Consider the following 144,179-nt stretch of genomic DNA (forward strand, 5'->3'; position numbering starts at 1 on the left):
AGTTGGCTCTGGGTGGAATTGAACCTGGGACCTGTCCATTGTGAGTCCAGCTCTTTGCCTCTGAGCCACTGCTCAAGTATTACTTTGCTTGCTGTCCCTTGGAGCCTGGTTCTGAACCCATGTTACTTTGGACCAATCAGTGGCCAGTGCGGCCTATTTAAGCCAGCCCCTTCCCCTTTGCTAATTGCTGGTTCGTTGTCAGCTTTACCTTGTGAGAGAACCTTGGAAACCTGTATACCCAGACCTGCTTGACCCGGATTGGACCTTGACGATTCTCTGCCATCTCCTACACTTGACCCCTGCCTGCTTATCGGATTTGCTGTTGTCTCCTGCCCCTTGACCTTGGCTTGCTCTCACGGACTTCCTCTGATCTCTCCAACTCCTGACCCACGGCCTGTGACCCGGATTTGCCTTTGTTTCCTGTTGGTCCCTTCTGGACTTACCTGCCTGTTCCTGCCTGATCAACGACTGTCTCCAGTCCTCTGCACCTGCCCTGTTTTCGTCAGCTGCACCAAGTCTGCCTACCAGTTCCCGGCACAGGTGCCTCCTTGTGCCGTCCCTCCTCTGTTCTAACTCCAGGGAGTGGTCTGCACAGGGTCGCAAAGGTGAGCCGCCCTCAGCATCTCGGCCTCGGTGAGTACTTACCTTAATGGTCCTGACAGTGTGTCAGGTATGGCCTGCCTCAAAGGGTAAATTGCTTACATACATAAGGAAGTACAGTATTTATTGATGGTAATTAGACTTGGGGAAGTATTCATTCAGGGAAACATTTGGTTGACCTGGAAGAACCACTCCCTCCAGTTTGAGACCAGCATTTGAGACAGTCAAGCTGGCATTCAGTCGGTCTTGTCACTGAGAAATATAGCACATGTCTAGGAAGAGATTTGAATTATATACTCTGTTGGATTTGTATCATCTGTGGAATTTGGACTTTGTTTGTTATTGGAAGTTAATTAAAAATGCGTTCTCTGGAGAGCCTGTGTGTTGCTGCGAAACAACAAATTTATAGTCATCATATGATACATAAGATATCAATTATCTAAGAGGACTGGACACTATGGGCCAGATTCACATAGAGATACGACGGTGTATCTCAGAGTTGCGTTGGTCGTATCTATGCGACTGATTCATAGAATCAGTTACGCATAGATATGCCTAAGATCCGTCGGATCTTAACTGCAATTTTAAAATGGCCGCTGGGGGCGTTCTCGCTGATTTATGCCGAGAATATGTAAATCAGCGAGATACGCCAATTCACGAACGTACGCGGGCCCGACGCAGTCACTTTACGCCGTTTACGTAAGGGTTTTCCCGGCGTATAGTTACCCCTGCTTCTATGAGGCGCAGCCAATGTTAAGTATGACTGTCGTTCCCGCGACAAAATTTTAATTTTTTACGTCATTTGCGTAAGTCGATCGCGAATACAGATGGACGTAATTTACGTAAACTTCGGAACCAATGACGTCCTTGCGACGTCATTTGGAGCAATGCATGCTGGAAAATTTTCCGGACGGCGCATGTGCTATTCGATCGGCGCGGGGACACGCCTGATTTGAATAGTACACCCCCCCTAGCCGCGGAATTTGAATTCCGCCGGGGGATTTACAATACGCCGCCGCAAGTTTTGAGGTAAGTGTTTTGTGAATTACCCACTTACCTCCAAAACTTGCGGCGGCGGATCTTAAATCACATAGGTTACGCGGATCTAAAGATCCGCTAACCTATGTGAATCTGGCCCTATACCTTTTCTATATCACTACATTTATTCTGTATTTCATAGCAGTGTGCCAGGAATTTGGAGGAATTACTTTAGTGATGCCATTGTGAATATGTACTGCTTCTTGGTTCTATGTTTTACCAACTCTGTACCCTGAATGGCCTTGTTTCCTTTTTGTCGTCAATTAATGCTGTTCATTCCTGGTATTCTGTACTGCTACTGTGTTCCTTTTTCAAAAGAAAGAATAAATAAACACTTTTCTGATTTAAAAAAAAAAAATTATTCTGTATGGGAAGATCCACCAAATACACTACACATTGAGATCACTACAATATATAGTCCAAGATCGGTTTCAGCATGCGTCTCCTCAATTTCGTTTGTCTACACAGATCCGGAAAAAATTGTATCCGCCCCCCCTCATACTCCAATGTTCCCACTTGCCATGCTGCTCTAAGAATGTCTTCTTTTACCCGAAAAAAATGTATCCTACATAGAACATCTCGTGGATTACTCTGGGTCTGATTCACTGTTGTGGGCACTTTATGTACACGGTCTATTTCGATATGAGTCTCTGGGGGATTTTTTAATAATTGATTCAAAATTTCTATCACCACAGTTCTTAGTTCTATACCATCTAGATTCTCTGGAACCCCTTTAAGGCGGATATTATTTCTCCTACTCCTATTGTCGCTTTCTTCGGCTTGGAGCTGTAGAGTAGTTAACTAATGTGTTTGTGTATAAACCTTATCTTCCAGCATCCTAAGACGCATCTCTGTTGTACTTTGCTAATTTTCCACTTTGCACATCCTTTCCTCCACCCGCCCTACCTGAGTTTGGACCTCCTCAATCTCCCCCCGTAGTGTGCTTGTTAAATTGACCATAATCTCTTGGATATCTTTCTTAGTGGGTAATGTCTGAATAAGCAGACAAAGTTTTCTGATATCTATTTCTCCTTCTTGTTCATTTTGCACAGTTTGCTGGCTATCTTGAACATTTGTCAGGCATACCTGTAAGTCCTGATCCACAGTCTTTTGAGTCTTTCAGAGGTTTTGCCGCGCCTGATCTACATTCTCATCCATGATGTCCAGCGCTTCTCCTGCCTCCCAGGCTGCTCCACTCCACGATTGCTGCACCTGCTGAGGAAGAGAGATCGCCTGTGCCAATGCTGACACTTCAGACAGTACCTCCCGTATCAAATCCCCCCGTCTCCTCCAGTACTTCTTACCTCCTGACGTGAGTCCTGTTGGACGTCCTGTCTGCCTGACATATAGCGGGTAGGGTAAACGTGGGCTGGTGTGAACTGTACACCTGAGACAAACCCACTTGCCCTGCTCTTCCCCCTCCTTTGCATGGACGGTAATAAGCTGTAATAGCAGTGGAGGCGGGTCCAGTGATGGTATTATCTAGCTGTAAGGTGGCAATGCTGGGCATGGTGAGGTGGCAATGATGGGCACGGTGAGGTGGCAATGCTGTGCACAGTAAGGTGGCAATGCTGGGCACAGTAAGGTGGCAATGATGAGCATGGTGAGGTGGCAATGCAGGGCACAGTAAGTTGACAATGATGGGCATGGTGAGGTGGCAATGCTGGACACGGTAAGGTGGAAATGATGAGCATGGTGAGGTGGCAATGCTGGACACAGTAAGGTGGCAATGATGGGCATTGTGAGGTGGCAATGCTGGGCACGGTAAGGTGACAATGATGAGCATGGTGAGGTGGCAATGCTGGTCATGGTGAGGTGGTAATAATGGGCACAGTGAGGTAGCAATGATGGCATGATGAGGCGGCAATGATGGGCATGGTAAGGTGGCAGTGATGGGCACAGTAAGGCGGCAATGATAGGTACAGTAAGGCTGCAATGATGGGAATGGTGAGGCAGCAATGATGGGCATGGTGAGGCGGCAATGATGGGCAAGGTGGGACGGCAATGATGGGTACGGTGAGGTAGCAATGATGGGCATGGTGAGACACAATGATGGGCACAGTAAGGCTGCAATGATGGGCATGATGAGGCGGCAATGATAGGTACAGTAAGGCTGCAATGATGGGCACCGTTAGGCTGCAATGATGGGCACGGTGAGGCTGCAATGATGGGCACGGTGAGGCTGAAATGATGGGCACAGTGAGGCTGCAATGATGGGCAGTGAGGTGGCATGGATGGGCACAGTGAGGCTGCATTTGTGGGCACAATTAGGCTGCATTTGTTGGGCACTGGTGAGGCTGCATTGATCTCTTGTGTCTGCAGTCTCTGACCATCTCCTGTATCATGTCTACATTCTCTTACTATCTTTAGTATCATGTCCTCAGTCTCTAATCATCTCCTGTACCATGCCCACAGCCTTTGACACCTCCTGTACAATGCCCACAGCCTCTGACCATCTCCTGTACTATGCCCGTAGCCTCTAACCATCTCTTGTATCGCAACCTCTGACTATCTCTTGTCTTATATCATGTCTGCAGTCTCTAAGGGAGTCTGGAGATGAGTCAAGAGTGGAAGTGCCGCCGGGATTTGGGGTCACGGGAGAAGTCAGACGTGTATGGACTGAGGAGAGGACACTATAGGAAAACCAGAGCCACCAAGCTGGAGCAGACTGATTGAGTCCTGCAGGGTGCACCAGAGAGGAGGTCAGTGACAGCACCGCCAGGCCAGTCTGAGGGGGGCGGGGTCACTGATGTAAGGGGGAAGTGAATACAATAATGTAAGGGGGCACTGATATAAAGGTTTCCCCCCATATCATTAACCCATCCCCCTTACCTTATATTCTTTCTGCTTAAGGTGGTCTCTGGTCACCAGAGTCCCCCCCCCCCACACCACCTCCCAGTTGTTCCCCTTGATGATTGCTCCACTTTTACTACTTTTAACTGAAATTTGCTGTTATATATAGCACAATTTGCTTTCATATCTGTCTTATCTATACAGTATATAATAAGCTCTTAAAATGTGCTTTAAAATGTATAGTTTTCCCTTTTATGAACAAGAAAAAAATTATGTTTTTTAGGGTGGACCTCCGGTTTAAGTGGTTAAAAAATTCACATTTATACACTATTAGCAGTATTACTGTTACATAAAAAAAATTACTTAGGCCGCGTACATACGGTCGGTCCATCTGATGACAATGGTCCGAAGGATCGTTGTCATCGGTTAACCGATGAAGCTGACTGATGGTCTGATGTGCCTACACACCATCAGTTAAAAAAACGATCGTGTCAGAACGCGGTGACGTAAAACACAACGATGTGCAGAAAAAAACAAAGTTCAATGCTTCCAAGCATGCGTCGACTTGATTCTGAGCATGCGCAGGTTTTTAACCAATGCTTTTGCATACTAACCATCGGTTTTAACCTATCGGTTATCAGTCCATCGGTTACATTTTAAAGTTTAAAGTTCTCTTTTTTTGACCGAAGGATAACTGACCGATGGGGCCCACACACGATCGGTTTGGACCGATGAAACGGTCCTTCAGTCCGTTTTCATCGGTTTTGACCGACCGTGTGTACGCGGCCTTACAATTACCCTTCACCTTATTATGTAATATTCTATTACATAGTTTTTCTATATTATGATTTCAATTATATATTCATATCAACATATTTTTATGTTTCTGTATATTATATATATACTTATTTAGGTTGCGATATTTCCAACATACTGTGTAGCATATCCTAAAGGGAATTTTTTTTTTTTTTTTTAAGTGTTTATTTGTTTATAAAAGGATTATACAGAAAGTGATAGCATTCCGGACTCAGCCGCTACATTTAGCAAAGGAAAAGAACAAAAAGGATTGAGACTGGCTAAACAGGAATGTACAGGACATAGCTCAACAAACATAATGTTTGTGCAAATAAAGTATAAACAGTATACCTGAGTTTAGGCGTTTCCCTAACGTAACATTATCAAACAGAGAAATAAGACTAACTGGCTACAGTGCTTATAATTGCCTCAACCTATTTGCTGATGTGGAGTTCCACATCTTAAAGGGGTTGTAAAGGTTAGTTTTTTATTTTCTAAATACGTTCCTTTAAGCTAGTGCATTGTTGGTTCACTTACCTTTTCCTTCGTTTTCCCTTCTAAATGTTTTTTTTTCTTTATCTAAATTTCTCACTTCCATTTTCTCCTCAGTAAGCTTGCCCCCCATCATCCGAGCTGTTCTGGCTGAGGGTTAGTCAGCATGCTTGCCCCTTCCTTGGGACTACATCCTTGAGGGAGACATCCGGAGTGTATATATTTTGCTTGTGTTATTCAGTAGGGTTATAATAGCAATGATAAGGGGGGTTGGTGATAGTGGTTATAAGAGGTTTCGAAGGGGTAGGGGAGTGTCATTAATGGTCATTATTGGGGGGGGGGGGGGGAGGGACAAAGAAATAAGGCCAGAAGTTTTGGACTATTCTCTTGTCAGCTCTATTTATGGCTAATTAAGTCATACGTTTGATATATTCATCAGTAGTGATAAAGTGCTGCCAGCAGGACCATATTTTTCTGAATTTAGGAGTATCATTCGTCTGATGTATAAGTTCCTACATTTGCTGAGGTTTTCTGTATATGTCTAACCCAGTCTGTTATGGTCGGAGTCTCTGAGGAGTGCCATTTGGTGGGTATGCACATATTTGCTGCTTTTACCACGTGGATGGCTAGCGAACATAGGTTTGCAGTTTTCGAAATTGTAGAAGGGTGTAGCAGAAATTGAGCTAGTGAATAATCTAGTATGAAAGTGGTGATTTGGTTTGTGAGTAGGGATGAACCGAACACCCCCCAGTTCGGTTCGCACCAGAACATGCGAACAGGCAAAAAACGCGAACACTGTTAAAGTTTATGAAACGCGAACATGAAAAATCAAAAGTGCTAATTTTAACCGGTTAACGCCCGCCGCATGTATATGTACGTCCACAGAATGGCACATGGGCGTACATGTACGTCCCCGCCTTTCCGCGGGTCGGGGGTCCGATCGGGACCCCCCCCCCCGGTACATGCGGCGGTCGGAAACCCGCGGGGAGCGATCCGGGACGAGGGAGCTGAAGAACGGGGAGAGGCGTATGTAAACACGGCTTCCCCGTGCTTCACTGTGTCGGCTGCATCGATCGAGTCATCCCTTTTATAGGGAGACTCGATCGATGACGTCAGACAAACAGCCACACCCCCCTACAGTTGTAAACACACACTAGGTGAACCCTAACTCCTTCACGGCCCCCTGTGGTTAACTCCCAAACTGCAACTGTCATTTTCCAAATAAAGAATGTAATTTAAATGCATTTTTTGCTGTGAAAATGACAATGGTCCCAAAAATGTGTCAAAATTGTCCAAAGTGTCCGCCATAATGTCGCAGTCATGACAAAAATCGCTGATCGCCGCCATTAGTAGAGAAAAAAATAAAAATAAAACTATCCCCTATTTTGTAAACGCTATAAATTTTGCGCAAACCAATCGATAAACGCTTATTGCGTTTTTTTTTACCAAAAATAGGTAGAAGAATACGTATCGGCCTAAACTGAGGGAAAAAAAAAATTATATATGTTTTTGGGGGATATTTATTATAGCAAAAAGTTAAAAATATTGCATTTTTTTCAAAATTGTCGCTCTATTTTTGTTTATAGCGCAAAAAAATAAAAACCGCAGAGGTGATCAAATACCACCAAAAGAAAGCTCTATTTGTGGGAAAATGGTTGTATGAGAGGGCACGACGACCATATGTGGCCATCCCGGCTCCTTGGCACAGCGCCAGCATTGGGGGGGAAAGGGTCTTATACCTTCTGGAGAATATTTTGTTCGCATTCTCTTGTGCGAAGATGTTAACCGTCCCTTTATGAATATATGTGTAGATGTTTTCCCATTCTATTTCAGATAGGTCAATAGACAGATCCTGCTCCCACTTGCAGCTTGCTAGATTAGATTTGGGGTTCTGATCCGAAAATAGTAGAGCATATGTGTCAGAGATTAGACGTCTTTGGGGTTCCATTTTTAGGCACATAGATTCAAAAGCTGTAGTCTGTCAGGACCAATCTGGTCAGGGTTGAGATCCTTTGAGAAAGTGTTGTAATTGGATATATGACCATAATGGGAATGATTGGTTAGACATCCGGGAGGACAATGACGACAGAGGGATTAGGCAACCTCTTTTATAGAATTCTCCTGTGTGGATGTTCAGATGTGACCATGTATCCAGGAGAAAGGTTGCGGATATGCCCAGAGAAAAATCTGTGTTCTGACGAAGTGGCATCACGGGGCCCAGAGTTGATGAGATTTTATATTTGCAACAAGGCTTCCTGGAAGGTTACTAACGTAGGATTTATTAATTGGTGATTTCTGCAAGTCAGAGGGACGTGTTTGTGAGCGAGGGAAGTTGATGCAGTGGAATTTTGGACATAGCATGTTCCAATGGGACCCACGCCTTAACGCCAGAGTGAATGTTCCAGTCAATTACTCTTGCTAATTGGCAGGCTCTGTGATATTTCAAAATATCTGGGAGGCCGATACCAGTTTAGTAGAAGGAACTATGATAAATAATTTTTATAAAGCACTAACACTTGTATAGGTAAGGTCAGTTGGTCTATATTTAGATTATTTACTCAGATGTAATAGTGTATGTTGTAAAGAAAGGGGACAGTAAACGTGTAGAGGGAGAAACAGCACACTGTGATACAGCTCTAATATATTACATCTTTCATACTTTGAATGCATGTAAGTTTGTCAGTGATGAGTAAAAAATGATTTAAATTGATCTATTCATAATACATGTGAGACGCAGGAGCTTTAACTGTCTAATTAAATATTTAAATGTTTGCTTCTCGCAATACTGTGCGCAATAAAAATTCATCAGTGCATAGATGCATTTTATATTTGAAGAAAAATTACATATGTAGAATTATATTAGGAGTTTTGCACTTACCATAAGATTTTTTTCTTGAATTACACTGAGGGATGCAGGGAGATCGTAATCCTTGGATGATTGGGGTGTAGGCAGCTGCCCTCAGAAGGTGGATACAGAAAATAAGTTGAAGTTCAGCTCCCATATAACCCTGCCCCTAATTCTGCGTACACACGACCGTTTTTCGGGTTGTAAAAAATGAAATTTTTAATGGTCTAGAAAAAACTATGTTTTTTTTAACCCGATCGTTAAATTGGCCTTGCCTACACACGATCGTGAAAAAAAAAATGCTCTAGCAAAGTGCGGTAAAGGGGAAGTTCCATTCGGATGGCGCCACCCTTGGGGCTGCTTTTGCTGATTTTGTGTTAGTAAAAGACGATTCGCTCTTTTCAGTCTGTTACAGCGTGATGAATGTGCTTTCTCCATTACGAACGCTAGTTTTACCAGAACGAGCGCTCCCATCTCATAACTTGCCTCTGAGCATGCGTGTTTTTTTCACGTCGTTAAAGCCCACACACGACCATTTTTTACGACATTAAAAAAAAAACATAATTTTTTACAACCCGAAAAACGGTTGTGTGCACGCGGCATAACTGTCATGCATCAGTTTTGTGAGCAAGCAGTACATAGGGCTTTTAAACATGGATGGGTGGGACCTATGCTCCTCAATAGTCTTCAATCTAAAGATTTTATGGTATGTACAAAAATTGGATTTATTGGCCCGGATTCACAAAACACTTATGCCGACCTATCTCGAGATACGCTGCGTAAGTGTAAATATGCGCCGTTGTATCTGTGCGCCGTGCCCACAAAACTAGATACGCCTGAAAATAGGCTTCATCCGACCGACGTAACTTTCCTATGCCGGTGTATCGTTGGCGCATATTTACGCTGGCCGCAAGTGGTACTCCCATTGATTTCCTATTCACCTATGCAAATGAGGGAGATACGCCGATTCACGAACGTACTTGCGCCCGTCGCATAATATACGTGCTTTGCGTAAGTCCTACATCCGGCGTAAAGTTATTCCCCATATAGGAGGCGCAAGTCATGCAAAGGTATGGACCAGGGAACACAGCCGTCGTATTTTACGTCGTTTACGTAGTACGTGAATAGGGCTAGGCGTAGGTTACGTTCACGTCCTAGGCAGTGATTCGACTTATCCTAGGCAGTTGTTTCGACGTGATTCTGAGCATGCGCACTGGGATGCGTACACGGGACGGCGAATGCGCCGTACGTTATTCGTAACTTTATGTTGCTCAGTCCTTCATTTACATGGGGTCACGCCTCATTAGCATGGCTCACGCCCACTTCCACCTTGGCTGGCATACGCTGAGGAAACCCAGCGTAGATTTGAGAGCGACTGGGGGCAAGTGCTTTGTTAATACTGTGCTTGCCTCTGTGCACTGCGTCGGCGTAGCGTATATTCAATACGCTACGCCGGCATAAATATGCGCCAATGTATGTGAATCCGGGCCATTGTCTTTATCAGCAATGGAGTGATGCACATTGGACATCCTGATTTTCTAATTCTTAGACAATTGGGATGTCCAAAAGCAGTCCAAGTAAGGGGTGGGCAACAGCCATTGAGAAATACAACAAATATGCTGGCGTAGGAAAGTTACGTCGGTCGGATGAAGCCTATTTTCAGGCGTATCTCAGTTTAAGGGCACGGCACATAGATACGACGGCGCATAGATACGACGGCGCATAGATACACTTACGCGGCCTATCTGGAGATACGTCGGCATAAGTGCTTTGTGAATCCGGGCCATAGTGTGTATAAATGTGCAGGACTAAAAATAATATAAAGATGACTCTGGAGGGTGAATCAGTTGACTGAGAAATCTTTGGGAGGGGTGGGAGGGGGGTGAACTGGATCCATTGTTGGACTCAAGTATGGTGCTGTCCCACACTCTAATGCTTCTGGAATGAATTATGCTCACAATCCAAGATTTTACTGTAATTGTGTTAAGAAAGGGATTCCCCCAGTCCTCATGAAGTCAGCAATCCAGGATTGCTGTAGCTCCACCATACTAGTTGCATCAAAAATTACATCATTGGGGCACTTTATCACATTAGATGGCAGAGTGTGTTTGAAATGTCTGCAAGCAAGTTGTTCAATTAATTGTGCACAGACTGGCACAAAGTCAGAAGTAGATATGAGGCCCCGTAAAGCGGAGTTCCACCCAAAAGTGGAACTTCCGCTCATCTTATTCCTCCCCCGCTCCGGTGCCACAAATGCCACCTTTTGGGGGGGGGGATACCTGTCTTTGACAGATATTCTTTCCACTTCCTGGAGTCTTGGCCGCGGAGTCGTGACGTCAAAGCGGGGCTCCCTCCTCCTCCCCTGGCCGCTGGGCCGATAGTAGAGAAGAGTGGCGCCTCGCGCATGCGCAGTAGGGTTACAGCGTAAAGCCGAAAGGCTACACTGCCGGGTTCCCGCATCCACAATGGCGGCAGCAGCACCCAACAGCTGATGGATACATCAGCTGCGGGTGCCGACATCGCTGGACTCCAGGACAGGCAAGTGTCCTATTATTAAAAGCCAGCAGCTGCAGTATGTGTAGCTGCTGGCTTTTATTTTTATTTTTTTGGCGGAACACCGCTTTAAGCTGGATACACAATATAATTTTCTGTAGATTTTCTTCCTTCAAAATCATATAATATAAGGTCAAACCTTAAGAGTTTCAATTTGTATGCAATCAAGCAGGCCCTTGCACTACATGTTTTTGGTAAATCTAAAGGAGATCAGACAACAAAAGTTATTGTATAGCGTGTATGGGTAGTGATGGACGAACATCCGATGGGACGGTTCGCGACCGCTAATGATCGCAAATGTCCGCGAACCGCAAGTTCGCGACGGGCCCCATTGACTTTAATGGCAGGCGAATATTAAAAACCTTCAAGTCATATTTGCAGCCACAAAATACTTACTAGCTGTGCACAAATAGTCCCACAACATGGACACTGACCTACCAGATGTATTAAGTGAAAACTGGATACATAAGTGCCGGCCATTACAAGCCCCAAAAATTTCCGACAGGCGTTCACCTGACAGCAAACAACTTTGTATTCTGTGGCTGGAGGTATATTAAGCCATTCACCGGATACAGAAGTGTCGGCCACTACAGGCCCCAAAAATTAGTGCACGGCCACAGGCGTTATCCGGACAGCAAACAACTTTGTATTCTGTGGCTGGTGGTACATTAGGCATTCACCAGATACAGAAGTAAGTGTCGGCCATTACAGGCCCCAAAAATTAGCGCACAGCCACAGGCGTTCACCGGACAGCAAACAACTTTGTATTCTGTGGTTGGTGGTACATTAGGCATTCAACGGATACAGAAGTAAGTGTCGGCCATTACAGGCCCCAAAAATTAGCCCACGGCCACAGGCGTTCACCGAGCAGCAAACAACTTTGTATTCTGTGGCTGGTGGTATATTAGGCATTCACCGGATACAGAATAAAGTGTCGGCCAGTAAAGGCCCAAAAAATTAGCCCACAGGCGTTCACCAGAATTTCAATGAAACATGGTCTACTGGTCACATGTGTTGAATTCTTCCGAGATCCATGCTTCATTCATTTTTATAAATGTGAGGTAGTCAACACTGTTGTGAGCTAGGTGAGTGCGCTTATTGGTCACGACCCCCTCTGCTGCGCTGAATGTCTTTTCGGACAGGACACTGGATGAGGGGCAAGCCAACAGTTCCATTGCAAATTGTGCAAGCTCTGGCCAGAGGTCAAGCCTGCCCACCCAGTAGTCCAGGGGTTCATCACTTCTCAGTGCGTCCACATCGGCCGTTAACCTGATGCAGTCGGACACCTGTCGGTCTAGGCGTTCCCTGATACTGGATCCGTAGGACAGCTGTCGATGGGTCGGCTGAAAGAATGATCCCATATCATTAGTGACTAAGACATCTTCAAACCGCCCTCTTCTTGCAGGCGCTGTTGGATTGGTACCCAAAACAGTTTCTCTGTGAGTGGAAATTCCTCTGCCAGCGGACGCAAAAGCAGAATGTAGCATTTCTCGAAGCAAGGCCTGAAAGTGCTGCATTCTAATAGCCCTCTGTGATGGTGGTAACATTTCCGCCATGTTTTGTTTGTACCGGGGGTCTAAGTACGTTGCCACCCAGTACTGGTCCTTGCCCTTTATTCTTTTTATACGGGGGTCCCTCTTAAAACACCAGAGCATGAAGGCCCCCATTTGCACTAAACTGGAAGCACTGTACTGGCCTGGCTCCTGCTCATCATCCAGGATAATGTCGTCCTCATTCTCCTCCCCCCATCCACGGACAAGCATGCTCTTCTTGCTCCTCCTCCTCCACCCCGGCACCATCCTCCTCTGACTCCTCTTCAGACTCCCATTGTTGACTTGTCTCAGGTGGAGTAGCCCCCCCTGGGAATTCATCCAGCATTGCGACTTCCTCATCTTCCTCCTCCTGCTCCTCGACGGCTTGATCAATGACACGACGCAATGCATGCTCCAGAAAGAAGGCGTAAGGTACGATGTCACTGATGGCGCCCTGGCTGCGACTGACCAGTTTGGTGATCTCATCAAATGGCCGCAGAAGTCTGCATGAGTCACGCATGAGCAGCCACTGGTGCGGGGCAAAAAAACCAAGCTCCCAGAACCTGTCCTGCAGCAGAGTTCGTACAGGTAGTAGTTAGGCTGCTCCAGCAGAAACGTGCAGTTATCAAGCATATACAATGTTGAGTTCCATCGCATCAGGCAGTCACAAATAAGATGCCTGACGGGCAGGTTGTGTCGTCGCGGAATGTCAGCAAGGCGAGCCATGGCCATGTAAGATTATCTGAAATGGACCAAGATTTTCCTGGCCTGCCGCAAGACGTCCTGGAGCCCAGGGTATTTGGCAACGAATCGCTGCACGACCAAGTTCAAGATGTGTGCCATGCATGGCACGTGTGTAATTTTTCCCTGTTTCAGCGCGCTTAGCAGATTGGCACCGTTGTCGCACACCACTTTACCAACTGTCAAATTGAACAGTGTTAGCCACTGATCTGCCTGTGAACGCAAAGCTGAAAGGAGTGCAGGACTAGTGTGGCTCTTGTCTTCCAGGCACAACAGACGCAGCATGGCAACGTCTCACCTGGCATGTCGAATAGGTTCTGGGGATCTTGGGCGGCGCAGCGGAAGAGACGGTAGCATCGGAAAATGAGGAGTCAGCCGAGGAGGAGAGGAAGGATGGAGTAGGAGGAGAAAAAGAGGCAGGCCTGCATGTAATCTGTGGCGGTATAACCAAATCTACATGGGTACTACGAGTTACATGCTTGACGGCCGTCAGAAGGTTAACCCAGTGGGCAGTGAAAGTTATATACCTTCCCTGCCCGTGTTTGCTAGACCACGTGTCTGTGGTCAGATGTATCTTGGCACCGACACTGTGTGCCAGAGATACATTCACTTGCCGCTGCACATGCCCATATAGCTCTGGGATGCCTTCTGTAAAAAAAATGTTCCTTCCTGGGACCTTCCATTGTGGTGTTTCAATGGCCACAAATTTTCGAAAAGGCCTCCGACTCCACCAGTTTATATGGCAGTAGTTGGCGGGCTATCAGTTCTGACAAGCCAGCGGTCAACCGTTGGGCAAGAGGGTTATCCGGCGTCATCTTTTTTTTACGATCAAACATTTGGGCCACGGAAGCCTGCCTTTTTTCAGAAAAACGTGAAGAAGGCATGATGGAAGGTGGAGTGGAGGACAATTGTGAGCATAGAGGGGAAGGAGAAGAGGCTGGACGGTGAGAGCCTGGAGTGTGGCTTTGTGGGTTCTGATGGCGTTGCTCCCACTGGGCTCGGTGATGGAAGGCCAGGTGCCTTCTTAAGGCGGTCGTCCCTAGGTGAGTGTTGGGCTTACCGCGACTTATGCGTTGACTGCAAAGGCTGCAGATGGCAACACTATTGTCTGCAGCGGACACGTTAAAAAAAGCCCACACTGCGGAGCCATGCAGGGCATGATACATTAGGAGTCTGCTTTGTCCCTCCTGTGCAATGTAAGTTTGGCCTGCTTCTCCTCCCTATCTGCTGGTCCATCTCTCCCTCTGAACTCCCCTCCTTTTCCTCTCTTGTGGGCACCCACGTGATGTCTGTAGACACGTCATCATCGACGTCACCTTCCCCATCACTAACAGTAGAGATCTCGGAGTAGGCAGCAACAGCGGGCACCAACCTCTTTGGGCTGATCTGAGTACTATCGTCAGACTGCTGAGTGTCGGCTGTTGCTACCTCCTCTTCCTGATCCAATGCCAAGAAATGTCTTCTGATGGATCGGAAAATAATTCCTGTGACTCAAGCGGAGGGTATATGGTGGTGGTGTTGGTGGAGAGCCATTCAACCAAGTCTGGTGTGTCCTTTGACATAATCGAACGAACATTGTGCCACTTCCCACTTTGGCTCCGGCCTGGTGCTCCTGCCCAACCCCTACCACCCCTGCGGAAGGGCCTGCCTCTTCCTCTGCCTGTCATTTTTTAAATGACCCTGTGACAAAAGTCTCTAGAGAAGCGCAGTATATGTGGAAAAAGGTATATAACAAAATCTGTCGTTTTCGGGGGGCCACTGGTTTATTTCACCAGTTATAAAAAAAAAAATCAAGATTTTTTTTTAATGTGTGTAGCAGAGGAAACTGACCAAAAGTATATGAATGTATTAGACACCTATATACTAGAGCAAATAGCACGCCTATACCAGTGCTTGAAAGGACTTTTGTGGACCTGTTAGGTCGCTAAACTCTGTCCCTGCTCCAAACAGCACCCTCTCCCTAAACTGACAAAAAGTATATGAATGTATTAGACACCTATATACTAGAGCAAGTAGCACACCTATACCAGTCCTTAAAAGGACTTTTGTGGACCTTTTAGATAGCTATTTGAATGAATACAGCCTGACTATCCCTGCTCCAAACAGCACCCTTTCCCTACACTGACAAAAAGCAGAATGTAAGATGGCCGCCATATCAGGTCTATTTATAAGGTAGGGGGTATGTCCATGTGCTGAAATGTCTAAATTGGCTGTCCTGCACCAACTGATGGATGTGTCATAGGTCAAAGTTCTTACCCATGTAACATTGCGGACCGCCGCGAACATCGCCAGATGTCCGACAGTTTGGCAGACCGCGAACGACAAAAGTTTGCCGCGAAACGACCTCCTGGCGAACCGGCAGGCCATCTCTATGTATGGGGTCTTAGTTTCTGACTCAGCCAGATAATCTATAGAAGCTGCTGATAAGGACGATCCTATTGAACTAGGAGTACCAGAATCCAAATTAGAGGCATTAGTTCAAAGCAGGCATGTCCAAAGTCCAGCCCACGGGCCAATTGCGGCCCGTGTTCCAGTTTAATGTGGCCCCCTGGTAATTTGAATATACATACAGGGCCACAAAAGATGTGTGTGTGTGTGTATATATATATATATATATATATATATATATATATATATATATATATATATATATATATATATTACTGTATCAGCGCTGCCTTGGAGGGGACAGGAAGGGGGCAGGAAGAGCGCCGTCAGATTACATACAGGAGAATCTCCTGTTTACTCGGCAGCATCTGTAATAGGAAGTCCCGTCTCCTAGGCTGTCATTGGACAACTGTTCTGTCTATCATAGGGGGCGGGACTTTGTATTAAAGAGGCCAACGTGTAAATAGGACATTCTCCTGTATATAATCTGTTGGCATCGTCCGGCCCTCCTCCCTGTCCCCTCCGAGGCTGCATTCATGGCACATGGGAGGCTGCATTCATGGCACATGGGAGGCTGCATTCATGGCACATGGGAGGCTGCATTCATGGCAAATATCCAAATAACTGAGCCTATAACATCTGCGCAGCCCATGTGACTATAGAGTCACACATGTGGAATGGAGGTGGGGGGGGGGGGGGGGTTGGTGTGACACAGCCTGTGACTGGCAGAAATCCGCCAACACCATGTTTTTGCCAAAAAATAATAAGAATTTATTTTCAAATATATATTTAAAACAGTTTATTGATATTATTATTTTTTTTACTCTGTATTCAAAAGACTAGGTTTTTTTTTAACATGTGACCAGGAGCAGAGGACTAGAAGCTCCTCCTGCCTAGGTTTCCCTGCAGACAGGCTGGAAAAAAATCTGGGTCATGTGACAGCTATAGCTAAGGCCCCTTTAAAGCGTCACTATAAGCGGCGCTTTACCGTTGTATTTGCCGGGGTATTCACCTGCTAGCAGGGCACTTTTAACCCCCACTAGCAGCCGAAAAAGGGTTAAAACCACCTACAAAGCGTCACTGCAGCAGCGCTTTGCTGGTGGTATAGCCATGGTGCCCATTCATTCATTCAATGGGCAGGAGTGTTGAAGAAGCGGTATACACACCGCTCGTTCGACGCTCTAAAGATGCTGCTAGCAGGACTTTTTTTTACCGTTCTGCTAGCGCATCGGTTCAGTGTGAAAGCCCTCGTGGCTTTCACATTGGAGAGACAGCAGTGGCTCTTTCAGGGTGCTTTGCAAGCGCTATTTTTAGCGTTATAGCACCTGCAAAGCGCCCCAGTGTGACAGGGGTCTAAAGGTTAAACCCTCAGGCCTCGTACACACGACCGGACATGTCCGCTGAAACTGGTCCGCGGACCAGTTTCAGAGGACAGATCCGATCGTGTGTACAGGCTAGCGGACAGATTTCCAGCGGACAAAAGTTTCTTAGCATGCTAAGAAACTTGTCCGCTGGAGAGCTGTCCGTCGGACATGTCCGCTGGTTAGTACGTCTAACCAGCGGACCGAAATCCTGCGCATGCGTCAAATTGATTCGACGCATGCGTGGAAGCATTGAACTTGCGCGATAGAGAACGTCGGTGTCGTCTACGTCACCTCGTTCTCTGTCCGCGGTGATTTCGGTTTGATGGTGTGTACAGCCATCAGACCGAAATCTCCGAGCGGACATGTCCGATGAAAACGGTCCGCGGACCGTTTTCATCGGACATGTCCTGTGGTGTGTACGAGGCCTAAGTGTTACAGGCTAGTTAATAAACGCTAAAGGCTCTTAGATGTTAGAAACCAAGCAATTTGTGTTCTCTTACATGGACAGAGTTCTACTATGAAGTGAGACAAGAATCTTATCTCAAGTAGGGATCAGCAAATTTGCCCAGTCTCGATGTGCCCCCTATTTTTGCGAAAACGTCCTCAAAATTAAAAAATCCAAACCGCATTAAAGTCAATAAGGGGAAAATTCTAATATCCATTTTTTTTTTGTGGGGCTAATAACCACATATTGTCAAGCAAAACACATGGGATAGAATGCCACACAATTGGAATATGTGACTTGGGCCTTTTTAAATGACGTATGCCCTGTACACACGATAGGTTAGTCTGATGAAAACGGTCTGATGGATTTTTCCATCAGTTATCCGATGAAGCTGACTGATGATCAGTCATGCCTACAAACCATCAGTTAAAAAAACGATCGTGTCAGAACACGGTGACTTAAAACACAACGACGTGCTGAAAAAAATGAAGTTCAATGCTTCCAAGCATGCGTCGACTTGATTCTGAGCATGCGTGGATTTTTAACCGATGGACGTACCTACAGACGATCGTTTTTTCTATAGGTTTTTTATCCATCAGATAATTTTAAAACAAGTTCCTATTTTTTTAACCTCTAACCTATCGTGTACGCAGCATAAGGGGACGCCATTGAAAATACACACATACTTTACAGTTTTAGAAGATGCATTACAGCTAAAGGTGGTATAATTGAACCCTCTCAGAAGCAACACTAGTCGTGCCTATTTGTCTGTGAAACTAATTTTTTTCTTGTATGAGCTTGGCTTACATACAGCAGCAGCACCTCAATCTAAATAATTTTAGTTTAAAAAATGCCTTTTTTCAATAGGGTTTAGTCTAGACACATGCTTGTTTATCATGCGTGTTTAAGGCTGCTGTGACTGACAGCAGTAAGCTGCAATAGATCCTAAAAACCATAAAAAGGTGTCTTCTTATAAAAATTACAGTATAGATGTAGCTTGCTAAAAAATAGTCAGTGTCACAACAGTTTGATGGCATAGTTTGTAAGCTCCTTTTTTTTCTACCCCTCTTTTCCACCCACCTCTAACCCATCCTACTAGGCTTTTTTGCCCTCACCTTATGAAGCCACATATATTCACCTAAGTCCCTTCCCTCCAGGTGCAAAACAACAGCAAAGAGGGTGCACCAACCTAGCACATTACCATAGTAAAATATATTGAAGGATAAAAAAAACAACAAGTATTATACTCACAGACACATGACACAGGCATGCATGTCATAAAAAGCAAATGAGATTGCCTCCAGGTCAACAGAAATCAATCGATGATATGGGACCAGACAGCATCCATAATGGCTAATGTGTTTCAAAGGAAAAAACAAGGTCCCTTGCTGCTGCTGTTCCTGGTGCTGGGAACAGGCAATCAAACCTGAGAGACAAAGATTTCCGCTCCACCACTGCCCCCCTGTGATGTCATGAATCCTCCTGGGAGGACCTCGCTCCTGGACATTCAATAGGAAGAAGGTCTCCAAGTAGGACCCAAGCAGGAAGTAAACAGAATAAAAGACTATTTAGGGCTGCAGAGTCACATGTCTAAAGGTAAGTAAAAAAGAACATTTAGAGTGGCATTTTTTCTTGATCCAGCAATTAGTGTGTTAGACCCCTCTTCACACTGAAGCGTTTTTACAGCATTTTAGCGTTAAAAATAGCGCTCATAAAACGCTCTCCATGCATCTCAATGGACCCTTTCACACCTGCAAGCAGCATCTTCGGAGCAGCTTTTGGGCGCTGAAAAAAAAAAAGGTCCAAAAATACCCCTCTCCATTGAAATGAATAGAAAGCACTGTAAAAACGCCTTACCCTTTCACACTGAGGCGTTGCACTGGCAGGGCGTTGAGAAAAGTCCTGCAAGCAGCATCTTTGGAGCAGCTTTTGGGCGCTGAGAAAAACGCTCCAAAAACACCCCTCTCCATTGAAATGAATTAAAAGCGCTGTAAAAACGCCTTACCCTTTCACACTGAGGCACTGCAAAAACGCCCTAAAACGTTAGGGTCTTAGCGGTGCTTAACCAGCACATTGGGATTGCAGATGAGGCTTCGCTCGAATAATGCTCGAAAAACGATTGACTGCTGAGGCGCAATGATCCCAGGTACCCCTTACTACAAAATTATGTACATAAACCTTCCCCCTTGCCCCTTCATCCCAATAAATAAACACTCTTAATACCATTAAGTTGGAAAGGGAAAGGCCACAGCTTTATTAAAGCAAACATAACGTTTTCAACATTCAACATTTTATAACCAGTGCCAGTCACAGTTGTACTGTGAGCACCATTCCAAAAGGGGGGGGGGCTGTCCTTACCATAAGTGCTGGACAGGCCGCCTACTTCCGGTGTCCATAAAGGGCATGGCCCACTACGGCCATTTCCTGCTGTCAAGGTCACGAAAACCGCAGAAAGCTGTGACATACCATAACAAAAAAGGGGCGGGAGGGTGGGCAGCTCTTCCCAGCACGCTTCCAAAAAGACCCAGAATTCCCTGGGGCAATCCCTTTTACCTGAGCTCAGGCCCAACCCATCCCCCAAACTAACCAATCCTTCCGTGACCACCGCCTTGTCCAGTACCTGGCCATGCCCCCATCAATCAAGGCTCTCTTTCCCTAAGGGGCCCAAGAGGCCTTCATGAATAACGCTCGAAAAACGCCCCGGTGTGAAAGGGGCCTTATGCCCCATACAGACGGTCATTTTTTGTGATGAAAAAAAAATGACGTTTGAAGTGATGAAAAAAAACGACATTTTTGAAACTTCATTTTCAAAAACGATGTAGCATACACACCATCATTTTGAAAAATGATGAACAAAGTGACGGCACTCTAAAGGGGAAGTTCTATTCGCCTTGAGGCTGCTTTTAGCTGGTTACTTGTTAGTAAAAGATGATTCGTGCTTTTTTGTCTGTTACAGCGTGATGAATGTGCTTACTCCATTATGAATGGTAGTTTTACCTCCCGTCTCAAAACTTGCTTCTGGGCATGTGCGGGTTTAAAAACGTCGTTTTGCCCACACACTATCATTTTCATTGACACAAAAAATGACATTTTGAAAAACGACACAAAAAATTCGAGCATGTTCGAATTTTTTTTTTGTCATTTTTCAGAAGACATAAAATGACATTTTGCCCACACACGATCATTTTAATTGACATTTTTAAAAATGTCATTTTATTTCATCACAAAAAATGACCGTCTGTACGCGGCATTAGGGAGCAGCAAAGAGGCAGAGATGTGCTTTAAAGGTTTTTTTTTTAAACTGTCCACAGTGCTCAATAACACTGTATCCCCACACCCCATAATCGTGTTCCTATATCTCTTACAAAAATATATAAGTTATAGCCTTGCTTAAGTAGAAAAAGTCTGGTAGGACAGCAAATACCACAGACCCAAAATAGAAAAACAAGGCAGTATTCATCCTGCAATGAAATTAGAATAGATTATAGCAAAGTAGGTTATAGAAATTATAGCACAGCTGCCAAAAATGTTTTTCAGATACAGAATAGTATCTAAGCAGCTTAACTAGGCCTCAAATTCAGAGACACAAAATAGGCATTAGATTCACATTGCGGGAACACGCGTAAAGACCCACGCTTACCTGACACGCAGAGAAACATGCTGCGCGTTAGCAGATGTATGTGGTTGCCATTAATTCTAATGGCACCTCCACACACTGGCAACTACATGTGTTTTCATGTGCACCCAACCTCATGGTGTCGCAGTACTGTGCGATTTGGTGCGACATGATTCTACAACAAAGGTTGGGGACTTCTTTCCCTGCTTTACTTGGGGGTAGGGAAGCACATTGAAATTAATTGGCACACACAGTATGCGCAAATGTAAATGTAAGGATTATCCTGCAATAAAATTGATAAATTTGAGAAGTAGCTACGAAAATTTTTCCCAGAAAAGCTTGAGTAGGCCTCAGATTCAGAGGCACATGACAGGAGTTATCCTGCAATAAAAATTGTAGCTTTGACACAGCTACGAATAAAAAAGTCCAGTGGCAGGGCAAAAAGCTTTTAAATGAAATAGGCCTCAAATCTGGAGATATGAGGCAGGATTTTTCTGACAAATGAAAGGAGAAGGAGGAAGAAAGCATCCAGAAAGTGGTCATGTTGGCAGCCATTAAATGTAATCAGCATTAAAATAAAAAACACTTAGGCCCCATACACACGATAGAATTTATCCGCAGATACGGTTCAGCGGACCGTATCCGCGGATAAATCCTCTCTAAGATTTCAGAGGATTTCAATGCGATGGCGTGTACACACCATCGCATTGAAATCCGCGCTGAAATCCTCTGCCGATGACGTGTCGCGCCGTCGCCGCTATTATGACGCGGCGACGGGCGCGACACTGTCATATAAGGAATTCCACGCATGCGTCTATTCATTACGGCGCGTGCGGGGAATCCCTTTGGACGGATGGATCCGGTAAGTCTGTACAGACGAGCGGATCCATCCGTTGGAATGGATTCCAGCAGATAGATATTCTGTGCATGTCGACAAATATTTATCTGCTGGAAATCCATTCCAGGGGAGATTTATCTGCGGATAGATATCCGACGGAGTGTACACACCATAGGATCTATCCGCAGAAACCCATTTGATGGGATTTATCTGCGGATAGATTCTATGGTGTGTATGGGGCCTAATAGCATTTGTGGTACCTGCATCTGGTGTTTGGAAACTGTCTTTAATCCAGGCCTGATTTATTTTTAAAGGGGTTGTAAAGGTAAATTTGTTTTTCCCTAAATAGCTTCCTTTACCTTAGTGCAGTCCTCCTTCACTTACCTCATCCTTCCATTTTGCTTTTAAATGTCCTTATTTCTTCTGAGAAATCCTCACTTCCTGTTCTTCTGTCTGTAACTACATGCAGTAATGCAAGGCTTTCTCCCTGGTGTGGAGAAAGCCTCTTGAGGGGGGAGGGGGTGGGCAGGAGTGTCAGGATGCCCACTAACACACAGCTCCTTTCTCTATCTGCAAAGTAGAAAGCGTCGTGACTCTCCTGCTCACCCCCTCCCCCCTCAAGAGGCTTTCTTCACAGCAGGGAGAAAGCCTCCCATTACTGTGTGTAGTTTCAGACTGAAGAACAGGAAGTGAGGATTTCTCAGAAGAAATAAGGACATTTAAAAGCAAAATCGAAGGATGGGGTAAGTGAAGGAGGACTGCACTAAGGTAAAGGAAGCTATTTAGGGAAATTTTGTTTTTACCTTTACAACCCCTTTAAGAGAATTAACCAGTCCCTGCTATCTAGGGTCAGGTGGATACCCTTTTCTGTGACAAGTCCTCCTGCTGCACTAAAGGAGTTCTCCGACCTCACAGTAGGAAAGGCCACTACACTCAGAGCATACTGTATTGAGCCAGCTCTAGTCAAGCTTTTTAATGCCAACGGGGAAGAATCTATCCCTTGACCAATTCTTCTTCTACAGGGGACAAGTGCAACATAATGCATTTCATAACTTTTGCTACTGGTGTTATATATTTCTTGTAATTGTATAAGCAGCCATTTCTGTATGGCCGGACAACCTTATAAAATGGTTGCCTTAACTACTTGCCGACCAGCCACCGGCAACAGGCCGGCTCGGCTGCGCGAGATCACGTATCTATACGTCATCTCGCGTTTCAGCCAATAGGGTCCCCCGCTCGCCCCTGGTGCCGACGCGCATGCCCGGCGGGCGCGATCACCGCCGGGCACCCACGATCGCTCATTACAGAGCAAGAACCGGGAGCTGTGTGTGTAAACACACAGCTCCCGGTCCTGTCAGGGGGAGAAATGACGGATCGTCTGTTCATACAATGTATGAACAGCTATCAGTCATTTCTCAATGTCAGTCCCACCCCCCTTCAGTTAGAACACACCCAGAGAACATACTTAACCCCTTCCTCGCCCCCTAGTGTTAACCCCTTCCCTGCCAGTGGCATTTTTATAGCAATCAATGCATTTTTATAGCACTGATCGCTATAAAAATGCCAATGGTCCCAAAAATGTGTCAAAATTGTCCGAAGTGTCCGCCATAATGTCGCAGTACCGATAAAAATCACTGATCGTCGCCATTACTAGTAAAAAAAAAATATTAATAAAAATGCCATAAAACTATCCCCTATTTTGTAAATGCTATAACTTTTGCGCAAACCAATCAATAAACGCTTATTGTGATTTTTTTTAACGAAAAATATGTAAAAGAATACGTATCGGCCTAAACTGAGGAAAAAAAAGTTTTTTTTAAATACATTTTTGGGGATATTTATTATAGCAAAAAGTAATAAATATTAGTTTTTTTCAAAATTGTCGCTCTATTTTTGTTTATAGCGCAAAAAATAAAAATAGCAGAGGTGATCAAATACCACCAAAAGAAAGCTCTGTTTGTGGGGGAAAAAGGACGCCAATTTTGTTTGGGAGCCACGTCGCACGACCGCGCAATTGTCAGTTAAATCGAAGCAGTGCCGAATTGCAAAAAGGGGCCGCGTCATTGACCAGCAATATGGTCCGGGGCTGAAGTGGTTAAACCTGGCAGATGCATCAGCTTACCTTTTAAATTTCACCAACTGACCTGAACTAGCTCCCTTTATCAGAAGTTGCTTTTAGATAAAATGCAAATAAATGTGTACATTGGCCAGTGGTGAATTAAAAAGCTCTGCAAACTTAACTTGTGAAAGATTGAATTTGCAAAGTATATGCTATCAATGTAATTAAATATGTGATAAATGATAGAAATGTATTTAGTAAATTGCCTTTAATGAAAAAGATTAAATAGTCTAAGATACAGTTAATGTCATGATAACTGCTAAAGCGCAATTGCACTAAGTGATTCATGTGTCCGGCACAGTATTGCTGTGGTTATTGGATAGTTTAAAAGTGAGCCTTTCTTATTTATGATCTCCCCAAGGCTCATTTAAATGTGCATTAAATTTGAACAGTTAAATTGCTATGTACAATAAATGACGGAATTAACTTTTTTTTGCAATTGATTTCCCACATTTCATAGGTTAGCCAAAAAGAACCGGTGTTTGCAATCACTGTAGGAAAATCTGCTCAGAGATTATTTACTTGCTATTTCCAATAAATTCTGGGAACATTACATGAAAAGTATGTAATAAATTGCAGAGAAAAGGCCACAAAGTGATTGGAACAAATAATGAGACTAACTAATAAGAATTTAAATGTTACTTAATAGCACAGGGTTAAAGATAAACTGCAATTATATTATACTACACCATAATTCACGGACAATCAAAATTATAACTGCTGCATTGCAATTTTTTTGGAGATCCCTTCTCTATGCTGCATTTGATTACAACACATTTTTTACAAATGATTTTTAGTAAATATTCATTTCACCCACAACTGATATTCAAAGTCCAACTCCAACCACAACTTTTTTTTAGTTATCAGGAACTAAGGGCCAGATCCACAACGAGCGGCCGTAACTTAACTTTTCCTATTTAAGTTACACCGCCGCAAAATCTCTACCTAAGTGCCCGATCCACAAAGCACTTACCTAGAAATTTTCAGCGGTGTAACTTAAATCCGTCCGGCGCAAGGCGTGCCCAATCTAATGGGGCGAGTCCCATTTAAATTAGGCGCGCTCCCGCGCCGGACGTACTGCGCATGCTCCCGACGTGATTTTCCCGACGTGCTTTGCGCGAAGTTACGTTACGCCGAGTTTTGTCAATCGCGCCGGGTAAAAAAAGTTGCGTCGGGAAAAAAAAGAGATGCGGCGGGAAAAAAAAAATTTGACAGCGTCGCGGGAAAGAAGGGTCTACTTTTACATGGTGTACTAACTTTACACTTTGTAAAAGTAGCCCTAATTTTGCGTTTGCAAACTAACAACTTACGGAGACTTCACGAAGGGAAACCGCTTCGTGGATCTCCGTAGGTGCTAATTTGCATACCCGACGCGGAATTTCGACGAGAAATGCCCCCAGCGGCGGCCGAGGTACTGCATCCTAAGATCCGACAGTGTAAAACTATTACACCTGCCGGATCTTAGGAATATCTATGCGTAACTGATTCTGTGAATCAGTCCCATAGATAGAAACAGGGATACGACGGCGTATCAGTAGATACGCCGGCGTATCCCTTTTGTGGATCTGGCCCTAAAGGATTAGAACAAGGAATAAGCAAACTATGGTAAATTTGCTATCTTGTGAATAAAGTGAACTAAGAACTAAATACAAAATTAGAACCAGATCCACAGAAGAATTACGCCAGCGTATCTATTGATACGCCACGTAATTTCAAAGTTCCTGCGTCGTATCTTTGTTTTGTATCTACAAAACAAGATACGACTGCAGCTGGGCTCGATCTGACAGGCGTACGTCTTAGTACGCCGTCGGATCTTAGGTGCATTTTTCTGCTGCCCGCTAGGTGGCGTTTCCGTCTAATTCCGCATCGAGTATGCAAATTAGCTAGATACGGCGATCCACGAAACGTACGTCCGGCGCATTTTTTTACGTCGTTTGCGTTCGGCTTTTTCCTGTGTATAGTTACCCCTGCTATATGAGGCGTATCCTATGTTAAGTATGGCCGTCGTTCCCGCGTCAAATTTTGAAAATGTTACGTCGTTTGCGTAAGTTGTTCGCGAATAGGGCTTTGCGTAGAATGACGTCACCGCCGTAAACATTGGCTTGTTCCGGTTTCATTTCGAGCATGCGCACTGGGATACCCCCATGGACGGCGCAAGCGCAGTTGAAAAAAAATTTCATTTACGCCCGGTCAAGACGTATTTACATAAAACACGCCCACATCACATCCATTTGAATTGCGCGCCCTTACGCCGCCAAAGATACACTACGCCGCCGTAACTTACTTTTTTTTGTATCCTCAAAGAATGTGCGCCGTAAGTTACGGCGGCGTAGTGTATCTTTGGCGGCGTAAGGGATTAGAGATACGTTACGCCCGACCGAAATATGCGCCAGGGTACGTGGATCTGGCCCTTAGTTTCTATCATGAGCTGTTGAATTCACGAAAATGTGCTTTTTAGAGAGTTTTATGTTAGTTTTTATTTTTGACATTGACATATGCTGGCTATGGTCAGTTCTTGATTCTGCACAGTTTCTGGACTTTGTAATGTACTGGTCCAATGCAAAATGGGCCATGTCAGAAAAGCGGTCTACTAGCTCCCAGGTGACTGTATGTCCTTTAGAGAAAGGAAGTCAGTAATAAAGTTCATGATGATGTGAGGCCACGGCAGATTCCTGAGCACTTTATTGTTGATACAAACACAACAAGCCAAAGCAGGATTTTTATTAAACTGCCCAGGAAAGTTCTTCCCCTTTAGCACCAAGGGAGTTAGAGGGAGAGCACCTCTGTCTCTATATTCGCTTGCCAGCTGGAGACCATACCAGCAGAGAGCTGAGCCTGACACTGGGGGTGGGGAAATCCAGGGGCAGCGCAGCACTGCCCACATCGCACCACCTGCACTGCTGCAGCAGGGAGCCTGGAGCCTCCACTCATCCTCTGCTTCCCACTGCTGATCATTGGAAGCTTTCGGAGAAAGACCGAAGGGGCCCCCTTCCTCAGCGAGAGGTCACCACAGCATCCTAAGGACTGGTGAAAGGGCTGTTCGTTTATTGCTGATACTGCTAGCAGGACTGAGAGCAGGACACCAAGTGTACCCAATACATACCACACCCATACTGCACTCTATACCGCACTTAATCAAAACCTAGATTGCACCTATACCAACCCTATACTGCATCATACCAAACCTTTACTGCATCTGAGCCACATCTACCTTGCACCTGTGCCGAGACTGTACCATACCTATACTCTACCTATACTGCATGCGGGTTAACCTGGACTTTTGTTAAGGGGGTTTTTAAGGCAGTGCACTGTCACGTACCTGCTGGAAGAGTCTGGTATGAAGAGGGAGGCCTCCCTTACACCTATGACTCAAGGCCCCTGATAGGGAAGACAGGAGGCACAGGAGTGCAGAGTCGCACGAGAGCCTGGCAAACTTGCTGGTAGACGAACAGGAACTGGAACGGACCCGGGAACAACTGACAGACTGGGAACTGGAGCTCAGGCAGGTGCAGGCAGATGGACTGGAGTAGTAGACACACAAGTCCAAAGCAGATGAACACTGGAGCAAGGTCAGATACAAGCAGGTTCGGTAACTGGCTGGCGGCAGGGTAGCAGAAGGCGTAGGCAGGAACGTCGTCTCAGGTACAGGCAGGTTCGGCAACAGGCTGGCAGCAAGGTAGCAGGAGGAACAGGCAGGGACGTAGTCAACACAGGCCGAGGTCAGATGCAGGCAGATAAACAGGGTTAGTCAAAACAAGCCGGGTAGGGTCAGCTGGAGCAGGATGCAGGTAAATGACAATCAGAGGTCTCAGGTAACGCTGTAGACCGGACAGCACCGATTCAAGGAAGTAAGACAGTTTAAATAGCCTATTAGCGCCACAACGTCATTCATGCGCGCCGGCATTTCGTGTGGAACTAGTGTGCAAGCGGGTGTGAGCCTACACAGGCGCACGCGCAGCCCTTCTCAGTGGGACATGCAGAACAGGGGAACGACCATAGTCTCCATCTTGATTGCTGGCATGCCCTACCTGACATGCACACAGCTATTGCCAGCCCCTATGCTAGGATTACGTGATGTATATACTATATGGAATTTTCTAATATTCTTCTTATAAATACAGTTTTTCTTATCCCTGATCATTGGTCTTGTTACCACCCGGTGCTGTCTTTCTCTACTGTATGTATTTTAGAGGGAGGGGCTCAGCTCTCCCTCTGATGTCTGCCGGGTGGTCATGTGACCTCCCTCTTTAATAAAAACATCGGAGAAAGACAGCTGCCGGGCGGTCACGTGACTGCTCGGCAGATGTCAGAGGGAGAGCTCAGCCCCTCCCTCTGGAATACATACAGCGGAGAAAGACAGCATCGGGCGGTCACATGAGACCCCTGATCGGGGATAAGAAAAACTGGATTTATAAGAAGAGCTTTAGAAAATGGCTTATAGTATATACATCATATAATCCTAGAAGATAGGCTGGCAGTGATTGGGAGCAGTAATGTGTGCACTGCTCCCCTTCTATCACTGCTGGAAACGGTGATAGAAGGGGAGGGGCAGCTCACACACAGAGCTGGCAGGCATAGAGGAGAGGGGGCTGGGGGGACACAGGAGCAGAGAGAAGAGCTACAGATAGCAGGCTGCGGATGAGGGAGGCATGTAAGCTGACCATGGTGTCAGGGCTCAGCATCCATGATATACCGTGGTCAGTTTACATAGGGGGGGAGAAGAAACTGGCAGGATCAACCAAGTGTTACAGGGTTCCAAAGCACACAACGCAAGTACTGTGCTGTATAACATGCTTTAAAGAAACAGGATCAATATATTTTTTGGGGGTTTAACAAATGCTTTAAGTGCAAAGATGATCTTAAAGGGCCCCAATGATAGTTAGCAGAAGAACATCTCTTGGGCTAACTTTACTGTTGTCTTATTTTTTAAATCAAAAAACGGTGTGACAAAAAGTATTGCAATGACCGCCATTTTATTCTCTAGGGTGTTAGAAAAAAAATGTAATGTTTGGGGGTTCTAAGTAATTTTCTAGCAAAAAAAAATGTTTTAATCTTGTAAACACAGGCCCAGATTCTCAAACGAGTTATGCCGGCTTATCACCAAATACGCCGTCCTAACTCTGAGTCCGAGCCGTCGTATCTATGCGCCTGATTCTTAGAATCAGTTACGCATAGGTTTGTATTAGATCCGACCGGCGTAAGTCTCTTACGCCGTCGTATCTTAACTGCATATTTACGCTGGCCGCTAGAGGCGTGTACGCTGATTTACGCCTAGAAATATGTAAATCAGCTAGATACGCGAATTCACGAATGTACGCCCGGCCAACGCAGTACAGATACGCCGTTTACGTTAGGCTTTTCCCGGCGTAAAGTTACCCCTGCTATATGAGGCGTAGATGCGGCATACCAATGTTAAGTATGGACGTCGTTCCCGTGTCGAATTTTGAAAATTTTACGTTGTTTGCGTAAGTCGTTCACGAATAGGGCTGGGCGTCATTTACATTCACGTCGAAAGCATTGGCTTCTTGCGGGTTAATTTGGAGCATGCGCACTGGGATACTTTCACGGACGGCGCATGCGCCGTTCGTAAAAAGCGTCATTTACGTGGGGTCACATAAAATTTACATAACACACGCCCACATCTACCACATTTGAATTAGGCAGGCTTACGCCGGCCTATTTACGCTACGCCGCCGCAACTTTCGTTTGAGAATACGGCACTTGCCTGTAAAAGTTGCGGAGGCGTAACGTAAATAGGATACGTTACGCCCGCACAAAGATACGCCATTCTACGTGAATCTGGGCCACAGAGTCTAAAAAACAGGCAAGGTCCTTAAGTGGTTAAGCTAAAAACATTAATGCCTCGTACACACGATCGTGATTTCCGACAAGAAAACCACATTTTATTTTCAGCAGGAAAACGTCTGAAACTTGTCTTGCATACACACGGTCACACTAATCTTGGTGACGTACAACACGTACGATGAGCCGAGATCAATAAAGTTCAATAGGCAGTTCTGCTCTTCTACTTGATTCTGAGCATGCACGTTTTTTTCCCATTGTAATTGCATACAGACGATCGCGATTCCCGATAAGAATTTTACCTGTCACGAAAATCGAGTTCCTGCTCTCAATCTTTTCTTGGCTGGAATTCTCACAGAAAAAGTGCGATGGAGCATACACACAGTCAGAATTTGCGACAAAAAGCTCACATCGCACTTTTCTCTTCAGGAAACGCGATCGTGTGTACGAGGCATAAGACTTTACAACCACTTTAAAGTAGTTATAAAACCCTTACATATCAGGGCCGTCTTTACCGCAGGGCAAATGGGACAGGTGCCCTGGACCCTGTCACTGTTGGGGGCCCAAAGCAACCCCCTTTAAAAAAAAAAAAAATTTTTTTTTTTTTTTTTTTTAGGGGTCCGGAGGCCCCCAGGGCCCCAGATGGCAACCCCCCTTTTTTTATTTATTTTTAAATAAAAAAAAATATTTTTTTAATATATTTTTATTTTATTTTTTATTAAAGGGCCAATTTTTTTTTTTTAGAGGTCTGGGGGTCCCCAGGGGCCGTAGTTCCCCAGGGCCCCGGATGACAACCCCCCTTTTTTTATAAAAAAAAATCTTTTTTTTATATATTTCTTTTATATATATATATATATATATATATATATATATATATATATAAAAATGTTATTATTATTATTATTATTATTATTATTATTATTATTAAAGGACCCAGAGGTCCCCAGGGCCCCGGATGGCAACCCCCCTTTTTTCTATATAAAACATTTTTTTTTATATTATTTTTTTTTTATTTCTTTTATATATATATATATATATATATATATATATATATATATATTTTATTAAAGGGCTCAGAGGTCCCCAACACCCTTTTTTTCTTTTTATAAATGTTTATTTTTTTTTTGTTTATATATATTTTTTTTATTGAAGGGCCCAGAGGTGCCCACAGCAAATGTTTATTTTTTATATATTTTTTAAATTTTTTTATTAAAGGGCCCAGAGGTCCTGGATGGCAACCCCCTTTTTAAAATATATTTTTTATATATATTTTTTATTTCTTTTTTTCTTTTTATTAAAGGGCCCAGAGGTCCCCAGGGCCCTGGATGGCTACACCCCTTTTTTTATATATATTTTTCTTTGTTTCTTTCTTTATTTCTTTTATTGTAAAGGGTCCCCCACTTCTAAATTCGTGGCAGCCCCCCCCTGCTTCTCAATTTCAGGCGGCAGCACCCCCCATCCCGGTTCTCTGCTCCAGGGGGCCCATGCCTGAAGCTGTGTAAGTGGCCCCATAATTCCTGATAGCGACCCTGCCGCCCGTTAATCCCCTGTGCTGCCCACAAATCAGGCTGAAAATCATTAGCGGCACGCAGCCAGTGACAGTACTGCTTCCCTTCCCAGTGTTTTAAAATGTACAGCACCCCTGGCTTCCCTTTAGACGTGCACTTCTCCCTTCCTGCCACTGGGGGCTGCTTGTATATAAAAGTGAATTAGAATGTGATTTTATAACATCCCCAGTTTGCTCTTCCCAAGGCTGACTTCTTCATGTCCTGCTGCTCAAGGTATGTCACTGTTTGCTAATCTATATTGTAAATAGAAGTTTTCTGTAGAGTGTGCCCAAAGTCTTTATAATATTTGATGATTCACTGCAGGTCTGGTCAGCGTTTTAAAAAGTTCCTCTATTTTACACATGGCATGGCATGGGGGTCACAGCGCCGTCTGTCCATTCTGCTTTAGCACCATGGGACCCCATGCCATGCCATGTGTAAAATAGAGGAACTCTTTAAATCACAGACCAGACCTGCAGTCCAGGCTGAGTAAGGCCTCAGAGCACATGGCATTACTGTCTGTATTTTACTGCTTGATGGGCTTATTTTGGGCCTGGCTGGTTCACATGTATGTGTTTTGGCGGCCCACATTTGCGCAGGCACAGCAGCCCATTCATTTGAATGGGCCGCCATGCCTGCGTTTCCTGCAAAGAAAAGCGCATGCCTCATGTAATAGGCTGCGCACACGGCACGCCTATGCCCATGAAGCACTGAAATACAGCACTGTCTGTCCATTCTGCTGTCTGCTGTGACTTATCTGCAGTTCCCGCACTGTCAAACTTGCTGCATTTTTAGACGTTTAGGTCACGCTTTTAAAAACACAGTGCGTTTGTGTGTGCAAGAACTGCAGGTAAGTAGCATGGTGCAAAAGCAGAATGGATTTCAAGGCAACTGTATTTTTAAAATGCTGAATGCACCTTTTTTCTGCAGGAAACAAAGGCATGACAGCCTATTCAAATCAATGGGCTGCTGTACCTGCACAAATGAGGGCCGCCAAAACATACATGTGAACCAGCCAGGCCCAAAATAAGCTGGAGGGGGGCCCAAAAAAAATGTTTGCCCAGGGCCCAAACCATATTAAAGACGGCCATGTTACATATGCACAGTGAAGTGACTGGCCTCAGGTGATACTCAGAGATTAAACCAACCCTTCTACATAGGTTGCACCTTCTTATCTGCAGTATTTTCTTTTCTACATCTGTTTAAAATGTATAAGCTTGTCGGAGACTTGAATTTACACTCTGCAGATCTTAGTAAAGAGAGCTCTGAGAGCTGATTGAAGGAAAGGGACACCCCACCCCTTCACCCAGCACACAGGAACAGAGCTAATGCTGTCAATAAGCTGGAGATCCCTCCCCTGTCACTCTTTTTCTTGGTGTCAGTAAAACTTGTAGTGATTACTGCTGATAGCAGAGGAACGAAGCAGTAGACAGAAATAACACTTAGTGCTCCTAATTGAAACATGTCTGAGGTTTACAACCATTTAAGGGGGTTGTAAAGGTTCATGTTTTTTCACCTTAATGCATAAGATGCATTAAGGTGTAAAAACATCGGCCATTTACCGGCCCCCCAGGCCCCGTTTTAGTTACCTGAGCCCTGGAAAGTCCCACGTCGCGAACGCGCTCGATCTTGGCCCAGGCTTCTCAGCTCTTCATTGGATAGATTGATAGCAGCGCAGCCATTGGCTAATGCTGCTGTCAATCAAATCCAATGACGCGGGTGCCGGGGGGGCGTGACCGAGTTATACACTCGGCGGCTATGTACGCCGAATGTATCACACGGAAGCGCGCCCGCAAGGTAACCCCCTCAGAAGAGAGCTTCCCAGAGGGGGTTAGCTATTGCGGGGAGGTGCTGAGACAGCCACCCTGGGACCCCAGAACCAGAGGATCGGGCCCACTCTGTACAAAACAAACTGCACAGTGGAGGTAAGTATGACATGTTTGTTATTTAAAAAAAAAATACAAATTGAAACTTTACAACCACTTTAAGGTTCTAAAACCTTCTGTGCTGCAGGACCCCCCCCCCCCAAGTTCCACCTTATACTTACCTGAGCCAGATTTTAATCCAGCATTGTGCACTGGCTTTATTGGCTCTCTTCCTCCTCACGAGTCATTGGCACCCACTGCTGTCAATAAAATCCTGCGATGAGGGAACAGTGGAGGGACAGAGTCACTCTGTCTGTGTCTATAGACGCAAACAGGGTGGCTCGGGAACAAGCCCACAAGAGTGCCCCCATAGAAAGCAGCTCTCTGTGGGAGCACTCGCCAAAGAGTGCTGGGAATCCCAGAAGAAGAGGATCAGGGATGCTCTGTGCAATACTATTACAGAGAGCAGGTAAGTATGACATGTTAATAATTTAATAGAAAAAAAAAAGAAGCTTTACTATTGCTTTATTTTATTCTCCTATATCTTGCAGCTACTTTCTATTTCCTGAGCGCTGAGTGGAAGGTCCTGACAGGTAGTGAGCAGAAATCTCCCCAGTAGGGAAAGGAATGACATTAATAACATAACAGAGGATCTAACCCTTCCCCTCTCTAGCCCCACAAACAAGAAAAGAAAACTTTTTGGGATTTAAAGAATGTTTATACTGTAAGCTTTGCTCTCTGACAGCTTCTGATCGACTTGCTAAATTTCCACTCTACTGTGTAAAGTTTCACTTTGTTAGGCAGATGAAGAGTTATGTAAATCAATGTCTGTTTGATTTATCTCTTCTTGCAAAAACAGCTGTTTGTATCCTGTTTTAAACAGTTTCCCAAACTTTTTCTTTTCTGATCTTTAACACCGTCACATTAAAAATACAAAGTTTCATTCATTTGCATGCAGAGAATATGTTTTTTTTTTTGTAGCAGAGTCTTGCAATGCCATCATTAGACATATTGCACATGCCACATCTTGTAGTGGTTAATGTATGCCTGCACATTTAGCAACAGCTTTCGTGTTAAAATTTAATCAGCCAGTTCCTTGTTGATACAGGCTACACTGATAATGATGTTGTTGAGCATAACACATTCACTTAGAAGTCAAATTTGTTTCTTCCTATGCCAAAAGATTAAAGTACTGTAATACCCTTTGCATGCAGGTTGCAAATCAGATGTGTGTGATGAACACTGTGTAGGACTTCTAAAGAGGAAAGTGAATATAGTGGACTGAGACCTGTTGCACTGCCAACTGTCATAGAAGTTCATGACCAAGGTAATGCTATTCTGGTTGGCTTGGTTCTCAGGCACAAGTCAGACAAATATTTCATATTTTAAAATATGTTGTACAGCTGGCCATCAGTGGAATATTTTAAAGGAATACAGAGAAATGAGAAAAAAAATTGTAGCTGACATTGATGGCCTTTCCTGAGGAAGATGCTAGTTGCCTGGCTGTCAGATCGATTTAAAGCGGATGTCCACTGAAAAAATACTGCAGCTACTGACTTTTAATATTAGGACACTTACCTGTCCTGGAGTCCAGCGCCGTCCGCAGCAGAGGACGAGCGGTCGCTCGTCACTCTGCTGCCCCCCCGCCATCCTCTGTGAGGGAACCAGGAAGTGAAGCGCTCCGGCTTCACTGCCCGGTTCCCTACGGCGCATGTGCAAGTCGCGCTATGCCTGCCGATTGGTTCCTGCTGTGTTCTGGGAGCCGAGTGTTCCCAGAACACAACGGGGGGGGGGGGGGGGGGTGATGTCATACCCGCAGTTTACCCGAGACTGTTTGGCTGGAAGTGGGTGCAAATACCTGTCTTTAGACAATCTTGGTCAGCTTGCCATGCCAGATTTTCCATTGACGTCAATGTTAAATGTTACTGGAGCCGTGCCATGCCAAGCTGACCAAGAATTTACTTAGACGCCAATGTTAATGTTACGGTAGCAGTGCCATGCCAAGCTGACCTAGATCTCCCAGGAGCCAATGCAAAACCAGAAATTGGGTATGGCGATGTGGCGGCTAAAGGGAAATTAGATATAGGCATAAATCAGGTAAGTTACCAGAAAAAAAATGTAATTGACAATTAATTAAAGGATGCACATTAATACTAAATGGTGAGGAGTAAAAAATGTGGGTGGAATTCTGCTTTAAGACCCCTTTCACACTGAGCCGCCCATAGCCATAAAACGCTGCTATTTTTACTGCCGACGCTATGGGCGGATTTGTGGTGAATTTCGGCCGCTAGCAGGGTGCATTTTACACCCTCTAACGGCCGAGAAAGGGTTAAAACTGAAGCAGCGCATTGCGGGCGGTATAGCCGCACTGTCCCATTGATTTCAAAGGGCAACAGCGGTGGAGGAGCGGTATACACACCGCTCCTTCACCGCTCCAAAGATGTGGCTAGCAGGACTTTTTTTACCATCCTGCTAGCACAACGCTCCAGTGTGAAAGCCCTCAGGCTTTCACACTGGAGACAATGGAGCAGCTTTTTAAGGGCGGATTGCAGACGCTATTTTTAACGCTATAGTGCCTGCAATATGCCCTCAGTGTGAAAGGGGTCTTATTTACATTTTCATTCAGCCAGATAGTATAGCTCATGCTATTTCTTTTATACCCTGCCATGGGCATCCGCTGAAATTTTTTCAGGGGGGGGGGCACTTTGGCAGCGGCGATACAGTCGCATTTAACCCTTTCTTCAAACACTAGAGGGGGTTAAAAGTGCCTGCTAACGGCCGAATAGCGCAGCTAAAACTATGGTAAAATGCCGCTTTTTAGCTGCGCTTTACCGATAATGCGGCCAGCTGGCAGTGTGAAATAGCTCTTGAGATAATTCAGCTTCACTCAATGCCCATATAAATATAGCCTAAAGAATGTACAGACCCACCCATTCTGCACAGATCCCACCATTCAGTACAGATGGACCCCCCATTATGCACAGACCCCTCCATTCAGCACAGAAGGACCCCCCTTCAGCACAGACCCCCCATTACACACAGACCCCTCCATTTAGCACAGATGGACCCCCTTTAAGCACAGACCCCCCTTCAGCACAGATGGACCCCCCATTCAGCACAACCCCCCCCCTTCAGCACAGACGGACCCCCCCTCCCCCATCCAGTACTTCAGATCAGCCATCAGTGCGGCACAGGCAGCAGGTTTCCTCCCCCTGTGTACACATAAACATTGGAGGGGGAGGCGGCTTCACTCTGCTCGCTGTGCCTGTGTGACATCCGGCCCGGGACTGCTCAGACAGCCCGCAGGCGCGAGACTCTTCAACACCTTCTTGATTTTCCAGGGGGGGTCATTTGCCCCCCCTTGCCCTATGGAGCAGACGCCCATGTACCCTGCAGTTATAAGAGCTGTGGGTCTCATACACAGAAGCCACTGTGTTGTTTGTCCACCCTTTATCTCCCCTTGATCATTCACAGAAGACTTTATTTTGTGAATGATTGACAGAATATAAGGAGTTCTCTAAACAGTCAATGGGAGAGGAGGCGTGTATAAATTACTCTTAGCAGGAGACCCACAGCTCTCATAGCGTGCCAGGAGTATAATGTAAGCCATAGGCATATGCACAGGGTGCCTGGACACACCCTAATCACCCTGTGTGGTACAGATTCCCCCGCTTCTTTGCACCCCTTGTCTCCCCCCTGCAGTGCTGCCAGTTTACCTTCTCTCCTCTCCCGCCAGATGCTGTAAGGGATGTTTCAGGATAAAGAGCTGGGGTAAGGGGCAGTAAATATAACATTTATCATCCCCCTCCTTTTCTGAATGAACACAGTGAGTGAACTGTACTGAGTACTTCTGTGTTCATTCTTAACTGAAGCATAGTTAATTATGCTGACTATGCTTTGGTTTGTCAATGAATAGGAAGCCGCTTAGCACAGGACACTTCCCATGCATTTACTGTCCAGCTGTGAAGCTTTGTCCCCAGTCCCATTCTCTATCAAAAAGTAAGACATCAGGGGTCTGTTGAGACTATGGGTGCTCAACCTGTGTCCCTCCAGCTGTTGCCGAACTACAAGGGAGGCCTTTGGAAGTCATGCTTGTAACTGTCAGTGGCTTTCAATGCCTCATGGGACCTGTGATTCCGAAACAGCTGGAGGGTCACAGGTTGAGGCACCCATGGTTTAGACCCTTGATATTTGACCAAAGCCCCCCAACAGGACTTCAAAAAAAAGAAAAAAAAAAGAAAGAAAAATGGTCTTAAAATTATTTAACCACTTAGGGCCCGAACCTCTTTCCGAGATTAAAGTTAAAAACATTTTTTTTTGCTAGAAAATTACTTAGAACCCCCAAACATTATACATTCATTTTTTTGACACCCTAGAGAATAAAATGTCAGTCGTTGTAATACTTTATGTCACATCGTATTTGTGCAAGCGGTCTTACAAGCGCACTTTTTTGGGAAAAAATACACTTTTTTGAATTAAAAAACAGTAAAGTTAGCCCAATTTGTTTTATATTGTGAAAGATAATGTTACGCCAAGTAAATTGATACCCAACATGTCACGCTTCAAAATTGCGCCCGCTCGTGGAATGGCGACAAACTTTTACCCTTAAAAATCTCCATAGGCGACGATGAAAAAATTCTACAGGTTGCACGTTTTAAATTACAGAGGAGGTCTAGAATTTATTGCTCTCGCTCTACCGATTGCGGTGATACCTCACATGGTTTGAACACCGTTTTTATGTGTGGGTGCTGCTCAAGTATGCGTTCGCTTCTGTACGTGAGCTCGGTGGGACAGTGTGCATTTAAACATTTTTTAAATAAATGTCTTATTTATTTTATCTTTTATTTTTATTTTTTACACTGTTCTTTCAAAAAATTGTGGCACTTCCTGTTTGCCTGTTTCCCTGACCCTTGGCCTGTTCCTTGTTTACCCTTGTCTGACTGTTGCCCCGACCTCGGCTTACCCATCACTATCGCTTGTCCTGGTTGCTGCTTCCCCCCTCTCCCTATTACACTCTACACTGTCTACTGTTCTGCTGATATAAACGCATGTGTGTTTGTGCTCTCGGGTGAACACCCTATTGCAATAGCAGCTGTGCACACCAATGATGTGAGCTGAATAAAAGTGTTGATTATTTACAAGGCTGTAGGATGCATCTTGTTGAATGTAATTTTTAAATAGCAGTAAGAACCACCAAGCTGTTTGCCTGCAGTTCAGATTTAAAGCGGTAGTTCACCCCCCCCCACACATTTTACCATCGAGACAGGCATTGTAGCGCGAGCTACAGTATGCCTGTCCCGATTTTTTTAACCCCGTACTCACCTTGTAGTCGTCCATCGTAGATTTCGGCTCCCGCGGGGAATGGGCGTGCCTATGGAGAGGGAAGATGATTGACGGCCGGCCCTGGCACGTCACTCTCCCCGAAGACAGCCGGAGTAGGTCTCGGCTCTTCACGGCGCCTGCGCACAGGCTATGCGCACGCATCGTGAAGACCAAGCCTATTTCGGCTATTTCCGGAGAAGCGTGACGCGCCAGAGCCGGCCGTCAATCATCCTCCGTCTCCATAGGCACGCCCATTCCCCGGTATCTTCGATGGACGACTACAAGGTGAGTACGGGGGTAAAAAATTCGGGACAGGCATACTGTAGCTCGCGCTACAATGCCTGATTTTAAGGTAAAAGAAATTTTTTTTTTTTTTTCCCGTCGATAGGGTGAACCCCCGCTTTAAGAGCTAAAATGCTTTTTAATCACTACCCCACAACAAATATGCAAATCAGAAATTCTAACTGAAAAGCAGAAATCGGAAACAGAATCAACTTAGTTCCCAAAAACATAACACAAGCACTATTTTTATAACCATGCATCATCTGATAATTCACCTGATAATTTTTTTTGAATTGACTAAAGATTTTACTGCACAGATCTTCTAAATGTACCACATGCATATTCTCACCAAAAGTTATCCATAGCTACAGTGTCAGTGCCTGGTACATACATACTGTATATATGTGCAAATGGCACATATTGTTAATGCATTACACTAAGGGCATACACATATAGGGTGCCCAGGGCCGATCCGCCCTATAGGCTCATTATGCAAGCCAAATGGTGAGTACTGCACAGTTCAAATCAATAGATAATAATCTTGTGTATTTGTCTGCAGTTATCATCAAAAATTGGAGAAAATAGGTACTCTTACCGAATGGTGTGGACTTACGTGTTTATACAAACAGCAAATCTGAAGGACATATTGGTCTCAACAGACCCAGGGACTCTGCACAGATGGACAATCCAGGTGATGATAGCTGTGTCAATCCTGTTCAGACAAACACCTCCAATCGAGGAACCAGGTGGATGTAATTCAATGATGCAGGTCAGATGGCCACCCTCAATGAGCAGGTGGGGTGAATGTGGTCATGGAAATAGAGAAAAAATGCTCCAAATGGTGCAGATCAAGCTTAAACCAATGAAGGTTTTATTTGAAAAATATAAAAATGTACATAAAATCACGTGAAAGTAAATAAAAAGCAGTATAGGGTGCTAGTATAGCGGTACCCGACGCGTTTCGGCTAAAAAAGCCATCAACAGGGGCATATCACTGCACTCCCAAACTGCTAACTTTTAAATAGAACATGACCTCAAGCCACACCTCCTTGCGGGAGGGGACAGGAAGTTGAATATTAAGTACGCCTATTAGCATGTAAAATCATAATGTCATATAAAAACATATTAATAATTGCACCAACTACATATACATATCATACAGTATATAAAAATGCAGGGAATGTATAAACAATCTTATTAGCATCATTTGCATTGCATAGATAAATCTCTAATAAGTAAACCACAAGCAATGTACCGGAAGTGATCACACGAATCCAAGTTGGATTGTGTACCAACCTTGGCTCGTCTCTGACTTTTTTGACTCTCAAAAGAAAGGTGTAGCAATAGGAGCTAAATATGCCCCAAGCATAGCTTACCTTTTTATGGCCGAATGGGAGGATAAAACTATTTTTAATGTTAAGAGAAATTAATTGGTTTTATATCAGAGGTACATAGACGATCTATTTTTTATATGGACAGGGTCTCTATTTTCTTTGGAAAAATTCCTGGAAGAGCTAAATATTAACACATGCAATATTCACCTAACAAGTGAGTATAACCAACAAAGTATACACTTCCTGAACTTGAACATCTATAGGAATGATAATAAATTAGGAACAAGAGTTTACTTTAAACCAACAGATTCCAACAGCTACCTCCCTATGCAAAGTGGACATCACCCTATGTGGCTGAGAAATATCCTGAAGGGTCAATTGATGTGAGTATGGCGTAATTGCTCTAATGATGAAGACTTCAAGTCACAAGATCTGATACTTAAAGAGAAATTTATGGAGAAAGGATATCAAGAAGATCGCCTTGTGAAGATTATAGAAAACCTTCTAGAAGTACCTAGAATAAATTGTTTAAAAGAGACTGTACCCTCCAAAGATAGAAATATACATGAATATAGTTTTATTTCAGTCTACCACAGTCAATATAAAGAATTGGAGAAGATCTTCATTGGCCACTGGCATATTCTTTTCTTGGATAGAATACTGAAAACAGTCATTCCAACCAAACCAGGCTTTATTTATAGGAAAGATCCCAATTATGGAGACAAAATCGTAAAAAAAAGTTTTAGATCCCCCTAAAAAACTCCTGTCCATCTGGGACAAAGATGGCTGCTTCCCTTGTAGGAAATGCCTCTCATGCAGGGAAGCTAATAGACCAATGAGAGCAGTTGAAACCTTTACTTCCACATCCAATGGGATCGAGTTCCCTATAAAGGAATTCATAACTTGCAATACCTCCTATGTAGTTTACATCCTTGAATGCCCTTGCAAACTCATGTACATAGGCCGTACAAAAAGGGTTTTGAAAGTGAGGATAGCATAACATGTTGCAAATATCAAATTAGGCTACAAAGACCACAATGTATCACTACATTTCAAGTTATTCCATGATCCCAACCCAGCAGGCCTCAAAGAGGATCCAACTGTGTTAAAGAATTATCTAAACTTGAAACACAGTGGATATATACAGTTGATACTTTATTGCCGAAAGGATTGAATGTAGACCTTGACATCAACTGCTTTATTAGTGATTACTGATTATCCTCCCTTTTACTCTCACTTATCTTTATTTTTTTATCCTATATATCTATTTGTACTTATATTATATATTTATATACAATTTTACATATCTAGGTATTTTGGGCCAGATCCACAAAAACCTGACGTAACTTAAAAAATCCAATTTAAGTTACACTGGCTTAAAGTTTCTACCTAAGTGCCTGATCCACAAAGCACTTATCTAGAAATTTCAGGCTGTGTAACTAAAATTCCGCCGGCGCAAGGCGTTCCTATTCAAATGGGGCGAGTCCCATTTAAATGAGGCGCGCTCCCGCGGCGGCCGTACTGCGCATGCGCGTCGGCCGTACTGCGCATGCGCGAAGTTACGTTACGCCGAGTTTTGAGGATCGCGACGGCTTAAAGTTGCGTCGGGGGAAAAAAAAAATGACAGCGGCATGCATTCCTGAGGGAGAACTCCATGCCAATTTTCAAAGAAAAAACCGGCATGGGTTCCCCCCCCAGGAGCATACCAGGTCCTTAGGTCTGGCATGGGTTGTAAGGAGACCCCCCCACGCCGAAAAATTGACGTAGGGGGTCCCCCTACAATCCATACCAGACCCGTATCCAAAGCACGGTACCCGGCCGGCCAGGAAGGGAGTGGGGACGAGCGAGCGCCCCCCCCCCTCCTGAGCCGTGCCAGGCCGCGTGCCCTCAACATGGGGGGGTTGGGTGCTCTGGGGCAGGGGGGCGCACTGCGGGCCCCCCCACCCCAGAGCACCCTGTCCCCATGTTGATGAGGACAGGACCTCTTCCCGACAACCCTTGCCATTGGTTGTCGGGGTCTGCGGGCGGAGGCTTATCGGAATCTGGGAGTCCCCTTTAATAAGGGGGCCCCCAGATACCGGCACCCCACCCTAAGTGAATGGATATGGGGTACATCGTACCCCTATCCATTCACCTGGAGGCAAAAAGTAAAAGTTAATAAACACACAACACAAGGCTTTTTAAAATATTTTATTATTCTGCTCCGGACGCCCCCCCTGTCTTCGTTATTAGCTCAATTACCAGGGGGGGCTTCTTCTTCCGCTCTCCGGGGGTCTTCTTCCACTCTCCGGGGGTCTTCCGCTCTCCGGGGGGGCTTCTCCGGACTCCGGGGGGGCTTCTCCGGACTCCGGGGGGCTTCTTCCATCTTCTCCCCTCTTCCGCTCTTGACTCGGCGAACCCCGGTTCTTCTGCAGCTCTCCGGTGCCTTCTTCTTCAGCGCTGGCTGCCTGCTATGTTTGTGTGTTAGCTCGATTTCAAACAGGCAGCCGGCGCGGTCTTCTGTGACGTCAGGGTCTTCTGGTCTTCTGTTCTTCCGATGTTGCCTCGTCGCCTGTTGTCGCTGTAATGATGGAAGCACGCCTTGCATCCCATTTATATAGGCATCACCGTCCCATCATGCTCCGGCAGGTACCCACGTGGTGGGTGCACGTGGGTAGGCACCCACCACGTGGGTACCTACCGGAGCATGATGGGACGGTGATGCCTATATAAATGTGATGCAAGGCGCGCTTCCATCATTACAGCGACAACAGGCGACGAGACAACATCGGAAGAACAGAAGACCAGAAGACCCTGACGTCACAGAAGACCGCGCCGGCTGCCTGTTTGAAATCGAGCTAACACACAAACATAGCAGGCAGCCAGCGCTGAAGAAGAAGGCACCGGAGAGCTGCAGAAGAACCGGGGTTCGCCGAGTCAAGAGCGGAAGAGGGGAGAAGATGGAAGAAGCCCCCCGGAGTCCGGAGAAGCCCCCCCGGAGTCCGGAGAAGCCCCCCCGGAGAGCGGAAGACCCCCGGAGAGTGGAAGAAGACCCCCGGAGAGCGGAAGAAGAAGCCCCCCCTGGTAATTGAGCTAATAACGAAGACAGGGGGGGCGTCCGGAGCAGAATAATAAACTATTTTAAAAAGCCTTGTGTTGTGTGTTTATTAACTTTTACTTTTTGCCTCCAGGTGAATGGATAGGGGTACGATGTACCCAGTGGCGGCCCGTCCATAGGGGGCGCCTGGGCGCCGCCCCCCCCCCCCACCCCAAAGCCATTAACTAAAGAAAATTAAAAAAAAAAATGAAAAAAATTTTTTTTTTTTTTTGGCCCTTTAAGAAAAAAAAGGTCCTTTAAAGTGTTCGGGGCGGGCTCTGGGCGCCGGGAACAGTGGGATATTAAGGCATAGGCATCATTGAAACGTCCTGCCAATGCTGCAGCAGGACGTTTCATTTGCAAGTTTTTTTTTTAAGCTCTGTGGCTATGTGCAGGACGCCACTCCAGCCAATCACATCGGTCCTGTGTCTCTCCAGCCCCTCACATTGGTTCCTTCTGCACTGCTAGGAAATGAGCAGTGCTTTTCCCGGGCGGGTGGCTGTGTCACTTTCAGTTTCAGTTCTCTGGCTCCAGGACATGGAGGTAAGTAAAATATTCTTATTAAAACCCTTTATTTATTCTTTTAACCCAGTGTCTGTCCAGTGTCCACTCCTTCCACACTTCCTTGCTGGATGTATTGTCAGCTTGTGATGGAGAGTGGAGGGGGGGGCCATGCTTCACCCGATCTGTGCTGGAGCCTTCATTACACACATCTCCTGTGTGTGAGGGAGGGCTCCCTGCTCTGCGACCTACAGCCATGCTTTACAAGTCTCTTATATCTGTCTCTTATATCTCTCTTATATCTGTCTCTCTCTGTCCCTCTGTCTCTCTCTCTCTCTCTCTCTCTCTCTCTCTCTCTCTCTCTCTCTCTATCTATCTATCTATCTGTCTAATTATCTATCTATCTAATTATCTGTCTGACTATCTATCTATCTATCTATCTATCTATCTATCTATCTATCTATCTATCTATCTATCTAATTATCTGTCTGATTATCTATCTATCTATCTAATTATCTGTCTGATTATCTATCTATCTGTCTAATTATCTGTCTGATTGTCTATCTATCTATCTATCTATCTATCTATCTATCTATCTATCTATCTATCTAATTATCTGTCTGATTATCTATCTATCTAATTATCTGTCTGATTATCTATCTATCTATCTATCTATCTATCTATCTATCTATCTCTATCTAATTATCTGCCTGATTATCTATCTATCTAATTATCTGTCTGATTATCTATCTATCTATCTATCTATCTAATTATCTATCTATCTGTCTAATTATCTATCTATCTAATTATCTGTCTGACTATCTATCTATCTATCTAATTATCTGTCTGATTATCTATCTATCTATCTATCTAATTATCTATCTATCTGTCTAATTATCTATCTATTTAATTATCTGTCTGACTATCTATCTATCTATCTATCTAATTATCTGTCTGATTATCTATCTATCTGTCTAATTATCTGTCTGATTATCTATCTATCTATCTATCTATCTATCTATCTATCTATCTAATTATCTGTCTGATTATCTATCTATCTAATTATCTGTCTGATTATCTATCTATCTATCTATCTCTATATAATTATCTGTCTGATTATCTATCTATCTGTCTAATTATCTGTCTGATTATCTATCTATCTATATATCTATCTATCTATCTATATAATTATCTGTCTGATTATCTCTCTATCTAATTATCTGTCTGATTATCTATCTATCTATCTATCTATCTATCTATCTATCTATCTATCTATCTATCTATCTCTATCGAATTATCTGTCTGATTATCTATCTATCTATCTCTATCTAATTATCTGTCTGATTATCTATCTAATTATCTGTCTGATTATCTATCTATCTATCTGTCTGTCTGTCTGTCTTATCTATCTATCTATCTATCTATCTATCTATCTATCTATCTATCTATCTATCTGTCGGTCTGTCTGTCTTATCTATCTATCTGTCTGTCTGTCTGTCTTATCTATCTATCTCTCTATCTATCTATCTATCTCTATCTAATTATCTGTCTGATTATCTATCTATCTATCTATCTCTATCTAATTATCTGTCTGATTATCTATCTATCTATCTATCTCTATCTAATTATATGTCTGATTATCTATCTATCTATCTATCTATCTATCTATCTATCTATCTATCTATCTATCTATCTATCTATCTATCTATCTAATTATATGTCTGATTATCTATCTATCTATCTATCTATCTATCTATCTATCTATCTATCTATCTATCTATCTAATTATCTATCTATCTGTCCTATCCAATCTATCCCTCTGTCTAAATGCAGGTCACATTGTCTGTGAGTGACATTGGGGGGGGGGGGGGTTTGGTTGGGGTTTTGTTTGCGCCCCCCCAAAAAAATGGAGCACCAGCCGCCACTGGATGTACCCCATATCCATTCACTTAGGGTGGGGGGCCGGTATCTGGGGGCCCCCTTATTAAAGGGGACTCCCAGATTCCGATAAGCCTCCGCCCGCAGACCCCGACAACCAATGGCAAGGGTTGTCGGGAAGAGGTCCTGTCCTCATCAACATGGGGACAGGGTGCTCTGAGGTGGGGGGGCCCGCAGTGCGCCCCCCCTGCCCCAGAGCACCCAACCCCCCCATGTTGAGGGCACGCGGCCTGGCACGGCTCAGGAGGGGGGGGGACGCTCGCTCGTCCCCACTCCCATTCCTGGCCGGCCGGGTACCGTGCTTTGGATACGGGTCTGGTATGGATTGTAGGGGGACCCCCTACGTCAATTTTTCGGCGTAGGGGGGGTCCCCTTACAACCCATACCAGACCTAAGGGCCTGGTATGCTCCTGGGGGGGAACCCATGCCGGTTTTGTTTTTTACAAATTGACGTGGAGTTCTCCCTCGGGAAAGCATACCAAATGCCGTCGCTGCAATGGGCCTTTACAAGGTGTGACTAACTTTACACTTTGTAAAACGAGCCCTAATTTTACACTTGCAAAATAACACTTACGGCGCAAAAAAGAAGCTAGAAAGCTTTGTGGATCGCCTTAAGTGCTAATTTGCATACTAGCAACGGCATTTCGACTCGAAATGCCCCCAGCGGCGGATGCGGTACTGCATCCTAAAATTAGGCAGTGTAAATCAATTACACATGCCGGATCTTCTGTGTAACTTTGGAAAAAGCCTTTTGAGGATCGTTTCCAAAGTTACACACAGACTGAACAGCACTTAAGTCGGAGTATCTCTTTTGAGGATCTGGCCCTTTATACATATTTATGGTTTCATTTTGTCTTCTTCTCTTTTAACTCAGTTAATTTAGATATATATTTTTTAATTTTTGTATAGGTTTAATCATGGTCTGGCTTTATTTCATATCTTTTTAAGAATATTTTATGAATTTTTATTCATTTTAATCAGCCTTCGACTATTACCATTGACTAAAACTGATATTGGGTATATTTAATATATTTACCTATTTTAGTCATTGACATTTAATTTCTGATATAATATATCTTTTATCCATACATATGTATATATCTTTTGCTTATCGATGTTTACCTCCTCGATAATAACTGCTTTGAGTGGCCGTGATGTGTCACATCGCTGCAATTTATTGCATAAAAATAGAAATTATGCCAACTAGACATGATTAATCCATGATCATGTGTCACACTTTGCGGGCGCATTGTATTTCTCAAACTTATTCATGTGCAGGTTTTACATATTACTGTGTTTAAACATCCCAGTGACTTGACACGGCTGACGTCCTGTTTTAACTTCCGCCCTATGATGCACCAATCGGGATCAGGAAGGCAGGGCTGTCTTATCCAATGGGTGTGTAGGAGGGATAATAAATAAACAGTTATCACGCCGAGTAGCCACGCCCTCTGTTGAAGTCGGAGGTGACAAAATGCGCCAGCTCGTGGCTACAACGGCATAACCAGGAAGGGAAGTGCGTTCCACCGCCAAGCATTCTGTAACCAGGAAAGGTCTTATTAGCACAGTGCTTCCACTGTGAAACTGAGCCCGGACCGCGTGTCTCACCAGCAAGAATTGAAAGAGCATGTATCTGGGAAGTGAAAATTCTTCGCTAAGTGGGGTGAAAGGTTTGAGGGTTCCGTCGGCGAACAGTTGGTGCATGTAGAGAATACCATGATTACACCAGCGGTCTGCATCAGGTAGGTGCAGAAATTCTGACAGAGTTTTATTGTGCCATAAAGGAGTATAATCATTGTAGATTGGTATCCCTAGCTTGGCAGAAGCTAAGTCCCATATGCGTCTGTAATGGTACAGCAGGGTCCGTCTGTCGTCCCCCAGTCTTGCACCACTAGAGCCTATAGCCAGCACGTAGATTGAGTCCTTGGTGCGTCGAGCCCACCTCGGGCAGAGCAGCTGGAGAAACCGCTCCTTGTCTGTCTTGTCGATAGGGTACAGTTGGGATAATTGTGAGGCGATATAGTAGAGAATAAAATCAGGAAGGGTGGTGCCCCCCAGGTCTGTGGGGTTTTTAAGCACCTACCAAGCCAATTTATGTCTGTTGTTTCCCCATACAAAAGGTTTGAGAAGGGCCTCAAGGGATTTAAAATGTTTCAGGGGTAAGTACACCAGGGAGTGCCAGAGAACATAGAGTATCTTGGGCAGAAGGACCATTTTAATGAGGTTCACCAGTCCCCAAACCCCCAGTGGTAGACGGGCCCAGGTCCGTAGTTTGGATTTAACATGGGAAACTAGGGGGTATAGATTTAAATTGATATAATCCGCCGGTGTTCTGGATATGTAGATCCCTAAATATTTGACGGTACTTACTCATTGTAATGGCAAACTGTCCTGAAATTCAGTCGGTGGGAAGCTGTCAAGAGGAAGAATCTGGGACATACCCCAGTTGATTTTTAGCCCGGAAAAAGTCCCAAACTGTTTGATTGTCTGGAGAGCCGCGTGTAGAAAGGGGCCCGAGTCCGCCAGGTATAATAGTGTGTCATCCGCATACATGCTGATCTTTTCAGTCAGAGTGCCAAAACTCAGTCTCCTGATCTCCAGGTTAGCTTGAATGGATATGGCTAAGGGTTCCGCGGCCAAGGCGTATAGTAGTGATGAAAGAGGGTAGCCCTGTCTCGTGCCTCTGCTGAGGTCAAACATTCAAGACGGTCAGCCATTGGCCACAACCCTGGCCATGGGCGCCTGATACAGCAGTTGGACCCACTTGATGAACCGTGGTCCAAAGCCATATCCCTCCAAGCAGCTCCAGAGTTACCCCCACTCCACCGAATCAAACGCCTTTGCCGTATCTAATGTCACCACCACCCGTGACCCAACTTCAGTGTGTGTAGCTTAGAAGTTTATGTACAGTTTGCGTAGATTAAAGGAAGTGTTACGGCCCAGCATGAAGCCTGCTTGATCTGCGTGTATGAGGGACAGAATGACTTGGTTTAGTCTAAGGGACAGCACCTTGGACAGTATTTTTATATCAACTTGCAGTAGAGAAATGGGGCGGTAGGACTCGGGGTAGCCCGGGTCCTTCCCAGGTTTGGGGATAAGGACTATCGTCGCTTCCCGCATAGAGGGGGGCAGGGTAAAGGTTACAAATGGGTAATTAAATAGTGCAAGCAGTTTGGTAGTTAGTAGTTCACTAAATTGAGAGTAAAATTCCACAGGGACACCGTCAGAGCCCGGGGATTTGGATCTAGCGAAACTGGCAATCGCAGTATCTATTTCTTTTGTGGTGAGGGGTGCCTCAAGTAAGTCTACCTGATCCTTCGTCAGTTGGGGAAAGGTGATGCTGCGAAGGAAAGCAGTCTGTAAGTCCGTCGGGTCAGTCACTGTCGTTTTATATAGGTCTGCAAAAAAGTCCCTGGGGTAGATTCACGTACAATGGCGTATGTTTGTGCGGGCGTAACTTATCCTTCTTACGTTATGCCTCCGCAACTTTTACAGGCAAGTGCCGTATTCTCAAAATAAAGTTGCGGCGGCGTAGCGTAAATAGGCCGGCGTAAGCCCGCCTAATTCAAATTGTGAAGAGGTGGGCGTGTGTTATGTAAATTAACCATGACCCGACATGATAGCGCCGTCCGTGGAATTTCCCAGTGTGCATTGCTCCAAAGTACGCCGCAAGGATGTATTGGTTTCGACGTGAACATAAATGACGTCCAGCCCCATTCATGGCCGACTTACGCAAACGACGTAAAATATTCAAAATTTGATGCGGGAACGACGGGCCAGATCCTCAGCCATCGGTGCAAATTTAGTTTGTCCTAACTTATGTCATTTAAGTTACGTTGCCCTAAGTTGGTGTCGTAAGTGCTGTATCCACAGCGCATTTGGGTCTAAATTTGCGCCAGCGCCAGGCGTAAGGCGGGGTTTTCGCAAGTGGGAAGGAAGTGGGCGTGCTTCATTGTAATGAGCCGTGACCCGATGCAAATGAGGCGCCGGCCGTACTGCGCATGCGCGCATGAATCGGGACCTCACTGGGCATGTGCAGAACTGGTCTCGGCGCAATCAGTGAGATAGGTAAAAGGCCAAGTGTACTTAGTTTGAGGATCGCCCTGTGTCTAAAAAGCCCCACACACACACACTTCTCTTGCAAAAGTATATCCCATTGTTTCCCTTCCATGAGCAATTTGCTTCTGCTCTGTTTGTTTGTGTGTTGGTAAGTTGTGTTTGTGAGAAAAGTGTTTGAGGAGTTGGAGAGTCTAGTTGTTGTTTGTTTTTGCGAAGTGTCTTTATTTAATTTGTTTGTTAGTGTTTTTGCTGATTGTTTTTTGGTGTTTGTTTTTTGTTTTTTTGTTTGTGCGTGTTTGTTTTTGAATTTATATTAGCTGTGTCCTTGTGTGTTTATATTTGTTTTAGTTTTTTGTGGTGTATATTTTTGTCTGGTTTTTGGGTGTGTATTCTAGATTGTTTGTCGGGTGTGTTTGTTGTTGCTGGGTGGTGTATGTGATGCCCAGGGCCGCTGATAGAAATCATGGGGCCCCGTACAGCCTACCTGACGGGGCCCCCTTCAGCTCCACCCCTGGTCCCGCCCCTGGTCCCTCCTTTAGCCCCACCCTGGCTCCGCCCCTGGCCCTTCCCAAGATTCCATATTGTGCTGCAGACAGTGCCACCCATTCCATGCCGCCTGCCAATGCCATATTGTGCTGCAGACAGTGCCACCCATGCCACCAATGCCGTAATGTGTTGCAGACAATGCCACCCATGACGCTAATGTCATAACACATGTGCTGCCTGCTGACAGTGCCATCCATGCCGCCAATGCCATTTTGTGCTGTAGACAGTGCTCACTATGCCGCCTAATGCCATTGGCGGCATGGGTGGCACTGTCTCTGCAGGCAGCACATGCGTTGTGGCATTAGCGACATGGGTGGCTCTGTCTGCAGTAGATTATGGCATTGGCAGCATGGGTGGCACTGTCTCCCATGCCGCAATGTGCTGCAGACAGTGCCACCCATGACGCTAATGCCATAACGCATTTTCTACCTGCAGACACTGCCACCCATGCCGCTAATGGCATAATTCTACTGGCAACATGGGTGGCACTGTCTCTGCAGGCAGCACATGTATTATGACATTAGCGGCATGGTGGCTCTGTCTGCAGTAGATTACGGCATTGGCGGCATGGTTGGCACTGTCTCCCATGCCGCAATGTGCTGCAGACAGTGCCACCCATGACGCTAATGCCATAACGCATTTGCTACCTGCAGACACTGCCACCCATGCCGCCAATGGCATAATTCTACTGGCAGCGTGGGTGGCACTGTCACTGCAGGCAGCACATGCATTATGACATTAGCGGCATGGGTGGCACTGTCTGCAGCACATTACAGCATTGGCGGCATGGGTGACACTGTCTCCCATGCCGCAATGTGCTGCAGACAGTGCCACTCATGACGCTAATGTCATAACGCATGTGCTACCTGCTGACAGTGCCACCCATGCCGCCAATGGCATTTTGTGCTGCAGACACTGGCGGCATAGCGGCATGGGTGGCACTGTCTCTGCAGACAGCAAATGCATTATGGCATTAGCGTATTGGGTGCCACTGTCTGCAGCACATTACGGCATAGGCCATTTGGCGGCTTGGGTGGCACTGTCTCTGCAGGCAGCACGTGCTATGGGCAGACAAAGCCACCCATGCCACAATGTATAGGTGCCATTACCAGAAACAATGCAACTAGAGTAATGCACTGTTACTACAGGTACCATGCTACAAAACAATACTGGTAGTAGATCTTGAAGCCCACCTCGCCCCCCCCCCCCCCCCCCCCCCCCCCAAGCAAGCACACACCTGACCTGTGTCTAAATTTGTTGGCTGGGCCCAAGGAGTCACGTAGTATTCCTGGTGATCCTGCTGCTGCCTGGACTTGAGGGTCCCCGACTCCCCGCAAACTATTCCAGATGATCATCATGGGATGCCTGTGCTGATATCTTCTGCCGCCGCTGCTCTCCTTCAGTCGCCTCACTGCTATTTGTTCACACGGAGAGAGAGGAATCAGAGTCACTCTGCGGCGCCAGAAGGTGACGGCACTACAGAGGACGCGCTGGCCGGGACTTGAGTCAGCATGGCATGAGGAGCGGGCGCGGATGAGGTGTTCTTCCGCACCCGAAATACGAGAAATAGTCCCTCCCCTGCCGCGGCCGCCACATAAGAATGAATATAGCAAATAATAATAAAAAACAAGGAAAATGTACAGGGGAGGGGGGGGACGGGGGGGTTGGTGCGGTGCGGTTAAACGGCTGTTTGGTGGTGGACGATGTTAAGGGACCCTGATCGTCTTTTTTTTTTTTTTTACATTTAACTACTATTTTGTTCAGGTTGCCGGGCCCCCCTGCTTGCCGGGCCCGGTACAACTGGGCCAGCTGTACTGGCCTATCAGCGGCCCTGGTGATGCCCCCCAAACGCAGGAAGCTTAATTTCACCCTGGGAGAGAAGCAAATTCTTGCTCGGGGCATTGTGAAATATGGGCGATTTCTGCATGGCCCTGAGAGCCAGAACACCACCCCGGCCAGGAGGAGGCAGCTTATTAAAAAAATCACGGACCAGATCAATGCGGCGGCGGGGGGGGGGGGAGACCAGGACCCCCGCTGGCATACAGAAAAAAATAAATGATCTGAGGAGCGTCGTCCGGAATAAGATGGCAAGGATCGACGCCCATTCCAGGGGCACTGGAGGAGGGGGACCCTGCCCAGTCAGACTGACGGAGGAGGAATGGGCAGTGGCCCAGTGTTTCCACCCACAGCAGGTGGTGGGCCTCTGTTGATTAGCATGTGTGGGTGGGGGAAGGGAAGATGTGCCAAGTGTGTGGTTCCTCAAACATGTGATTGTTTTGTGTCCTCCACAGATGGCCAAGAGGTTGCAGGCCAGGAGGTTGCAGGCCAGGAGGTTGCAGGCCAGGAGGTTGCAGGCCCATCGGGCCAGGCTGCTGCACCACCCCCAAGACAGGCTGATGATGAGTCCCAAGAAGGGCAGGATTCCCCAGGGGAGGGGATTGGCCAAACCTCCACTCATGAGGAGGTTGAGGGGGAGGAGGTTGAGGGGGAGGAGGATGAGTGGGAGGAGGATGATGAGGGGGAGGAGGACGAAAATATGCAGATTGGCCGGGAAGTCCTCCTGGCCACTGATATGATGACCTTTGAGTCTTCCCCTGAGGCTACCCCTGAGGCTGGCACCAGTCAGGCCACCATCAGGGGTAGCCCCTCCCACTTCTCCCCCAACAGGCCTCCAGTCACAAGGGTCACTCTCTCCCCTCCTCCAGGCCCGCAAGACTCAGCGGCAGCCAGGGGGCCAACCCAGGAGACCGTGGCTGTGGGCGAGCGTCTGTCGGCCAGTGTGGTGAAGGACAATGCCCGGCAGACCCGCACTCTTGGGAAAATACTTGAAAAAATTACGCAGATGGAGCACAGCCAGGGTGAAATGATGGAGGCACTCGGTGATGTGGCCACCAACTCAACGGCGGTCATTACATGTTTGAACGACATACAGACCGCCACAACACGCGTGGCCCATGAGCTGAGTGCCCTGACCCAGGCTGTGCAGGACAATACTAGGTCTGGCCAGGCCAATGCGGCTGCCCTCACTGCCTGTCTCACTCGAATTGCAGGGGCCATGGAGGGCAGGCCAGCAGGGGCGGCTCCTCCTTCCCCAGCTCCCCCCCCCCCAGGAGGCTCCTCCTTCCCCAGCTCACCCCCCCCCAGGAGGCTCCTCCTTCCCCAGCTCACCCCCCCCCAATGGACATCCTCCACGACGGCGTGGCCGTGCCCGTGGCCGTGGCCGTGCCCCTGCCCGTGCCCCTGCCCGTGCCCCTGCCCGTGCCCCTGCCCAGCCAAGGCGTAGCAATCGCCGCCGCTAATTAATTAGCTGGGATACTTTTGTTTTTTTGTTTATGCATTTTTTTTTTTTATTATTTAATTTGGTCTTCTGTACTTATGATTTGATTTATGTGTGTGAATGATGTGTGAATGTGGGGGTGTGGCATTCCTGATAAATTAAGGGTGTCACCCTCAGTTTTGGTGGAGTAGGGATCCCCAGGACCAGGGAGAAGTGCAATCCCAGGTTCCTGAATGGTGTATGAATGCACAGTGACATAATTGGAGCCGTGGCGTGGCGTTACTGCTCCCAAGTCCCAAAGGGGGGGGGGGGGGGACTTGGATCTAATCCAATTCGATGTGCATGTGATGTGTCTGTGCTAGGAACCACAGTGGTGTGCATTCATGCATTATCATTGTGACTTTATTGATGTGCATTTACAGGGAAAAGATACATTCTTATTGTGACATTAATCATGTACGTTTACTGGGAAAAAATGCCTTCTGCAAGGCGTCTCCTGGCTGCTGTGCCCTCAGCAGACCGGGTAGAGTTGGTTGGGGGGGTATTGCCTGGGTCGGGGGTCAGGTCATCACATAAGTCAATATGCAGTCCCCTTCTCAGGGCAAAGTTGTGGAGTATACAACATGCCCCAATTATTTGGCACACAAAGTCTGGGGAATACAGCAGTGTACCCCCAGACTTATCCAGGCATCTGAAGCGGGACTTCATAAGCCCAAATGTACGTTCAACCACTCCCCGGGTACGTATGTGCGCCTGGTTGTAGCGTTGCTCTCCTGGGGTTTGGGGGTTCCTGAATGGGGTCATCATGTGAGGTCCCAAGGCATATCCAGAGTCACCTGTAAGGGAAAAGACAGGAGGATGTTAGTCATGCATGTGCCCCTTGTGATGTCAGCATCATGGGGGGGACATACCTGACACACATGTCACTCACCAATCAGCCAGCTGTCTCCATACATGTTCTGGTCCAAATCTCTGGAGATCTGTGTTTGCCTGAAAATATAGCTGTCATGGCAGGATCCCGGAAATTTAGCACAGACGTGCCAGATGAGGCCATGGGCATCTACGATCACCTGCACATTTATGGAATACCAGCCTTTACGATTCCGGAACATGTGCTCAGTATCATGGGGGGTTGTAGTGCCACATGGGTACAATCAATGGCCCCGATGGTGCGTGGGAATCTGGCAATGTGATAGAAGTCTGTCATGGTCTTCAAACGCTGGTCCTCCTGGGTGGGTTTTTGAAATTGATTTCCCATGCGCCGCAGGATTGCAGGGACCACTTGGTGCACACACCTGCTGATGGAGGATTGTGCCATCCCAGCCACGCCTCCACTTGTGCGTTGGAAAGAGCCAGTGGCAAGAAAATGCAGAGTTGCCAGTACTTTGATGAGTGGCTGCAGTGCATGGGAGCGTTTGTGTTGGGCTGGTAAGATCATCCTGAAGTATTGTTGTTAATTCCAGGATGGCCTCACGGTTAAATCTGAAGTTGCGGAATACTTCAGAAGCAGGCATGCCAAACAGATCTTGGCGTGGGCGGTATACCCTCTCCTGTGCCCTCCTCCTCCTCCTCTGTGCCCTCCTCCTTCTTTGCGCCTCTATAGACACTAATGCAGCTAGGATCATTGATGGTCCTGGCATTTTGGCAGACAGATTGTAGTCCTGAAAGTGTGTGTGTGCTGAGCTCTTCCTCAATGGTGTTGCTTCAGCAGACATTCAGACGGCATGTGTAAAATTAGGGCTGCTTTTATAAAGTGTAAATTCCCACCGGGAAACTAACAGGTGCGCACAGGGCGTAATCTACGGCGCACACACTTAATTCTGTGGATCGCCCTATCTCCCTCATTTGCATCTTTGCCTATCAAAAAAAGCGGCGTGCCTAGCGTAATTTGCGCCCGAGAATGCGCCGGTGTAATTATTTTAGGTAAGAACGGAAAAGCCGGAATTTCAGGCGCTTCTCGTTTTGAGGATCGGGCGCAAAGATACACGCCGTGTAAATTTAGAAAAATCGAGTTAAGTCGGCGTATCTCTTTTGTGGATCTGGCCCGACGTCCATACTTAACATTGGTACGCCGCATATACGCCACCATATAGCAGGGGTAAATTTACGCCGGGAAAAGCCTATCGGAAACGGCGTATCTGTACTGCGTCGGCCGGGCTTACGTTTGTGAATTCGCGTATCTAGCTGATTTACATATTCTAGGCGTAAATCAGCGTACACGCCCCTAGCGGCCAGTGTAACTATGCAGTTAAGATCCGACGGCGTAAGAGACTTACGCCGGTCGGATCTAATAGAAATCTATGCGTAACTGATTCTACGAATCAGGCGCATAGATACGACTCAGACTCAGAGATACAACCCTGAATTTAGAGGTTACACTACTTGGGTCTGTAATCTGTCTTCCCTCTGGGCCATGAAGGGTGATGACAACTGGGGGCCTGTCCTCGCTATGCACAAGGTATGCTAGGAACTTGCCTGCCTTTTCCCCATATTCAAAGAGTTTCTGTTTAGTAAAAAAGAGCTTTTGACGAGCCTTCATAAATTGTAGTTGGGTTACCACTCTAGTCTGCATTTTAAGCTGGGCTGCCGCGGTGGGATTGGCAGTGTATTCTCTTTCAGTAGAGTCTAGCTCCATCACCACCCTGTCAAACGCACCAGCAGAGTCTGTTTTGATTTTGTTTATGCGTGATATCAGGGTAGTATGGGCGTACATTTTAAATGAATCCCAGACTGCAGCAACAGAGGCCGTGTGGTAATTTTCCAAAAAATATTGCCTCCATTGGGCGATGAGCTCATCATCCTCCAGCAGCAGCGTCAGCCAGAACGGGTTCAGCCGCCATGGCCTCTGCGGCTTCTCAATAGGGATACTAAGGGTGGTCCAATATGGACTGTGGTCAGACAGTAACCTGGGGCAAAATGCAGTTTCCAGGATCCGCGGGGCCAGGGTGTGAGGCACAAGAATAAAATCTATGCGGGACATGGAATTGTGAGCAGGGGAGAAGCAGGAGTAGGCTCGAGTATGTGGGAAGTTGTGTCTCCACGTGTCTATAAGGTGAAAGGTGGAGATGAGTTTAGAGAATTTAGTCGCATCACCACTACTGCCCAATGCCTGTGTCGTTTGGAGTCTGTCAAGGGCTCGACATAGTGTAGTGTTGAATTCGTCTAACCATATTGCCTGTACTGAGGGGTTACGAGACATGAAGCCTTCCAGAACCACTGTTGTGCTAAAGGTAGGAGGTATGTAGAAAGCCATGAGAAGGAACGGTTCACCGTATAACTTAGCATGGAGAAATACATATCGGCTGTTGGGTCAGTGGGGAGCCCACACAGTTCAAAATGTACGGATTTGGCGATTAATACAGAAACACCCCTAGAGTAAGCCGTGTGAGTGGAGTGATACGCCCACCCAACACAAGGACGGCGAAGGGCCATTTGAAGTCTGCCCTCGACGTGCGTCTCAACCAGCACCACCACGTCTGCTCGTTGTTTTTTAAGGAATGCAAGGGCAGCCGAGCGTTTAATTTTCTCGCGCAGGCCCCGTACATTCCACGTGAGGAATTTTATAGTTGCCATAGTGCTGGACATGGATTATAACCTTGCCTCAGTAAGACACTTATCCTAAGGTCTAGTGAAAAATATAGTATGTAACCAGGGCTTTTTTTCAGGGGGAACTTGGGGGAACTCAGTTCCACCACCTTTAGCTCAGACCCTTTGGTGCCTGCTCACCACAATCACTTGTAAACACAGAGGTCTGGTTTCTGTGTTTACAAGTTACAGCTTTGTAACCCCCTGAACTCTGCACTCTGTATGTAATGCAATTATGGTATTTAATGCCCCTTTAAGACCCTTCTACTGTTTGTGAAATCTGAACGGTCGTGGTTGAGTTCCTGCACCTATTTTCTGAGAATAAAAGCTCTGTATGTAACAAATCTGAAATGCATTAAACACTGTATGTGGCATCCATTCAACATATATACATTCTTCCCTGATCGGTTTCTGAGACACTGTATGCACACTTAAAGATTGGAAAAATAACTGTTTAACAATCCCCTCCCCCCTCTCCGCCTTACACCCACCCCAACTTGTGCAGGCATGATCCCTTAACTCTGTACCGCCATCTGGGAAAAACAGTAGCTTCACATGTAAGGAGAAAATGAGGAACAGTCTTAGCAACTGGGTCAAGTAGTGGTTCCGAGTCAGCCACCATAGAGAATGATGAGGATGGGGCCTAGTTGTGTGCCCCAGCAAGTTAGCATGAGAAAAAAGCAGGAAGACCCAGTTTCTCTGTTCATCCGCATAGTCCAGGTTCCCAGTGGTTAGTGGGGCTTAAATTTGCTGCACTGTGCATGCAGCTTCTAGGACTAACGTGCCCCCTTAGCTCCGTGTGACAAATAAGTTCAGGGGTATGAAAAAGACCTCCATGGGGGGGTGATGAAATGCAGTATGTCGACTCAAGATATACAGAGAGGAAAAAAAAGAAAAACAGGGGGGAAGGAAAAAAAAGGGGGAAATAGGCCAGTTCTCTGAATGACATAACAGTGATTGTGGCAGCGTGTATAGCAGAGGTAGAGGATTCTACCTGCCCCCTGGCCTGGCCAAGGTATATCAACGTGGAACCCGGCAATGTGTGACGTAGGTCAGTGTAGCAATGCAATAAGGATGGTTTAAGGCCCCTTTCACACTGAGGCGTTTTTCGAGCGTTATTCAAATGTTTTTCGAGCGTTTTTCGAGCGTTACTCGAGCGTTATTCGAGCAAAGCCTCATCTGCAATCCCAATGTGCTGGTAAAGCACCGATAAGACCCTAACGTTTAAGGGTGTTTTTGCAGTGCCTTAGTGTGAAAGGGTAAGGCGTTTTTACAGCGCTTTCAATTCATTTTTAATGGAGAGGGGCGTTTTTGGAGCGTTTTTTTTCAGCGCCCAAAAGCTGCTCCAAAGATGCTGCTTGCAGGACTCGTGTGAAAGGGTCCATTGAGATGCATGGAGAGCGTTTTATGAGCGTTTTAATAGCGCTATTTTTAACGCTAAAACGCTGTAAAAATGCTTCAGTGTGAAAGGGGTCTAAGGCAGGTCAAGTAGCGGTAAAAACAAGAAACAAAAGTATCCTGCCGTGTGGCCGGTCAGTCAGCTCTTCCATGTACAGGCCCGCGCTCCAGCCAGGAGATGACCTCCTCAGGATCCTCAAAGAACGATACGCATCCATCATGCTCCACCCTCAGGCATGCAGGGAAAGGCATAGAATACTTCAGGTGACGGCTGCGCAGCTTGCGTTTGGCCTCCATGAAGCTCTGCCGGCGTTTCTGTATCTCGGCCGAGAAGTCATGGAATATTGCCACTTTGATGTTTCCTACTGGGATGTTGCCCTTCTCTCTCGCCATCCTCAGCGCAGCATCCCGGTCTTTATAGTTTAAAAGTTTTGCAATGAAGGTACGGGGGGTGGAGCTCCCTGAGGGGGAGGCTTAGCAGGCATCCTATGAGCCCTCTCTACCACCAGCATGGGGGAGAAAGCCTCCCGGTCATATGTGGTTACCAGAAACTGTTCCAGGAACGACGTTGGGTCCTTCCCTTCCGTCCCCTCCGGGAGACCAATGAATTGGAGATTGCACCTCCTCAGGTGATTCTCCATGTCATCTTGCTTGGCGATCAACTGGTTAATCTGCCTCTGCATATGGTCAGATCCAGCCTGTAATGGCGGCAGGACATCCTCCACCATGCTGATGCGGGTTTCCGTGACCCGGTCGCAAAGTTTCTGAAAATCCTGCCTAATCAACAAAATGTCTACCTTGACCTCTTCAATCTGGGCAGTGAGGGAGGTCCTGCAGAGAGTAATCGCCTCCAGCAGTTTATCCGTGTCTCCCTGCCCGCGCTCACCTCCCGTCTTCTCAGCGCCGCCATCTTCCTCATTCTCCTCTCCCTCATTTCGGCGGTACTGTGCAAGCTTTGCCGCAGTAGATTTTTGATTTTTTTTGGGGGGACATGATAGCGGGTGTGATGGGTAATTATCAGATTCAGTAGGCTAGGAAGGACAGGAAGAAGGCCTCCAGGCCGGTAACAGGGTGTAACGCCACCCTATTAACTTTGCACTAAGTACAACTATAGTTGCTTCTTTCCCAGTCAACTCTCTTCGTTCCTTCCTCCTGAATATCCTCTCACTTCCTGGAGCCTTGCTCTCCACGGTGGTTGCGGAGGTGCGCCATCTAGTGGTACTTCCTGGTCCGCTCCTGTGCGGCCTATTTAAACTCCCAGCACTGACAGTATGGTGTTCCTCTATTGCTGACAGAACGCCACTGTCAGCTGGGCTTCCAGACTCACCTGATCTAAGCTCCAGCTTCCTGAACTGGACCACCAGGACTCCTTGTTCGCTACAGCTCACAGCAACCAGGTCCAGGCTCCCAGGACGCTCATTCATGCCCAGCTATCTGCAACCGCAAGTACTCTGCTATAGAAACCAATTGCTAAATGCTGATCTCCATACTTGCTACTTTGCTTCCAAGTTCATGTTTACTGCTATGCTGCCAAATGCTATGGAGATCTGCTGAAGTCTCTACTATAGCTTTCATGTTAAAGTTCATTGCTATAGATATCAATTACTATGCACTGCTCTTCATACTTGTCGCTTGCTTCCAAGTTATGTTCACTGCTATGATAATCTGCCAATTACTATGGAGATCCACTAAAGTCTCAATTATAGCTCTCATGTTAAAGTTCATTGCTATAGACATCATTTACCTGCTTTGCTTCCATGCTTGAGTTCATTACTAACCCCTAGTGTGCAGTCCCAGTACTGCAGCTATACTTATCCTGATACCTGTTCTATACCATTAATACCAAGATTTACTTTTATGTTGCTTATGCTGGAATAAGCACTATTTACTTTACTGAGGCTGTGATGATAGAACCCAAACTCTTAACTGAGTTAGGAGTGAAACCTGGGTTCGAATTTGGCGTATTGTTACACAGGGACATGGCCCAGTGCTGGATCAGGAGTACCAAGATGGCCACGGACCTCCGTGTACAGGCCAAAGCCGCAGTCTTGCCTAAAAGCAGCCTCCGTGAGGGAGGATCGCCGCTCCTTTCGGGCCACCGGATGGCTGGAGGTCAGAGGAGGCCAGGTGTGGTGTGAGGAGGGTCTCCAGGCCGGCAACAGGGACGGGCCTAGTGCTGAGACAGAGAGGAGGAGTACCAAGATGTCCCCGGACCTCCTTGTGTAGGCCGAAGCCATGGTCTTGCCTAGATGCGGCCGCCGTGTGGGGGGAACACCGCTCCGGTCGGATTACCGGGTTGCTGAGGGTCCGCGGAGGCCTGGTATGGTGTGAGGAAGGTCTTTTGTCTGGTAGCAGGGATGGGGTCAGCTGTGCGGGAGAGTCGCCGCTCCGCTCGAGCCACAGGATAGCTGGAGGGCAGGGGAGGCCAGGCAGGGTGTGAAGGGGGGACCCCAGGCAGGTGGCAGATGCGGATGGGAGGATCAGCGGAGTCCAGGATTAATGAGAGAACAGAAGTAATGGACGGAGCCTAGGGTGCACACATCCTACTTCATGCTGTGTCAGGCCACGCCCCTAATTATTATTCCTTTAGTATACAACCCATCTCCCTCCCCCTCCCTTCCCCAAAAAAATAAACCCCCCCCCAAAAAAAATGTTGTTGAAGGGAACCACACACACATTGTTCCCTTTAATTTAAATGTAACCCCCACACCAGCTCCATTGTATTCTAAATTTGTGACCTACATTGTCAATAAGTCAACTGTACTGCCTATTATGTTCCAGGTTCAATGCTCAAAACATTAATTTCTAGTTCATCTATAGTTTTCCCTTATGGGTTGCCAGTCACAACGCTACTCCTTTTGGGGTATCAAAAAACAGAGTCTCCCCCCTAGCGGTTACCTGCAGTCTCACTGGATATGGCTAGCTATAGATGGGGCAGTGGCGTCTTTTTTGTATCACTGTCATACTACAGATACAAGGGTGCCGTGGCGAGGCTCTGTGGCTTACACATTCATTTGAAAATGCGTGCGGACTAAACCCCTGTTTTTAATGCATACTGTTAGACAGGTTTAATTGGTTGTCTGCGAGCTGGTCGGTAAGTAAGCTTGTTTTTTTCCCATGGATTTATCCATGGCACTGTTTATATTTTATGTAGCCTTTCAATGCTGCTTACTGCAAAGGCCAGCTATAGATGGGGCAGTTGCATCTTTTTTGTATCACTGTCGTGTGTATTGGTCAGGCAACACACCTTTGCAGCCATTGAGCTGGGTGCTCAGTGTGCTCCTGTACCTTTAAGAAGGGGTGAGCTCCCCTTCAGTCCACCTACACTCACCTGTCTATCAGAATGCATGTGCCTCCACTGTGGGGACACTTATAAATTAGTATTAGGTACCACAGATACCAGGGTGCCGTGGCGAGGCTCTGTGGCTTACGCTTGCATTTGCAAATGCGTGCAGACTAAACCCCTGTTTTTAATGCATACTGTTAGACAGGTTAAATTGGTTGTCTGCAAGCTGTTCAGTTAGTTAGCTTGGGCCAAATCCTCAAAAGGGATACGCAGGCGGAACTGCTGTTCAGCCTGCATATCCCTGTGCCTATCTTTGGAACTGATCCTCAGAAGCAGTTTTCCAAAGATAGGCAGAAGATCCGACATCTGTAAGAGACTTAGACCTCGTACACACGACAGAGTTTCTCGGCAGAATTCGGCGAGAAACTCGGTCAGAGCCGGATTCTGCCGAGAAACTCTGTCGTGTGTACACTTTCGGCCCGATGGAGCCGCCGAGGAACTCGTCGAGAAAATAGAGAACATGTTCTCTATTTTCTCGTTGTTCTATGGGAGCTCTCGGCCCGCCGAGCTCCTCGGCGGCTTCAGGGCTGAACTGGCCGAGGAACTCGATGTGTTTGGCACGTCGAGTTTCTCGGCCGTGTGTACGAGGCCTAACACTGTCGGATCTTAGGATGCAGTACCGCATCCGCCGCTGGGGGCATTTCGAGTCGAAATGCCGCTTTGCGTATGCAAATGAGGACTTACGGAGATCCACAAAGCTTTTCAGCTTTGTGTTTTCTGCGTAAGTTTACGTTTGCATACGTAAAATTAGTTCTGCTTTTACAAAGTGTAAACTAGTAACACCTTGTAAAAACAGATCTTTTTTTCGATCACCGCGTTTTTTTTTAAATTTTGAATTTTTTTTACCGGCGCGTACCTTTTTTTTTACCCCTCGCAACTTTATTGTCCCGTCGCAATCCACAAAGCCCGACGTAATGTAATTTTGCGCGCTGCCCATCGGGAAAATGACGTCACGAGCATGCGCAGTACGGCCGGCGCGGGAGCGTGCCTCATTTAAATTGTCATCGCCCCCTGCAGAAGAGGACCGCCTTGCGCCGGAGACATTTAAGTTACACGGCCTGAAATTTCTAGGTAAGTGCTTTGTGGATCGGGCACTTAGGTAGAAATTTTAAGTCAGTATAACTTAAATGGGAAAAGTTAAGTTAGGCAGGAAATTTGAGGATTTGGCCCTTTGTTTTTTCCCCCATGGATTTATCCATGGCCCTGTTTATATAGCATGGTGTAAGTTACTTTCAATTGCTGTAGTTTGCATTTAATTTCTGAAGATTTGACCTTCCGTTTTTGCAGCTCTGGTGAAAATTCTAGATAAATGGAGACCATTATAAAGGATATTTCCTATTTCTCTAGCCTTTTGAAGTATGATAACTTTGTCCTTGTAATAAAGCATTTTTTACAAGGAGTGATCTTGGGTGGCCTCCTGGTCTGGAGAGCACCCTATGAGCTCTTTCCATTGCAAAAAAAGGTGAAATAGTATCCTTTCCAAATAGTTTCTTAAACCACTTTTCCAAAAATGCTATGGGGTCTAGGCCCTCACTTTGCTCAGGGAGCCCCTAACAATCCTCACATTTTTGTTCTACGCATTCTGTTTTCCACATCATCCATTTTAATCGTTCTAATTTGGCTGCTGCTTGGTTCCTCTTCACAGTTCATTGTGACTGTGTGCTGGCGTTATCCTACTGTATCAGGTCTTCCCCTTTTTTGCTCATCATGATGGGATACTATAATAGCCCAGTACCTCCTACAAAAGTCTCCCCCACTTGGGCCAAGCTAACACACTCTCCTGTAGAAACAAGGAGAATGCCCAGGAGAATCACCACAGCAGCCCCAGGGATCGCCTTATCAACTATCTCAATGTCCGCCAGCCACCACTGTCAAGGCAGGCTAACTCACTCTATTGTTTGGGGGCTTGTGGCTACACAGGGTACACTCATGGCTGCACTTAGGATCTCTACTCTCTCTTCCTCTTTCCACTTCAGATGGCCGCTGCTGCCCAGCCCAATTGGGCTCTTTCCTTTTCAATTGCAGACAGAGGACACCGGCTGTTCACGCTCAGCTCGCCTGGAGTGATGAAGGAACTTTTCCAGCACTCCAGGATCAGTGCCAGTTTCTGCAATAACAATCTCCAGCTTTGCTGTCAGTTTCCGCAATAAAAATCGCCAGCATTGGTGTCAGTAGCAACAATAACCCCCCACATCGGTGCAGATTTCTAGAATAAATACTTCAGCATCTGTACCAATGTACATAATAATGACCCTCAGCACTAGTGTCAGTTTCCTCACTCAAAACTCCCAGCATTTGGTGTTATTTTCTGCAATAATTGCCCCAGCATAGATGGGAGGATATCAAGTTAGACACTTCCTAATGGCTCAGTCCCTAGGAACAATAATGGATAATGGCCAACAGGCCAGACCTGGTGAAACCGCAATAGTGATCCCTCTGGCTGGACGTTTACTCACTCACTGCCTGGGGTGACTCTAGTCAGTAGTGAAGCATGCCTGTACCCTGGCAGCGGCTCAGTCTTTCTCCCTCTCTGGTGGTGCGGGTACAGCGGGGCTCCCTCTCTGGGGGTGCGGGTACAGCGGGGCTCCCTCTCTGGGGGTGCGGGTACAGCGGGGCTCCCTCTCTGGTTGGTGCGGGTACAGCGTGGCTCTCTGGTTGGTGCGGGTACAGCGTGGCTCTCTGGTTGGTGCGGGTACAGCGTGGCTCTCTGGGTGGTGCGGGTACAGCGTGGCTCTCTCTCTGGCTTCCCCTAGCATGAGCACAGTATTTTCTTTTTTCCTTTTGTAACCCTCCCCCCAGCAGAGTGCTTGCATGCTGGGGGCTTTAGCATGGTGTCTGTGGACACGCTGGGGCCGCCACTCTTAAGGGACTACATTTCCCATGATGACCCCAGTCCCCAGAGTCTTCTGATTGGTCCTCTGCTGTGGCCAATCATGGCAAGGAAAGCAGGAAGCAAGGCGGCGGCACGGCGAATCCAATTAGAGACGCTCTCTTTCTTCTAGCTCCAGCTGACAGAGAGGGGGAGGGGGGCGATCGGGGGAGATATACAGTACAGACAGCTCGAGGCTCTCCTCTCCCTGTCACAGCGCCGCTGCCGAGTTCTGAATAGAGCCGGTCCACAAAGGTCCAGGATGGTCGCAGTGAGGATTGCAAAAAGATCCTGTGCATGTTTGAGTCCGGTTCAGGTGCGAATTCAGGCAAAAATTCAGACCTGACCCCGCACTTGAGCCGGTGAACATACACACATCGGACTCGGGCACAAACCTGCGGCTGCACATATGTGGCCTAAAGGGAAAAAACTGACAGGGATTCTAATATTTTCGCAATCTACTGCAAAAAAAAGGTTTAATTGCTGTCTATATTCATCTCCCTTCAATTTCTGTCCTAGGTGGCACCATTGACCAAAACAGTAAGGGAAGGCAGTAAATGGACACTGCAAAATAAATCTCAGCAATTTAAAAAAAATAGTTTTGGGTAGAGTTCTACGTTAAAGTGGTTCTAAATTTTTTTTTTATCCTAAGTTTAGAAAAAAGTTATACTTACCTGCACTGTGCAATGATATGCAAGCAGCCCCCTTTCCTCCTCTTCTGGGGTCTTGCACTGGTGCTCTTCGCTCTTCTGTGTGTGCCCCCATAGCAAACTGTGTATTATGGGGGGCATATGTGCGGGCAGGTGGGCTCCATAGACACCCACAGCGCAACTCGCTAATGCTCCATGCTTCCCCTTTAGAGGATTTGATTGACAGCATTGGGAGCCAATGGCTCTCGCTGCTGCCTCTGTGTTCTATGAGAAGAGAAGGAGAAAGGAGGTGCTGCTGCAGATGAGCATAGCGCTGAATCAAGAGAAGGCCAGTATTTAAAGAGGAAGTGAACCCTGATGGGGTTTACTTCCTCTGTCGCCCTGCAAAGGTAAAGCATAATGGGCTACTATGCATCACATAGTAGCCCATTAAGTGACACTTACCTGCAGAAGAAGCCCACAATGTCACCGTCTTCCTCCGTGACAGCGAGCGTCCATCTTCACCCCTCTTCTTCCGGGGGCTGCAAACTCCGGCTCTGTGACTGGCATGTGCGCGGGAGCTGCTTTTAACGGCATTACCCTGGCTTGAAACGGCACAGCGTGCCCTTTCAAGACAGCACATGCACCGTTGAAGGTGTCACTCTGTGTAAGTTGTCCCCGAGGGTTTACAACCACTTTAAGGAGGGTGAAAAAGGAACAGCAAGTGGAAGGTTTTTTACTTTAACCACTTCCATACCAGGTACTTACGCAGCTTCCCGCCCAAGCCAATTTTCAGCTTTCAGCACTGTCGCACTTTGAATGGCAATTGCGCGGTCATGCTACACTGTACCCAAACAAAATTGGCGTCCTTTTTTCCCCACAAATAGAGCTTTCTTTTGGTGGTATTCGATCACCTCTGCGATTTTTTTTTTTTTGCGCAACAACTAAAAAAAGGCTGAAAATTTGGAAAAAAAAATACGTTTTTATTTTTTTCTGTTAATTTTTTTGTAAATAAGTTTTCTCTTTCAATTACGGGCACTGATATGGCGGCACTAATGGGCACCGATGAGATGGCACTGATGGACATCGATGAGGTAGTACTGACGGGCACAGATGAGGTGGCACTGATTGGCGGCGCTGGTATGCGACACTGATGGGCACACATAGGCGGCACTGATGGGCACACATAGGCGGCACTGATGGGCACACATAGGCGGCACTGATGGGCACACATAGGCGGCACTGATGGGCACACATAGGCGGCACTGATGGGCACACATAGGCGGCACTGATGGGCACACATAGGCGGCACTGGGCACTCATGGGCGGCACAGATGGGCACTCATAAGCGGCACAGATGGGCGGCACTGATGGATACTTATGGGTGGCACAGATGGGCACTGATAGGTGGGCACTGGGCATGGATGGGCACTGTGGGGTGGCACTGATGGACACTGGGGTGGCGCTGATGGACACTGGGGTGGCAGCACTTATTTTTGCCAGGTTGCCAGTCAGTGCCCATTTGTGGGCACTGACTGGCATCTTTTTTCTTTATGCTTTTTTTTTTTAGACTTTTTTTTTTTTGCCATTTTTTTTTTTTTGCCCACCCTGGTGCTCCAGGGTGGGCATCTCTGGTGCTCCAGGGTGGCGATCCGAGGGGGGGCTGCGCTGATAAACAATCAGCGCTAACCCCCCCTGTCAGGAGAGCCGCCGATCGGCTATCCTCTACTCGCGTCTGTCAGACGCGAGTGAGGAAGAGCCATCGACGGCTCTTCCTGTTTACATCGTGATCAGCCGTGGTTGGACACGGCTGATCACGTGGTAAAGAGTCTCCGCCGGAGGCTCTTTACCGAGATCGGAGATGCAGGGTGTCAGACTGACACCCCGCATCACCGATCGCCGCGATGCGCGCCCCCACGGGCGCGCGCGGCATGAAATCCTGCAGGACGTTTTAGAACGTCCTGTCAGGATTTCATAACCACTTCCCGGACGTAAATCGGCCATAGGCCGGGCGGGAAGTGGTTAAAGGAGTTGTAAAGGCAGAAGGTTTTTTATCTTAATGCATTCTATGGCCCGGATTCAGAAACAATTTACGTCGGCGTATCTATTGATACGCCGCGTAAATTCAAGCATGCCCTGGCGTATCTTCTTTCTGTATTCAGAAAGCAAGATACGCCAAAATTTGGCTAAGATACGACTGACGTAAGTCTCTAACGCCGTCGTATCTTAGTTGCATATTTATGCTGGCCGGAAATTTACGCGTAGAATATGCAAATTAGGTAGATACGCCGATTTAGAAACATACGGCCGCCCGGCGCATTTTTTTACGTTGTTTACGTAAGGCTTTTTCCGGCATAAAGTTACCCCTGCTATATGAGGCGTAGCCAATGTTAAGTATGGACGTCGGACCAGCGTCGAATTTTGCGTCGTTTACGTCATTTGCGTAAGTCGTTCGCGAATAGGGCTTTGCGTAAGTTACGTTCACGTCGAAACCAATGAGGCTTTGCGGCGTAATTTGGAGCATGCGCACTGGGATACGTCCACGGACGCCGCATGCGCCGTTTGTTAAAAACGTCATTTACGTGGGGTCGCACTGAATTAACATAAAACACGCCCACATCTTTCTATTTTTAATTAGGTAGGCTTACGCCGGCCCTTATACGCTACGCCGCCGTAACTTAGGGCGCAGGTTCTTTCTGAATACAGAACCTGCCTCACTAGGTTACGGCGGCATAGCTGAGATACGCTACGCCTGCACAAAGTAACGCCGGGCTTTCTGAATCTGGGCCTATGTGTGTAACAGCCTCCCCAGCACCCCCAATTACTTACTTGAGCCCCTTCTCTTGTAGCGATGTCCACTAGTGTCTTAGCTGTCTCAGACACACCTCTTGATTGGCTGGGACACAGCAGCCGTGCCATTGGCTCCCGTGGCTTTCAATAAAAGTTGGTCAGGCAATCAGGGGAGAGAGGGGGTGGGGCAGGGTCAGGGCTTCATGTCTGAATGGATACACAAAGCTCTGACTTGGCTCGGGTGCCCCCTGTATCAAGCTTCTGGCTGAGGGGGCACTCACCAGAGGGAGAGGCCAGGAGAGCAGAAGAGGGACCCGAGAAGTGGAGGATCTGGGCTGCTATGTGCAAATCCAACTGCATAGAGGAGGTAAGTATAATATGTTTGTTATTTTACAAAAAAAAAAAGCCTTTACAATCACTTTAATGCAGGGAATACATTAAGTTAAAAAATGTTTTGACTTTAAAACCACTTTAGGCACTTTGTGGTTTATTTAGAACAACACCTTAAGATATAAAATATTCCTTCTAATATTGTGTTTTAATACACATGTTTTCTTGTGAGTGCTGCAGTAAATGATCTATGTTTGAGCTTACTGCATTATTCCAAACATTCTATAGGTATACTTTGCCAGAAGCAAATGCATCCCTAGGTATTACAACTGGCAACTGTGTTTTCAGTAGCTGATCCTGACAAATTATTATAAACAAATGGAGCACAGTTTATTTTTTATTATATTTATTTATTTATCAGTGACAATATACTATAACAGTACATTCCTGATTTATTCCAACATACAGTATATTCCAGAGCCACACTAAAGCAAAACATGAATTTATCTTGAATAAATTAGCATACTCAGCAATGGCTTAAAAATATCAAACGACTTGACATCAAACGTTTTATGAACTATAATAAAATCACACCCCAGGCTTGAAAATGTAAGTGGTACAAAAGTTTTAATAATCTCTTACTGTAGTCTCAAAATACACCATTGGTGTCTTCTTTCTTGAACTTCCTCAAGTGTTTTAACTCATATTTGTCAGAGATGTCACAATAGTCTCACTGGTCCTGGTAAGCTGGATGATCTGCTCCATTAGTTGATAGTAACCTTTAAACTAAGTAATAAGCACATGGTATACATGTTTATATCCCAGGGCTTCTGCCTTTTATCTTGCCTCTGTTCTCACATAGGTGTCACATATTCCAGGTGACCTCCACAACATAGGAAGATGCATCTGGCAGTACCATGTCAACTTAAGCTAGATGGACTTGTGTCTTTTTTCAACCTGACTAACTATATAACTATGTAACAGGGCTTTTTTTCTCCGAGAATGGGTGCAGGAACTCCTCCCTTCCGAGTCACCCCTTGGCTCCGCCCATTGCCACCTCTGAGCACCGTTATTTGGTTCCACACCTTACCCACCTCCCAGTACCGCACCTTTTAGAGAATACAGAACAAAGTATCATTTTGTGGTGCTAAGTATTCTGTATAGAATTTGTTAATAACAAGAAAGGCAGTAAAATAGATCCGGTAACAATGGACACTCCAGCGACAATAGATCCACCCCAGCAACAATGGACTCCCAACAGCCAGCATCAATGGACCCTGCAGCAGCCAGCAACATTAGACCCCCCCTTTAAGAGTAGATTCCTCTCAGCAACGATTTACCCCCTGCAACATAAGACCCACCCATTACATCCCCCACCAGCAACAATAGATCTCCCCAGCAAGAATAGACCCCCCTGCAAAAATAGATCCCCTCTAGCAACAATAGATTCCCCAGTAGCTAGCATCAAAAGACCCTCCAGCAGCCAGCAACATTAGACACTTCCCTCAACAGTTGATCCCTCTCAGCGACGATTGACCCCCTGCAACATAAGATCCACCCCCAGCAACAATAGACTTCTCCGGTATCAATAGACCCCCCTGCAAAAATAGATCCCTTCCCGCAACAATATATTCCCTAGTAGGAAGCATCAATAGGCCCTCCAGCAGCCAGCAAAATTAGACCACCTGCAACATAAGACCTACCCCAGCAACAATAAATCCCCCATAGAAGACCTCCCCAGCAACAACAGACCCCCTTTCTCGATAAAAATAGATCCCCTACAGCAACAATAGATCCCCCAGTTTCCAGCATCAATTGATCCTCCAGAACACCCCAGCACCCCTTTCTATTATATATATTCAGTTCTGGAGGGGCCGGAACTGCGTTCCCCACGTTCCTGCTGAAAAAAAGCCTGTATGTAACTATGTAAGAAGGGGCCATCTGCAAGAGGGGATTATAAAACATGAACATGCCAAGGGTATTCCTTTTTAACGTATAAATGAGCAGGCCAGGTATTCTCAGCTCTGTCTCATCATAGAATCCTAGGTGAATCTTGAATGGCAAACAATAATGGGATGAGACCCTTTCTTCTGTCCATTAAAGTACACATGATATAAGTCAAACAAGCTGACATTTCTGTCCAATTTATAGAAAAGCTAGCTGCCTGGCTGTCATGCTGACCCCCTAACTTCAATATGTTCCCAGTTACTGAACCAAAACAAACATGCAGATCAGGATCACAGATTTCATTAGCTGTAAGCTTGCTTCAGATCCTCTGCCACTCTGTGGTTCCATCTATTGGCCCCTATGTCAATACAGTGTTCTGTGGTGACGTAGTGGCTAATGGGAAGAACCACAGATTGCAGTGGGGGCCAGGAATATAACGCTTGTGGAAGTGCTATGGGATTTGAATTGCCCAGGAAAGCCTTCACTCTTGCCCCATGGGAATCCATGTAGACACAGCTGAGAGGCCAAGCCAACCAGATTCAGGCTCAAGGTCAGGAGCAGAGACACCAGAGATTCAACAGCCCTGTCAGTGCTGCTATCTTTGTATGGTTGCCACCAGGAGACTAAAGCGTTCCTTTAAAGCTGCGTACACACGATCAGTCCATCCGATGAGAACGGTCTGAAGGACCGTTGTCATCGGTTAACCGATGAGGCTGACTGATGGTCCATCGCGCCTACACACACCTTAAAAAAACGATCGTGTCAGAACGCGGTGACGTACAACACAATGACGTGCTGAAAAAAACGAAGTTCAATGCTTCCAAGCATGCATCGACTTGATTCTGAGTTTGCGTAGATTTTTAACCGATTAGGTAGGTTGTGCCTACTAACGATCGGTTTTGACCTATCGGTTAGGAATCCATCGGTTAAATTTAAAGCAAGTTTGCTTTTTTTTAACCGATGGTTAAATAACCTATGGGGCCCACACACGATCGGTTTCGACCGATGAAAACGGTCCATCAGACCGTTGTCCTCTGGTTAACCTATCGTGTGTACGAGGCCTTACTCTCCACTGCAAACCACTAAATTACCAAATCGCTAGGATGAGTCCGAGGGGGCCCCTTCCACCGCAAATGCATGCCCCCTCCTTTTTTTAGAATTCCTTAAAGTGGTTCTAAAGGCATAAGGTTTTCTTTTACCTTAATGCATTCTCTGCCTTAAAGCGGAGTTTCCATCAAAAAAAATGTTTTCATTATTGTGCATATTAGACTTAAAACATTTTTTTTCTTACTCACCTGGAAATGCCTGTTGTGGTCCCACAAAATTTGCCTTCGGAATCACCTTGGTTCTTGACGTCATCTCCCTCGGCTCCTCAGCACGCTAATGCTCCTGGGAAATGTGTGTGATAATTTCCCAGGATGCCGTGCGCTACCACTAGGGCTAAAATCGCGGGCCTTCGAGTGCTTCACGGCGCTGCGCTGCTATTACAATGCGCATGCGTGAGAATGGAGCGGGACGGGCGGTCCAGGATGAATCATCATCATAGACTTCCAGGAAGTAACTGCTTGTGGGCTTCACAATGCCCACAAGCAAAATGACAACCTTCGGGAATGATTTTTAAAAAGTATCGTTTGTCAAAAACTCTGCGGAGCGGCGGCGGATTTTGAAATAGTAAGTGTACTTAGTTTTTAGATTAAAAAGCATAATAAAAGGACATACTGTTATAAATAGCTCAGTGTGTTTGGAACCCCCGTGCTTTAAGGTAAAAAACCTTCTGGGTGCATATACACCTAGTACACCATATAGGTCTACTAGGAAGAACAATACATTATACAATAATTAAATATACTTCCTAGTGACCTAGTGGCAGAACTTGTAATCACAGTTTCAAATATAAGAATAGTTGTTGCACATATGTGTGCTTAAACAGCATGCTAACACCATCCAAAACGTTATATTTAGTGTTTGCTATAGTGGGGAATGCTTAAATCATCAGATTTGTATTGTATCTATCAGGACAATAAGCAGTGGTAAATCCGACAGTGACACAGGCAAAAATAAATTTTCAGTGTAGTGAGGACTTCTGATAATGTTTTAATTGCTGAAAATGTTTAAAATGATGTCTGCACCACTCATTTCTGGTCTTGTTGTCAAAGGGTTGAAAAATTTAGGAAAATCTCCGTCACAGATGGAAATAAAAATTGTTCAGACTTTTAACTTTGTCTCTGAAAAAAAAAAAGAAATAGGTAGATTCAGAAAGAGTTAGGCCGGCTTATCTACAGATAAGCCGACCTAACTCTGAATCTGCACCGACCTATGTTTAAGTGTATTCTCTAACAGAGATACACTTAAACATATCTAAGATACGACGGCTTGCGCCGTCCTATCTTAGATTGCAATGTTTCTGATGGGCGCTAGATGGCGCTTCCATTGCGGCCGGCGTAGATTATGTAAATGAGGGGATACGCCGATTCACGAACGAACGCCAGGCCAACGCAGTACTTTTACGCCGTTTACGTAAGAGATAGGCCGCGTAAAGTTAGAGCTAGGCTCTAGTGGAATAGTAATGTTAAGTATGGCCGCCGTTCCCGCCGCGAAATTCGAAATGTTTACGACGTTTGCGTAAGTCGTCCGCGAATCGGGATTTACGTAGTTTACGTCCACGTCAAAATCAATAGGCCCGTACGGCGTACTTAGCCGCAATGCGCACTGGGAAATGTAGTCGCCTGGCGCATGCGCAGTGACAAAAAACGTCAAAAACGTGAGGTCAAGCCTCATTACCATGATACACGCCCCCCTCCAAGTCATTTGAATTAGGCGCCCTTACACCCGCTTGTTTGAGGCTACGCCGCCGTAAATTAGCAGGTAAGTTGATTTAGAATCATTACTAGCCTAGCTAATTTACGGCGGCGTAGCCTAAACAGGCTAAGCTACGCCGCTGCATCTTTAGGCTCACGTACCTGAATCTACCTGAAAGACTTTAGCTTAATTAGGTTTACTTCTTAAAAAATAGATTACTATTAGTTACAATTAATTAGTGCACATCGCACCCTAAATTATTAACAGAATGCAATTTACATGTCAAAGGATAACATTTATTTATTTTATTTACTTCAAAGTACAAGGTTTGACTGATATAGGTCAGTCTTAGCAATGTGCAGTTCAATCAGTCATTTACACTTCATTGAACGTTTACTGGCAACTCAAAAATGTCAGCAATATCCTGATAAAATTACTTTTTTGTAGTGGTCCACAGTGTCCAAAATTTCAGTAACATTGGTCAGGAGCATGACAAGTTCTGATATTGTCAGAGACAAGAGAATTATTGTCTTCGCAGCTAATAGGCCATTCATCTCATGTAAATGAGAAATGTGACATGCACTAAAACACTTATGCTGACTGGTCAAAGAACAGAGAAAAGATGTCATTTATCAAGATGCACATAAATAACTTCATAACGTAAGTGAAAAACAGAAAGGAGATTAATTATTTTGTTGGAAGATAAGAAAACTGTCAAGTAAGGTGTACAAAGATTGTATTGTTAGCGTTTGCAGTTCAGTAGCTTGACAGTTATATATCAAGCTGCTTGGCATGCACACACTAGCTTTCTACTAATTTATTTATGCTGCTTAACATATTTGACTGTGAGATCACTTCCCCTGACTGGGTTACATTATACATTTTAATGACAAAATAAAGTTTTTATCTATAAAAATCTAGAAGAGCAGCTTTGCTCCATCAGGCCCCTCTGCCGTCCTTGCAAATGGGGTTGGATGACATCACAATGACCCTGCAATGGCATGGAAGTCTCTGTAGGTTGCGCTTATACACAGAGAGACCTTTAAAGTGTATGTAAACCCTACCAATGAACATCCCAAACTCGCTCATCCATGTCTTTATGGACCTTGCTTTGTGCACTGGTTCAAATCATCTAGTTGAGGGGGGATTTTGGTGTGAGGTTGTCTTTTAGGGGTTGGGCTTGGCCCCTTAGCTCCAGTATAGGGAACTCCTTAGGCCCCGTACACACGGTCGGTTTGGTCTGATGAGAATGAACCGAAGTTCATTTTCATCGGACCAAACCGACCGTGTGTATAGGCTATCTGTCTGTTTTCCTTCGGTCCAAAATTTTAAAACATGCTTCAAAACCGAACCAATGGACCGCTGCTCCATCGGACCAAACCGATGGTTAGTACAGAAAAGCATTGGTTCAAAACCCGCGCATGCTCAGAATCAAGTCGACGCATGCTTGGAAGCATTGAACGTCGTTTTATTCAGCACGTCGTGTGTTTGACGTCACCGCGTTCTGACACGATCGGATTTTGGACTGACGGTGTGTACACATATCAGGCCGTACGGCCACTTCAGAGGTGAACCGATGAAAACGGTCCGTCGGACCATTCTCATCGGTTTTGTCCGACCGTGTGTACGGGGCCTAAGGCATCAACATACCAAGACATTTTGGACAATTCCATGCTCCCAACTTTTTGGGAACAGTTTGGGGATGGCCTCTTCCCGTCCCAACATGACTGCGCACCAGTGCACAAAGCAAGGTTCATAAAGACATGGATGAGTGAGTTTGGGGTGGATAAACTTGACTGGCCTGACCTCAACCCAATAGAACACCTTTGGGATGAATTAGAGTGGAGACAGTGAGCCTGGCCTTCTCGTCCAACATTAGTGCCTGACCTCACAAATGCACTTCTGAACAGCCTTCCCAGAAGAGTTGAAGCTGTTTATAGCTGCAAAGGGTGGGTCAACTCAATATTGAACCCTATGGACTAAGACTGGGATGCCATTAAAGTTCATGTGCAGGTGTCATTGTTGACAATATAGGCCCGGATTCACAAAGCACTTATGCCGACGTATCTCGAGATACGCCGCGTAAGTGTAACTATGCGCCATCGTATCTGTGCGCCGTGCCCACAATCTGAGATACGCCTAAAAATAGGCTTCCTACGACCGACGTAACTTGCCTACGCCGTCGTATCGTGGGCGCATATTTACGCTGGGCGCATTTGCCGCTCCCATTGATTTTCTATGCACATATGCAAATGAGGGAGATACGTCAATTCACAAACGTACTTGCGCCCGGCGCATAATATACACGGTTTGCGTAAGTCGTACGTCCGGCGTAAAGTTATTCCCCATATATGAGGCGCAACTCATGCTAAGGTGTGGACCAGGGAACACAGCCGTCGTATTTTACGTTGTTTACGTAGTAGTACGTGAATAGGGCTGGGCGTAGGTTACGTTCACGTCGTAGGCAGTGATCCGTCGTATCTTAGGTAGTAGTTCCGTCGTGATTCTGAGAATGCGCACTGGGATGCGTCCACGGGACGGTGCATGCGCCGTTCGTTTTAAGTACTTCTATGACGCTTGGCCCATCATTTGCATGGGGTCACGCCTCATTAGCATGGCTTACGCCCACTTCCACCTACGCCGGCTTAGGCCGAGGAAACCCAGCGTATCTTTAAGAGCGAGTGGGAGCAAGTGCTTTGTGAATCCAGTGCTTGCCTCTCTGCGCTGCGTCGGCGTAGCATATATTAGATACGCTACGCCGGCATAAATATGCGCCGATGTATGTGAATCCGGGCCATAGTGTATATATACTTAGCTAGATTCACGTAGCCACGCCTAACGCTAGGCAGGCGTAGCGTATCTCATATGCGCTACGCCGCCGTAAGTTAGACAGGCAAATGCTGTATTCACAAAGCACTTGCGTCCTAAGTTACGGCGGCGTAGCGTAAATGTGCCGGCGAAAGCGCGCCTAATTCAAATTGTGAAGAGGTGGGCGTGTTTAATGTAAATAAAGCATGACCCCAGGTAAATGACGTTTTTATCGAACGGCGCATGCGCCGTCTGTGGATGTATCCCAGTGCGCATGCTACAAATTACGCCGCAAAGACTCATTGGTTTCGAAGTGAACGTAAATTACGCCCAGCCCCATTCACGGACGACTTACGCAAATGATGTAAAAATTAAAAAATTTGACGCAGGACCGACGTCCATACTTAACATTTTTGGTGGAATATCTTTACGCCTGAAAGCGTATGTTCGTGAATAGGCGTATCTCGCAGATCTTTGCATTCTAGGCGTAAATCAGCGTACACGCCCCTAGCGGCCAGCGTAAATAGGCAGCTAAGATACGACGGCGTAGCAGGTCGTATCTTAGCTACATTTAAGCGTATCTCAATTTGAGAATACACTTAAATGTACGACGGCGCAGATTCAGAGTTACGACGGCGTATCTACTGATACGCCGGCGTAACTGTCTCTGAATCTGGCTAACTGTGTATAAATATAGGCCTAATATGTGCATGTTAACATGTGTGCAAACAAATGCAAAAATAACTCAAGTGGAAGCGTTAAAGTGCCAGTCAAGGAGAAAATACAGTATATATATATATATATATATATATATATATATATATATATATATATTTATTTTTTTTCTCCTTGACTAGCACTTTAACGCTTCCACTTGAGTCATTTTTGCATTTCTTTGCACACATGCTAAAATGCACATATTAGGCCTGGAGGTAAAACCCCCAATCTTTATATATTTTCTGAAAGCCGGGGGCCTGTATAGTAAAATGGTGGCAATTGCAAGCATGTTGTAGGCAAAGAAAGAATGACAGAGAGATAAGCTCATCACTGTGCTGCTTCTGCTTCCAATGTCCAGTCTCAAGCTGGGGTGAATCCAGATGACCCAGGCTCAGAATCCAGATCACCCAGGAGTAAGCAGGTTTATTGAGGCTGGCTATCAGACTGAGGACAGAAAATTAAAAGGTGAATATTGCAGGAACAGCTGGGCTTGTTATTATTATTCATTTTTTATTCCTATTTTGTAATGGAATTCTGCTTTAAAGAGGAGCTCCAGTCATATTTGTAAAAATCAAAAGTCAGCAGCTACAAAAACTGTAGCTGCAGATTTCTAATAAACAGATACTCACCTATACCAGAATCCAGCGATGTTTTCCACCGATATGCGATCCATCGCACCGGCATCCTAATTGTGGGTATGCTGCGACTTCACAGCTAGCTGCCCACTGCGCATTTGCAAGTCACGCATTATGAATGGTCTTCTGGGCCCTGTGACATGTCCCAGAAAACTGTGGGAGGGAGGGGAAGGAAAACTTCCACTCAGATCACCCAGGTAATCTGAACGGAAATGGGAGTATGCAATGTTTGTTAAAATTTTGGAGGAGTGAACGTTGCCATTTGCCTGGCTGCTGCTACACTAGTAGGGAAAGAACCTGGGACAACAAATCAGTGGCCCTTGCAGGGTTGGGTGCAACATATATATCATCTCAGCATGGTGTTGCAGAGTTCTAATAACCCAATTTATGTTGGGGTAGGTGGTGGAAGTCAAAAAGCAGATATTGGTATGTGTGGGTGGATTTCCTGTGGACTTCAGTTTCCATGTAACTCACTCATTGACATATAACACACAGTCCCAAAAAAGTTAACTTGTTATTTTGTGCATCTTTCTGTGTAAATGTGATGCTTTTTATCTACCGAGTTTGTGTTCACTAAAAGCTTGTACTACAAATGTTATTTTCTTAAACCACATATCATCAACGTACCTGAGCCAAAGACACAATTTCTGTATTTGACAAATCACACCTTGAGTTATGTAGTTCAAAAGATTAACACATGTCCCATATTTAATGGCACCTTGGTAACTGGATAATACAATTAGAAGGGGGTGGTTTCACAAACTTTACCACCTGCCATAATGTTCATGGATAAGTAACATTTTCCTTCATACATTCTTTAATGATTGGAACAAGGTGAGTTACTTGTGAGGATATTAACACTGGGCTATTTTCTTGACACTTATTAGAACTGAAGAAAATGCTTGGATAAGTGTCAAAATGTCTTCAACATTACAGAACAAATTAATGTGAATGTAACAAACTACTACTAGCAGTAATGACTAAAGCAGTCTCCCGACAGGGTTCTAATATTTAATTATCTAACTTAATCACTCAAAAAACTATGAACATAACAACACAGCAACCAGCTTAAATACATAAAGGAAATCAGCAAAAAGTTTAGTGATTAAGTAATACCCTTTATTAGTTAACCTAAGCCGAAACCTTTTTACAGCCAGTAAATGTAAAGTTAAGCCAATGTAAAATTTGCAGCCAGGAATGTTAGAAACCTCTCACATTGTTCTTGCCCACCTCCACTAGGCATATATGCTTGTCAGAAAACTCTTACTTATTTTTTTCAGTTGTATGGGGCCTCAATTACCATAATTGCAGGCTGCACTAAACATGCAGCTCATATAGGACAAGGGTGTGGATTGCAAGACATGGTCCAGAAAAAAGACCGGTCACCACCTCAAAGCTGTGTTTGCAAAGGCGTTTAGTGTGCACAAAGTAGATTTATCGCCTGTGTGGCTATTGAGCAATATGTCTAAGGTAAAGTTTTCAAACTCGGACTTCTGCTTTAAAGTGGTTGCTAAGCCACTCTAACCTGTTTGCACCATCAGCACTACCTCCTATTGTAGTGTCCCCCTCTGTGTGTGATTTATAAAAATAAATGCTGCAAATACCTAATTTCAGAGCCGAGATCGCGATCACATGACTGGCCCGATCTCTTCTTTCCTTTTCTGAGAGATGCAGCGGGCAGGGCCAAGATTCCCGTCAGTCAGGAGGGGAGGAGGAGAGATCCAGACAGTCATGTGATCGCGATCTCTGCTCTGAAATGAGGTTGAAATTAGGTATGTGCAGCATTTATTTTTATAAATCATACACAGAGGGGGACACTGCAATAGGAAGCAGCGCAGATGGTGCATACAGGTTAGTGTTATTCAAGCAGCAGGAGGGGAGGGGGGGCAGCAGTGTCACAAGATGACAGGCAGGGAGTGGAGGGGGAAGGAAGACACAGTAGCACAGAGGAGACAGAGAGAAGAGCTGTCGATGATGGAGGCACATAAACTGACCGCTCAGCAGCCTTTATATACAGTGGTCAGTTTACAGAGGGGAGGGTAGAAACTGTCAGGATCAGTCAGGTTTTTTAGGTGTTACAGGGGGCCAAACAACACAGGACAAACACAGTGACATATAACATGCTTTAGACTACTTTTACACTGAGGCGTTTTTCAGGCGCTAAAGGGCTAAAAATAGCGCATGTAAAGCGCCTGAAAATGCTTCCCCTGCAGCAGTGCACTTGCCGAACGATAGAAAAAGTCCTGCAAGCAGCATCTTTCCCCGCTGCCAAAGTGCCTGCAAAGGTCTTTGCGGGTGCTTTTAACTCTTTATTCGGCCACTAGCAGGGGGTTAAAAGCGCCCTACTAGTGGCCGAAAGGCTACCACTAATGCCCACTCACCCCATGTGAAAAAGTAGCCTTAAAGGAGCAGCATCCATTTTTTTGGGGGGTTAACAAATGCTTTAAATACACATATTACCCACACTAGGAAATCACAAAGGGGCCTTACATGTATTCTCAACAGGAAGTGGAAAATATCTGTCCCCTGTAAGGGAATTCCCCTCCTAAATGGTTGTCACTCATTGTAAGATTCCCCCTTCCATTCTCTGGTCCTGAGTCAAAATGTTGAATTTACCATCACTTTTATTCCTGATATGTTACTATTGCTCAGAGGAAGGGGAAAGATGGATTTAACCAATTGTATAGCGGTACCTACATCCTAAGAGTATCTTAGATTGTGTAAGTTGAAGGAAAAAAGGAGGAGGGAAAGGGGGGGAGGTGAGTAGGATTTTCTTGATACCATTACCAGACATAAACCAAAGTTTAAAATCAGAAAATATTTCTTCAGAATACAAGAATATTAGAATATCTAGAAGACAATCAAGAACTCATAGTAATTAAAAAAGAATTGATAAGACAATCTAATATGCCTCTACCTAGGAGGTTAATCAAGGGAAGATGCACATACTGTATGTAGTCAGTCGGACTCGACATGTTTTGCGGTTGCCCACTTCCTCAGGAGAATATTTGGAGGGAACAGAGTACTATACAGTAATAACAAAGCATATACAGGTGTGCTCATAAGTTTACATACCCTAGCAAAATTTATGAAATCTTGGCCATTTTTCAGAGAATATGAATAACACAAAAACTTTTCTTTCGCTCATGGTTAGTGTTTTGCCAAAGCCATTTATTATCAATCAACTGTGTTTACTCTTTAAATCATTATCACAACAGAAACTACCCAAATGACCCTGATGAAAAGTTTTCAATCCCTGGATTTTTTGGCCTGATAACATGCAAACAAGTTGATACAAAGGGGTTTCAATGGCTATTAAAGGGGGTTTCAATGGCTATTAAAGGTAACCTTCCTCACCTATGATCTGTTTGCTTGTAATTAGTGTGTGTGTATAAAAGGTCAATGAGTTTCTGGACTCCTGACAGACCCTTGCATCTTTCATCCAATGCTGCACTGCCAGTTGCTGGATTCTGAGTCACAGGGAAGGCAAAAGAATTGTCAAAGGATCTGAGGGAAAGGGTAGTTGAACTGTATAAAACAGGAAAGGGATATAAAATAATATATACATCCAAATGATTGAGAATGCCAATCAGCAATGTTCAAACTCTAATCAAGAAGTGGAAAATGAGGGGTTCTGTTGAAACCAAACCACGGTCAGGTAGACCAACTAAAATTTCAGCCACAACTGCCAGGTAAATTGTTTGGGATGCAAAGAAAAACCCACAAATAACTTCAGGTGAAATACAGGACTCTATGAAAACATGTGGTGTGGCACTTGAAAAAAGACGGGCTTCATGGTCGAGTCGCCAGAAGAAAGCCATTACTATGCAAATGCCACAAAGTATCCCGCTTACAATATGCCAAACATCACAGAGACAAGCTTCAAACCTTCTGGCACAAGGCATTTGGAGACCAAAATGTAGCTTTTTGGCCACAACCATAAATGCTTCATTTGGAGAGGAGTCAACCAGGCCTATGATGAAAGGCACACCATTCCTACTGTGAAACACGGAGATGGATAGCTTATGTTTTGGGGATGTGTGAGCTACAAAGGCACAAGACATTTGGTCAAAATTGATGGCAAGATGAATGCAGTATGTTATAAAAAAATACTGGAGGAACATTTGTATTTATCAGCCAGGAAGCTGCACATGGGACGTACATGGACATTCCAACACGACAATGATCCAAAACACAAGGCCAAGTCGAACTTTCATTGGCTACAGCATAATAAAATGAAGGTTCTGGAGTGGCCATCTCAGTCTCCTGACCTCAATATAATTGAACCACTCTGGGGAGATCTCAAACATGCAGTTCATGCAAGACAGCCCACAGATTTACAGGAACTGGAGGCTTTTGCCAAGAGGAATGGACAGCTTTACCATCTGAGAAGATAAGGAGCCTCATCCACAAATACCACAAAAGACTTCAAGGTGTCATTGATGTTGAAGTGGGCAATACACAGTATTAAGAACTGGAGTATGTAAACTTTTGATCAGGGTCATTTGGGTAGTTTATGTTGTGATTATGATTTAAATAGAGTAAACACAGTTAACTGATAATAAATGACTTCAGCCAAACACTAACCACGAGTGAAACAAAAGTTGTTGTGTTATCATTCATATTCTCTGAAAAATGACCAAGAAATCATAAATTCTGCCAGGGTATGTAAACTTATGAGCACATTTGTAGTTTAACTAAGACAATTTTATATAACAGATATGCAATAATTACATAGCATTGCAAAAAATGCAGTACCGTATTTATCGGGGTATAGCGCGCTCCCGCGTATAGCGCGCACCCCTAAAGTTGCCCCGAATTCCTGTGGAATTTTTTTTTTGTACTTACAATTTTGGTGTCTTGCGCGGCGTCCATCGGCGGCCTCGTCGGGTCCGGCGTCCATCTGCGGCTTCGGGTGTCCTCTTCGTCGGGTCCGGCGTCCTTCTGCGGCGTCCTCGCGTCCTCCCCGCTCGTTTCCCGCGCCGAGTTTGAATACTGCGCCGACATATAGCGAGCGCAGTACACTCGTGTATCGTCGGGCAGGCTCGGCTACTCTCGCGCTGATGTCCTGTACATCAGCGCGAGAGGCGCCAAGACTGCCCGAAGATACACGAGTGTACTGTGCTCGGTATATGCCGGCGCAGTATTCAAACTCGGCGCGGGAAAGCGGGTATGGGCGTATACCGCGCACCCATGATTTTCAGGGCAAAATAGTGCGCGGTATACGCCGATAAATACGGTATATATCCATATAACAGTATTACTTTTGTATGAAATAGTTAAAGGATACTCACCCCCACAACCCGGTATGGTCAGTCAGCCAGGTATCATCAATGCAATCCTACTGCCCCCCTCCTTTTTTCCTTCCAATGTCACAATTTCTTTTATACTGATGACATAAGTGATCAGAGCAATTGGAGAGAATAACGCTCTCTCTAAAAGTAGAAAAAGTTATACTATCCAAATCTATAAAAAGTTTTGCCTTTAGGTATACTTTAAACTCCCAAGTTACTGCAGTAATCAATGGCTAACACTTACAAGACTATTACAGATATAAAAGGAAACCATAGATTTATTGCGGATTACTGTTTTTATATATTACTGTTTTCCTCATCTCCCTGCCGTTCCTGTAAACTTTGTTGTGGAATGTAATAAGTCTGGGAGCTGCCCAGTATTCTAGACTTAATACAGGAGGCAGATAAATGTACAATGACGAAATGATTTTCTTAAAATACAATGCAGTAAGTCACACAGCAATGTAATGGGATAATTTCCAAATAGCATTTTCTTGGATCCAGACTCGATGCAATAAATGAGACAGTTGATGTCTGCAGGAAACGCTCTGACACGTACACCGCACGTTAGCGCCTTTGTAAATTTTTACACCTCGCCAACTGGATATATTACTTTCTGCCTTAAAATGTGATTCATGACTGAAGTGTTGCATTTTCTCTACATGTGCAGTTCTCTGATGATATATTGAGCTGAATAATAACTCTCATTCCTTTTTAATCTTTTGCAACTCTCCAGCCAATAATTTCTATCACAAAAGCTGTAGATGTGCTATTACTAAAAGAGAACAAAAAATGTGTCCTTTTATTCTGGGCTGCAAGTACACACACCTGCCAAAAGATGGCAGTGCTGCATTCAGAATAGAATTTCTCTGTTTGTGCCTCATGTATACCTAGTCTTGCATTTCATAGAATCTAGAATTAAATTGCTGTAATTGATTATCATAAATTAATCTGCACAGATCTGATTGAAAAGAATTTGGTGAAGCTTGGAACTGCATGGTTTTTACACCACTAAGAATGCATGAACAATTCATCAAGGATTTACATGCTGTGTTCTACATTCTGCAATATGGCGAAACCTCATTGTATCTCTGCATGCATTAGCAATTTAATATCTGGGCATAGCAAAGGTATTTACAACATAAGAAATATCTAATCCTAAACAGAATGTTGCAGAGTGCTTGTATAACCATGTGCTAAAAAGAACGATTTTCCTAAGCAGCATTTTATAGATTAAAGCGGAACTTCAGTCTTTTTTTCATCTATTAAATCTTCTGCCTTTGTTGTTATAACTTTGTATAGTAACATTTTTCCCCCCAGTAAATACCTTATACAGCCCACTTCCTGTTTCTTGTCTGGTAAAAAGCCTAGGCTTATGACGTCATGCACAGCTCTCACTCTCGTTGAGAGTTTTTCAGGAAGGGAGGGGAAGATATAGTTACATAGTAGGTAAGGCTGAAAAAAGACAATAGTTCATCCAGTTCAACCTGTGTGGGTGCATGTGTCTATAATGCTTTCTTATATCCCTGTATGTTTTGTCCTTTAAGATGTGCATCTAAAAGTCTTTTAACCACTTAAAGCGGAGTTCCACCCAAAAGTGGAACTTCCACTTAAACCACTCCTCGCCCCATTACATGCCACATTTTTTTGGGGGGGGGGTGGGGGCTTCAGGAGGAGTGGGATTTAGTGGCGGTTCGTCCATAGAGGGCGCTGGAGCGCCCCCCCTCTGGCTCTCGCCCGCCACTGAGTCTAATAACATACATTCATGCATTGCATGAATGTATGTTATTGTTGCCAGCTGCCGCTGGTTTATTCAGATGGCTGGAAATTGAGCGCCGGCCACCTGAATAACGTCAGCTGGTTGGCTGTGCGGGAAGTGCCTATCAGAGCCAGCGGTTTTTCCGAGTACAGCCCTCGGCTCCCAGATGTCTTATCCTCGGAGCGCACGGGGGGTGCGTCCCTTGGATAAGACTGACGGCCGTCTCAGCCAATCAGGTTCCCCGATTCTGGTTATCGGTAACCTGATTGGCTGAAGCGTCACCAAGGCGGGAGAAGAGGACATCGAGGGACGTGGAAGGAGTAAGGTAAGTGCATTTTACAGGGCACAGTGGCGACAATGGCACAGAGGCGACAAAGGGCACAGTGGCATCAATGGGCACAGTGGTGACAAAGGGCACAGTGGCATCAATGGGCACAGTGGCAACAAAGGGCACAGTGGCATCAATGGGCACAGTGGTGACAAAGGGCACAGTGGTGACAATGGGCACAGTGGCAAAAATTAAAGGGCACAGTGACATGCACAGTGGCAACGATGGGCACAGTGGCGACAATTAAAGGGCACAGTGGTGACAATTGGCACAGTGGCGACAATTGAGGGGCACAGTGGCTGCGTTTGATGGCATGGCACAGTGGTGACAATTGATGGCACAGTAGCTGTGTTTGATGGCATGGCACAGTGGCTGCGTTTGATGGCATGGCACAGTGACTGCGTTTGATGGCATGGCACAGTGACTGCATTTGATGGCATGGCACAGTGACTGCGTTTGATGGCATGGCACAGTGGTGCGAATTGATGGCATAGTGACTGCATTTGATGGCATGGCACAGTGGTGATAATTGATGGCACAGTGGCTGCGTTTGATGGCATGGCACAGTGGTGACAATTGATGGCACAGTGGCTGCGTTGCATGGCACAGTGGTGACAATTGATGGTACAGTGGCTGCGTTTGATGGCATGGCACAGTGGCTGCATTTGATGGGCACAGTGAGGCTGCAATTTTTTTCTTTTTTTTCGTTTGCTCCCCCCCAAAAATTTTAAGCACCAGCCGCCACTGGTGGGACTTCCTGTCCCACTTCCTCCCCTTCCGCCCAGGGACCGCTTAGGCGATACGTCATATCACCTACGGCAGCCCCTCCCTGTAGGACACGTGACAGGTCCCATGTGATCGCCTGTCCAATCAGGTAGCGCAGCGCCGCTCGCACATGCACAGTTTTTTTTTTGCTAGAAAATTACTTAGAACCCCCAAACATCATATATATATTTTTTTTCTAACACCCTAGAGCAGGGGTCTTCAAACTACGGCCCTCCAGGTGTTCAGGAACTACAATTCCCGTCATGCCTAGTCATGTCTGTGAATGTCAGAGCTTTACAATGCCTCATGGGATGTGTAGTTCCGCAACAGCTGGAGGGCAGTAGTTTGAGGATCCCTGCCCTAGAGAATAAAATGGCAGTCGTTGCAATACTTTCTGTCACACCGTATTTCGGAAAAAAATACTCTTTTTTTAATTAAAAATAAGACAGCAGTAAAGTTAGCCCAATTTTCTTTTTATATTGTGAAAGATAATGCTACACCAAGTAAATTGATACCCAAAATGTTGCGCTTCAAAATTGCCCCCGCTCGTGGAATGGAGACACATTTTTACCCTTAAAAATCTCCATAGGCAACGTTTAAAAAATTCTACAGGTTGGATGTTTTGAGTTACAGAGGAGGTCTTGGGCTAGAATTATTGCTCTCGCTCTAACAATCGCAGCGATACCTCGCTTCAAAATTGCCCTCGCTCGTGGAATGGCGACAAACTTTTACCCTTAAAAATCTCCATAGGCGACATAAAAAAATTCTACATGTTACATGTTTTAAGTTACAGAGGAGGCCTAGGGCTAGAATTATTGCTCTTGCTCTAACGATTGCAGCAATACCTCACACGTATGGTTTGAACACCGTTTTCATATGCGGGCGCTGCTCTTTTTTTTTCCTATTAATTTTATTTTATTTCTTTACACTCTTCTTTTTAAAAAAAATATTGTGTCACTTTTATTCCTATTACAAGGAATGTGAACATTAAATATGAGATCTGGGGTGAAAAAAACCTCAGATCTCATATTTACACTTAAATAAAAATTAAAAATTAAATAAATTAAATGTCATTTGAAAAAATTCTCTTTAAGAGCATTGGGCGGAGGTGACGTTTTGGCATCGCTTCCGCCCTGCAATGATCCCCACACTCGTCTCCATACCAAGCCAGCAGGAGGACGGGATCGCCTCCGCCGCTACTGACGGCCCGGTAAGCAGCGGAGGGCACCAGAGCGGAAAGCGGACCGCCCAGTGAAGAAGAGGATACCTGGGTTATGGCAGCTAGCCCTATGACTGGGATAAGTCATATAAGGGCCAATGAGAGCTGCAGAGCTGGAGGTGTGCCTTGGTGTGTCTGTTTAAATCCAGGAAGTAAAAAGGCAGCAGCTTCAGCTGGCCTCAGTTAAAATGGTTGAAGCCAGACTTAATGGAGGGAGATTTCTGCAGCATATTTGGCAAGTACAGAATCACAGTATATATAAAATAATATGCAAAGTGGTTGGAGGGAAGATTCAGAATGGCAAAGATGTTTTTATTACAAATTATGTGAGCAGACTGCAGTTCCTCTTTAAGCTCTGACCTGTGTTATCACAAGCCCCTGATGACACAAGCAGCCTTTTTGTGTTCATCAAAGCAAAATAACACACCTAGGGCCAGATCCACAGAAGAAGTACGCTGGCGTATCTACTGATACTCCGGCGTACTTTCAAATTTGCCGCGTTGTATCTTTAGATTGAATCCTCAAACCAAGATACGACGGCTTCGATCCGACAGGCGTACGGCTTCGTACGCCTTCGGATCGTAGGTGTAATACTTCAGCGCCCGCTGGGTGGAGTTTGCGTCGTTTTCCGCGTCGGGTATGCTAATTAGCTGTTTACGGCGATCCACGAAGGTACGCGCGGTCGTCGCATTCTCTTACGTCGTCGCTAGTCGGCTTTTCCCGGCGTATAGTTAAGGCTGCTATTTCTTGGCTTATATTTAGACTAGCCATGTTAAAGTATGGCCCGTCGTTCCCGCGTCAAATTACATTTTTTTTTTTTGCGTAAGTCGTCCGTGAATAGGAAAGGACGCAACGCACGTCGGCGTTCAAAAAATGACGTCGGTGCAACGTCATTTCGCGCAAAAGACGGCGGGAAATTTCAAAACGGAGCATGCGCAGTACGTTCGGCGCGGGAACGCGCCTAATTTAAATGATACACGCCCCATTTGAATTAGGCGGGCTTGCGCCGGATGGATTTACGATACGCCGCCGCAAGTTTACATGCAAGTGCTTTGTGAATCAAGCACTTGCCCGTAAAACTTGCGGCGGTGTAACGTAAATGCAATACGTTATGCTGCCGGAATTCTACGTGAATGTGGCCCCTAGCTTTTAAAAATCAAGGCAATTTAAATGCTGGAGACAGTGTTCATAGATTGTGGAAAAGAAAACCGTTGTAACCAAATAGAATCTTTAATTCATTCAATGATACTGTGCAAATAATAACACTAATCTGATTGGACCTTATGAGAAACATATACAGATCTTTTTTTTTGTCTAGGAAGTCTGGCTAGCCATATGGAGGTGGATCCCACTTCGATCTAACGTGAAATGGCACATGAGTGACAATCAGGCCATTCAAAAAAGTACCCTTTAGAGACAATAACAAACATTTCTCTGACAATCTTCTTATCTATCATAGATTATTCAATTTGGCCAGAATCCTTTGAGAAGCAGGAAGGGAAATGTTAGCAGTTCATAATGGGGTACTTTAATCTCTGGGATAATTTGCATGAAAAAAAAAAACAGTGCTGGTTCTATCATTCCAGAATTATAAATAATGTGTAGACGAGATATGAGGCACGCTTGATAGTCAAGGATGTCACATTTCTGGCTTTTATACAACGTGCTTATTGAGATTCGCAGTTCACAGGGTACACAAGAATCCAACGCATTTCATTCATTTTAGAATTATAAATAATAACGGGTTGATGTCTTCCGATCTATCAAGTTGGAGGGACATTTGCCTGTCTATGGTAATGTAATTATGAGGTGGCTGGCGATTCTGTGCACCATAAGAACGATCCTAGCGGCAGTTCCGTCACTTGATCATTCTTACAGGTGACGGGAGGGGACATCCCCCCTCCCGCCGCCATCCGATGCTTCTCCGGGCTCTCACGTGCCATCGGGGACCCGGAGAAAGAATTGCCTGTAACTGGATGACGACCATAGAGATTTCCGGTGTCCAGATCATCTCTATGGCAGTCGGAGGCCCTGGCGCGACGTTATGACGTCATGTCCGGGCCACGGTTGTAAACAACGGCTGGTAAGCATGAGATTGTGAATTTTTTTTTCACTCTGCATGAGAGATGTGGGGTCTTATTCAGGGGCGGACTAACCATTGAGTCACTCGGGCACTGCCCGAGGGCCCCATGTCACTAGGGGTTCGCATAGGGGTTGCCAGGCTCAGTAAAACCAGGGACAGTATGTAAAAATCTGTGTTTTTTTTTACATCTGTCCCTGATATGTCTGAAACCAACATGCTTCTGATGTGAAAATCCAGAGATTTTAGCTGCCCCGCCTCTGCACTGCCTCCTGGCGTGGTGGCCATCTGTAAGCCCGGGGGCCCCATAATCTTCTATTGCCCGGGGGCCCCATGAGTTGTCAGTCCGCCCCTGGTTTTATTGACCCCTCATCTCTCCATAAAGAGGACCTGTCATGAACGATTCCTATTACAAGGGATGTTTACATTCCTTGTAATAGGAATAAAAGTGATAAAAAAAATAATAATAATTTAAAACGTCCCTATCCTTGGTAGCTCGCGCTCAGAAGCAAACGCACATGTAAGTCCCTCCCACATATGTAAACACTGTTCAAACCACACATGTGAGGTTACGCTACGTGCATTAGAGTGCGAGCAACAATTCTTGCACTAGACCTCCTATGTAACTCTAAACTGGTAACCAGTAAAAAAAATAAAAGCGTCGCCCATAGAGGTTTTTAAGTCCTGAAGTTTGGGGCCATTCCATAAGTGTTCGCAGTTTTAAAGTGTAACATATTGGGTATCTATTTACTCAGCGTAACATTATCTTTCACATTGTACAAAAAAATTGGGCTAACTTTACTGTTTTGTTATTTTTTATTTCATGGAACAGTTTTTTTCCAAAAATTGTTGTGCAAATACCATGTGAGATATAAAGTTGCAACGACTGCCATTTTATTCCCTAGGGTGTCTTCTAAAAAAAAATATAATGTTTGGGGGTTCTGAGTAATTTTCTATAAAAAAATATATGATTTTACATGTACTAGTGGAGTGCCAGAATAAGCACCGGTATGAAAGTGGTTAAAGGATAAGTTCACCTTTTAGAAAATAATAATAAAATATTTTTGTTGCAGGTAAACAAATTAGCATTTTTTTTAGGATCTATAAGGCTCCTTTCACACTAGGCAGACTCCGTCGCTATCTGTCCGCAGATCTCCGCTAAGCCGAAGGATGACAAGCTCCTCTCTGCTCACTGAGCGGGGATGGGGCTTGTCGGGCGCCGCTGTCTCCTATGGAGCGTTCTGATGAAAACAAATAGCATGTCCGTTTTCATCAGATCTTATCCAAGATCAGTGGCGGAACTACCGCCATAGCGACCCACGCGGGCGCTATGGGGCCCGCAGCCGAGTGGGGCCCGGTGAGGATGAAGAGCCCCGCCATGCCGTTCCGCCCGCTCCACTCCCCCTGCATTTAATGTGTGACATGAATAATCGTAAGCCTTGCCGCCGCGCAGTCCTGTGGAGGAAGAGGAGGCAGTGCTGGGAGGTTGTCACAACCTCGATCATCCAATTGTTTGGTCAGTAGGTGGTGTGCTCCTCCCCTGGCTCCTCCCCTTCCCCCGCGCTCTGCGAATCTCCTACCAACCAAGTACCATGTGCCAGTGGCGGAACTACCGCCATAGCGACCCACGCGGGCGCTATGGGGCCCGCAGCCGAGTGGGGCCCGGTGAGGATGAAGAGCCCCGCCATGCCGTTCCGCCCGCTCCACTCCCCCTGCATTTAATGTGTGACATGAATAATCGTAAGCCTTGCCGCCGCGCAGTCCTGTGGAGGAAGAGGAGGCAGTGCTGGGAGGTTGTCACAACCTCGATCATCCAATTGTTTGGTCAGTAGGTGGTGTGCTCCTCCCCTGGCTCCTCCCCTTCCCCCGCGCTCTGCGAATCTCCTACCAACCAAGTACCATGTGCAGAGCGCGGGTAATGCTGAGCAGCTCCTTGACTCCAGGATGGACACCCGTAGTGTGGAAGACCTGCCAGAGCGAAGCGATTATTCTCGAGTCTCGAGGTACTGTGCATCATCGGTCCGCTGCCCGACACTGACAGCATCCGATTCCCGTGACGTCACTCCCTGAACAAGGGCGCCCGAACATCCTTGCTACCAGCTGCCTGTGATGACCTCGCACACAGCCCTAATGCTGTGATGCCACCTACTGTCTCCTGTCATCATCATGTCGTCATCCTCCTGTTCCTGGCATCCCAGTGGGACGAGGAGCACGATGATCCCACCACCCTACTTCTGAGGCCTGTCATACATTTTATCACCCCCTGTCATCTCCATCCTCACCGTCACCTCCCTACCACCCACCCCTGTCATCTCCATCCTCCCCGTCACCTCCCTACCACCCACCCCTGTCATCTCCATCCTCCCCGTCAGCTTCCTGCACCCACCCCTGTCATCTCCATCCTCCCTGTCACCTCCCTACCACCCACCCCTGTCATCTCCATCCTCCCCGTCACCTCTCTACCACCCACCCCTGTCATCTCCATCCTCCCCGTCATCTTCCTACCACCCACCCCTGTCATCTCCATCCTCACCGTCACCTCCCTACCACCCACCACTGTCATCTCCATCCTCCCTGTCACCTCCCTACCACCCACCCCTGTCATCTCCATCCTCCCCGTCACCTCCCTACCACCCACCCCTGTCATCTCCATCCTCCCCGTCATCTTCCTACCACCCACCCCTGTCATCTCCATCCTCCCCGTCATCTTCCTACCACCCACCCCTGTCATCTCCATCCTCCCTGTCATCTTCCTACCACCCACCCTTGTCATCTCCATCCTCCCTGTCAGCTTCCTGCACCCACCCCTGTCATCTCCATCCTCCCTGTCACCTCCCTACCACCCACCCCTGTCATCTCCATCCTCCCCGTCACCTCCCTACCACCCACCCCTGTCATCTCCATCCTCCCCATCATCTTCCTACCACCCACCCCTGTCATCTCCATCCTCCCCGTCATCTTCCTACCACCCACCCCTGTCATCTCCATCCTCCCTGTCATCTTCCTACCACCCACCCCTGTCATCTCCATCCTCCCTGTCAGCTTCCTGCACCCACCCCTGTCATCTCCATCCTCCCTGTCACCTCCCTACCACCCACCACTGTCATCTCCATCCTCCCTGTCAGCTTCCTGCACCCACCCCTGTCATCTCCATCCTCCCTGTCAGCTTCCTACCACCCACCCCTGTCATTTCCATCCTCCCTGTCAGCTTCCTACCACCCACCCCTGTCATCTCCATCCTCCCTGTCAGCATCCTACCACCCACCCCTGTCATCTCCATCCTCCCTGTCATCTTCCTGCACCCACCCCTGTCATCTCCATCCTCCCTGTCACCTCCCTACCACCCACCCCTGTCATCTCCATCCTCCCTGTCAGCTTCCTACCACCCACCCCTGTCATCTCCATCCTCCCTGTCACCTCCCTACCACCCACCCCTGTCATCTCCATCCTCCCTGTCACCTCCCTACCACCCACCCCTGTCATCTCCATCCTCCCTGTCAGCTTCCTGCACCCACCCCTGTCATCTCCATCCTCCCTGTCAGCTTCCTGCCACCCACCCCTGTCATCTCCATCCTCCCTGTCACCTCCCTACCACCCACCCCTGTCATCTCCATCCTCCCTGTCAGCTTCCTGCACCCACCCCTGTCATCTCCATCCTCCCTGTCACCTCCCTACCACCCACCACTGTCATCTCCATCCTCCCTGTCAGCTTCCTGCACCCACCCCTGTCATCTCCATCCTCCCTGTCAGCTTCCTACCACCCACCCCTGTCATTTCCATCCTCCCTGTCAGCTTCCTACCACCCACCCCTGTCATCTCCATCCTCCCTGTCAGCTTCCTGCCACCCACCCCTGTCATCTCCATCCTCCCTGTCAGCTTCCTACCACCCACCCCTGTCATCTCCATCCTCCCTGTCAGCTTCCTACCACCCACCCCTGTCATCTCCATCCTCCATGTCTTCTTCCTACCACCCACCCCTGTCATCTCCATCCTCCCTGTCAGCTTCCTACCACCCACCCATGTCATCTCCATCCTCCCTGTCAGCTTCCTACCACCCACCCCTGTCATCTCCATCCTCCCTGTCTTCTTCCTGCCACCCACCTTTGTCAGCTTCCTACCACCCACCCCTGTCATCTTCCTACCACCCCCTGTAATCTTCATACCACCCCACCCCCTTAAATTTACTGGTGCACATTACATATGATGGACGCAGGGACATTTTCTTTGGGGGGGGGCATGTAGCTGGTCTTGCCTAGGGTGCCAAATTGCCTAGCACCGGCCCTGCCTGCACTGAGGGGCAAATTTCCGCCAGCCCGCTCCACTCCCCGCTGCACTGTGAAACAAATTGTTGCCAACCCGTTCTGCCCGCTCCGCGCTGCACTGTGAGGCAAATTGACGCCAGCCAGCCCGCTCCACCTGTTCTGCCAGCACGCTCCATTCACCTGGGCGTTGCGGGCAGAACAGGAGAACAGTCAGCGAGCGGGACAGTCAGCAGGTGAGCGGGCTTGCTTGCCAATCAGCAGGCGGGGGAGCAGAGAGATGACATCATCTGCATCATTGCAGTTCCGTCCCCACTGTGCGGGCAGCAGAGAGATTACATTATCTCTCTGCTGCCTGCCTTTACTCTGGGACACAGCAAGTGGCAATCCGCAATGTGTGGCAGGTGACGTTGTGGCAAGTGACAATGTGTGACAGGTGGCGTCGTGGCAAGTGACAATCTGCATTGTGTGGCAGGTGGCAAGTGACAATCCTCAATGTGTGACATCGTGGCAAGTAACAATCTGCAATGTGTGGCAGGTGACAACCCGCATCTGGTGACGCGGCAAGTGACAATCCGCATCTGAAGGCAGGTGACGTTGGCAAGTGACACGCTCGGGGCTCCTACTGATTCTGCAATATGGTGAGTTGAACTATTTTATATAACAATGTAATAATAGAAATTATGCACTTCAAGCATTTTTATTATTATTATTATTTTTTTTTTACTAGTAATGGCAGTGATCTGTTTTTTTTGTTTTGTTTTTTGTGAGACTGCGACATTGCGGTGGAGAGGTCAAAAACTTTTGACACATTTTTGGGACGATTCACATTTATACAGTGATCTGTGCTATTAAAATGCACTGATTAATGTGTAAATGTCACTGTCAGGGAAGGGGTTAAATGTGTTCCCTGGGAGGTGTTTCTAACTGGGGGGGGTGGGACTGACTGGAGGAGGATAGTGCCATGACAGGTCCTCTTTATAGTCCTACATACATGTATAGAGCCATGACAGGTCCTCATTATACTTCTATATACACGTATAATGCCATGACAGGTCCTCTTTATACTCCTATACATGTATAGAGCCATGACAGGTCCTCTTTAGTTATAATGATATCAAATAAAGGATGTGGGGCATTTTGGTGGGCGTGATTTTTTTTAAGGGGGGGGGGCCCCATACAACATTTTGCTATGGGGCCCTGTGATTTCTAGTTACGCCCCTGCCATGTGCAGAGCGCGGGTAATGCTGAGCAGCTCCTTGACTCCAGGATGGACACCCGTAGTGTGGAAGACCTGCCAGAGCGAAGCGATTATTCTCGAGTCTCGAGGTACTGTGCATCATCGGTCCGCTGCCCGACACTGACAGCATCCGATTCCCGTGACGTCACTCCCTGAACAAGGGCGCCCGAACATCCTTGCTACCAGCTGCCTGTGATGACCTCGCACACAGCCCTAATGCTGTGATGCCACCTACTGTCTCCTGTCATCATCATGTCGTCATCCTCCTGTTCCTGGCATCCCAGTGGGACGAGGAGCACGATGATCCCACCACCCTACTTCTGAGGCCTGTCATACATTTTATCACCCCCTGTCATCTCCATCCTCACCGTCACCTCCCTACCACCCACCCCTGTCATCTCCATCCTCCCCGTCACCTCCCTACCACCCACCCCTGTCATCTCCATCCTCCCCGTCAGCTTCCTGCACCCACCCCTGTCATCTCCATCCTCCCTGTCACCTCCCTACCACCCACCCCTGTCATCTCCATCCTCCCCGTCACCTCTCTACCACCCACCCCTGTCATCTCCATCCTCCCCGTCATCTTCCTACCACCCACCCCTGTCATCTCCATCCTCACCGTCACCTCCCTACCACCCACCACTGTCATCTCCATCCTCCCTGTCACCTCCCTACCACCCACCCCTGTCATCTCCATCCTCCCCGTCACCTCCCTACCACCCACCCCTGTCATCTCCATCCTCCCCGTCATCTTCCTACCACCCACCCCTGTCATCTCCATCCTCCCCGTCATCTTCCTACCACCCACCCCTGTCATCTCCATCCTCCCTGTCATCTTCCTACCACCCACCCTTGTCATCTCCATCCTCCCTGTCAGCTTCCTGCACCCACCCCTGTCATCTCCATCCTCCCTGTCACCTCCCTACCACCCACCCCTGTCATCTCCATCCTCCCCGTCACCTCCCTACCACCCACCCCTGTCATCTCCATCCTCCCCATCATCTTCCTACCACCCACCCCTGTCATCTCCATCCTCCCCGTCATCTTCCTACCACCCACCCCTGTCATCTCCATCCTCCCTGTCATCTTCCTACCACCCACCCCTGTCATCTCCATCCTCCCTGTCAGCTTCCTGCACCCACCCCTGTCATCTCCATCCTCCCTGTCACCTCCCTACCACCCACCACTGTCATCTCCATCCTCCCTGTCAGCTTCCTGCACCCACCCCTGTCATCTCCATCCTCCCTGTCAGCTTCCTACCACCCACCCCTGTCATTTCCATCCTCCCTGTCAGCTTCCTACCACCCACCCCTGTCATCTCCATCCTCCCTGTCAGCATCCTACCACCCACCCCTGTCATCTCCATCCTCCCTGTCATCTTCCTGCACCCACCCCTGTCATCTCCATCCTCCCTGTCACCTCCCTACCACCCACCCCTGTCATCTCCATCCTCCCTGTCAGCTTCCTACCACCCACCCCTGTCATCTCCATCCTCCCTGTCACCTCCCTACCACCCACCCCTGTCATCTCCATCCTCCCTGTCACCTCCCTACCACCCACCCCTGTCATCTCCATCCTCCCTGTCAGCTTCCTGCACCCACCCCTGTCATCTCCATCCTCCCTGTCAGCTTCCTGCCACCCACCCCTGTCATCTCCATCCTCCCTGTCACCTCCCTACCACCCACCCCTGTCATCTCCATCCTCCCTGTCAGCTTCCTGCACCCACCCCTGTCATCTCCATCCTCCCTGTCACCTCCCTACCACCCACCACTGTCATCTCCATCCTCCCTGTCAGCTTCCTGCACCCACCCCTGTCATCTCCATCCTCCCTGTCAGCTTCCTACCACCCACCCCTGTCATTTCCATCCTCCCTGTCAGCTTCCTACCACCCACCCCTGTCATCTCCATCCTCCCTGTCAGCTTCCTGCCACCCACCCCTGTCATCTCCATCCTCCCTGTCAGCTTCCTACCACCCACCCCTGTCATCTCCATCCTCCCTGTCAGCTTCCTACCACCCACCCCTGTCATCTCCATCCTCCATGTCTTCTTCCTACCACCCACCCCTGTCATCTCCATCCTCCCTGTCAGCTTCCTACCACCCACCCATGTCATCTCCATCCTCCCTGTCAGCTTCCTACCACCCACCCCTGTCATCTCCATCCTCCCTGTCTTCTTCCTGCCACCCACCTTTGTCAGCTTCCTACCACCCACCCCTGTCATCTTCCTACCACCCCCTGTAATCTTCATACCACCCCACCCCCTTAAATTTACTGGTGCACATTACATATGATGGACGCAGGGACATTTTCTTTGGGGGGGGGCATGTAGCTGGTCTTGCCTAGGGTGCCAAATTGCCTAGCACCGGCCCTGCCTGCACTGAGGGGCAAATTTCCGCCAGCCCGCTCCACTCCCCGCTGCACTGTGAAACAAATTGTTGCCAACCCGTTCTGCCCGCTCCGCGCTGCACTGTGAGGCAAATTGACGCCAGCCAGCCCGCTCCACCTGTTCTGCCAGCACGCTCCATTCACCTGGGCGTTGCGGGCAGAACAGGAGAACAGTCAGCGAGCGGGACAGTCAGCAGGTGAGCGGGCTTGCTTGCCAATCAGCAGGCGGGGGAGCAGAGAGATGACATCATCTGCATCATTGCAGTTCCGTCCCCACTGTGCAGGCAGCAGAGAGATAATGTAATCTCTCTGCTGCCTGCCTTTACTCTGGGACACAGCAAGTGGCAATCCGCAATGTGTGGCAGGTGACGTTGTGGCAAGTGACAATGTGTGACAGGTGGCGTCGTGGCAAGTGACAATCTGCATTGTGTGGCAGGTGGCAAGTGACAATCCTCAATGTGTGACATCGTGGCAAGTAACAATCTGCAATGTGTGGCAGGTGACAACCCGCATCTGGTGACGCGGCAAGTGACAATCCGCATCTGAAGGCAGGTGACGTTGGCAAGTGACACGCTCGGGGCTCCTACTGATTCTGCAATATGGTGAGTTGAACTATTTTATATAACAATGTAATAATAGAAATTATGCACTTCAAGCATTTTTATTATTATTATTATTTTTTTTTTACTAGTAATGGCAGTGATCTGTTTTTTTTGTTTTGTTTTTTGTGAGACTGCGACATTGCGGTGGAGAGGTCAAAAACTTTTGACACATTTTTGGGACGATTCACATTTATACAGTGATCTGTGCTATTAAAATGCACTGATTAATGTGTAAATGTCACTGTCAGGGAAGGGGTTAAATGTGTTCCCTGGGAGGTGTTTCTAACTGGGGGGGTGGGACTGACTGGAGGAGGATAGTGCCATGACAGGTCCTCTTTATAGTCCTACATACATGTATAGAGCCATGACAGGTCCTCATTATACTTCTATATACACGTATAATGCCATGACAGGTCCTCTTTATACTCCTATACATGTATAGAGCCATGACAGGTCCTCTTTAGTTATAATGATATCAAATAAAGGATGTGGGGCATTTTGGTGGGCGTGATTTTTTTTAAGGGGGGGGGGCCCCATACAACATTTTGCTATGGGGCCCTGTGATTTCTAGTTACGCCCCTGTCCAAGATCATTAGATCCTAAAGTGCCCCTTCCCATTGAAATGAATGGGAAGCGCCTGCAAAGCGCCTTGGCGCTTTGTGGTGATTTTAACCCTTTTTTCGGCCACTAGCAGGGGTTAAAAGCTCCCCGCTAGCGATTGAAAAACGCTGGTAAAGCGCAGCTAGTTTTAGCAGCGTTTTTTTGGGCGCTGGCAGTGTGAAAGTACCCTAAGTGATATGGTAACCGTTTGCGGGCCACAATGAAATGAAATGGTTCTCTCCTCTGTGTGCTCTGTCATTCACATGTAATTAGGTATTCGTCTCCTTCTAAGCAGCGTGGTCAGACGGCGGTGGAGGGAGGGGGCGGTCTGTCAACCACATTAGTGCATCTTCTACAGCATTGATCACAACAGTGTTAATTTTGGCAGCACATTTCAATTTAGTTTTAGTCTTAGGCCCCTTTCACACCGACGGATAGAATGGTGCTCTTAGCTGCGGATTTTGGGGGCCCCCTTATTAAAGGAGGCTTCCGGATCCCTATAAGATCCCCTCCCGCAGACCCCGACAACCAACGGCCAGGGATGTCGGGAAGAGGCCCTGTCCTCATCAACATAAGGACAGGTGCTTTGGGGTGGGGGGGCCACAGGGCGCCCCCCTGCCCCAAAGCACCTACCCCCCCCATGTTGAGGGCATGCGGCCTGGCACGGTTAAGGAGGGGGGGCATGCGCTTGTCCCCACCCCTTTCCTGACCGGCCGGGCTGCTACTCGGATACGGGTCTGGTATGGATTTTGGAGGGAACCCCACGCCGTTTTTTCGGCGTACAGGGTGTCTCCTTAAAATCCATAGCAGATTCAAGGGCCTGGTATGCTCCTGTAGGGGGAACCCATGCCGTTTTTTTATTTGAAATTTGGCGTGGAGTTCCCCCTCAAGATTCATACCAAACGCAGTGCTTGGTATTGGCAGGGATCCAAGTCGGATCCCCGTTCAATATCGTGCTGCGGCTAAACGCAACCGCAGCTAAAAGCACTGTACAGATGCAGCTAATCGCTGTGCCTGGAGTCTTGAATTCCAGCAAAACATAAACACGCTTTTAGCTGCGGCAAAACAGACGTTCGTCTGAAAGGGGCCTTAGTCTTAGGACTAAAATGGCATTTTAGTTTTAGTCCCATTTTAGTCTTCTGCAATTGTTTTAGTTTTACTAATTTTAGTTGTCTAAAATCTAAGGCCCCGTACACACCATAGAATCCATCCGCAGATAAATCCCAGCAAATGGGTTTCAGCGGATAGATCCTATGGTGTGTACACGCCAGCGGATCTGTTTCCGCGGATATATCTCCCCTGGGATGGATTCCAGCAGATCGAATATTTGCTGACATGCAGAACATATCCATCTGCTGGAGTCCATCCCAACGGATGGATCCGCTGGTCTGTACAGACTCACCGGATCCATCCGTCCGAAGGGATCCCCCGCATGCGTCGTAATGATTCGACGCATGCGTGGAATTCCTTATATGACAGCGTCGCGCACGTCGCCGCGTCATAATCGCGGCGACGGTGCGACACGTCATCGCCAGAGGATTTCGGCGCGGATTTCAATGCGATGGTGTGTACACTCCATCGCATGAAAATCCGCCGAAATCCTCGAGAGGATTTATCCGCGGAAACGGTCCGCTGGACCGTATTCGCGGATAAATTCTCTCGTGTGTATGGGGCCTTATAGGTGTAATTAAATTGTAATGCATTAGTTAACATTCCTCTACAAGCGGAGAAGACCCCCGGAGAGCGGAAGACCCCCGGAGAGTGGAAGAAGAAGCCCCCCCTGGTAAAAGAGCTAATAACGAAGACAGGGGGGGCGTCCGGAGCAGAATAATAAAATATTTTAAAAAGCCTTGTGTTGTGTGTTTATTAACTTTTACTTTTTGCCTCCAGGTGAATGGATAGGGGTACGATGTACCCCATATCCATTCACTTAGGGTGGGGGGCCGGTATCTGGGGGCCCCCTTATTAAAGGGGGCTCCCAGATTCCGATAAGCCTCCGCCCGCAGACCCCGACAACCAATGGCAAGGGTTGTCGGGAAGAGGTCCTGTCCTCATCAACATGGGGACAGGGTGCTCTGGGGTGGGGGGGCCCGCAGTGCGCCCCCCTGCCCCAGAGCACCCAACCCCCCCATGTTGAGGGCACGCGGCCTGGCACGGCTCAGGAGGGGGGGGGCGCTCGCTCGTCCCCACTCCCTTCCTGGCCGGCCGGGTAGCGTGCTTTGGATACGGGTCTGGTATGGATTGTAGGGGGACCCCCTACGTCAATTTTTCGGCGTGGGGGGGTCTCCTTACAACCTATACCAGACCTAAGGGCCTGGTATGCTCCTGGGGGGGGAACCCATGCCGGTTTTGTTTTTACAAATTGACGTGGAGTTCTCCCTCGGGAAAGCATACCAAATGCCGTCGCTGGAATGGGCCTTTACAAGGTGTGACTAACTTTACACTTTGTAGAACGAGCCCTAATTTTACACTTGCAAAATAACACTTACGGCGCAAAAAGGAAGCTAGAAAGCTTTGTGGATCGCCTTAAGTGCTAATTTGCATACTAGCAACGGCATTTCGACTCGAAATGCCCCCAGCGGCGGATGCGGTACTGCATCCTAAGATTCGGCAGTGTAATTCAATTACACATGCCGGATCTTCTGTCTAACTTTGGAAAAAGCCTTTTGAGGATCGTTTCCAAAGTTACACACAGACTGAACAGCAGTTAAGTCGGAGTATCTCTTTTGAGGATAACCCCCAGAATGCACAACAGATATTGCTGCTGAGACATCTCACTTAAAGTTTACATGAGATTTTAGCGATTGAGTTGCTTAACCGCTTCAGCTCTGGATGACCATGCCATTTTTTGCGATTTGGCACTGTGTTACTTTACCTGACAATAGCGCAGTCGTGTGATGCTGCACCCAAATAATTTAATTTATTATTTATTATTATTTTATTTGTTGCTCTGTAAACAAAAAAGTCCGTAAATTTTGAAATATATATATATATATATATATATATATATATATATATTACATTCTGCTATAAAACACATCCAATAAAAAGATTGAAAAAAATAAATAAACACATTTTTCCATCAATTTAGGCCAATATGTATTCTGCTGCATATTTTTGGTAAAAAATACCAATAAGCAAATATTGATGGGTTTGCACAAATGTTATAGTGTCTACAAATTATAGGATATTTATATTCATTTATTTTACTAATAATGACGGCGATCAGTGACTTATAGAGGGATTGCGATATTGCAGAGGACACTAACTGACACTTTTGACACTTTTTGGGGACCAGTGACACTAATACAGTGATCGGAGCTAAACAATATGCACTTTCACTGTACTAATGACACTGGCAGGGAAGGAGTTAACAGCAGAGGCAATCAAAGGATTAAATGTGTTCCTAGTCAGTGCTTGGTTACTGTGGAAGAGGTACTAAGGGAAGGCATAGATCTGTGTCCCTGCTTAACAGAAACACAGGATCAATGTCTTCCCTTTTAACACAATGGCGGTCTGCCTTGTATACATAGGCAGATCGCTCTTCTGTCTGTGTACTGAACAATCGGCGGGTGCCGGCGGACATCGAATCCTCAGAATCCTGCCGCTGTGCTCCCGCTGTGTGTGATCAGAGTGGAAGCGGATCACAGATGACATGCGTGCCCCAGACCTGGAAGTGTCAGATCATGTACTTGGTACGTGATCTGGCGCAGAGCGGCCACCCTGCCACAGTATACTGTGGGGGCAGTCGTTATGCGATTAAAGAATAATTATACTATTCAAACTAACTAAACTGATTCATTAAAACTGGAGAAAAAAAATCAGTACCACTTACCATATCTGCCTTGCCAATGGATCCACAGTGGCTGCATTTTCTGGCATGTTGGTAGCCTTAGTGCAACATGGCATTGAAATGGCTGTTATCGAGCTTATAAGAAGTCCAGAAAGTGTTTATTTAAACTGCTCAATAAAAAATTCCCACAGCAGCTTTTTAGAAATTACAACCATATTTGTGTGAAAATACTTACTGTTTTAGGGCTTAAATGTCTCTAACAGCCCCTGAGATGCAGTAAAATTAAAATGAAATCTATTATGTCTGTGGCTCCCCATTGTTCCGTGCACATCTTTGCAGGCAGATTTGAGTCATATAAAAAACACAGAAACTGACACCTATTGCTTCCTTACATACATCACTAATTTAGCCATTATATGGAACTGTATAGAGCAAATATGATCTGCACCACCAATAGGAAAACATATGTCCTTGAGATGTAGGAACCAGGGGTTCAGATAACACCCTTAATTGGTGTCAGTGATGGGCCGTACACACGACCGAACATGTCTGCTGAAACTGGTCCGCGGACCAGTTTCAGCAGACATGTTCGGTCGTGTGTAGGCCCGAGCGGGCAGGATTCCAGCAAACATTTGCCCGCCGGGCCTTTTTCCAGCGGGCAAATATTTCTGGACTTGTTTTAAAACAGCCCGCTGAAATCCTGCCCGCTCGGACATGTTCGGTCGTCTGTACAGACCTACCGTTCATGTCCGAGCGCCCGCCATCCCTCGCATGCGTCGAATGACTTTGACGCATGCGTGGAAGCATTGAACTGGCAGGGCCACCCACGTCGCCGCCTCATCGTCGCGGCGACGGCGCGGACACGCCCCGCGTATTGTTTACACACGGATTTCTGTATGATGGTGAGTACAGCCACCATACAGAAATCCCCGGGCAGACATGTACGGTGAAAACGGTCCGACGGACCGGTTTCATCATACATGTTTGCTCGTCTGTACCCGGCCTGAGAAGCCATGACCAGTATGCCGACAATTAATTATTCTGGTGGTCAAGCTTGCCAGGAGAATTAATTTGCTTACTAAGCACTTTGGCAGATCTCAACCGGTACAATGGATGTTTACTATAACATACTAGCAAACTGTATGTCCATACAAACATGTATTTTTTTTTTGTCTGATTCTGGAATCCTTCTTTAACCACTGCTAATTAGTGGAAAAGGGGTAATAAGTGAGCTTGTATAGTTCGGCAGCGATAGTAATCCTCAAAGTTCCGAAATTTACAGCAACCAATTAGCAGTCATTATTCATTGTTCTGACTCCTCTAAAATAATGAAAAGTGAAATCCCATTGGGTGCTATGCTTTACTGCACACCGGTTTTTAAATAACTAAGGCAAGAATTTTGTTAATTTAATCATTTTCAAGCACAGCTTATTAATTTAAATGTGTAATGGAACACAACCCAAGCTGATAAGACTGGGTTATATTTCTGAATGGTATACATTGTCAGGAGCAGTTAGTTGACCAGAGTTTTATGCCGTTCTAATTTTTCTATATTATTGTCCTTATTATTTTTCTCAACTACAGATAAAAACATATACAGTACAAACCAGGTGGTATTTTGTATAATAAACATCATAAAAAGAAAGAGAAGATAAAAGGAATAAAAGGGGAAAAAAGGAATATTATGGCACCAATTGACAAGAAGCCTCTCAAAAGCTCAACACAGTTCTAGCTCAGTTTGCTGTCATCATGTTCCTAGCTTTTTTCTTTTAAGCCAGTTGGATAGTCACCACTATCCATGCAACATTGATTCTGGACAATGCTCTTACCAGAGAAAGCAATGAAAAGACAGTCTGAAACTCTAAATAAACCTATAGCTTGTATGTAAGATTGTAGCATCCTGGCGACGTCCAGCGGATGGATGTGATTCTCCTCAGTTATCTTGACTGTGGGAGAACAATTTTCTTGGTTATCATGAAATATCAAAGCCTTAAATCAGATTCAATCCCAGCCCAAGAACAGGGACTACCTGGATAGAAGGTCAAAAATTTGTAGCCCAATTTTCTAAACTCTCAGAAATCCTTTTGGCTGACGTCATAGCCACCTCATTTGGAGAATATTTGTTTTCTCTAAGGTCTAAGATGCAGCACCCCTTTGAAGAATTTAATGACTAAGGGATGGTTCCTCCATGAGATGTTGGTGAAGGTCAAGAATAGACGGGCCCGCACTTTAAGAGAGCTTATGTTCAGTCTAATGTCCGGACTGGTCTATAAGAGGTCTAGTATGTTGTGGTCTTGAAGGTTAGAGCAGGAGAAGTCAGAAGCAGTCGCAACCTGGTTAAATCCTACCCAAACTCTATTGTAAACCATATTGGTGCTTAGTTCTCTTGAGCCTATCAGTGTATAAATCACTTTAGAAAAGCAGACAAGACTGGCTAGCCTCATCCTCTCAAGGACCAAACTATTAACTGGAAGTAAGGTGGACAATCTATAAGAACTAGGTCCCAACAGATGAAGTAGAAGAGGTAACCATGGCCTGTTTTGCCATTAGGGATCACCGTGACCGTTGCTTCTTACAGCAGCCTTCTGAGGAACTTGAAAATGGTGGAAACTGCAAACAAGTCTTACCGCTTGTGAATTATCCACTGATTTGTCAGTGCATCCACTGTAGTTGCATTGAGATGCAAACAGATTTACCTCTGGGATCAAGACTAAGGACCTAACCCACTTGAAGGAGACCACATGCAGAGACCACCCATTGTGGTCCATCTAGAAGTGGAATAGGAAGTCTGTCTTAGAGTTCTAAGCCCCTAGAATATAGATTGCAGAATTTTTGGAGGCATTCTTCTCTGCCCAAGTCATAATCGGTTCTACTGATTTCATTAGGCTACAGGTTCTGCCCTGTCTCTTGATGTAAGATAGAACTGTAATATTACTAAGCCTACTGTCAAGTGATGAAAGCCACAGAAAGAGAAAAAAGTTGCTTATAATTCCTGATTGTTTGATAATGCTCCTTGAGCAGGTAAAGTTCCATCGATCTTGTAATATTTTGCAGTGTGCCCTTCCAACACTTGCAGTTGGCTTTTCTTGGGATTATCCATGAGGTGGAAATGAGGGAATATCAGTTAAGAAGATTTTTCTATAGGGTCCACCACCAAAGACTTCTGTTCATTGTCTGTAAGATATGAATTGTTTGATCTAGGTCCCTGATGTCCATTGTTGTTGAAAACCTTCCTGAAAAAAGTGAATCCTCCACTGTACCCACTTTACCACAGGGACAATAGACAACATGGCCCCAATGATCATCAGACATTGAGATGCTGATTGGTGTAGAGAAGCCAGGGCAAATCGACACCTTAGCACCAGTATTTTTTTTTGGTGGTATTGTATCTGAATCATGTTGAATTGGTTCTTCGATATACTAGGTTTGGTGTAGGAATCAGATTACTAGAAGAAGTAGAGGGTTATTTAAATAATAATAAAAAAAATCACATTACCTTTTCATCAATACTACTGACAGTAAGATGTTTGTAAAGATGTGAAAGGAACCTGAGAGGCTAAACAACAGGCGTGTAAACTGAAGACAGTCTTGACCCATGAATAAGAACTTGTCCAATGTTGCTGGAGCAATGTCGTTTTGTAGGTAAAAAGTTGAGGTGTGGTGGTCGACTGAATTATCAGGCATGGCCTGATGAAAATTAAAGCTCTAAAAATGTCCAAAAATAAAAATTCTGAAAAGTTCTGAAAGGTCGAAAGCAATTATTTACACTGCCCACAAAGAGGAGCAACTGGTGCCCAGAAGACATGTCTGGGTGCGTGTGGCCTCAACACAGCTTAGCAGTATCCTGGGTCAGTGGCTTCTGAAGATGACGTCTGAAATAAATCCTAGTGTTCTGTTTTAAATGCAGCTTTATGCATTGACATACCTCCTTAGACCCAGTTTGGTCACCTGCTGACTTGACACCATCCCCAGGCAGTTTAACTCTTCAATAAGACACAGAAGTTAAATCCAACACAATTTTACTTCAAACAATTGCAGTACAGGGGATATTTTTCCAGTCTTTGGAAGTGTAAGATGACAATGACTTTTCTGAGCCCTGTCTCTGTGAATAACTAACAATGACTGAGGGAACATGGAAAAAGTATGGGGGGGGGGGGGAGTCTAGCCAGGACTGAACTAACACTAAACAGGAGGGGTAAACATATGTAAAATACAAAATCACACTAGTAAACAAGTTGTAGTGGCCCAAACCTGCCACTATATGTCAGCATAAGCATAAGAACAATAATAATCTAAGGCATTTCAATACAACACAGAGATATTACATGAAAGTGGTGCAGAGCACCTGGCCCCATTCCAGCTCTCCCAGCCAGGACTGTAGAAGTGTGCCTCTCTAGATAAACCCAGATACTGTCTCTTGAACTTCAGTTTAACCCATCAGATATCTGTCTTAGGCAGCAAACCAAACTTTCCACCTGTGTCATTGGCTATGGCATTATTAAGTTTATTGCCAAAAAGTGAAAATCCCTCAAAAGGATCGTGAAGGCTTGATCCACCAGCCAAAGTCTTAATCAGGTAGCATTATTTGTCAGTCACTGATTAAAGCATAGCCCTAGACATGGAACAGATGATGTCAATTAAAACTTCCCCTAGGAATAAATAGGACAGTTTCAGCTACTGAATTACAGAAAGGATCTTTGACTTGTCAGTATTATACTTCGATGCTGACTTTGCCTTGGACAAAGATGCAAGAAATATGTCAGGTCACGCCCTGCTGACCTGGGTGGTGTTGGTGATATACAGAGGAGCATCAAGTTCCGCCTATAGTGGGGGTGATCTGACCTTGCATAACCTGGAATCTTTTTTTTTTCTTTAGAGGAGTGCTGCCATTTTGATCTGGCTGGGCTAGATAACAGAAAGGCTATTAGTCAGCTTTCCTGAGACCTTGAAAGAATAAGGGAATACTTTACCTGAAGCTGATCTTTAACTTTTTGGCAAAAGCTGGCCACATAGGAGGTGACAGATACATAGCTCCTAAAAAGAGGTTGACCCCAAAGAAAAAAAAAGACTAAGGCCCGGATTCACAGACACTGGCGCATATTTAATGCCGCCGTAGCGTATCTCCTTTATGCTACGCCGACGCAGCGCAGAGAGGCAAGCACTGAATTCACAAAGCACTTCCTCCCAAATCTGCGCTGGGTTTCTTAGGCGTAAGTCGGCGTAAGTGGAAGTAGGCGTGAGCCATGCTATTGAGGCGTGACCCCATGCAAATGATGGGCCGAGCGCCAGACAGATACGTATTGCCAACTGCGCATGCGCCGTCCCCTGGGCGTATCTCAGTGCGCATGCTCACAATCACGTCGGAACAACTGCCTAAGATATGTTGGATCACTGCCTACGGCGTGAACGTAACCTACGCCTAGTCATATTCACGTCCTACATGAACTACGTAAAATAAGTCGGCTTGTGTTCCCTGGTGCAGCCCTTTGCATGGATGCTGCTGAGTTACACCTCCTTTATGGGGCATAACTTTACGCCGGACGTATGACTTTATGCGCACTGCGTCGGACGGACGGACGTTCGTAAATCGGCGTATCTCCCTCATTTGCATATGTGAATAGAAAATCAATGGGAGCGCCAAATGCGTCCAGCGTAAATATGCGCCCACTCTACGCCGGCGTAGGCAAGTTACGTCGGTCGGATGAAGCCTTTTTTCAGGTGTATCTTAGTTTCTGAGTCCGGCGCATAGATACGACGGCGCATATGTGCACTTACGCGGCGTATCTCGAGATGCGTCGGCGCAAGTGCTTTGTGAATCCGGGCCTTAGTATACAAAAGGCAGCCAGCAAGCGCCACAGTTGAACATTGGCCTTTGTAGAAACTTTGCTGATCTACCTCAGGGGAACCAAGTGAGGGCATTGGAGGAATGTGGCACCAACATGTGCAACATCCAAGCTAATTCTTGCCAGTGGGGGGACTTGGATGTCATTCAGACAGCTCACTGGGTAGGTTACATGACCGCTGGGGCTGGTTTTGGAAGGTAACTGTTCATGTGTGTGCCACACAGTGACATCATTATATCCAACAGAGAGACTGCTATGACTATGAAGAGCAAAGGATGCATTCTATTGGCCAGGGCCACATTGAAACTCGACAAGGAAGAAATGACCCTCTTACACATAGTTAATAAGATCATTGCTGTTTGCTGTCAGGGGTTACATTTCTGAGAAGAAAAAATTGCTCATTCCTCAAGGAACCCGTAGCAACCCCTGGAGCAATGCAAGGATTCCACAGAACGCTGGTTGTGAAAGTCTGCTGCACATAATATTTTAATACTGAGATTAAACTCTCTTTTTTAGTCTATTTGATCCTTATTGTAATGGAAATAAACAAATTAATGTTATTTTTTAAGTAGTTAAAGACTGAATTTCAAAATAATTGGATTTGTTCACAGTACCACAAGCAATGAGTAAACAAAACGTCTTCATTCCCACATTGTTAGTATATGCGAAAATGTGATTTTTTTGCCAAACCTTTGTGCGGTTAGGTACCACCTAACTATCAACTTATAACTAAACAACTAAACATGAAATACTTGCTCCTGCCTGAGCCGTGAAACTCTGCTCTCATTCCTATTTTCTAGTGAAGAATGATAAGCCTATCATTTTTGTTTTATGGAGAATTTATAAATAACAGAGAAATTAGAACAGAGACTTAGTCATATTACAAATAGCATTTCACATTTTATTGATTGATTGATTTCTTTGAGAGCCAAGAGCTTTTCTCCAGGGTTCCAAATTACAAGGGTCCAAATCTAATTTGTTTTGTAGAACCATTAATATTTTCTGACACATGAATAAGCTTAAAATTTCCATCTATGACACATCTTTTAAATGCAGAATTGGTGACAACAAGAAAGACTCAGGTTTACCTAATGATATGAGACTGGTATTGGTGGTTAGTCACATAAACTACATTAAGGTCTGGGTTGAGAAGGACAGTAGGTCTATATTGTGATTAGCACAAACTGTTTGGGTTAGGTACAACCTTTTTATGGTGTTGAAGTTATTAAAGCTGTTTGAAAGTCAGCAGCTACAAATACTGTAACTGCTGAATTTTAATAAAAGGGCACTCACCTGTCCAGGGGTCCAGCGCCATCCTCACCTGAGCCGGATCTTCTTTGTGGCTTCACAGCCTTCTGCCCACTGCGCATGCATGAGCCATGCTTCGCTTGTGAATTGTCCCATAGCCTTCTGGCACCTGTGATGCATGCTAGAAGATTGCAGACAGGGAGAGGGGAAGGAGAACTTCTTGTGGATCCACTGTGGTGATCCAACTAGATGTGAGAGGGAATGCATGTCAAAACCTGGTACCTACCCCCCCCCCCCCCAAAAAAAAAAGTTCCAAAAGTATAAGGCTGGTGGTGAAGAAATAATTCCGGACAGCTGCACTTCCGAAAATCATTTTATTGAAGCTTCATGTGACAACGTCAATGTATGACGAAACGCGTCTGGGTCAACGGCGTGCAGTGATGTGACCGCGTTCGTACGAGGAGGAAGGGCTCCTGTTTATGCCGGCCGGCATTTGTTCTTATACGCCCGTGTTACACTTTATTGATGTAAGTAGGGTATTTTACTTTTTAAATAAAATCTTTTGGACGTATTACGCTATGTGCGGTTCTCTTCTTATATGACATATCGTTGGGCTCCTGAAACGGTCTAAGAGGATCTTTCTATGCCAAGTCTGGTATATCCCTCCATGGATTCTATGGCTTAAAGATCTATGCTGCACATCTGATTCATCCTGTGCTGTGACTGCATTCCCTGGATATCCTACTGTGGATTAATAGATAACGCTGTTATTTATTTATTTTCTGGTAAGCCTCAGTCCATGTGGTGGTGGCTCACTCAATCATCAGTGCACCGGGTGTTGTTTGTTCCAGAACTTCATTTGTTTTTGGACTTTATTATCACATTTAATTTGTGTATTCACAAGGACTTTATTGTTATCTAATTAGTTGGCGCAATTTTTTTCTTTTTTCTATATGCTTGTGTTAGGTCACGTTATTGCTGCCTCCTTATATATTCACTTATTTTAATCACAATTGTTTTGGTTAGCGCAATTTTTTCTTTTTCCATTTCTTTTTCCATTTTCATATGACAAGTGGTTGACAGATGGAGCAGGGGACAAAGAGGTAGATGAGTTTCAGCGCTTAGTCATTACCTATTGGAGCTAGTCACCACAATCACCTACAGTATATACTGCTCTAATATGTTATCATTAGGTTACAGGTGAACTAACCAATTTAAAATTGGTACTCAGCTGGTGTTACAAAGAAAACCCGGCTAGAATACACAGTACTTACAGTACACTCAAATCTGATGTAAAGAGTTCGGTCCAAATCCACTGCCAGAAAAAATCTGATACACCATTTGAGCTCGGAGAAAACTCGACACATTAGTCAAAATCATTGTATAGTTACAACAACATACACAAAATAGAAAACATGTATATATACAATGAAGTTGATGTTGGGAACAAATGATATTAAAAAACAAAGTGTTAGAATATCATGAGGACCAATACTGGCATATTCCCAAAGTATGTGTATAATCTTGAATAAACGTAAATGAGGAAAAAAAGTCTGGAGGGCATAAATTAGAACCTCCCCTTTAGGGTGCTCTTGGCTCCTCCTCCTCGTCGAGTGCCCATCATTGCAAACCACCTGCTATTGGCTAGTCTGGCTGTTTTTTTGTCCCATGTGTACAAAGCTTAGAGAGATATACCCTCACTTCCTGTCCTGATGACAATATTTTACCAAGCCAGAAGCGAGGAAAAATCTCCTACAGACAGGAATAACAAAAAAATAAAAAACATTCCTTTAGTAGAGTAGGGGAAGACTCTGTCAAAGTTTTATTTCTTTGTCCTTGTTGCAGATTTTCTCTCTTTGTGGTAAAACTGTTGTTAGCAGAACAAAAAGTGAGGCTGAACTTCTCTAATGCAGTCCTAAATAATGGTAACAGCCTGAGGTTCACACTTTTAGCTACTTTATTCAAAACAAAAGAAAAAACATTTGACTTGTCATACAGTTTAATAAAAGAATTGCAAGTCCAGGAATCTTGACATAAAGTTGGGTGAATCTGGGAAAAACTGGATAAGTGAAGGTTGACTGGAATGTTAAGTCGTGGCCTTCTGGGGCACAATAAAGGGTGTCTTGGTGCAAGTAAGGTAAAAAAAAAGAGAGGCAGTCTTCATCCAATTGACACAATTTTTTTTGCATTTATAAATTGTTATAATATTATTAATGCAAAATATAGAATAACTGGTAAGAGGCTGCAATACTGTCCAGTACTGTACACTGAAATCACTGCTCTACTGTACTAGCAACGTTTTATGTACTATTCATAATAAGGCACACTACTGTATACTATATCATTGGCAGCAAGATTCTGTATAAAAGGGGGTCTGTACTGCAAATCAATTCATGCAGACATACTGTGCGCTTGTGTGCTACATTCTGCACATAAGCTGCTGGTGCCTATTCATACCTCCCAACTTTCTGAGATGGGAATGAGGGACACCTATCAGCAAAAGTATGCAGGCATAGGACACACCCTTGCCACGCCCCCTTAAAGGAGAATTGTACAAAAAAATAAGATTGGTTAAACCCACAAGTGCTTTTTTTACCACTACTATTTCTTTATATTGGCTTTTGGAATTTACAAATGCAGCAATTTAGAAATCAGATTAAAGGTTTAGAACTGAGAAACACTTTTTGATAGATAAAAAGTGCATTTTATATACATCTATATAGATCAGACCAAAATGAGGGACGAATGAGGAGAATGAGGGACAGAGGGACATTGCTCCAAATCAGGGACAGTCCCTCGAAATCAGGGACAGTTGGGAGGTATGCCTATTTGTTGACATTCATTGTACATCTGGCCCTGAGTCATTGACATGGCAGCACAGCTTGCATGTTGTTTGTATACATCTTGGCCCTGGCAGCTGCAGAATTGATGCTGTATGCATGTAAACATTTGCACACATGTTTATATGCGTCAAAATTGGACAGTGGATGCAAAATTTCCATGTTTTGGTTTACACAGCAAAACACTGAGGACCAAAATAAAGCCATTGTAACTGGCCCTTAGCGTACAATATATTTATTATAAATTCTTTTTACAAAGATTTTATAATTTTTCATTATTATAAATTATGCCTCTTAATGCAGCATATTGTATGCCTGTGTGCATGAGCCTTAAGATGTAAGAAACAGGCTCTCTGTCCAGAACTTGCACTTGATTTTGAAGCATGCTGTTCTGCTTTTAGAATGCATGACAGACACCTTTGCAAAATCTGTCTGTGCCAGTTTCTCTCTCTATACGCCAAAAGAGAGTTGGTCTTAAAGCGGAACGTTACCCTACCCCCTTCAATTTTTTTTCCCCCTTGTCTACTTGATGTGATGTTCTGCACAGGAAGGCTTTTCCCTTACACAGTGGATCCCCTTCTCTGTAGCAGGGAAAATCTTCTACTGTAATGTTATCGGGAGGCACAGGCACACCTTTCGAAGGTGCGCCCAATTGAGTCCACCTCCTTCTGGTGAATTAATGCTCCCGTCGTCTCTTCGGATATTATTATTATAGAGGATTTCTATAGCACCAACAGTTTACGCAGCGTTTTACAGTATAAAAGGGAGACAATACAGTTATAATACATTAAAATAATAAAATAATAATAATAAAAGAGGATTACGAGGACCCTGCTCAGAAGAGCTTACAATATATAATATATCCCGAGAGGTACCAGGGGGAGTTGACTTAATTCGCCTAGGCCAGGGGTGTCCAAACTTTTTTCAAAATGGAGGAAGGGGAAATTTGGGACTTTAGATGAGGCACAAAGAGGAACCGGATGTAGAAAAGATAATTTATTGATCAACCATAAACATGACATAGTACAGTCAAAATGGATATTGCAGTAAAGGTTATGTTTACAAAAACTCAGATACAATAGAAATTGAACATAAGTGATACAAAAATATATAATAACATTTCGTTATAGCTCCATGTACAAATTCATATAAAACTTTTTTTAAAAAGAAATGAATGTCCTCACAGATGGCGTCATTAGGGTATGCATCTTTGTAAGCTCTATGCGTTTCGATGGGTAATACCATCTCGTCAGGAGCTGATGCGTATGACATTTCTGTGAAAAGAGTATAAAGCAATGAACATATATTAACCCCAATAGCAAAAGAAGATATGGGGAAAGGGGGGTATAAACGGGAAAATGTTGATACTTTCTACTCACTTAAAAACTCAACATGTCACGGTAAAGCACCGAGAGGACTGGGAGCCCCACTATTGGAGTCCATATCAGATGTTACCAGCCACGGCAGTGGGAATTTCCTTGTCCTGGTGGGGAGGTGTTTGCTGCTTTCCGCCCTGGGGGCCTTTCCTACCTCAGCTCCTGGTGGAGACAAAAGTGGGGCTCCCTGTCCTCTCGGTGCTTTACAGTGACATGTTGAGTCTTTAAGTGAGTAGAAAGTATCAACATTTTCCCGTTTATACCCCCCTTTCCCCATATCTTCTTTTACTATTGGGGTTAATATATGTTTATTGCTTTATACTCTTTTCACAGACATGTCATACGCATCAGCTCCTGACGAGATGGTATTACCCATCGAAACGCGTAGAGCTTACAAAGATGCATACCCTAATGATGCCATCTGTGAGGACATTCATTCCTGTTTTAAAAAAAAATGTATATGAATTTGTACATGGAGCTATAACGGGAATGTTATTATATATTTTTGTATCACTTATGTTCAATTTCTATTGTATCTGAGTTTTTGTAAACATAACCTTTACTGCAATATCCATTTTGACTGTACTATGTCATGTTTATGGTTAATCAATAAATGATCTTTTCTACATCTGGTTCCTCTTTGTGCCTCATCTAAAGTCCCAAACTTCCCCTTCCTCCATATTGATATTAGGGATGGAGGCACCCCTTTCCCCGAGGTGCTTCATTTAAAGTCCCAACCTTCCTGTTTTTCTCAAACCTTTTTCAAAGAAGCCCAGATTTGATGAAGTGGAAATGCGTGAGAGTCGACCATTTTGCCTGACATTCTTTGAACAATTAAAATTTGGTCTAAGTGTGTTAGTTCGAGCACTAATACACTACCCAACAAGAATTCTCTTGCCTTTGTGGCTGTGTGTGAGTAAAGAGATGAGCTCAGGCGTATTATTTGGATATACTGTATTTATTGGCGTATAACACGCACCTTCACTTTAAGGCCCCATACACACAAGAGGATTTATCCGCGGATACGGTCCAGCGGACCGTATCCGCGGATAAATCCTCGAGGATTTGCGCGGATTTTGATGCGATGGAGTGTACTCACCATCGAATCGAAATCCGCGCCGAAATCCTCTGGCGATGACGTGTCGCGCCGTCGCCGCGATTATGACGCGGCGACGTGCGTGACGCTGTCATATAAGGAATTCCACGCATGCGTCGAATCATTACGACGCATGCGGGGGATCCCTTCGGACGGATGGATCCGGTGAGTCTGTACAGACCAGCGGATCCATCCATTGGGATGGATTCCAGCGGATAGATTTGATAGCATGTCATCAAATATTTATCCGCTGGAAATCCATCCCAGGGGATAAATATCCGCGGAAACAGATCCGCTGGATTGTACACACCATAGGATCTATCCGCTGAAACCCATTCGCTGGGATTTTTCAGCGGATGGATTCTATCGTGTGTATGGGGCCTAAGAGTGAAGTTTCGGGAATTTTTTTTTTAATAAAAGAACCGTGAAGCAAAATTGCCCATCTGCAGCCTCACAAGTGCCCATCTGCAGACCCACCATTGCCATGAATGCAGCACCCACCATTGCCAGGAATGTAGCACCCACCAAACCCCTGATAACTGTGCAGCAGTGGGGGGTTTTTAGGATGGAAAGGAGGAAACTTGTCAGGAAGGGAAGGCTGAAGTTCCGCTTTAATTAGATCCACTTTTGTAAGATACGAGCCCTGACATTTCCTGAAGATTGCCACAGACAGGTTTTGCAAAAGTGTCTCTCATGAGTTCTAAAAGTGGTGCAGAATGTGCCAAGTTTATTTACCCGTAAAGAACTTATACCTGCACTGCTTTGAGTGTATGTGACACACTTTCACAATATCCATCTGCACTAATTGATCTCTCTGTATGCCAAAATATAGTTGATCTTAAAGTGGTTGTAAAACTCAGACATAAAATATGAACAAAGCATATCCCTCTATAGTGTGTACTTGTCTCAATCCAGAGCACTAAGTGCTATTTCTGTCTGTTGTCTCGTTCGTTTGCCATCAGCATGAATCACTTCTGAAAGGTTTTCCTGACACCAAGAGAAACAAGGTGACAAGGGAGGGAGCTCCAGCTGATTGACAGCCTCAGCTCTGTTCCTGTGTGCTGTGTGAAGGGGATGTGTCCCTTCACTTCAATCAGCTTTCAGAGCTCTCCTCAGTGAGTTTTACATAGTATAACTTCTCTGCCCCATTTTTTTACTCACAGACATTTATAATTCAGTACTTTGGATGGATGTAGAGAAGAGAGTGTTGCAGATATTGCAGATAGGTGCAGCTTATGTAGGAGGATTTGTTTCATCTCTGTGTTTCATCTGAGGCCAATCACTATACTGAGAATATGTAAGGGTTTGCAACCACTTTAGCCACTAGCTGACCCAGATATACTGCTGCAGGTCGGCTCTCCTGCGTGAATTGCCATACCTGTATGGTGACTCGCACGGCCCAGTTGCGGGCACACGCTCCTGCTTCACGCTGCGGAAGCGTGTCCGCGGGTTATGCGGACTTGATGTCTGCTGGTGACCGCGATTGCCTAGTACAGAGGCAGAACGGGGATCTGCCAGTGTAAACAAGCAGATCCCCATTTGACAGGGGACATGTCAGGCCCCGTACACACGAGAGGATCCATCCGCTGGAATTGATCCGCGGACCGGCTCCAGCGGATAGATCCCCTGGTGTGTACAATCCAGCGGATCTGTTTCCGCTGATTTTTATCCCCTGGGATGGATTTCAAGCGGATAAAAATTTGAAGACATGCTTTCAAATCTATCCGCTTGAATCCATCCCAATGGATTGATCCGCTGGTCTGTACAGACTCACCGGATCAATCCGTCCGAATGGATCCCCCGCATGCGTCGTAATGATTCGACGCATGCGTGGAATTCCTTTTATGACAGCGTCGCGCACGTCGCCGCGTCATCATCGCGGCGACGTCGCGACACGTCATCGCGAGGGGATTTCGGCGCGGATTTCGATCCGATGGTGAGTACACTCCATCGGATCAAAATCCGTGGAAATCCTCGAGGATTTATCCGCGGAAACGGTCCGGTGGACCGTATCCGCGGATAAATCCTCTCGTGTGTACTAGGCCTCAGAGATCTTCTGTTCCCAGTGATAAGGAACAGTAAGCTCTGTCATGTCCCAGAAAGCCCATCCCACCTACAGTTAGAACACACCCAAGGAACACACTTAACCCCTTGATTGCCCCCTAGTGTTAACCCTTTCCCTGCCAGTGTCATTTTTACATTGATCAGTGCATTTTTTTAGCACCGATCAATGTAATTATGTTACTGGTTACCAAAAAGTGTAATTTGGGGTCAGGCTTGTCAGCCACAATGTCGCAGTCCCGCTTAAAATCAGATTGCCACCATTACCAGTAAAAATAATAAGAAATAAATAAAAGTGCCTAAATCTGTCCCATAGTTTGTAGACGTGATAACTTTTGCACAAACCAATCAATATATGCCTATTTTTTTTTACCGAAAATGTGTAGAAGAATATGTATCGGCCTAAAATGATGATTAAATGTGTTTTTTTTATATATTTTTTAGGGATATGTATTATAGCAAGAAGTAAAAAAATTGTCGCTCTTTGTTTATAGCACAAAAAAATAAAAACCGCAGCGGTGATCAAATACCACCAAAAGAAAGCTCTATTTGTGGGAAAAGAGGACATCAATTTTGTTTGGGTACAGCATCACACGACCGCGCAATGTCAGTTGAAGCGACACAGTGTCGTATCGCAAATGGCCTGGTCGTTAAGGAGGAAAATCCTTCCAGAGCTGAAGTGGTTAATTATCTCTACTTTTGTAAGATACAAACTGTTGGTATTTTATTTTAAATTTGATTAATTAATTGAGTCACAAAATTCAAGTGGTGCATTTTTGAGCTACCTAAATTTGGTGTAAAAGTCGCTGTCAGAACCAAATGTGTCAAAAATGCTTCCTAATTTGGCACACTATATTAACACCAAGGATTAAAGCCAGAAAAGAGATGCAGCAGCTTTATTGAATTCTCCCTATAAATCAAAATGGAAGCAAAGCATCTTCAACACTAAAAGAAGTAAAGGTATGCATTAGAAGGAGAAAAATATCTTCAATAAAATCAATTTTAAAATTAAAAAGTCATCTATAAGCATGATGGATGGTAATGGAGGTCTTGATTAAGTCAATTTTCTACCTCTGTTGATTGAAATATCAATATCTATCTGTCTAGCTAGAGTAACCTTTAATTAAACACAACAGGCTACAAAAGAGTTATTTTACTGGTGGTTTTATGTTAGTTTTAGATATTGATTTTTCTAACAATTAAGTTACATTTTATAACAATTAAGCCATTTTGCCTCATGTGGCTATAGTTATAAATTTTTACTGTGAATACATAATTCTTATTGCCAAAATGTAATGCACGTATATTAACATATGTAATTGCTATATACCCAAATGCTCAGCATCTTTTTCTTCTGGATATTTTTTTTCATAGCTCTTATATTAAATTAAATTGTCTAATGTTTTGGAATTCCTCGACATTTCACTTTTTTTTCCAATAACAACCTTTTTTTTACTTCTGTCAGACAAGTGATTATAGATCACAGAGAGCTTGTTCTTTTGAATAGAATACAAAAATAGTACAGATCAGGGATGGATTTTTTCCTGCTTTTTAAGAAACACCTTGCCCTAGGCGTGAGCTTATAGTGTCTGATATCCCATAGAGGTTATCCTCCTCTGCCCAGTACCAGCTTGTGAATCAGTGGCAATGACATTTTTCACCTAATAGCAGGGGTAAGTCATGTTAGGTATGGACGTCGGAAACGTACGAACAGCGTCGTATTTTACTGCGTTTGCGGAAGTCGTCCGTGAATGGGGCTGGGCGTAGGTTACGTTCACGTCGACTAAGCATTGAGCGGGCGCAATTTACTTTGAAAATTCGACGTGATACTGAGCATGCGCGCGCATGTGCCGTTCGTAAAAAGCGTCATTTACGTGGGGTCATGATTAGTTTACATAAAACACGCCCACCTCTTCCTCATTTGATTTAGGCGCGCTTACGCCGGCACATTTACGCTACGCCGCCGTAACTTAGAACGCAAGTGCTTTGTGAATACTGTACTTGCCTCTCTAAGTTGCGGCGGCGTAGCGTAAATACGTTACGCTACGCCCGCTTAAAGTTACGCCGCCGTACGTGAATCTGGGCCATAATAGTTAACTGATTCCTTTTAAAAACGATTAAAAATAGATAAAAATCAATCATATAATGTATACCTGCAGTTTCTAGTTTCGTTTTTGCATGTTGTTTCCTGCCTCTCTGCTGTACAGAGCCACAGAGCCAATACAGGGCAGTGATGGTTTGGAAAACGAAACTGATTGGTGCTGAGGGGTTTTAGACACACAGTAATCACACCTCCTTGAAGTTAGTGACCACAGAGAGAAAGCTCCCAGCACTGTGGTTATCAGGAAACAGACAACCAGGAAGTGTGGAGATCAGAGAAGAATTACAGCAACTTGAGAGCAAAAACGAACAATGAGGACATGAAAACAGCACTGCATTAAGGTAAAGGAAGCTATTAAGATAAAAAAAAATTCCTTTACAAACCCTTTAAGCACAGAGCCCAAATTGTACTGAATAAATGCCAAAAATCAAGGACATGCACTTAAAGGAGAACCCCAGGTTGTAGTGCTTATACAGAAACTACACCATCCATTACCAACTGTCTATTTAATGAAATACAAACCTGGTGCTTAATATTTTTGGGGTCCTCATTACTTGAAAAATTTGCTGAAGCACATTAATGCAGGCAGGTTTGAGTCATAAATTAATAAATAAATACTGTAATTTCTTACTTCTTGCATCCATGATTCTTCAATTCAGTCACTAGATTATGTTGTGCATATAGAAATTACAAAATCTGTAGCACCCAAACAAGAGAAGTGCCATAGAAGCTGGGATATTAGACTGTTTTAACTATTTAATTGGTTGAGTTTGGCTGGAGAGTGCATTTGCATACTGGGGATTTGGGCAGATCATAGCAGGTGCAAAAGTTTTACGACAATATAATAACACATATTATGTACATATGTAGAGATTATGTGTGGCTGAGTTCTTATGCGAAAGGCAACTACCTATAGACCTACCTATAAAAATATATATTTTGATACCTTCACATTTAAAACCAGTGATGATCCAGTCAAACAGAATATTCTCTCTGCAAAGAGTAAGACCATGTAACGAAACGTCCCACACTCCGCTTGAGTGCTTTCATCATATACCACTTCATTCCAGTCTGGATATAGAGATCAGAAATTCCAACTGCTCACAAGCACACAACGAAACAATACTTGTTTGTCTGCTGAACATTGACTGTTTATTAGAACCTGAATACAAGTCTTATATACAGTAAAAGAGGAGGTTCCTACATCCTGCTCATATTACTCTAGCAATTCACAGAAACATAAATTAACATGAGCTAATTAACTAATCCCATAAAGCAGCCATTGTGACTCCCTAACTACAATACACATTATCATGCATACATTATCATGCATATCAACACAGAACTCCTTCGTACAATTGCAGGGTCAATTAGCACAAGCAACAATGGATGAGTGATCCTTAGTTATCCTAGACTCATTTACATGATAGCAGACAGACAGACAGACAGGTGGCTGGAGTTGATGACATTAGCATCTAACGGTATGTGTCCCAACAGTATGAATCAGTCACTTTCTCTATTATGACATATACATGGTTCCCAGAGTCTGTGTGTCTTGGGGGGACATGGACCTGAATACAAAGTAACACCACCTCAAGGATCCCCAGGCTTACAGCTCACAAAGAGCACCGTTCCCCCAAATGCCAGGGCCCATGATCACAAGGCAAGAGGCTAGCATTCAGTCCCCTCCAAAAGCCTCTGTCCCGGGTGAGTCTGTCACAGACCAGTTTTAGGAATTTTCCCATAAGCAAAATATAGGTAACCATAGTCAAAGGTGTAATCAGTAGTATATTCAGCGAAAAATCCTGTTATAGAAAAAAAAATGTAATGCTGGAGCATTCGCCAGGGTTGTGTAAACTCCCTTGAGCATAGCAACAAGTTACCAGAAGGGTCACTATTGACACTTTTTAAAGGTGAAGATGAATTTGCTCTGATATGTTGTAGCAGATGCAACTCAGAGACCCTCTGGAGGTGGCCTCAAAATTGTGGAGGATGACAACACATATAGAAGCCGTTCTTAACATATAATAAAGAATGATGACATGTGAACTTGTCCCTCCTTATAGGTTAGATTGCCTTTTCAAAGGGATTTAGGACATGACAGGAGTTCATAATGAGCTACTACTGTGTGGGGTGGATGAAAACTCTGAATCTTAGGCCCCGTACACACGGTCGGTTTGGTCCGATGAGAATGAACCGAAGTTAATTTTCATCGGACCAAACCGACCGCGTGTATAGGCTATCGGTCTGGTTTCCTTCGGTCCAAAATTTCTAAACATGCTTCAAAACCGAACCGATGGACCGCTGCCCCATCGGACCAAACCGATGGTTAGTACAGAAAAGCATCGGTTCAAAACCCGCGCATGCTCAGAATCAAGTCGACACATGCTTGGAAGCATTGAACTTTGTTTTATTCAGCACGTTGTGTGTTTTACATCACCGCGTTCTGACCCGATCGTATTTTGAACTGATGGTGTGTACACACATCAGGCCATCAGGCCACTTCAGAGGTGAACCGCTGAAAACGGTCCGACGGGCCAGTCTCATCGGTTTGGTCCGACCGTGTGTACGGGGCCTTACACTTCCTGATATGCTACCATGCTGCATTATGTAGTCATGAAACCACTTTATTGTGTTTGAGCGTGAATGGGGTAGCCTTGGGAAAGGTCAGATATAAGCCAAATCAAGAAAAGGGCATACTATTTTGCAAGACCATTAGCCAGTTTTTCCTGTTGTAGGATCTTTGGAATCATGAATCTAGTCTTCTGGCATTCTAGATACCACTTGAGAAAATTGTGAAGCTTCAGGAATATGCTTCTGCAGCACTCACTGGATACCCTGGACAGGGAAGGGGGTGGGCGCAGATGGCTCCGGCTCTTAGCCACATGCTGAAAAGTGGAGCCAGCATAGCTGTCAATAAGGCAGATGTATGGATCCTGACAAAATTGTCGGGATCTTTCCAAACCCCGGAGTGGCTCTGTCATTTCAGCTGCTAGCTGGCTAGTCTGCGGTCAGCTAAATCTGGAACACAGAAGAGTGAAAGTAAGTGCACTCCAATGACCCACAGGAAAAGTATGGCCAAAAAGCTTTGACCACTAACCCTTGCAGTGACTTTTCTATATTAATGGTTAATAAAAAAGAAGTATATTGTTCAGTCTTTTATAGCTTTCATTCACTCTTTTTAGTTTTGAGAGTGCACAGTTTAGTTGGTTTATATATTCCATCAGCAGCAGTTATACTTTGCATTGTCCTGTCCCACAGATCAGACCTTTCTGCTCATTTGTTTCATAATTCTATTTAAGCTTCAAGGAAGGCTTAACTGTGCATCTGAGTTTAGCAGACATCTCTCCCTGTTGGAAGAAAATGTTGCTCACAGTCTGACTGTGATGGATGCATAGATTCTTGTTCAGAAATTCTGTAATTGTGAGCAGTTAAAGGGGTTGTAAACCCTCATGTTTTTTAACCTTAATGCATCCTATGCGTTAAGGTAAAAAAAAAACCCTGGCAGTGACCAGCCCCCCCTTTTTACTTACCTGAACCCCGCATTTCCCTCGGTGAGGACGCGCTGTCCCTCTCTCCATGGGGTCCCGACTCTTGATTGGATAGATTGATAGCAGCGCAGCCATTGGCTTGCGCTGCTGTCAATCAAATCCAATGATGTGGGTGCCAGGGGGCGGGGCCGAGTCTGGCATTCATGTCTATGGACGCAAATGCTGGACACGGAAGCGTGCCTGCAAGGTAAACCCCCGGGAGAGCACTTCCCCTAGGGAGTTATCTGATGCAGGAGGAGCCGCAAGAGCCGCCAAGGAACCCCAGAAGAGGATGCACAGTGGAGGTAAGTATGACATGTTAGTTATTTAAAGAAAAAATAGCCTTTACAATCACTTTAAAGCGGATCTCCACTCTAAAGTGAAGTCGCGCTGATCGGCACCCTCCCCCCCTCCGGTGTCACATTTGACACCATTCAGGGGGGAGGGGGGTGCAGATACCTGTCTACAGACAGGTATCTGCACCCACTTCTGGCCCTACGGTACGGGCAAAAGACGGGTTTTTTCCTTGCTTCCCGTCCGTCCCCCGTTGTATGCTGGGAACACTCGGCTCCCAGCACACAGCGGGAGCCAATCGGCGGGCGCAGCGCGACTCGCGCATGCGCCGTAGGGAACCGGGCAGTGAAGCCGGAGCGCTTCACTTCCTGGTTCCCTCACCGTGGATGGCGGGGGGAGCAGCAGAGTGATGAACGATCGGCTCGTCATCTGCTGCGATCGGCGCTGGACTCCAGGACAGGTAAGTGTCCTTATATTAAAAGTCAGCAGCTGCAGTATTTGTAGCTGCTGGCTTTTAATATATTTTTTTAGTGGCACATCCGCTTTAAGCTATATCTGCATGCAACATAGCATTAAAGCGGAGTTCCACCCAAAATTGGAACTTCCGCTTATCCCACTCCTCACCCCCTTACATGCCACATTTGGCATGTCATTTTTTTGGGGGGGTGTGGGGGCTTCAGGAGGAGTGGGACTTCCTGTCCCACTTCCTCCTTCCGCCGAGAGGCTGGTTAGGCGATTAAGCTTAATCGCCTACAGCAGCTCCTCCCTGTAGGCGATCGCCTAGGACACGTCACAGGTCCTAGGCGATCTCCTGTCCTATCAGATGGCGCAGCGGCGGGCCGCGGCGCACGCGCATGCGCAGTGTCGCTCGCGCATGCGCAGTGGGTGCCCGGCCGTGAAGCCGAAAGCTGTCACGGCCGGGTGCCCACAGTTGAAATGAAGACGCCGGCCGGGGAGGGGGGGGAGAGGAGCGGAGCCCCGGCCGGCACGTCGCTGGAACGCTGGAGCAGGTAAGTGTGTGTTTATTAAAAGCCAGCAGCTACACTTTTTGTAGCTGCTGACTTTTAATAAACATAAAAATTGGCTGGAACACCCCTTTAAGTGAAGTGAATTAAGTACACAGAAAACTCCTATATGTTGCTAAAAAAGAGTTGCTTCTAATTAGGGATGCACCAATACCATTTTTTTAAGACCATGTACGAGTACCAATACTTTTTCTCAAGTACTCGCCAATTTAAATTACTGATATATATTTTTAAGTGTCATCTGACAGTTTTTAGACTAATGAAAAATGATTACTGGTCCTCTTTCTTTATAATTATGAAGAACTGTAACTCAAAAGACATTATGAAACACTTAATTTGCTGTGCTTCTGCCCTGGTGTTGTAGTGGTAGGCCAGCAAACATAAAATCAATCATTGCCCTTGGATGCATTTATTTTTTAAACATAACGCCCAGCTCACCTGTCTCTGCGATGGTGGTGTAGTGGTAGAAAACTTGCCAAAGCTTCTGCAGTCCAGATGTCTCGTACGAATATTTAGTATTGGCACTGGTATCGGTGAAATGCTACTTCTAATTAGTGAGAGCAAATAAATGAAAAGGTTGTAGAATGTATTCTGGTCCCCAGCTACTTCTAAGCAGATCTCAGACTCTGTAGTACAGCATGTGCTCACACAGGGTGCAGACAAGACCATGCGCCTAATAAAGCACAGGTAAAACATCACAACAGATGCTGGAGAGAGTATAAAGCCATTAGAAATCTGTCTTATTGTTCTGGTTCAAATACCACTTTATGCATTGACATATTGCTTTAGATCTAGTCTGTCCAGACAGTATGGGTCACCTGCTGACTTGGCACCATCCATAGGCAGTTTAACACTTCAATAAGACACATAAGTGGAATCCAACACAGTTGTACTTCAGTTTATTGCAATACAGCGGCTTTTTTCCCCCAGTCTTTTGAGGTGTAAGAAGACAATAAGGTTTATTTACTAAAGCTTGAGAGTGCAGAATCGGGCTCACTTCTGCATAGAAACCAAATCGTTTCTAACATAAGCTTCTTCAATTAAGCTTTGGCCATAAAACCTGAATGCTGGTTGGTTTCTATGCAGAAGTGAGCCTGATTTTGCACTCTCCAGCTTTAGTAAAAAAAATCTTTCTTAAAGCGGTTGTATACTCGCAGACTTTTATATTTTATTTTTGTTAACCACTTAAGCCCCGGACCAATATGCTGGCTAAAGACCCAAGGTGTTTTTACAGTTCGGGACTGCATCGCTTTAACAGACAATTGCGCGGTCGTGCGATGTGGCTCCCAAACAAAATTGGCGTCCTTTTTTCCCCACAAATAGAGCTTTCTTTTGGTGGTATTTGATCACCTCTGCGGTTTTTAGTTTTTGCGCTATAAACAAAAATACAGCGACAATTTTGAAACAAATGCAATATTTTTTACTTTTTGCTATAATAAATATCCCCCAAAAACATATATAATTTTGGTTGGTTTGCGCAAAATTTATAGCGTTTACAAAATAGGGGATAGTTTTTTGCATTTTTATTTATTTTATTTTTTTTACTACTAATGGCGGCGATCAGCGTTTTTTTTCGTGATTGCGACATTATGGCAGACACTTCGGACAATTTTGACACATTTTTGGGACCATTGTCATTTTCACAGAAAAAAATGCATTTAAATTGCATTCTTTATTGTGAAAATGACAGTTGCAGTTTGGGAGTTAACCACAGGGGGCGCTGTAGGAGTTAGGGTTCACTTTGTGAGTGTTTACAACTGTAGGGGGGTGTGGCTGTAGGTGTGACGTCATCGATCGTGTCTCCCCTATAAAGGGGATGACGCGATCGATACGCCGCCACAGTGAAGCACGGGGAAGCCGTGTTTACACACGGCTCTCCCCGTTCTTCAGCTCCGGGGACCGATCGCCGCACTCGAGCAGCGATCGGGTCCGCGGGACCCGCGGTCCCGGAGCTTCGGACCGGGTCGCGGGAGCACGCGCCCGCGACCCACGGCTGGGTACAAGTACAGGACGTATATATACGTGCTTGTGCCCAGCCGTGCCATTCTGCCGACGTATATGTGCAGGAGGCGGTCTGGAAGTGGTTAAACCTGTAAGGCAAAAGGCACAATGAGCTAGTATGCTGCGCTCATTATGCGCATACTAGCTCATTATGAAATACTTATCTTAGAACGAGGCGTCGGCAAGTGATCTCGGTCCACGCCGAGGGAGCTGACATTTTCCCTTGGTGAGACTTCCTGGGTATCGCAATGCCAGCACTCCCGCGCATGCGTGCAGGAGACTTCTTTCCGGCAAGGTCCGGCAGGTCGGGCATTCAGGGCGCATGCGCCGCTGATGTCAGCGGCTGCATGCAAAGGGAATATCTCCTAAACCATACAGGTTTAGGAGATATTGGGGTAGATTCACAAAGGAGATACGACGGCGTATCTCCAGATACGCCGTCGTATCTCTGAGTCTGGCCGGTCGTATCTATGCGCCTGATTCATAGAATCAGTTACGCATAGATTTCTATTAGATCCGACCGGCGTAAGTCTCTTACGCCGTCGGATCTTAACTGCATATTTACACTGGCCGCTAGGGGCGTGTACGCTGATTTACGACTAGAATATGTAAATCAGCGAGATACGTGAGTCATGAACGTACGCCCGGCCGACGCAGTACAGTTATGCCGTTTACGTTAGGCTTTTCCCGGCGTAAAGTTACCCCTGCTATATGAGGCGTACATGCGGTGTACCAATGTTAAGTATGGACGTCGCTCCCGCGTCGAATTTTGAAAAATTTACGTAGTTTGCGTAAGCCGTCCGTGAATGGGGCTGAACGTCATTTACGTTCACGTCGAAACCAATACGTCCTTGCGGCGTACTTTGGAGCAATGCACACTGGGAAATTCCACGGACGGCACATGCGCCGTTCATGAAAAACGTCAATCACGTTGGGTCATGGGTAATTTACATAACACACGCCCACCTCTTCACAATTTGAAATAGGCGGGCTTACGCCGGCCTATTTACGCTACGCCGCCGCAACTTTCTTTTGAGAATACGGCACTCGCCTGTAAAAGTTGTGGAGGCGTAACGTAAATAGGATACGTTACGCCCGCACAAACATACGCCATTCTACGTGAATCTACCCCATTGTTTTTACCTACAGGTAAGCCTTATTATAGGCTTACCTGTAGGAAAAAGTAAAAAAACACAACCGCTTTAAGCCCCATCTCTGTGAACAACTAACACTGACTCCGGATACGTGGAGAAAGGGGGAAGGGTCTAGCTAGGACTAACACTAAACAAGGGGGAGAGGCCAAGATACCAAAACCACATTAGTAAATACGTTGCAATGGCCCAAAACCACAGCTAGATGTCAGCATACTACAAAACAATGATAATCTCATGCAGTTCACTACAACACAGATAAATAAACAAAAGTGTGAGGAGAACATTTGCCCTGGTCTCCATCATATATCTACTTTAGAGTACTGTGCGTGACATACACTTTGAAGCTCTGGTATTTTCCTTCATATCAGAACAATGTGTTAACAAGCACCTATTCACATTTATCCATTTTACTTTCTTTGTGTGAAATCCCTGGTGTTCCTGCCAGTCCCTCTGCTTTCCTATTAAAAACTGCCCACACTAAGTAGGAGAACACACTGTGGTCAGGTCTCTAGCTATGCTCGGAACTCAGCCCACTCTAATCCAAATTCTAACACACGATCGGGCTTTGGACCGGCCAAATCTCATCGGAATTCCGAAGGAATTCCATTGGAGAAAAATAGAACATGTTCTATATCTAAACCCCGATGGAATTAATTGGAATTTCCAATGAAAAACTCTACACACGATGGGGCTACACACGATCGGAATATCCGATGGACAAAATTCATAGTGTGTACCAGGGCTCAAGTCCTGGGGGAACGCGTGGGAACGGAGTTCCTGCACTTTTTTCACAGCAGGAACTCAGTTCCCTTTGCAGGACTAGAGCAGCCGAGAGCAGCCGAGCCGCCCGAGCCAATCCTTCACTAAGCGGCGATGCCCAGCTCGAGTCACTGTCAGGGGCAGGCGAAACCTTATCCCGAGTTATCGCGGGATTTAGAAAGAACTTGCTTCCTTCTAAATCCCGCGATAACTCGCGGCAGACCTCCGCAATGTCTCCTGGGAACAATGACAAAAGCTCCCAGGAGACATTGCGGCATCGAGGAAGTGACCGAATACCCGCACACTACCCAATGAATCCATATACAGGAAGCGGCCAGTAACATAAAGGATTACTAAGGTACAGTGGATCGGAAAAAAAAACATGCGTATTAGTAATTATGCATATGAGCGTATAATTTATTTATTTTTTGGTGGAGAAGTGGATCTTGGGTGGGAGTTCCCACACTTTTCCCCCAGGACTTGACCCCTGGTGTGTACATTAGAATTGTGCTGACAAGCACTCCCTCCTGCACAGCCTTTCGCTGGGAAGATTAGTGTGCTGCTGTTTATCCTTCCCCAGCTCTTATGCATCTGAGAACAGAGGGAATGTGATCACTTATCAAAAGGGGGGAAAAAGGTATTTATAGTGGCCCAGATTCAAGAAGCAATTGCGCCTGTGTAACCATAGGTTACACAGCGCAATTGCTTACTTGCCCCGGCGTTACGAATGCTCCTGATTCAGGAACATCGTAACGCTGACTGCAGCCTAAAATCTGCGTGGCATAAGGCTCTTATGCCACGCATATCTTAGGCTGCATTCTAGCAATGGCCGCTAGGTGGTGTTCCCGTTGTGCTCAGTGTATAGTATGCAAATTGCATACTAACACCGATTCACATCGTTGCGCGAGCCCTGCGTACGCAATTTACGTAGTTTGCGTACGTCGGGTTTCGCGTAAGGTTGCACATCCTAAAAGCAGGGGCAGCCAATGCTAAAGAATACCCGTCGTTCCCGCGTCGCGAAATTTGAAATCTACGTCGTTTGCGTAAGTGATTCGTGAATGGCGCTGGATGCCATTCACGTTCACTTTGAAGCAAATGACGTCCTTGCGACGTCATTTGCCGCAATGCACGTCGGGAAAGTTTCCCGACGGAGCATGCGCTCTACGCTCGGTGCGGGAGCGCGCCTAATTTAAATGATTCCCGCCCCCTACGGGATCATTTACATTAGGCGCCCCTACGCAGGGCAAGTTTACAGAGCGCACACGCAATTTACGGAGCTACTGCTCAGTGAATCGCGGGAAGCGCAGGAAATTTGCGGGGGCGCAGGGCAAAAGCGTTGCCCTGCGCCTCCGTAACTAAGGGGCAAATCTACCTGAATCCGGGCCAATGTGTTTTTGCATGTATACATAAATATTTTGCATTTCTATTTTAAACTGAATGAGTTGTTTTACAAGGTGATTATTTACAATCACTTTAATGCTTACTTGCTAATCCGTGAGGTATGTGCCTTCCCATTTCCTGGTACTACTTTTATGTTTAACCCTGTATGCTGGCAATTCTTTGAGATTAGGATTTGTTTTCAGTAATATATATATATATATATATATATATATATATATATATATATATATACAGTATATCATTGACAAATTGTAGCACTTGTAGTTTTAAATCCATAAATATTGTCTACTTAATGCGGCTGGTATAAGTTTAATAGTTTGTTTCTAATTGCGCAGGGAGTTAGACTGACCCTTTTACACCAGCTGCTGCATTTATTTTTAGCTTTCCTTCCAAACGAAAATTAATTAACATAACTAGCCAAACAGTGTCTGGGGACCGCGACAGTTGACTCACAAACAATTACAGCATTGCAAGCAGTTAATGTAGATTCCTGTGACCCACGCTGCAAGGGACATTGACTGTCAATTGTTACAAACCTGTGATCGTTTACAGGTAGCGTTGCAATTTTTCCAGTGGCACGACATCACAATGACAGAATCACCTTTTGTAGCAAATCTGCTTCATTTTTTTTCCGCTATGGCTGTTGTGAAAATTAAACAGTAACTGCATGCACCCTTATTGTACAAGGCTTTCATTGAATTTAATACATTAGCATACAGGTCAGTTTTTTTCTAAGGTTTCAGAAAACAGATGGCTGAAAGGCCATAGTCTATTTTAGACCACGGCAAGCGTATAAAAATATCCCTGAGAAAGATACCAGCTGGGAATAGAATTCCAGACACCTGGACTTTCTTTTTGATAAAAATAAACATTTGTGTTTAAGCATGCAGTTTGCTGATTGATTTTCAGAGCTGTGAAATAACACACTGAGTATTCTATTATAATAAGATCTGGGATTCTTTTCCGGTTATTGATTTTGTCTTTTATTTTTCTACACAGATATATTTTACAACCAGCAGAAACCTGAACAGCAGGCATAAGCAGGCAATAAATGAAACAACAACTCTATATAAAGATGAAGTCACGTTGTTAATGTGTGATATGATTTATAACCTATCATATACTGTATATTTCTTTACCATTGCTGCAAATGGTAAGGATGGGCAAGTGATGTGTTCAGTATCTGATTAGTCAAATATCAATGCTGAAAGGTACATTCCAGAAAAACATTTCTGAACACAGAGTTTAACCACTTCCATACAAAGCCAATTTTCAGCTTTCAGCACTGTCGCACTTTGAATGGCAATTGCGCGGTCATGCTACACTGTACCCAAACAAAATTGGCGTCCTTTTTTCCCCATAAATAGACCTTTCTTTTGGTGGTATTTGATCACCTCTGCGAAAATTTGGAAAAAAAAATACGTTTTTATTTTTTTCTGTTAATTTTTTTGTAAATAAGTATGTTTTTTCTCTTTCAATTACGGGCACTGATATGGCGGCACTGATGGGCAACGATGAGATGGCACTAATGGACATCGATGAGGTAGTACTGACGGGCACAGATGAGGTGGCACTGATTGGCGGCGCTGGTATGCGGCACTGATGGGCACTCATAGGCGGCACTGATGGGCACACATAGGCGGCACTGATGGGCACACATAGGCGGCACTGATGGGCGGCACTGATGGGCACTCATGGGCGGCACTGATGGGCACTGATGGGCGGCACAGATGGGCACTCATGGGCGGCACTTATGGGTGGCACTGATGGATACTTATGGGTGGCACAGATGGGCAGTGATAGGTGGGCACTGGGCATGGATGGGCACTGTGGGGTGGCACTGATGGACACTGTGGGGTGGGACTGATGGACACTGTGGGGCAGCACTGATTTACCCATGTTTCCAGTCAGTGCCCATTTGTGGGCACTGATTGGCATCTTTTTTATTTTTTAATGCTTTTTTTTCCAGACTTTTTTTTTTTTTTGCCCCCTTTATTTTTTTTGCCCTTCCCTGGTGGTCCAGGGTGGGCTTCCCTGGTGGTCCAGTGTGGCGATCCGAGGGGCGCTGCGCTGATAAACAGAGAGAGCCGTTTGTCAGGAGAGCCGCCGATCGGCTCTCCTCTACTCGCGTCTGTCAGACGCGAGTGAGGAAGAGCCATCAACGGCTCTTCCTGTTTACATCGTGATCAGCCGTGATTGGACACGGCTGATCACGTGGTAAAGAGCCTCCACCGGAGGCTCTTTGCCGAGATCGAAAATGCAGGGTGTCAGACTGACACCCCGCATCACCGATCGCCGCGCTGCGCGCCCCCACGGGCGCGCACGGCATGAAATCCTGCAGGACGTCCATAGACGTCCAGTCAGGATTTCAAAACCACTTCCCGAACATAAAACGCCTATAGGCCGGGCGGGAAGTGGTTAAATACATACAGTATCTCAAAAAGTGAGTACACCCCTCCCAGTTTTGTAAATATTTGATTATATCTTTTCATGTGACAACACTGAAGAAATGACACTTTGCTACAATGTAAAGTAGTGAGTGTACAGCTTGTATAACAGTGTAAATTTGCTGTCCCCTCAAAATAACTCAACACACAGCCATTAATGTCTAAACCGCTGGCAACAAAAGTGAGTACACCCCTAAGTGAAAATGGCCACATTTTCGTGTGACTCGTTAGTGTTACAAGGTCTCACTTGTGAATGGGGAGCAGGTGTGTTAAATTTGGTGTTATCGCTCTCACTCTCTCATACTGGTCACTGGAAGTATAACGAGGCACCTCATGGCAAGAACTCTCTGAGGATCTGAAAAAAAAAAGAATTGTTGCTCTACATAAAGATGGCCTATAAGAAGATTGTCAAGACCCTAAAAACGGAGCTGCAGCACGGTGGCCAAGACCATAAAGTTGTTTAACAGGACAGGTTCCACTCAGAACAGGTCTCGCTATGGTCGACCAAAGGGGTTGAGTACACGTGCTCAGCATCATATCCAGAGGTTGTCTTCGGGAAATAGAGATATGAGTGCTGTCAGCATTGCTGCAGAGGTTGAAGAGGTGGAGGGTCAGCCTGCCAGTGCTCAGACCATACGCTACACACTGCCTCAAATTGGTCTGCATGGCTGTCATCCCAGAAGGAAGCCTCTTCTAAAGATGATGCACAAGAAAACCCGCAAACAGTTTGCTGAAGACAAGCAGACTAAGGACATGTCTGTGGTCTGATGAGACCAAGATAAACTTATTTGGTTCAGATGGTGTCAAGTGTGTGTGGCGGCAACCAGGTGAGGAGTAAAAAGACAAGTGTGCCTTGCCTACAGTCAAGCATGGTGGTGGGAGTGTCATGGTCTGAGGCTGCATGAGTGCTGCCGGCACTGGGGAGCTACAGTTCATTGAGGGAACCATGAATACTAACATATACTGTGACATAGTGAAGCAGAGCATGATCCCCACCCTTCAGAGACTGGGCCACAGGTCAGTATTCCAACATGATAATGACCCCAAACCTCTAAGAGGACCACTGTCTTGTTAAAGAAGCTGAGGGTAAAGGTAATGGACTGGCAAAGCATGTCGCCAGACCTAAACCCTATTGAGCATCTGTGGGGCATCCTTAACCACTTGGGATCCGCGCTATGGACAAAAGACGTCCACAGCGCAGCTCTCAAGTGCCGAGTGGACGTCTTTGGATGTCCTGTTGTTGTCATTCCCCATGCGCACCGCTGGGGGCGCGCAGCGGGGAAACAACGTACCCGGCACATCGCTCGGGAGCCGATGCGTGTGCCTGGCGTCCGCGATGTCCGCCAGGTACCCGCGATCGACAGTGACAGCAGGGACGTGGAGCTCTGTATGTAAACACAGAGCTCCACGTCCTCTCAGGGAGAGAGGAGACCGATCTGTGTCCCTTGTACATAGGGACACAGCATCGGTCACCTCCCCCAGTCTGTCCCCTCCCCCCACACAGTTAGAACACACCCAGGATACACATTTAACCCCTTCCTCACCCCCTAGTGTTAACCCCTTCACTGCCAGTCACATTTATACAGTAATCAATGCATTTTTATAGCTGTATAAATGTGAATGGTCCCAAAATTATGTCAAAAGTGTCCGATACGTCCGCCGCAATATCGCAGGCCTGACAAAAAAATCGCAGATCGCCACCATTTTTAACAAAAATATGTAGAAGAATACGTATCGGCCTAAACCGAGGGAATTTTTTTTTTTTTTTTATTGAGATATTATTATAACAAAAAGTAAAAAATATTGTGTTTTTTTTCTAAATGTTCTGTCTTTTTATGTTTATAGCGCAAAAAATAAAAATCGCATAGATGATAAAATGCCACCAAAAGAAAGCTCTCTTTGTGGGAAAAAAAATTATAAAAATATAATTTGGGTACAGTGTTGTATGACCGCGCAATTGTCATTCAAAATGCGTCAGCGCTGAAAGCTGAAAATTGGTCTGGGCACGAAGGGGGTTTAAGTGCCCAGTAATGAAGTGGTTAAACAGAAGGTGGAGGAGCGCAAGGTCTCTAACATCCACCAGCTCTGTGATGTCGCCATAGAGGAGTGGAAGAGGACTCCAGTGGCAACCTGTGAAGCTTTGGTGAACTCCATGCCCAAGCAGGTTAGAGCAGTTCTGGAAAATAATAATGGCCAAAATATTTACACTTTGGGCCCAATTTGGACATTTTCACTTAGGGTGTACTCACTTTTGTTACCAACAGTTTGGACATTAATGGCTGTGTGTTGAGTTATTTTGAGGGGACAGCAAATGTACACTGTTATACAAGCTGTACACTCACTACTTTACATTGTAGCAATGTGTCATTTCTTCACTTTGTCACATGAAAAGATATAATAAAATATTTACATAAATGTGAGGGGTGTACTCACTTTTGTGAGATACTGTTTATACAAAAAAGGAGGGTTCTTGTTTATTGTTTGGCTGGTAGTACTGGCAGTGATTAGTGTACACTATACTAAATGGTCAGTGCAGAAAAGAAGAAACAAAAAATGGAGAGAGGAAGGGAAGGAAAAAGAACCTCCTAGCTGTTATTATATATATATATAGCATACAGCTCAATCAACTCCCAACTCCCAAGAGCTGCATATGGATCCTGAAGAATCCTCCACTTAAAGTTATGAGTGCAGCTGCCTATAATATATACTCCTCCTCAATCTAGGTCCTGGATGGCTCAAAGACAGGCTGTAAACTGGCAAATTGTGACAAAGTCACCCTGACAGAATCTAATATGCCTTCTTCTATATATCTTTAATTCACTTTTATTTGGTCCGTTAAATTTTCACTCCTGACGAAGCTTATCAATAATTCTGAGTTTGGCTGGTAGATAGAGTTTATTAGCTTTATATGAGACAGGTTTGAATAGTATTTCCAGCTTTAGAGACAATAGATTTGTAGAGGAAGATATTTTGTTAGATCTTGGCATTACCTAGCTTTTTATGAGGCAGGTTTAAATTGTATTTTTAGCTTTCTGAGGCAGTCAGTTTTGTAGAGGCAGACATTCTGTTAGGCCTCGTACACACGACCAAGAAACTCGACGGGCGAAACACATAGTTTTCCTCGTCGAGTTCCTTGTTAGGCTGTGGAGGAACTCGACAAGCCAATTTTCTCCATTCCCGTCAAGGAAATAGAGAACATGCTCTCTTTTTGGCTCGTCGAGTTTCTCGACAGTTTCCTCGACGAAAATGTACACACGACCGGTTTCCTCGGCAAAAAAATATCTCCCAGCAAGTTTCTTGCTGGTTTTTGCCGAGAAACTCAGTCGTGTGTACAAGGCCTCAGACCTTGGCAGTAGACTTTGTCAGGGTAGTTTGCTAGTCTGTTATCCAATATCTAAGTGTACAATATAGAGATTTGCACCTGCAGTATCCTATTAGGAACAGGTATTACAATACATTCAGTGGGGGGCTAATCAATAATCAGGACTGCCATGGATATGGGCCAGGCAGATAGAATGTAATTAATCTCCAGTCATTATATGAGGCAGGTGTCATTAATAATAGTAGCTAGCCAACCTAAAGCAGATTACTAGCTCCTGAAGTAATACAGACCTTTTCAGATTATAGTCCTGTAGGGACGCCATTATATTCCATTCTGTCAGGGAGACTTTGTCAAAATTTGCATTTACAGCCTGTCTGGGAGCCATCCAGGATAAGGTGACCAGATTTTTAAAATTAAATCTGGGAACATGTTTTTTTTAAAAATAGTAATGGCAGCAATCAGCGACTCTGCCCGTCACCACTGCCGTCTGCCTCCCAGTCTGTCAAGTCTTAAGCCTTCATCGGTTAACCGATGAAGCTGACTGATGGTCCGTCGCGCCTACACACTATCAGTTAAAAAACCGATCATGTCAGAACGCGGTGACGTAAAACACAACGACGTGCTGAAAAAAAATGAAGTTTAATGCTTCCAAGCATGCGTCGACTTGATTCTGAGCATGCGCGGGTTTTTAACTGATGTTTTTGCATACTAACGATCGGTTTTGACCTATCGGTTAGGCGTCCATCGGTAAAATTTTAAAGCAAGTTCCTATTTTTTTAACCGAAGTCGGTTTGGACTGATGAAAACGGTCCTTCAGACCGTTGTCCTCTGGCTATCCTATCGTGTGTACGAGGCCTTACTCTCTGGGCCCTGTCTACTACTGGGTGTGGAGTGGAGGAAGATCACTCCGACAGGGAAGGCAAGGAGATAAGCATACAGGCGGCTGGCCGGGACTTGAGCCAAGGCAGAAGAACATGTAAGCGGAGCTGAATGGGCATGAACCCGAAACTGAAGAAATCGTCCCTCCGCTCTGACCAGCACATGATCATCAGAAGAGGGCACAGATAATGGAAAAAAATACACCCCCTAAGCTAGTAGGAACTACAGAGTCGGGGTGTGTAATTCAGAATTGTCTTTGAAATTGCCCAAGCCCCTGTTCAAATCCAATCCGGGGACAAAACCGGGGACAGACTTGGTCTGGGGACAGTGTCCCCGGAAATCAGGGATGTCTGGTCACCCTAATCCAGGACCTAGATTGAGGAGTAGTATATATTATAGGCAGCTGCACTCATTACTATAAGTGGAGGATTTTCCAGGATCCATATGCAGCTACTGGGAGTTGGAGTTTATTGAGATGTATTATGCTATATTATAACAGCTAGGAATTTTTTCCTTCCCTTCCTCTCTCCATTTTTTGTTTCTTCTTTTCTGCCCTGGTCATTTAGTATAGTGTACACTAATCACTACCAGCCAACCAATAAACAAGAACCCTCCCTTTTTGTATGTATGTATATATATATATATATATATACACACACACACACAGTCCAAAGAAGTTTTTTTATAATTAGAATAAAAGTTATGTTTTACTACTAATAGCCTTTGGTGCGCAGGGTTATGCACCCTCATTGTAGTGAGTATAGTGTATGTAGTCGATGGGGGTTATTTACGAAAGGAAAATCCACTTTGCACTACAAGTGCAAAGTGCACTTGGAAGTGTTGTCATTGTAGATCCGAGGGGGAGATCTGAAATGAGGGGAAGCTCTGCTGATTTTATCATCCAATCATGTGCAAGCTAAAATGTTGTTTTTTATTTTCCTTGCATGTCCCCCTCGGATCTACAGCGACTGCTTTTCCAAGTGCACTTTGCATTTGTAGTTTGCAATTGTAGTGCAAAGTGGATCTGCCTTTCGTAAATAACCCCAAAGTGTCTCATTAATTGTATAACATACCATGTAGCATCTAGAGTAGGGGAAAGGGAAATAGCCGCTCCAGGTGGGAACCCAAACGAACATCCACCGCTGCAGACAACTCAGGTGCAGGCAATGCACTTAGCAAAGCAGGAACAAAAATTGTCTCTGGACAGCCGCACTCTGAACAAATTGTAGCCTTTTATTAAAAGAAAGACAGCACTACAAGTCACAGCAAAGTAAAATAAAACCCAACTGCTGACGTGTTTCGCACTGAAACTAGTGCTTAGTCATAGGCTACAATTTGGCTACAATTTGTTCAGAGTGCGGCTGTCCAGAGACAATTTTTGTTCCTGCTTAGCATCTAGAGCAGCTAGGGTTCCTCCACAGAATGATAGGGGTTCTTTAAACAATCTGTAAGGGGGAATTCCTCCTACTGACCACAATCACAGGGAGCACTATTATCACTGGCCATCACACTAAGGTACCATGCCCAATAGACATGTACACTGCTGTTTTTTTTTTTTTTTTCGTTTTTACTATGTAACATACAACATAGCGCGTACATTACATCCTTCAAACTCTAGGGGTCAGGACTATGTAACGGTACAGCAAAGCTTGCAGCCAAGTGCAGTGGTCAGAAATAAATATCCCCTCGTGTTTGTGGTCAGTGTGCTCCCATCAATAGAGATTAAAGTGCCTCCTTAAACTGGTGGTCATTGTGGTGGTTTTTGCGGTCTCTAGGTCAAAAAAAAGGGGGGGGGGAGATTTGGACTTTGAATGAAGCAAGTAGGTATATAAAATTCAGTTTAATAAATAAACATGTTTATCCAATACAATTATAATACCTGGTACAATTCATAAAGATGTATATACATACTGTGACAGGAAGTCAGGTAAATCCGTGGGTGTTGTCACAGACGGGACATACATTTCTGCCTTGTTTAGACAATACGACAAATGTTATTAGGCGTCAGCTGAAAAAGTAGCCAGAAAAGGTCTAAGGGCGTTGGAAAACGTTAGCTGTTCAGAATGAGGCAATTAAGGCCTCTATAAGTAATCCAGAGGATTACCACTGATTTGCTGCATCCTGAGGCTTTCTGAGTGAAAGAGAGCAGTAGCTGAAAGTCTTCTGAGGAGGTGAGGAGGAAATAGATTTTTCTGTGTGATAAAAATCAAAAGACTATTGTTTTTCTGCTGTATGACCAGCAGTGTCTGCCCAGCACTATGCTGTGCCAGACTTCATTAGATAGGTTCCTGTGTGGTGAAGGTAGACGCCCCAAGTGGCCAGGGTTTATTTTATGTTTGATTTTGTTTATGCTGTTTTGGATGCTTGAACTTGTTTCCAGCAAGATGGAAGAATAAACCAAAATCTTGGTTTTCAACCATCTTCGACTGCCTGTTTGTATAAATGCAGTGTGTAGTGACCCCATCCAAGGGGTCACACACCCCGCTACCGAGCTAACCCCTTACAATACATACATACAATATAGACGAGTTGCCACATGATTATAAACGGTCAATATCAAAAATCTATACATACTAACAGATATCAATTGATCAGTCCATACAGCAACTCCTTCTATTTTTTATTGAACTTACACGCATGCTCCTGAAGAGTGGATCAATCCACAAAATGCATAGAGCTACTATATGCTGTGTTCCTATGATTCAATTGATATCTGTTAGTATATATAGATTTTTGATATTGAACGTTTATAATCATGTGGCATATTGTATGTATGTATCTACATCTTTATGAATTGTACCAGTTATTATAATTGTATTAGATATACACTCATGATTATGCATTTGTATGTTAATTTATATATTAAACTGAATTTTATATACCTGTACCTACTTGCTTCATTCAAAGTCCCAATCTCTCCCCCCCCCCTCTTTTTTGACCTATAGATAGGATGGAGGCAATTGACCTTACCAGATAACGCCTCATTTGAAGTCCCAACTGTTCTCCTTTTTCTTTGCGGTCTCTAGATCTAGGGCACTGTGTAAGCAGGTACTGACAAGAGGTTAATGTGTCTTTCTGTGTAAGCACTTGTTTTTCCTGGCTTAGTTCATTTCCTAATGTTAGTTGAGCCAGCCAGGTGCCAAATGTTACAATGTTTGTATGCTTTCCTGTGTCCTCAGGTTGACCTAAAAGCTAGAGGTAACCAGGTTGTAAGGGTCAACATTTTCCCCACCATGTTTAGCCAAGTTACCGCCCCCTACAGGTCAACCAGCATAAAAGGTTCTTCCTCCAAATCTCTGGAGCTGTTCCTGGGGAAATACAGCCAAAATGCAGCTTAATACTCTGCGTGAGTGATCATTCCCCTTGGGGGGTGACAGAAGCCTAATCAGGGTCCTGGCGAGGGTATTAAGCCATGGGTAACTTATGGACCTGCAGCTGTTAATCGTGGACTTACTGCCTTGTGGATTACTCCCAATCATGGACACCTAGGCACCATCTCTTGTGGATTATCTCCCTAATGGACTTTTGCCTTAAAAGGGATTGCTTCCCGTACTTGTCTTTTGTATAAGGTATGCACACTCTATGGATTGTTAGAAGACCTCTCCCCCTCTTTGTATGTAAACAAAGACAGAGCTCTCTTCTGACAGCAGCAATGTGCTGTTTTTTCTCCCAGCAAAGCAGGAAGTAAAAAACAGCACATTTCTTAGTAAAAACAGCACACAGAAGACACAGTAACACATGTTGGGCACACATTTAACCCCTTAATCGCTTTAGATGTTAACCCCTTCCATGCCAGTGTTAACCCCTTCCATGCCAGCATATTTTTTAGCACTGATCACTGTATTAGGCCTTGTACACACGGCCAGACATGTCCGATGAAAACGGTCCGCGGACGGTTTTCATCGGACATGTCTGCTGGGATCATTTGGTCTGATGTGTGTACACACCATCAGACCAAATTCCCCGCGGACAGAATACGCGGTGACGACACGGTGACGTGGCGGCGACGATGACGTGGCGACGTGCGTGAACCCGGAAGTTCAATGCTTCCATGCATGCGTCGAATCACTTGGACGCCATGCGTGGGTTCTCGGGCCAGCGGACATGTCCGATGAGTCGTACTGACCATCGGACATGTCCGACGGACAGGCTTCCAGCGGACAAGTTTCTTAGCATGCTAAGAAACTTTTGTCCACTGGAAACCTGTCCACTCGGCCAGGAATCCGGTCCGGTAGGCCCTACACACGGTTGGACATGTCTGCGGAAACTGGTCCGCGGACCAGTTTCAGCAGACATGTTCGGTCGTGTGTACGAGGCCTCAGTGTCACAGGTTCACAAAAAAGTGTCAGGTAGTGTCCGATTGTCTGCTGCAATAGCGCAATCCCGCTATAAGTCACTGGTTGTCGCCATTACTAGTAAAAAAATAAAACAATACCATGGTTTGTAGACACTATAACTTTTGTGCAAACCAATCAAGATATGCTTATTGTGATTTTTTTACCAAAAATATGTAGCATAATACATATTGGAATACATATTGATGAAAACATTTGATTTAGATTTTTTTTCAAAATTGTCGAACATTTTTTGTTTATAGCACAAAAAAAAATGCAGAGGTGACCAAACACAAACAAAAGAAAGCTCTATTTGTAGGAAAAAAGTACATACATTTTATTTGGGTACAGTGTCGCATGACCACACAATTGTCAGTTAAAGTAACGCAGTGCCGTATCGCAAAAAATGGCCTGATCATGAAGAGGGGTAAAACTTTTCCGGAGTTGAAGTGGTTAAGGCAGCCAATCAGCCAGGGCGTGGGTGACTGGCAGGGGTAAGAATTCCTCTGGTAGTGGAGGGGGTTAAGTGCTTGGAATCTTCACCAGTGCCGGGACTCGCAGCACAGAGTGCCTAGGTTAACAGCCTGGAGTCACTGAAGAGAGTGTGTAGAGGGGCTCCCGGGAAGAAGAGCAAGCACAGAGCTTGGAGAGAGAGAGAGAGAGAACATTTTCTGTATCCTATAGCAATCATGGGATACAGAAAATACATGGGATACTAGTTCTGGTGGCCTGGGGATTCCCAAGAGATTCCCTATTGTGCAGAGATTTCCTCTCACTTCCTGTTTTGGCTATGGGACAGGAAGTGAAGATAAATCTCCCCAATGGGGCACATATGGTAAAAAATAAACTAACAGGGGTTATAACTCTCCCTTACTCTAGCCAAAATGAAAAAAATAAAAAGTTGTGCCTATAGTTCTGCTTTCATCCTTTTGTCTCCCAGGGGTCGGTACTAAGCAGGGCTTTAAGAATGCCCCTCTACTCTAGCTTCACTCCCATTACAAAGATAATAGTTAAAAGTGTTATAAGTGTAATAACACTCTCTTCGTCCTGGGCCTGGTGTGTGATGGACCTCTCTGTTTCGAGAAGGTGAGGTTGCGGCCTACTACGCAGTGTATGATATTCCAAACTTGGCCGAGAAGTGCACATCTCTGCTTGCTGATAATCAGGTATCTATCCAGCATTACCTTGATAGTCCAATAACCCATGCTGTATGCTGTTCATCGAATGATCGTCACAAGTGGAACCGCCACAAGGACGCCTCTTCAGAAATCGCTGATCAGAACTTTGAATCCATCTGGTCATTGGTGAAAGGGCAAATGCCCACCTTTACAAACTTTTCTTTGCTACTTCACTCGGACACTGTGCACAGACAGCTTTACCCTGGGGAAACATTTTACTGCATCTATATTTGAACATTGTACATATACACCTGTCGCATCAACCTTTTTCCAAGAAGTATCATTACCTTGTTGCTGCAACCTATTGCATATAGTTAAAGAGCTCCGACTGCTAGTGAAGAATTGATCTCTCATTAGGATTAGAAGTTGAATATGCCGGCCTGATGCTTAACTCTTGCTTATCCTTTTCAGGTCTTGTTTAAGTGGTACTACATTGTACATACCTGTATAAAAGATACTGTCAGGGGCGGACTGACCATTCAGGCACCCGGGCACTGCCCGAAGGCCCCATGCCACTAGGGGGTCCCATCAGGGTTGCCAGCCTTAGTAAAACCAGGGACAGTATGTAAAAATCTGTGTGTTTTTAAAAATCCCAAGATTATAGCTGCCCTGCCTCTCTAGTACCTTTTCAGTGTGTGCATGTGTATTCTGTGTGTATACTGTGTGTGTATTTTGTGTGTCTGTGTGTGTATACTGTATGTGTGTGTATACTGTGTGGCCCCATAATCTATTGCCGTGGGGCCCCATAATCTCCTATTGCCGGTGGATCCCAAAATCTCCTATTGCCCGGGGGCCCCATGAGTTGTCAGTCCATCCCTGGATACTGTTATCTCCAGGCTTTGTTAACTTATATTATTGTGTAGGAATTCTTCTTCTGAACTAGGACTGTTATCCAAAGTTCAGTTGATCTATTACCTCCTTTGTGCAACAAAATCTCCCTTGAGTTATTCAGTAAACGTTAATAGAATATAAACTCATTGAGTGGTTTGATTTATTACTTTAAGGTGGTGCAAAGATGTCTGAACCCAGAGTGTCAGGTGGGTTGGAATGTTCACAGGGTCATGATGGTGCAGATGAGCAGGTAAATCTAAGCAGTCCTCAAGGGGGCAGTGATACATATGATTGTAGGAAATGTTTTCAATAAGTCCTCGTAATAAAATCATTTCCAGTTTTACTGTTAGACCATAGTTGTCCTCTAAGTCTGCAACTCAGCTGACCACCCTTAAACCAGAGTTCTTGTTTCTAATAGCACTTGGAAAATATTTCAGAATGTCACCTTTAATAAATGGCTGTGTCAGTGATCACTTATAACAGACTTGTTTGTATGTTCAGCAGTGACTTTTTCAACTCTTCTGCTTAAAAAAGAAGCTCAATATAAAAAAAAAAAACCTCACAACTTTTCCCCATTACCTCAGCAATATTTTGTTTTTTATCTCATCAAAACAATCATTTTTTATGTTTTTTTGCTGAGTGTGTCCATGGGTGACACAATTTGGAACAGTCATTTTCACCTGTCTGGATCAATAGTTATAGCAGGGTTGATATTTGACAAATAATATATTTTAGAAGCATGTCCTAATTCTGTCAGGATCGCCAAGTGGGATTAGTATTTAATAGCTATTAAAGTTGATTTTATGATGTGTCTAATGTGAACGGTTTTAACTGGAACATAGAGGACGAGGCACAATCTTTCTGGTTGGTTCCTATTATTATTTTATCCCCTCAAGCATGTCAAACCTCAGCTACAAACTGTCTGGCAGTAATTCACAGTTTACATCTAAAGAGAATATAAAAACATCTCATATGTTTGTTGGTTACTTTTCTGGGCGCTTTGTGTTGTTTACAAAGGAAGTTTCCATTAACAGTAAATTATCTGAATTTAAAATAGAACAAAAGGCAAATAATGTTCTCATTTTGGATAGAGTATGGGAGGATTATAGCCCCTGTCAGTTTTTTGTCATCTGTATCCTATTAGGGAGATATCATTTCACTTCATGCCCCATAGCCAAAACAGGAAGTGAGAGGAAATCTCTCCAACGTAAGGGAATCCTGAGTGACCCCAGAAAAAGATTTTTCATCTATTTCGTTTCTGGCGTATTCCCAAATTGTGATTTTTTTTTAACTCTCAGTGGTAACTGTAAAAAAGACAAATAGAGAGGACAAATCTACCTCTAAGGGGGTACAGATAAGTACATAGTAAGTAAGTAAGTAAGGGGGCTTCTGCACAGAGAGTATTTACAACCACTTTAAGTTACACTTTAAGGCCTCGTACACACGACCGGACATGTCTGCTGAAACTGGTCCGCGGACCAGTTTCAGGGGACAGATCCGATCGTGTGTACAGGCTAGCGGACAGATTTCCAGCAGACAAATGTTTCTTAGCATGCTAGGTTAGTACACCTAACCAGCGGACAGATATCTCCTCCCGCATGCGTCGAATGGATTAGACGCATGCGTGGAAGTATTTTACTTCCTGGTTTGGTGACGTGGCGGTGTCAACGTCACCGCCACGTCACCGCGCTGTCTGTCCGCGGGGATTTCGGTTTGATGGTGTGTACAGCCATCAGACCGAAATCTCTGAGCGGACATGTCCGATGAAAACGGTCCGCCGTGAATTCTATGTGAATTCTATGTGTTTTATTTGCAAAAGGGGAACTAACATCATATACCCTCCCTCTCTCAGTCCCAGCTGTACTTCCATTACCCACCTAGTTCATGGTAGAGAATAAAAAACATAGTTTCTGCAGAGAACTTACTATGAGGAAATTCTTACATTGGTTTTCTTAGGTGGTAGCTCCCCTTCATCCCCTCCCACTAATGCTGTATGAAATACAGTATGTGTAGCACTACCCCCGCAGGAGCTGCTGGTTATATTTTGGGTGGCAAGTTACCTCTACTCTCGCTGTCCAGGGTGAAAGGAGAGTCCTAAGAATTTCATTGTCCACACACAATGTACCTCTTTTCCCTTTGGGTTTATTTGGGAGAACTTTAGTAGAAAAGAAGGATGACGGGTGGAAGGGAAGGTAGGTTCAGATGCACAGTCACAAGTAAGGAAACACTCCTGTTTCCAGCAAACAGTTCTTGTCGCCACTCTAGCCAGAGTGGGTATTGCTCACCCGGATAGGTCCCTCTCATTAGCCTAGCAGCCGGCATGGCGCACAGAATAAAGTACAGTCTCTGCCACAGACCTTCCATTGTAGGTGAGATGTTTGGTCCGGAATCCTCTGCCACAGGATTCAGCACCCAGATCTCTTTAGTTTTGCTTCACTAGAACTTTTAGATCCGACAGGCGACACTGTCAGGCCTCTTGGTGTACGGTGCATCCTTAGATGAAGTTTCCAGGCCATCTCCCAAGGTACCAGCCTCTTGCACGGTCCTTACCAGGATAGGTCCTCCCCTGGCTTTC

Source organism: Rana temporaria, chromosome 1, assembly GCF_905171775.1.
Source record: "Rana temporaria chromosome 1, aRanTem1.1, whole genome shotgun sequence".
NCBI lineage: Eukaryota > Metazoa > Chordata > Amphibia > Anura > Ranidae > Rana > Rana temporaria.